Below are 111,726 nucleotides of genomic sequence, written 5' to 3'. Positions count from 1 at the left end.
TTTGGCAGGTTAGGTTCTAAGGCATTTTCCTTCCTTTGTGTCAAAATATAAAAAAATAATCAAATTGAAGTACTGGTATGTAGATTTATTTAGTACATAACATTAAGATAAATAACAACAACAAAAAATGCATTCATATTCTCAATTAAGTCATACAGTTTAATTCTATAAGAATATGATCTCAAGGCAGCTAATAGCTATATGAAATTTGACTTGTATCTAACAGAACATCAACTGATAAAACTTAGTTATGTCCTAGCTTTGCATACAACTCTTGAAAGAAAACAATCCTTTAATATAGTGAAAGGAATAAAATTTACAAAGTAATTGTGAAATGTAAGAATGGATAATGATAATGTTACAATTCTTACTTACCATAGTAAAGCATATCATACGTCATATTTTCAGTTCATGCTTGACAAATTTTAATTGTAAAAAAAAATATATGTGTGCCTGTAACAATACAACAAGTTTTCTTAAATATGACATTACAGCTTACAGTTCATTCAACTGAGATAGAATGTTAAATAAATATTAAAGTGTACATATGAAATATGTCATGGGTTAACGACAAATCACACAATAAGTGAAACAGGTATTTATAAAAAAGTAAAAAAAAATGCAATTCAGCTAAGATGTTACCTTGTTTTTGTAAACAGAAATGTATAGAGATGAGAAAGTCCGAGAACAACCATTTACTGTTCAATAAATTTGCGAAAAAAGTGAAATTCTTTGATCTTGCAAAACTATGATATTTATAATTTTTTATTGACATTTGAGGACTGAAATGCTAGTTGTGATGTCACTGTAGCATCATAATTATGTTCAAATTGATGTATTTGACCAGAAAGGCGATTTTACATATAATTTTTGGATATTTCAAACACATTCAATTCTTTTCATATGACATCTTGTAGCAAAATATTTTGGTTTATCTTGGCTGATATCTATATTTCAAAGACACTCTCAAAATGATGCTATCATGACAGTTCGTCATCTTGGGAAGTAATGGAAAGTATTGTCCTGCATAAAATAATTATAAAGTTGTTGTATTTCAAGTACAATGTATTAAAAAGACAGGAAGCACTTCAATAAACCTTCATATTTCATTGCTCTATTTTTTTTAAAAAGAGGAAAAATTTGCTAAAATATTTTTTCCCAAATTTCTTTTATGATGAGAATCAAGACATGTTCTTTTTATGATAACAGACAGACACCCCACTCCCCCTTTTCTCACCATAAAAAAAGAAAATTTAGTCTTCAACTTATAACTTGCCACTCTAAATGATGAACAAGATAAAACTGGACTGAATTCAATTCCGAGTAAACCATGTCCTAAAATTGACTATTTCAAATAGTTCACAACAATTTTGAGAATAATATCAATTTACAGTTTTACACAGGATCTTGCTCACTATTATGTCTGTTTTGTTTTTTCTTCTTTCTTTTTTAAAGCTTTCTCCTTTGCCTGAAACAAGATTAAAAAATTATGAATAGAGTTGTTTCTTTCAAAAAGTATGTCAACTACTTCTTAACCAATATCATATGTTTTATTTTATAGTATACAAATCTAGGGTCTGGACATCATTTAATGCAATTGTTTTCTTCTTTGAATACAAGTACTGTCAAAGACATACCTGAAGTCATGACATAAATGAATCTTTCAACCATTTTCTCACTTATTTTTTAAGTAAGCATTTAGAGCAATATGTGGAAAACAACAGTTTAAAAGTGTGATTTTAGAGGGGCATTATGTTTTCTGGTCTGTGCCTCCGTTCGTCTGTTCGTCCCGCTTCAGGTTAAAGTTTTTGGTCTAGGTAGTTTTTGATGAAGTTGAAGTCCAATCAACTTTAAACTTAGTACACATGTTCCCCATGATATGGTCTTTCTAACTTTGATGCCAAATTAAAGTTTTGACCCCAATTTCACGGTCCACTGAACATAGAAAATGATAGTGCAAAGTTCAGGTTAACGTTTTTGGTCTAGGTAGTTTTTGATGAAGTTGAAGTCCAATCAACTTGAAACTTAGTACACAACTTCCCTATGATATGATCTTTCTAATTTAAATGCCAAATTAATGTTTTGACCCCAATTTCACGGTCCACTGAACATGGAAAACGATAGTGCGAGTGGGGCATCTGTGTACTATGGACACATTCTTGTTTTTATGTAAGTTAAAACTGCAAAATCCTGAGGAGCTAGCATGGTACTTTCATTTTTGAGAAAAAACAAGTACCGTAGGTTTCAATCTGATTTCAATATGCAAATGGAGATTGATTTATGATATAGAAAATTATACATTACTCTTCAATTTATAAACAAAGCCATACATTAATGAAGATTACACATATCGGTTCAAAATCTATTTATTGAAAGAGAATTTTCAAATGCTATGACAATTTTAAACAACAAATTAACAACAAATTAAAGTGCAAACTCAAAGATTAGTAAAAATTAGAGTAAATCACGATAAAGAATTACAATACTTATTATCAACATATAGCATTACCTTTTCTACCAGTGGTAGCAGCTGTTTCTGTTCTGCTAAAATTTTTAACAACTCCATAATAAAGGGGAGATAATTATGCTTTCTTCTGACATTTTCAACCTGAAATGAGAAACAAGAATAAACTTGAGTATAATTAACTTAAAATCAGACAACTTTCTCAAACTACTAAAATTGTCTTTTTGGTAGAGTGCTAGCCCAGAACATATAAGGTAAAGGGTTAATTTTAAAGCCAGATCAAACCAAGATTTTTAAATAGGCATTTGCTATGTCTACTATAAGCATATGCTTTAGAATTAAGAGAAATAATTGTTTTGTAGAGTCAGAATATGTGCCTTTATTGTAGGGTGATATGTTTTCCTAAGGTCCATTACCATGATTACATTGTGAGCTTCCATATTACCAACTCATTGTCTCATTCTAGTTCAAACAAGGTATATCTTTATGTCCTCAACATACGACCATCCTGAATATGCATCTGATATTGGTTGCATAATCTTAATAGATCTTCTTATTTATTCACAAAAAATATATCAAATATATTAATTATATTCTGATAAGTTGGTGTATTTTTTATCAAGATAAACTGCAGATTTCATATTTGTTGATTTGATTTGATTTCTGCGTTTTTAATGCCACTTTTACCCACCACTTTTAGGCTATTTCATGGCAGCCTGTTTTTATTGGTGGAGGAAACTGGAGTGCCTGGAGAAAACCACCAACTTTTGATAGGAAAACTGACAATCCTACTAAATTAAGTGGGGTTGAAACTCACAACCTCAGTGTTGACTGGCTAGTGATTACAGTAGTAACTACTTAGACCACTTTACCACAAAGGCCCATCATATTTGTTGAACTTCATATCATGGGGAAAACTTTGAAAATAAAACACAAGGTCTCAACATCTAACGTATACCATTTTGGCATCATGTGCATATGTATATGTATATGATAACGTAATCTGAAAACCTTTTACCTCATCAGAATTGTTGTACTTATGTTTTATAGTTTTTTCATTTGTGGGCCATTTGTCTTTGTTCTATTATTAATATTACTTTTACTGTTGAATGGTTTTATGTGATATCTGTTTGACGTGACTTATACATCTCGTCAATGTGTTTGTATTGTCTTTCATTTTTTGGTGGTGTGTTTTGTATATGACCGACGTTTGTTTATCATCTTAATTACGTGTTATATTTTTCTTTTATTTGTCTTTAGTAATATTACTTTTACTAGGCCAACATTAAAAATATCTTTGTTTCCCCTCACCCGACTGAGGTTGACAGGGTATGGGTAGGTAGGTAGGCAAATTATTTTATTTTACTCCTTGATATGGTTTTCTATATTGAATTTGTATAAAATTCAACAGGTAAGGCTCAAGTCAAGAAAAGTGGGGTATTCCCTGTATTCTAATTCAGTGTACACGGCCCAGTTTTCTGGTGTTAAAAAAAAAAACAACCAGTATACAGGGACCTCCTTATTTTCCTACTCATTCAATGAAATGAAATTTACTAAAGCCACATTCTACTTGTGATAACAATGCTTAATGATAGCAAGTATTTTTTTAGTTAAAAAATGAAGCTTATTTCAAGTCTAATTTGATGCATAATTAACTCACAACAAAACAATTCCTTTGTTCACCAATTCATACCTTGATCATCAATTATGAGATGACAAAAAGATACATGTATGATAATCACTTGGGAATTAAAATTCAATGAATAAAAATTTTCAATAGACATGATAGAAGTGAACATAATTTAGTTATGTTCAGTTACACCTGGATCATGCAGCTTGGTCAATTGATTCCTAAACAAAGATTTGTATGTTTTTATCGAGTTCTAGAAGAAACAAGGCTCCTAAAATACTTTTAATAAGTATTTACGAATTCTACTGATGCAGTTATAACATTAAAACGTGCCCTTTTGTAATTTTCATGCCATAAATTGAAAAAGGAAATCCCATTTAAACTGGTTTTTTTTTACACCAGAAAACAGGGACGTTCCCTGAAAGCAGGGAATACATGTATCCCACATTTCCTGACTTGTGCCCAACCTGTTCAAAGACAAAGTAGATAAATTTTAAAGCACGATTCAGACCATTTTTACTCAAAGTCTTTAAGATTTTATCCTTCAAACAGGAACAGAGGTTAGACACAAAGCAAATCAAGATGCACTCAGCGGGTTAAAAGATGCTTCAGGTTTTTTTTTTATTTTCAAAAAAGATGACCCTTGTAAACAAATCGTGTGGCAAAGCATTTTGCTTGTTTCCTTGATTCCGAATCATGTAGGCGCTTCCTTGCAAACTTTCTTGATTTAAAACGCTCGTTGACTACAGCATCGGAAAGGTATCACCAAAAACCAACGCTCGTTGACTACAGCGTCGGAAAGATAACACCAATAACCAACATAGCAAAAAAAAAAAAAAAAATAGTGGACAAGAATGGCCAATAAAAATTTTCGGGTCGCGGTGATTTTACCGGGTCGGTCGTGTGAGGGGAAACAAACAATATTTTATTTTTGGCCTTATTAAGTCTGTTTTTAGAGATATCCTTTTGACGTAACTCTGTGCTTATGTATCCCATCATACTTTGAACAACAAAATTATTTTATGATGTGACTCTGTACCTATGTATCTTGTCATACTTTGAATGACAAAATTATTTTATTTATTAATATTACTTTTACTGTTATGTCTGTTTTTTGTGATATACATTTGACGTAACTCTGTACTTATGTATCCCGTCATACTTAAAACCACACTATTATCTTATTTATTATTATTACTTTTACTGTTAAGTCTGTATTTGTTATATCTATTTTACGTGACTGTATCCCGTCATACTTTTAAACGACAAAATTATTTCATGTCTACCTGTGTGAATTTCATATGCGCAATTTTAGACCAGTACTTAAAACCCTCCATCCTTTGGGTGCATTTTAAATAGATGAATAAAATCGTATAATATAAGCAAAATAAGGATGTTAAATTTGATGTATGCCTTTTTGTGCTTCTTCGTTACATTTGTTGTTTTTATAGTGATTAAGATGATAACACAATGTTGACTGTTTTGTACCCCTATTTTTTGACATTTTTACCTATTGTGTCTGTTTGTTTTGTTCACGCATCGATGACAATATAATGGAATTTGATGCGACTGTCATACAAGTGAGAGGTTTAGCTAGCTATAAAACCAGGTTCAATCCACCATTTTCTACATTTAAAAATGCCTGTACCAAGTCAGGAATAAGACAGTTCTTGTCCATTTGTTTTTGATGCGTTGTTATTTGATTTTGCCATAGACTTTCCGAATTGATTTTCCTCTAAGTTCAGTATTTTTGTGATTTTACTTTTTACAAGCTTACTTTGTATCTTTTCATTTTATTTTCCTCCTCTTGTATAAGATCATGTAAATGGCTGATTTCTGTCTGGAGGTTATCTGTTTCCATTCCACTGTCCTAAAACAGAAACATGCAAAATACAATGGTTTCTATGCTAAATATTGGCCAGTCACATAATTCTGCTATTAGCTTCATTTTTACAAATCCAGCAATGATTTGAAGATTAACCTATATGTGAAATAGTTTGTGGTCAACAAGCTTGATTTTTAGACTTTTTCAAAATTCTTTTAATACAATTTTTATGATAAGCCTTTGGTGATAGGTCTATGGTTAAAAAATGAAACTGTGAATTTTATTTTGCTTACACACAATATTCTTATAAAATGGCATCAAAACGGTTTATAAATATTGTTCCCTCATATTTGTCAAAAACATTCAATTTGGGCTCTTTCTTATATGTTTCTTGTTTCATGTCTTTACCTCCATTAGTGAAGTTAATTCTAAGATCTTCTTTTCGTACAATGTTTTCCTATCTGAGACAACTGCCATTAAATTAAAATGAATTTCATCTGTACTGTACCTGTAAAAAAATAAAACATTCATAAAACTTAAGTCTTGAACTGACAGATTTTCATCCATACTTATGTTATATAAACAAATGGACCTCCAATGTTTTCTTCATACATTGGATAATGAGTATTTTTTTGTTGTTGTTTTGATGAAAAGTTGCCCTTTTTACCCTCTTAAATTTAAACATAGAAATTGTAAACATAAATAATGAAAGCACATGTACAAACAAGCAACAGGTTTAGGTAATTGGTTCACCTGGTTTTGGCACTTCGGTGCAAATGCCTAATAATATGTAATTTATATACACAAACCCTCATGTAGTGTTTACTTTGTGACCAACTTTAAAAGATGTCCAAATTTAGGATCACTGTGAAACCCACTAAGGACTAGAATATGCCGTAAAACCATGTCTTATATAATCCTGAGAAAGTTTTGTGAAACTGCATGAGAAACTCAAGGATAACAACATGACACCAGTTGCTTGTGCAGATGCAGCATCATATCATATAGTATGACTTTTGAGACAATCATATTAACGAAATTTATTTTATTTTCTGTATGTGTTGGAATTAATATTCATTTAAATAGATATTTTACATGAGTCAGTATTTATGAAATACACAAGTTTCAATATGACTAAATGATTGTTTCTTTAAAGGGAAAATTCGCGATTTTTTACTTATGGTTTAAATATGTTCATTATGACATAATATATATATTCACAAAGTTTTATCGCTATATGTGCAGTAATAAAGGAGAAATTCAATAATTAATGAAAAAATATTAACTACTTCCTGTAGGTCATAACGTTTTCTCCTGGTTTTTGCATGCTGGGATTTAAAATACAATCATTAAAAGGTCTTGGTTTTTAATCATATTTTACCGTTATCGTAAGCGTGCCGATGACTAATGCTATATCTAATACCATCTGATAATAAGAAAATAAAACGCAGTCGTGCAGTTGTACACATTCATGAGAAAAAAATTCTACATTTACCGTATATATTTCGATTTATTTTTGTAGACAGCACAAGAAATTAGTATAATTATTTTTTTTTTGCTTAAATTTATACTTTGTGAGACTGATAAAGTGAATAAATTAAAGTATATAACTTAAAACTGTTAAGACAATATATAGGTTTACGCTTATTGACCTTTTACTATCTACGCTATGACTTTATTTATGCGATGTGTGTATTATTCTCCGACAATACTCGTGAAAGACCTGTATAAAGGTGAAATGTTATTTGCAGATCGGTAATTAGCTTGGCCTCTAGGGCACACCGTGCCAGGTGTGACTGTCTATTTGGATCAGTGGGTTATACGACAGGAGGTCAAGTTTAATACACAAATTTAAAATACATTTTCAAGGTGTTGACAAATACAAGTGAATCGCCGTGGAATTATTTAATTATATTTGGTGCTATTACTTTATTTGAATTCAAAGAAGTTACTAAACTAAGAAATGAACCGGTTAAAGTCTGGAAATAAAATTTAGTTGTCGGAATGAAATGATATACACTCTTATCATTTATCTATAATTTTTTAAAAGGGAAAATAAAATTAGTTTTACACAAGCATTTTAATTGTCCTAAATAGGCAAAAAATGTACGTGAACACTTAAATTTAGACATTTGAAAGCCATGACCAAATGAAAGGTGTACCTTGTCCCAAGTCAGGAGCCTCTGGCCTTTGTTAGTCTTGTATTATTTTAATTTTAGTTTCTTGTGTACAATTTGGAAATTAGTATGGCGTTCATTATCACTGGACTAGTATATATTTGTTTAGGGGCCAGCTGAAGGACGCCTCCGGGTGCGGGAATTTCTCGCTACATTGAAGACCTGTTGGTGACCCTCTGCTGTTGTTTTTTATTTGGGCGGGTTGTTATCTCTTTGACACATTCCCCATTTCCATTCTCAATTTTATCTGTATTACATTTTTACTTCTAGCGTTATATATACATGTTATAATAATAAATTGGCATTAGATTTTAGCTGATACCACTACAACACATAGTCTCAGATTCTAGTGAGGTCGGAAGGGTTAATCTTATGAAATAATATAGATTATCTGATATCATTTGGATAATGGAAGAAGCTATACTATAAAACAAATAAATTTATTACCAATACACTCGAGATCAAAGGTTGTTAATTTTTCTGATCCAGTTAATTTTTACTCACATATTTTTTTATATTTAGATTTGAGCGTGCTTGTTTTTACATGACAGTTTTTTTTTTCATTTCTCTTATCTCGTTAGACGAAAGCAAACCGGTACAGTTTATTCTGCATTTGTATAGTCCGAAGTTTCCTAATTGATATTCTTGTTTCACATGTAAAATGAATGAACTATTAAAAAAAACGGCATTCATTTTGAAATATAGCACTGTTTTCTAGAGTGAAAATGAAGTCACATATGTGAAGGTATAAACGGGACGAACTGATTAAAAATAACGGGACCAACAATTATATATAAAACGGAAGAATACCTGGTGCTGAAATATAAATAAAAGTAAAATTTAATTTAATTTAGATAACATGGAGATTTGGTCTACACCTATTTTTATAACTACTCTTAAATTTTGTTAGGTTTGTTTTGTATGGTATATTTTATAAGTTTTACCTGAGCACACCTGGTTCACTCGCAAGCACACACGTGATTCACTGACCTTGTTCATTGTGTATTAAATTAAACAAGACTGCCAGGAAGTCGACCGTAAGAATACCCGAATATGTCATTTTTACAATATCATGGTAATAACCGGTATTAAGCCATGCTGATTACAAAACAACAAGTTTTTGAACGTTGGTCAAGTTAGATCAAAACCCAAAAAATTCTAAAAATATACGTTAGAAAAAAGCATTTAAAAAAACTTTTACAACAAAGATATAAATCTCAATTTATAATTCCTCTACAATAAGTATCTCCAGACTTTTTTCACTTTATTGTGACTACTTTTACAATATTATAGCATAAGTCCTATACAATACTGAACCATTACTTGATTTGATGATTTTGGAAACTATGTAGACTTCTTCAATTACTTGGTCGGGTAGAACATCCATCATCTTGACAAGTCATTTGAACACTGATTAACGGACATGTCATGCTGGATACTAGGACTTTGTGGTAATTAGATATCCGTGGTCATTAGTTTTCAAGATGGCGTCTTCCCGAGAATTGAGAGTCGATTTTAAAAATCTAATAACTCACTTACTAGTATCTAGACGAATAAACCTTTAATATTTTGGGAATATGCTTATTTATTTAGGATAACCATAATATTAAATTTTATTTTTTTTGCGAATTTTCCCTTTAATAAAAAAATCATGCCCCCTCCCCGCCCCCATTATTTCATTATATTAATTTAAAACTTTATGAAATATAGATCCTCAACATACACAACGACAGACTTTGACATCTCTTGTTCACACATGTACTTGCTATATATATATATCTATATATACATACATATGTAATTGCAAATATATATTTCCTCTGTAACTATGCCATGTAGTTTTGTGAAAATAAAGTTCATTCATTCGTATTCATTTACCTACATTTTCACTAGTACTTGTACAAGAAATTGTAATTTAACGCTAGGTTTAAACTGGTTGTAGATTGATTAGCCCCTAATTAATTTATGGTTTTAAAACACTTAATCTGTAAGAAATTATTCAACCTATTCCAACATTTTTTCACACAATTTTATACCTAAATTTCAAAATGTTGGCATAGGTTGAATGACCCTAAAAAATAAATAAAATTTCATATTTTCACCTTTTAAACAGGGGTGACAAGAGCTGAAATATCTTGCCAGTTTTACTCATCAATAAATTCATGTTCTAATATGAAGGATAAATTTACTTCAAATATCAAATAAACTTAACATTATCAACTCTCTATGAAAAATGAGGCCACAGTCAGATAAACCATGCAAGACAGTCATATAGATAAACCATGTCAGACAGACATGTACATCTTACAATGGTTAAGTCTTACAATCTGGCTGTGCGAGGGCTGTATACCCAGTCAAGGTTGTAAAAACTTTCATTATCTTATAATCATTACATACACCAAATAGTGGTTCTATCGCCAATAGTACCAGAGAAAATGTTTAAATCACAAATTCTAAACTTTGACCATTGAACTATGAAAATTTCTTGCACTGTGAATAACTTACTTCTGCATTCTCTTTTCTAAAACAGGTCGCACTATATTTAACCAGTCTGCATCAGCTGGGATAGCACCTATTGAACAAAATATAGACATTGTAATGTTTTACTTAAGGGCATACGATACAGAAGAGATCCCTCGTTGATTTTTTCTTGTAATTTTGATAGAAGGTCAATTTCAATGTGTACTTTTCAAATATGCAAAGAAAAAAGTACCTTCATGACTTACTTTTTGAGATAATTTGGTTCGAAATTTGCATATTTGGAAGAAAATCCCTGAAATTTCATAAATAATGACTTTTAAAGAAAGTAACAATACTTTTGAACGAAAAGTCATAACTTAACCGGGTTTTTTGTAAAATATTCCCTTGTTCCATGGCATCAACATGCTGAAACAAGTTTAAGGTTAAATCAAATCATCATGTTCTGGATTTAGATTGCTGTATCCGAAATATTGAAATTGACCATATTTTTGCGTCTTTTCGGAAGTGCAGAAAAAATTTGATCGTTGATTTTTTCCGGAAATTTTGGCGGAGTGTTCTTGAAACAGTACTTGATTGATTGCAAAAGAAAAACATTGAGGTCGATGTGCTTGTTTTTTCAATAAAAGCCATATACCTTAATTTTTTACGATGTCTGTCAGTATGGCGCTAAATTACGTTAAATTAAGTTTTAATCGCAACAACATCGTGTAATCATTCCCGCCGTACACGAGTTCGCTATCAAGTATATGCAGGTGTTTTTCAAAGCATTTATACTTATCATAAAAATTTATAAGATGGTTAATCATAAAATGGAAAAACATTTGTGCTAAACATTTACGAAACGAAATTTGGACAGGAACCTTTTCATAATAAAAAAAAAAAGACTATGAGAAAGGATTCTAGCAGATTGCTATCAGATGTACGGCACAAAGGAAAATCTGATAGAAGTATAAAGGTGCATCTCTTTCCGACATTAGTTCTAAATTGTTTCATGTACTGTAAGAGGATAGACAACATTATTGACATGACAAAATGTGAACCAACTATACATTAAGTGAGGCGATACCATAAATTGACAACAGTATAACCTTCAACAATGACAAAACCGATACCGTATCGTCAACTTTAAAAGGTTCCGACGTACTTTGATTTTCTTTTTTTTTTACATTCAAAAGATAATCATCTTTCAAATTTAAATTATAAGCAGTACTTCTTGTTTTATAATAAGAGCTGTTTTGTGCAATTTAAATCATGCCATTAATGCCTCAATCGACCGAAAATGAAGTTGTAAAATAATAGTTCATAGAAAGTACAGCAGCCGGTATAAGAGAATTAATATTGAACGATGTCTTTATCAATTGATAAGTTACATAACTTTTTTTACGGCGTATACGTATGCATATTGGCGTACTTGTTTGTCTAGAAGTAGAGCTATATTGAAAACACTTTGTTCGTCTGTCCGATCGTCTAGCTATACGACGAGTTTTAACGTGTGTACACTTTCTGATCTGTCTGTCTGTAATTAGTGTACACTTGCCGATATTCAATTTTTATCTCTCAATACATTGAAGTTCAATAAGGACATGCTTATACAAATAAGTAGACGTGGTATGATTACCAATGAGGCAAATCTCAATCAGAGACCAAATAGCTGAACGACTATATGGCATCGGACGACCTTCAACAATGAGTAAAACCCATATCGCATAGTAAGCTATGAAAGGCCCCTACATGACAAATGCAAAACAACTCAAACAGGAAGCTTACGGCCTGATTTAGGTACAAAACAATGAACAAAATACAAGTATGATGAACAATACCAAAGACACCATTTAAATTTTTCTCATTAATCACGGGTTCATACGTTTTCTCATTTATTTAAGTTTCATTAAAAGAACATTTGAATGTCATAAATATGCAATTATATATTTGCCGCTGGATGTTAAGCAGCTACCAAATACTCATAACTAAATATTGCAGGTCGTTTTGTTCCTAATTGTGTTATTGGTAAAATGTTTTTCAGTATGTTACAGTTTAAGCAACGAATAGTAAGATAGACCCTAATTCCTTGCAATTTTTCTTTCTCTACGTTAAGCAGATTCTGCTGGGCCGTGCAATTTTGGCAGTTATTCAGTGCCAGTCTAAAAAGCTCCACAATTCTTCTTCCGTCTTTCCATGTTATACTGTCAGTACTCTCTTCTGTGTCAATCACCATTTCTTCAATATCGTCATGCAAAATTGTATTTGATTTATTGTATTTCCTTTAATCTCACTGCTTACGGCCGATTTCTCCGTCTTTTAGAAACGGCATGACCACTTTTTAGCAGGTACTTTTTTGAAATTCGCGCAATCAAAATTAATGTCGTCAGTGAATATTCCGCAAAATGTTAACATTCTTATTAGAAACATCGCGAAATTACAACGTTCTGGTTACCAACGTCGCGAAAACAACACGAACAGTTTTGAAAACGTTATTATCTGCCCCTGCTACTGTATCGTATTCCCTTAATGTTAATGTCTATCAGTCAGAGTAGCACATAATATTGTAATTTGTGTTGCTGCTCTTTAGTCTATATAGCCTTCAGTATTTTATGACTTTTTTTGTGCTATAATTTGTTTTTATTGTCTAATAAAAATTCTTCTGAATAGTTATAAATATCAGCAATTAAGGGCAATAACTCATTTATAAGGAGGGAACTGATAAGTTTTATCATTTTTATTATTTATATTTTCTCTTTTTCACCAGTAAACAAAACAATGACAAAAAACATGATTGAAGGGAAAAAATGCCTATAAAAAGGTGGACTTATGATATTAGCTATGTGACCTCATTTGAAGATATTGATTTACAGATAATTTTTGGTGTTTAAATTTCGGCTCTATATAATACAGTTTCTAAGATTACAGCAATAACACTAAAATTGGAAAAAATAACTTTCAAGAGCAATAATTCTTGAAAGAATTTACTTCTATATCAGCCCTATTAACTGAATTTTAGATTTTTTTACAAATAAATTTTACAGACCAACAACAGATGTCCAGTGAGCTAAAAATTGAAATATATAAAACACCTACCTAGGTCAACAGGACCATCTTTGAGACCATCTAATTCATACAAACGTCCTGCTATTGGAAGATACCCTACAAAGTGGAAAACATCATCATCTTTCTTTGCTTGCTTCTCATCAAATTCAAACATCTGCTGCCTGAAGGGTAAACAAAATGAGTCAAACTCAAATGGCAATTAATTCACTAAATTTCTAGATAGTGCAATTACACAATTAAGAAGGCTGCTTGACTAAAATGCAAAAGCCTTAGGTTTCCTTGCCCGATCCAACAAAAGACTTTAAAAATTCTAATTTTGGACCTTTTTTTTTTTTACAAAACTTGGATTGTAGGTCTTTCTATTGACTACTCTGTGAACTAGCATATTCAAAATTCTTGTTGAAATTTGTATGTTTGATATATATTAGGATTACCTATTATACTTTTGTTTATCAAAAGAAAGATATGAAAATCAATCTATAATGCTTCATTATGCTTGTCTTTGTTTTATAACAGGTCATTTTTCTTACCTTGAAAAACTATTGTGGACTTGTCTAATGACATCAGAATTGCTCAACGTTAAACCCCTTAACTAAAATATAAAAAAAAAACAACATTACAAATAATTAAGAACCTCTTAATTCCCTTTCAAACATATATATATATAAAAGCATCAAAGTTTTTTATGTTTCAGGTCATGTTGTGACATTAACTGTTGAACAATGAACTGGCCATTCTATCTAGTTCACATTATTATAATACAATAATAAATGGTTTTGAAAAGTTTAAAAATAATCTGAAAAATGAAATAAATGTCTGAAGGTTTTTTTTTTTTATCTAATACAACTTGGGAACTTGACCAGTATTGTTTCACCATGATTCTAACAATGCTTAAACATTTGTTTTTACTACCCTGTCATTAATTTTAACTTTATCATTCATTTAAGTAAACAGGGCAAACTTAATTTTAATCCTGGTATCTATGATGAGTTTATCTATAGTATAAAGGTTTTACTTACTCCAGATTCAAAACCCTGTACAAATTCTTTAAAGCCTGTTAATGTTTCTCCCAGTTCTAAAGCCTCTGGCTCACAATTCAGCAGTATACTCAGAATAGCTTGTGTCGCACATGCATTATTTATAACCTGGAAAAATCAAACAATACTTAGCAAATTGTTTGAACAGAGTTAGTTTGATAACATTTAATCTGGTGAAAAAAAACTTTTATCTATATAGAAACCAATTGGTCAATTTGGTCCAAAAGGTATCCATTATTTTCCTGTTCCATAATATAAGCTTTTGTTGGCAGCTGTTATTATTTCGAGGTAGAAATCACATCTAATACTGATTTAAAGGACAACTTAACAAAATCACAATATGTTCTCTCTGTAGTGTAAAGTATATTTTTTTCTGACTACATTACTGGCAGATTTCAGTGCTTCAATTCTATAATGATATGATCAAATTAAAGATAGCCATTTCAGATCAGGCACATATTTATCTGCAAAAGACTAGACAAGTGTCTTGTTTTCCAAAATGTATATGTAATTTCTGATATTCAAGAAAAAGTATAAATAGACACATCTGTGACACAAATATTGGCAATAAAAACAACCCCTACTTGGTACTGTTAAAGATATTGAATTAAATGATAATAGGTAACAGTTCTAACTTGTTTGGCAAAGAAGATTTTTTCCAGTCTACTATCTTGTACTATAGTTCCTTGTGGTTCTGACTCTGGCTGCCATTTAAACAGAAAAACTAATCCATGAACTGGTCTACAAATGTAAAATATTTTCTTGAAAATATTGAAGTATGATAAATTCATCATCTGACATGCACACTTTGTTCGTAATAAACTTACAATAACACTATGGGCATGGTTGCACCAGCTAAATTTTCATGGAAGAAAAAGACTTGAATGACCAATACCAGGAAGACTAAAGTCTGCCAACATTTATGGGATAATAAGTTATGTAATCAGTGGTTGTTGTTGGATGCCATCTGCCATAAACATGATTGGTTTTGTAGAGTTCTGTAGTACTGTTACAATGTATATATAGATCAGGTGATTGTTTTTCCCTTTTGAATATACTGCTTCACTTGATCATTCTGGATATTTCAAAGATTACTATATGGTATGGGATTTTCTCATTGTTGAAAGCAGTGTGGTGTCGGACCTGAAATTGTTTACATCTTTTTCCTTTGCTTTTTAAAGGATATATAATGAGTTTATTTTTCCGACATGAGTCAGGGGTCCTCAGTTATAAACTTAAATCAGTCCTCCGAGCAGTCTGCACCAAAAACTTTTTCAACTACTAGTCCGAAGACCAATATCCTGACATTTTTCTTATTTGGCCAAACAAAGTTTTGCAAAAACTTACTAGTCCGAATGAAATTTTACTAGTCTGGGGCATCGGACTAGTGGCTAACCGTGCAGACTGCCTCGCACAAAATTGTGCTAGAACACCAAATTCAGTAGTGTTATTTATTGGTTCATTTCTGAATCTGAATATGAACTTTTATGACCACAAGGCCAGGACAAATACTAACTTATACAATGTAGATTGTCTAAGTAAGAACCCCCATTTGTTTAACTTACTTCAAGTTTGCAAAGCTGTCAGGATCTAAACTCCATATTTCTTCCACTTGAACACCTTTGCAGCCTATAAAAAGATAACATATCAGAGCTCCAGATAAGAATTCACAAATTGGGTTTTTTACCCACCATTTTCTTATATAATTGGGTGATAAAGTTTTTTGATTGCATTATCAATTCCAATTCACCCCTCATGTTAATATCAAATTGGGTTTTTCACCACCAAGCTCCTTAATGTATTGGGTTTTTTCATCAACACAATATTGATTATTTAGGCAATATCAACCCCAGATTTTTTTTCCATCTTAAATATGTTTCTTTCTTTGTTTAGCTGTTTTATTTGGTTTAGGGTTAGGGTTAGGGTAATTTGCTAGCTGTTTTATTTGGTTTATTGACTGAGAAGCAATTGTAGGTTTAATTTGTGTTCTGTTTCAAACCTTCTGCCAGTTTTGTATTTTCTCATATAAACTGTAAAAAAAAACGGATATGTGTATTCACAGGCACTCCTCTTATACCTTTATATAATAAATTTTGAGACCAGTGCCTGTGTGTGTATTCATTAATTAACCGTAAATGAAAAAAAATAGTATATAAACTCTAATTATACTTGAATGTTTTTGTTTTATTCCAATTTTCATAAATCTGGGTTAAGTTGTCTTTTATTAAAACTTTTGGTTTCTGATGCTTTATCATGTCAAAATTAATTTGGCCTTTCACTTTTTCCAACTGATTTCGTTTTTGAGGAAACCCTGCTTTTATTAGCAATGTTCTCGTTAAGGTACGTACACACGCCAGTGTGTTCAATGGACGCTTCCTAAAAACACTGACTGAGTCTTGTTATCATCATAACTTTCCCTAAGCTTTTCAAAAGAAGCAGAAAACATGCTTCTATTCAATATTTTTACCGGACATTCACTTTTGTTTTAATTCAATGTATGTAATGATAAATCCCAAGCAATGCGAAAAAAATATGACTTCATGACACACGCTAATTGGATAAACGCCGAGAAGATCGAAATGTTTTCAAAAACACGTGTACCTATTGAGCAACGGAAAACTCTAACAGGGACCCATTTCAGCTACTTGATGCAGGGATCTATTTTTAGAACGAAAGGAAATTTCCAATTATAAATATTATAAAAATAGTTTACGCGACCACTGTAAACAGATAAGGGTAAATAACGCAAATGGTAGCCAATAAAAGGGTTGAGAACTCATGGTTTTGGAATATAATTGGGTTTTCATTTGAATTAATTGGGTTATTGAACCCTGCAATGGGCAATTGCATTGGGTTTTTTATTATTTGTATTGCGTGATCACGCAAATACGCAGCTTATCTGGAGCTCTGAACATATGGAAAGTATTGTTTTGAATTATAATGTTTTGTTTTGAATTAATTTATTGTAAAGAAGATGATTTTCATTTCCTAGAATATTGTTAATTATCCATTTTTAGATGGTGATGTTCCTTTGTCTATATTATATGGTCTTTATACATTTGTACATGTATATCTCAACTTGTTTGATTTGCTTGTGTACATGTAACAACTTTTTTGATTTTAACAAAAGAAATCTATATATTACTGAAAAATTATTACACAAGAATTTTGGATTTCACAAACTAGTCAAAACATTTACTAAATCTTATCATACACCTTATCACTAATCCCAGCTGACCCGGGGGCTTGAACTTTTGATGCATAATTTTTCCATTGTGGCATCAGATATTTTGTTTTATGACGTCAAAATTTTACGGGAACCTGTGTGATATCTAGTAATGGCGGACAAATAGTGATAAGGTGTATTGCCATTGGTACAAGGACATTATTTGTAAATAAAAGCAAAAGGATGAAATCTTATACGTTCAGGTATTTCACGTGCAAACTCTTATTATAATATGAGGCAGGCATTACCTGTGAATGGGGACGAAGTCTGTACTAAATTTTCTTTAATTCAAACATGTTGATAAATGAAACAGAAACGGAAATGGAAATACCGTAACATTTCCGATATTGGTTCTGTTGTTAGGCATTTAGTTGTGATGTTATTTAAATTATGACGTCCTATTAAATGTAAACAAAGAAACGCTGTTACAGTATCAGGTAAGGTTTTTTTTCATATCAAACAGTTATTAAAAATGATAGGGTGTTGAATTCCTTCCTATAATTGTTTATATGTTGATAAATATACATTTTATTCAAAGTCTCATGCAAACAAGACCGGAACAGGAAGTAGATCTGAAAAAAAAGCTAACGATTTTGAGTTCATTAGTAGAATGAAAAATTCAGGAAATTTTCCCCGATTTTTTTTTTTTTTTTTTTTTATTGATTTTTCTACCATAATTGGGAACTTCGTCCCCATATAATTTTTTACACAGCACAAAAATCCCTTTAATTTGAAGCATTCCACATTTCCATTCTCAATTTTATGTACAGCCTACAGGTTTTTGGAAAGGGGGAGATGATGCAAATTAAGCAAAAACATAGTCCGAGATTACTCTGACGTCCAACGGCTGTTTTGCCAGACAAGCTGGGGCCGTGGGACGTCAGAGCTCGTCCCATATCAAAAAGTGGATATTTGCCCACCCAAAATAGATGCGTTGCTTCGTCGCTTCCGGTGCCAATTGAGGGCCTTGGAACTATATAAATCGGACATCAATCTGTTCATTTTTCATTTATCTCTTCATTTATGTATGTTTCACCTACCTGCCAACCTTTATTTTTCCATATGTTAACAGTTTTCACAGAGACCCATCGATTTCTGCATTTGGCTTTCATTTTCAAAGATTATCACGTGACCACGAGAAAACAGTGCAAATGACCATAATGTAACACCTCGTTCATTTACGATGCAAGTTACTAAATGTCCGAGAGCTTCCGATTGTTATCGTGGTCGGAACTACATGCTAAATACCGATCTCCTGTAAAGGAGGAGAAAAATCGTGGTTGGCTTCTAAATGTTCAACATCGATCTTCTATAAAGGAGGTGAAAAAATATAAATATTTGCATATTTGAGTCTCGAGGCCACGAACTCTCTCGTAACTTGACGTCCATTTGAAAGTGAAAGTCAAAATGCAGAAATCGATGGGTCTCTGTGAAAATAATTGGTGGCTAATGAGATAGTGTGAAGCTTTTTTACCATTTAAAAAAAAAGATAGGTATGTTTAGTTTATTTTAATTTAAATATATTAAAACAACACTGGCACTTCGTGCTATTCAGCAGAAGACATTCATCTTTTATTCTTGTTTTTTACTTGTAGACCTACCAAAACCTCTAATTAATTCAGTGAACACGCCTGGGTCACTTTCTATGAGACACCAGTCTCCTGCGCTTGATGCCATTTGAAAATAGAAACCGGAAGTAGCACATGGACTTATAGTATAGTGTTCATTCAAGAACTCTCAAATGCGATTTTCGGCTCGCCCCACATAAAGTCCCAGAAATGTCATTTTAAATCAATCCTTTACCAGTACAATCCACAAATAAATAATGACAACACGAGAACAAACAAACAAGAAGCTTTATCCAGCTGTTGCAATGGTAGATATATTTCTTTTTGAAAATATATATTTTTTCTGCTTGTGTGTATTTACTTCCTTTTTGAGGAACACCAAAACTTGGTCGAGGTTGCCACAAAATCAAAATTATTTAATAAATAAATGTTGTCCTTCATTCAGACTCAAATGACAGTTTTTCAATGAAGTTCGTGGGTCTCTGGTTGTACTGCGGCTTCCTTCACCAATAAAAACTGACCGACACGAACGGTGTCACTAATTAGCGACAAGAAGCGTCAAGTATCAGTGGCGGATCCAGAAATTTTCATAAGTGGGGGCCCACTGACTGACCTAAGAGGGGGCCCGCTCCAGTCACGCTTCAGTGATTCCCTATATAAGCAACCAAATTTTTTCACAAAAAGGGGGGGCCCGGGCCCCCTGGGCCCCCCCCCCCCCCCTAAATCCGCCTCTGAGTATAGAGACTGTGAATATGAAAAAGATAACGTCAACAAATATAAGCAAGATGCTCCAAGTAGCATGTGTTGCTTACCTGATATTTTTATTTACAATATATACACTGGGTGACATGCAGTAATGCAACCGTTATACTTTTGCTTCGGTTTCAGAGATAAAAGTCAAAAACTGAATCCTGCCCCCCCCCCCCCCCCCCCCACCCCCCATGTTCTATTATTAGCCATGTCTGCCATGTAGGTAGGGTCAGTAGGTAGGGTCATCAAAAGCATTTTTAAACTATATACCCTAATGCTGACTGTGGACAAGTTTGGCTTAACTAGCTAGTCTTAGTTGTTTCATGAGAAGACTTTTGTAAAAAATTACAAAAATCTACGAAAAATTGTTAAATTTGACTTTAAACAGTGAGAACTCCTTTTGAGATCGATTGAACATTTTAGTCGTGTCGACTTATTTGTAAATCGTACTTTGCTGAACATTATTGCTGCTCTCTATCTATAATAATACTCAAAATAATAACCAATTGCAAAAACTGCAAATGATTTCCTTAAAATTACTAACTCAGGGATAGCAACCAACAACTGCTAGTCTGAATCATATAAAGGAGTAGGTTCAGTAAGACCCCTTTTTGGCCTCAAAATATAGCAGTTTTAGAAAATTGTGAAAATGTAATCTTTGAACTATATTTTGGAAAGTAAAATGCTTCTGCTACAAAAAAATGAGCTGTTTTTGATAATACAATGCTCACATATCGCGTTTTAGCATCATTAAGTCATGCTAAATTACTGAAATCTTCAAAATTTAAGAATTTTGGTTAATTTTTAGCCGGTTTCCGTCTAAAATGAAAGTGGCCGCATTCGTGTTCATTCATAATATTGAAATGTAAGTTGTATTTGATTATAATTCATAACATATATAAAGGTTGAGGATGAACACGGATGCGGCCAATTTCATTTTTGACAAAAACCATCTGAAAAATGACGTTTTTTGGCATATTTGAGAGATTTGTCATATTTAAGCTTGAATCAGAGCGTTTTAATGACTAAATCAGATAAATCTTTCACAGAAACTAATCGAATCAATTGAAATAGACAATTAATTAAAAAGTGTCCAAAAACTTTCGTTAGATGAACCTGACATTTGAGGCCAAAATCGGCCCTTACCGGACCTACTCCTTTCAGGACAGGTAGGTGTTAACCTAATGAACTTTATACCCATTGTCAAATTTGCTTTAAAAGTTTAAATGCTTTAGTTTCAGAGATATAAGACAAAAACTCTATTTTACCCCTATGTTCTATTTTTAGCCATGCAGTCGGCCATAGTGGTAAGAAGGCGGTGTCATAGGACACATTTTTAAAACTAGATACCCTAATAATGATTGTGACTAGGTTTGGCCCGGATTACTTTGTCACAGCAGTTTCAGAGGAGAAGATTTTTGTAATATTACAAAAATTTACTATATAAAGAACAGTAACTCCTTAAAGGGTAAATTGACCATCTATAATACTAAAATAACGAGGTCCAATTTGTCAGCCGTCATCACGTAAAAACGATGAATCAAAGAATTCAAGTTTATATATAACTAATATAGTACAATGGTGTTGATTAAAAATTACACCACTCCAGGCCCATTTGTTTTCCACGTAATTAATATTGCCAATAATTAAGAAGTTCGGGGTCGAGTCCGATACCGATACCAATAGTATATTCACCTGTTACCTTTTACCTTATCTGTACGTTCCGCATCTGACAGGCGCACCACCAAACTGGGTGTATTTAGGATTTTGCTATAATACACGGGTCATAATCATAGAGTTGACACTAATAAATTCAATCATTGTCACATTGTTTCCTATTGTAGTATTTTAATCAGTATGACTTTCTAAGATGACAATACGAATACTAAAAATCTGGACTTAAAATAAGGCGTATAGGTACAGTTTTCAATTTGTTAGTCGGCATGACGTAAAACAGCGGTTATTTATAACTAATATGGGACAATGCTGTTGATAAAAAAATACTTTATTCCAGGCCCTTTTGTTTTCCAAATAATTAATATTACCAAAAAGTTCCAGGTCGACGGGTTCAAACAAAAAGTGTTTGCCTGAAAGCAGAGAAAACTGTGCATCTTATAATTGACATGACTTTATCAGATGACAATACCAATACTAAAATAAGGCTTACGCATAGTTATATAATTTAATTCAGTCACGGACCCGCGATATCACGAGTGTGTTCTAGTTTTGGTTAAGTTGACTTATTTGTAGATCTTACTCTGCTGAACATTATTGCTATTTACAGTTTATCTCTATCTATAATAATATTCAAGATAATAATCAAAAACTGCAAAATTTCCTTAAAATTACCAATTCTGGGGCAGCAACGAAACAACATGTTGTCTGATTTGTCTGAAAATTTCAGGGCAGATAGATCTTGACCTGATAAACAATTTTAGTCCAGTCAGGTTTTCTCTAAATGCTTCGGTTTCAGAGATATTATTAGTTACACAGTGTGCAATTGTCCTAATACGAGAATTTATCGGGTCAATAAAATTCATATCGGGTGAGTCGAAGCCAAACCCGATATGAATTTTATTGACCCGATGAATTCCGTATTAGGACAATTGAACACTGTGTAACAAATTTATCCTGATTATGTTATATTGCATATTATTATATTTAAATTCAATATTTGTACAATAATCAACCAAACTAGAACACACCCGTGATATCGCGGGTCCGTGACTGAATTAAAGTATATAACTATGTGTAAGCCTTATTTCAGTATTGGTATTATCATCTGATAAAGTCGTGCCGATTATAAGATACAGTTTTCTCTGCTTTCAAATCTTTCTGTTTGAACCCGTCGACCTGGAACTCTTCAATTATTGGTAATATTCAGGTCCTTGAATTGAGTATTTTTAATCAACAGCATTGTCCATTAAAGTTCAATTCTCAAGTTGATTCGCTGTTTTACGTCATGCCCGCTAACAAATTGAAAACTGTACCTATACGCCTTATTTCAAGTTAAGTCAAAATTTTTAGTATTCGTATTGTTATATCTTAGAAAGTCTTACTAATTAAAAAACTACAATAGGACACAATTTGACAATGATTGAATTTAGTTGTGTCGACCCTGTGATTACGACCCGTGTATATAGCAAAATCAAATACACCGTTTGGTGGTGCGCCTGTCAGATGCGGAACGTACATATAAGGTTAAGGTAACAGGTTAATATACTAAATTGGTATCGGTATCGGATTCGATCCGGAACTTGTTAATTATTGGCAATATTAATTATGTGGAAAACAAAAGGGTCTGGAGTGGTGTAATTTTTAATCTACACCATTGTCCTATATTAGCTATATATAAAGTTGAATTCTTCGATTTGTCGTTTTTAATCGATGCCGGCTGATAAATTGGACCTCGTAATTTTAGTATTATAGATATATTTAAGATATTTAATCTAAACCTGTTAAAAATTTTAAATATTAGAACTATAAAGCAAATCATTTTTTTTTATTTTTTATTAGGTCAATGGTATAAGGGAGATAATTCCAATTGACGTAATAAATAAGGGAGATAATTCCTATTGACGTAATAAAAAAAATGTACTGAAATTTATTAGGACAATATAAGCCAATCAAATTGCGAGAAATTACTTTAAATCAGGATAAAAGCCAAAATCGTCATTTTACCCCTATGTTCTATTACTGACCATGGCAAACATCTTGATTGGTTGGTCGGGTCACCTGACACATTTTTTAAACTAGACACCCAATGATGATTGTGTCAAAGTTTGGTTAAATTTTAACGAATAGTTTTAAAGCAGAAGATTTTTGTAAAAAACATTTAAACTTTTTATCCTGTTAAGACAGAAAATCTGTGATATGTATTTATATATATGTATTACCCTTTCAGCTGAGTCTCAAATAAAATTATAAAATGTAGACAATATTAGACATAGTGTCGACTCTACATAAATGTTGATTCATTCATCACTTCCTTGACTCTAAATTATTATTCTTGTCGCAAATTTGTTTCTTCTTGTCTTCTTGACACTTCTTTTCGATAATTAATGAGACCCGACACACAAAAAAAAAACCCACAATGTTCTGTAACATAGCCCTTGCACTGTTCCTTCAGAGCTTCAGACCAACAGGACTGAATACAGTATTATGTGTTTAATAAATCGCGTCTGGTGTAAATTCAAAATTTAATCCTGGTATCTATGATGAGTTTATTTACAACCACTGGGTCGATTCCACTGCTGGGGGGTTGTAATTCCCCGAGGGTATCACCAGCCCAGTGCTGACATGAATTATCATTGATATGGTCATATCTATAAATTAATTGTTTAACGAAATTGTAAACTACCTCAGTTGTATTTGGCTAAACTTATAAGTAATTTGGTCCTCGATGCTCTTCAACTTCGTATTTTATTTAGTCTTTATAATTTTTGGGGAATCGAGCGTCACTGATGAGTCTTTTGTAGAAGAAACGTGCGTCTGGCGTAAATACAAAATTTAATCCTGGTATCTATGACGAGTTTATTTTCAATTACACTAGGTATCCTATGAACAAATTACCCAAACCAATCACCATGCAATTTGTTGTTATCTCCGGCTATGGTGGCAATTGAGGACTAGAATACCATAAATAGGTCACGATCTAGATGACCTATATTTATCTGACTTTTATAATTACCAAAGTATCTTTCTTCCTGGGTACTTCAACTACATCATGCAGGCTGTTCATTGAAGTTTGACAACTTCGCAATATGGGTGAAATTTCCATTTTCCTGCCAAAGTTTAGTTCTACTTTGACTATCATGATTGGTCTTTTAAATGAAATTTACTAAACAAGGCAAACAAGTATAAACGAATATATTCTGTGTTTTAGTATGGCCCTTATACAGTTAAAAACGTCAAAGAAGGTGAACAGAAACTATGGTGTGCTTGTGGTCTGAGTAAACAACAACCTTGGTGTGACGGTAAGTCTCAACAATGATTAGTCCGAGATTGCATTGAAGTCCGACTCCCGTCGAAAAATGAATAAAAAAAGTGTGATGCTTTATTCATCTGTCTGAAAGTGGATACATTAGATTCGAAACCAAAGTTTTGGGGAAAAAAGCCAATTAAGGTGTTTTGTATATGGACTGCGCTCAAGTAAACTGGAATCCACTTATATTTTTGCAATGCTCAAAAGAGTGTAGTAATCAGCCGAAATCCCAGTTTAGCGCACTACAGATGACATCCTACAGTTGCAACAATTCCCCTAAAAACTGGGACGTAAGAGTTATCTCGGACAATCACATTCTTTACTAGCATAATTTCTTTGTCTCTGTTGTACGATATATATGTCAGTACCGAACAATACTGACTACTAAGCTGATGATAGTAATATAATCGGGGGATTGATAGTCCACGAGCGGTATCGACCAAGTGCTGTAAAACATATACCTAGGGATGGAATAGTTTATTTTTGAGCATATATATGGACATTTTTATAGTAACTCAAACTTTACGTAGAATAGTGAATAACAGTTTATTTTATACCTCAGTCATCATTTTCTATATAAAATAAGTACACAATATTTTTACTATTTTTTCAAATTGCAAGCGTTGAACTATTTGACCAGTCAAAAATTTCCAACTATTGGACCTCGGTCCTCGGTAAAACTATTTGACTGCAAGCGTCATTATATTTCGCGGAATTTCAAATGCAGCTACAGGATTGGCTAATCACGTTTAGAATACTGCGGAGTTACGACGTCGCGTTTTACCTATTTGTATCTAGGATTGACATCGTTGTAGAACGTAGCCTTACCGTTCATAATATATATGAAGTGAATATGATACAGTATGGTTGTGTTCAGTGGCGGATCCAGAAATTTTCATAAGTGGGGGCCCACTGACTGACCTAAGAGGGGGCCCGTTCCAGTCACGCTTCAGTGATTCCCTATATAAGCAACCAAATTTTTTCCCAAAAAGGGGGGCCCGGGCCCCCTGGGCCCCCCCTAAATCCGCCTCTGGTGTTTCTGCTATTTATATTACGATTGTTGATTTAGCCCCGACATTTATTGTCTGCTGTCTTTTTTGAGGGGGGCAAGGGGTTTAACTGTTATGCTGTTATGGGGCAATTTAATTCTTTGTTATCTGTTATTTTGAAAATATATTTGCTGTTAGCTGTTATTGTCTTATTCTTTGTTAGCTGTTATTGGGCTTTTAGTTTTTTTGTTATCTGTTATTGTGATAATGTATTTGCTGTTAACTGTTATTGAAAATTGGAATGTTAGCATTTTTTTTTTTGACAGTCAATATTCGGTATAAATTGAAGATCATTCCAGGACATTGGGGTCTACCACTACTAATATGTTTGTCCCGTATTGAGAGAAGGATTCCATTAACATATACCCATCTGAGAAGTGAGGTCCACCACAATTGAAGTATATCTTATGATTATCCTTTGTAATAAATTCCATTTTTTGTATGAATGTGTATTTAGAATTATCTTATTTTTTTGTATGAGAATAATGTTCCTTGTTTCGCGTACAAACATATTAAGTTAAAACAATTCTTAATAAGAAAAATAGGAAAACATATGTCCAGGAATATCTGACAAGGATCTCAATTAAGGACTAGGTCCTAACAACCACTTAACCTTTTATATAACATGGTACATAGACTCATCTCTGTGATTCTTTTCAAAGCAGAACCAAATGCATTGTACAATGAAAGTTCCAATCATGTACTTGGGTCCGAAGCTGCACATAACTCATTACAAACAAAGATTTATTTCGTTTCAAGCCATTGTTTCCCTACTAAACTATGTATTCTACTTACTAGTACACTTGATACAATCAAAAACCTCAGCTGATAAAAAAATTTTCAAATAAGGCCTTTGAAAATAGTGAAATAAATTGCTATTGGAGTGTCAAACTTTGTTCGAAGCACTTGATAAATTGCATGCTTATAATTGGTGCTTTTGATTTTTCTACCCTATATACCACTTTGCCTCATAGTCTTATTAAGATAAATTCATACACCTCATTTAATGGTCATTTAGAAAAAGTCAGAATATTCAAACTCTTTTAGATCATTTTTTTTATTAGCAACAAAGGGAGCTTCAGTCAATATATATAAACAATACACCAACGTTTCATGAGAACTGCTGAAAGCATTTTTGAGTTATTTTTGAAAACTAGAAAACACCACCTTTTTCTAATGAATAAAATCCCTTAACTCAATAACATAAAATGTAAAAAAAATTGTGTTAATGTCTGAAAACTGGAAAATCCCCCCTTTTTAATTAATAAAACCCGTTAACTCGGAAACGTAAAATCTAAAATTTATAAAAATTGAAAGTGACCTCATGTTAATAGATATAAACAATTCACCAAAATCCCTTGCTTTGTGAAAGCATTTTTGAGATATTATCAGAAAACTGAAATAAAACCACCAATTTTATTGAATAAAATCCCATTACCCAGAAACTTAAAATCTAAAATTATAAAAAAAAAAAACAAAAAGGGAGCTCACGTCAATAGATATAAACAATTTCCCAAAGTTTAATGGAAATTGGTTAAAGAGTTTTTGAGTTAATGTTCGACATGTTGATAACAGTATACCATAATACGTTCCGTAAACGAGCGTATAAAAAATATTATAATATATCGAGTAGTAATTTAAACACATTCTAGATACATAAATTAATACTGAAAACAAAGTCATAGAAAATAGAATGCATTACAAAGGATTATATCCGTAATAAGAAATACTGATTTGTCAAAGACCGAATTATTTTAATATTTCATTTACTGTTATTTGTTTTTGTCCATTTTAATTCCTTGTTATCTGTTATGAGCCAAATCAATTTGCTGTTTTGCTGTTATTGGGACCCCCTTGCCCCCCTCTTTTTTGGTATAATAAAACACTTACTGACTGGATATTCGTGGAATAGTAAGTTTATTGTCCCCTCGGCTACAACTATTGCCCTCGGCTACACCTCAGGACAATAGTTGCACCTAGGGGACAACAAACTTACAATTCCACTCATACCCAGTCAATAAGTATACAATATGCACAATTAAAAATCATGTTGCGGTCATAAAGCTGACAAAAAAATAAGTCGTGAAATGATCCCCTGTTATAATCTTGATTGATAGTCGTAACCATCTTCAAACCATTGCCTCTTCAGTAACAAAACCCATATAATTTTTCGAAAATAACCATTGAAAATCGGGAAAATAATTAAGCGAAGTTCAACTAGATATCAAACTTTGATTTAAAGATCGTTTACGATGATAAGGGGGAAATGTACGGTTGTTGACATCCTTTCGCCGTAAAACATGGTCACCATCGTCAATTAAAATAAAAAAAACTTAACCTTAAACATGAACGATTTGACTTGGATATTTAAAAGAAAATTTTGCATCCCCCAAACTTACCCTATAATTAGCTATCGCCAAAGATGTCAACAAGTAATGCTCGGCGATAATTTTTTGGTTGTTAAATGCACGTAAAAAAGTCTTTGATACTCATTTGCAATTATACATGGTTGATGCCCAGTCCGCCTTCAAGTATAGCACCGTTACTATAACAAAAATTGTAAAAACTAATGTAAAGTACTAAACGATGAATAAAAACACCATTCATGATTCTCTCTTACCTGTTATTCATGGCGCAATAATTTTGAAAAGACTATCCTGGCCTTGCTAGAAGTGGGAAATGTTTTCCCGGAACAGGATGAAAATGATATTTTGTAACACAAAATGCAGGAGAAAAAAAGCATCGTAGCAACAAATGAAAATAAATATTCTCATTGCAAAAAATATCGCTGCGCCTTCCAAGAATACACAATGGTCGTTTCCTTATAACATCAACTGCATTCAAACATAGTGGGTCCGGGAAGGTGTGTTCGTCTCGCGTGTGAGAGGTCTACGGTTCGATTCCAGTTTGATATTCCCCTTCGGTTAACCATACTAACAGTGTTCTTGTGCATAAGTTAAACTCATGGTACATGATGTTCTTTCTGATAACACTTAGTATCAACACAGATATATAAACCCATACATTTGACGTGTAGAACACCCCAAACCAACCTAATATATGAGTTAATTAAATGTTACGGACTGCATTGAGCTTCTTGTATATTTTTTTTTAAAACTTATTTTTCACTTTTCTACTTAAAGGTTCACATAAGGGGACTGGAATTAAACCTGTGAAATGGACAGTTAATAAGGCTCAGAGACTTTACCAGATTTGTGCATGTAAATATACAAAGGACCCACCCTATTGTGATGCCACACACACAAACTTACCGACTGAAATATTGGACAGACAGGAACATTGTGAAGACAAAGCTGGACATGAACCCACAAAAAAGTTATGCACAGGATGTGGCTGGATACCGGATTTTTAATTAGTAAAATGAAATAAATCATAATTTACTAGTGCTAATTTAAAACGATCAACAATTATTTCGTATTTTTTATGAATGTGATTTTCTGCACAGGTTTCAAGTAAAAGGTACTGCACGTCTTCTTTTTCGTCACAACTTTACGGACGGTGTTGTTTTGACACCTCCATAAAATAGGAAAGGCAGTGTGGATGCATTGTTCGGAATTCCCCCCAAAAGTTGTAAATTTACATCTACACTCATGTTTGTGGTTATTTATATAACTAACAACGATAAAGAGGTGTCGTTTCAATCATGTTTTTTGAATTTATAACTTAATAAAAGTGTTATCTCGCCTTGTACGCTTTGGGATTGATATCGATTTGCCAATTTAAGATTTGCAGTTTAATATGTTAAAAATTCAATAGTCACTATAAATATAAGAGTTCAGGTAGTCATAATTTTGAAACAACATATTAAGTGTCTTGGTCTTGCTTTTAATAAATGTGAGTATTCTTTCTTTAATGTGGCTTTATTTAATAATTGTTTGCTTTGAGTTCTGTTTTGTTTATATCTCCTGGTATATTGTACAATATACTGCATATCCTGATTTTGTATTTGTGTTCCTTTCTTCAAAATTTTCGTTCCATTAATCGAGATTTAAAAGGGGAAAATTGAGTATAAAAATACTCAATCTAATTAAAATATAGATCTGTGATTTCGTTATACTGCAAATCAGCGATCTATTTTTTAATCAGATTGAAAAATACTAAAAAGGCCTTTTACTTCTTCGTGTGAATTTTCCATGAGCTTAACATTAAACAAAGAAGATAGACTGGTCTGAATGTTTGAGAATTCGGAGTACACATCACAGAATGTCTGATAAAGGCATGACTTTCAATAAGTTAATAAAAAAAATGCAATCCTGGTATCTATGATGAATTTCCCAAGGGTATCACCAACCCAGTAGTCAGCACTTCTGTGTTGACATCAGTTATCATTGATATATTCATAATTATAAATTAACTGTTAACAAAAGTTTGAAATACTAAGGCTTTTCTATCTCAGGAATAGATTACCTAAGCCGTATTTGGCAAAACTTTTAGGAATGTTTGGTCCTCAATGCTCTTCAACTTCTTACTTTAATTATTTTTTTTTAACATTTTTTTATTCGAGCGCCACTGATGAGTCTTTTGTAGACGAAACGCGCGTCTGGTGTTAATAAAAAATTGCAATCCTGGTATTTATGATGAGTTAATTCACTTAATTACCCCTAAAAGAGACGAGGGAGGTTTCTAAAACGTGTAAAATACTGGGCTCCCTATTCATAGATCTCACCCCCGTTTCGATCGTATGTGGTTGCGTCTTGATACAAATCACAAAGAAAATAAAAAAAGTCCTCGTTTAATGGACCTTATTCATCATAGACCCCATACACTCTTGAGGACTTTAGAAAACACAAAAAAAAAAGTTTGAAATAGATGTTGCCGCATATACCGTATGTCCAATTGCAAATGACGTTTATTTGTTTGTGGGCCATGATTTCAATGTTGCTCAACTTTACGATCTATTGAAAGACCAAATATCAATTCATAGAAAATTGAATTATAAAACAGTTACAAATGACATAGCTAAAAACATGTTAGACCATTTTTCCCCATAATCGCAATTGCAAATAAAAAAATCGTGGTTCACTTAAAATCAAACCTCTCAGACACATCAGAAAACGGGAGCGCTGAGAGGTTTGATTAGAATCAGAATGGGTTCACTTTAAAATCAAACTCAATATTTAAAAAAAAAATCATGTTTTTAAAAATAATTTTTACAAGATACCGTATTTTTGTCATTTACCACAACTGGAAAGTGGAAGATATAATATAATATATATAGGATAAAAACATATTTTGGTTTAGGTAGACGCTGCTGTAAACTTTGGCCGATGATTTTAATGACCAAATTGACACACAAGTATCTGAATCAAAGGAATACAACAGAATCATTACTAAGTTAAGAATGGTTAAATGAATGCTATCAATTTTCATTACTTCCCTCCCTAAAAAAGAATTTCCTTGTCTACCGTTTAATTTCCGTATTGGTATATATGCAGGACATGCATTAGGGGAAAACCATTATTTAATATTTTGTCATCTTTCTTTCGATCTTGAAAATATTTTTCCTTAATTTATTAATAGTTCATCTATAAGGAAGAGAATGCAAACTTCGGTAAGAATTGACTCTTTCTATATTATCATTTACATATTACTTTAGTACACGAATTTTGATATATATCTTTCATCTGTACTGGTACGTAAAATAAAGTTGTTTTCATCTTTATATAGTTGATGTGTTTCTCTCGGTTTGGGATTTGTTTCAGTAAAATCGATTTATGACTATTGAACAGCGATATACTACTATTGCGTATAACGTCACAATTACGTATAATTTAATTTTGGATGTAACACGTCTTCGGATTGGCTGAGAGTGTTTTGTCTATCAGCTAACAGACTTAATTTTGTCATGTGACTGTGACGTCGTCAACGTGTTTTCATGATTTACTCCGGTTTAAAATGGAATTTAGAATTCAATTATAAGGAATGACTAACATTTTTTTCTGCCTATTTCTTCATATACAGAACAAATATTACAGTCATTCATTAAATAAACCAAACAGATGGATAGCTTGTGTATATTTTTATTCTTTCCTAATACGGAAATGATCATTTACGCCTGATCAGAATGACGATTGATGTATAATGAGTACATCTCGCACATTAAAAAGAGGGTTCGAATAAACTGGTTCCTTTTTTGTTATATCCTATGGTACATATTTTAGTACTCATGATGCAGAAAACTCAATTTAAGCTTTGAGAATTGAATACTGTTGGAAGTCAAGTTCCAATATTGCAAACCAAAAAAATACAAATTCGAATGTATAATTTAAGTATTGTCAACGTCACTGGACTCTAAACATCTTCGCTAGCCAAGGGTCACGATCCACTCCCGTTCTCTTCACGTGAAGAGAACGTGAGTGGATCGTAACCCTTGGCTGGCGAAGATGGACTCGGAATGGATGGAACCATAAAGTGACTGAATAACCATTAGTATTCGTAATGACCCAAGGAAAGATATACTAGTTATCAAAGTTGTATTTAAGAAGTTTATTGATGTGTAAACTCGGTCGGTGCACTTTCAAAACTTTAACTTCGAAAGACTTTATGTTTAATTTGTGGGCGAAAGTCTGAATTTACATAGTTAATAAACTTATTGAAAATAACCTTCATAAGTTATAATTACAATAAAATGTAATAAAATACTTTCTAAGGCTTGAAGTGTTGTGATTGAAGCTTCTTTACTTTTTTCTTTTATATGTTCTATTTAAGTATAAATAAAGGCAACAGTAGTATACCGCTGTTCAAACTCATAAATCCATGGACAAAAAACAAAATCGGGGTAAGAAACTAAAACTGAGGGAAACGCATAAATATAAGAGGAAAACAACGACACAACACTACAATGTAACACACACAGAAACGGACCAAGCATCAGACAAAATCCCACGATTAATTCAAAACAAACAAAAAAATTTAATCAGAAAATTGTTCCTCTGTCAGGCATGTTTACTTATTTTGGGAACGAATTTCGATGTTCGTGGGTGTACCAAACCTGCATAATTACCTGTTATCTATCGGACAAACTTATTGGTAAAACGAAGGTACTGTTGCGCTTGACAAGGCGTAACATCTGTTAGTTGTTTATCTTAGATTTATGTTGAAACATTTAATGCATTTCCGAAAGAATGATCTTTTGAAGTACTTGTATAATTTGTGAATAACATAGGCACAAAATAATATCACACATATTTCATAGGACCGTAATGAAACCGAACACGAACTATCAAGGACTTGACTTATTTTATTATTGAATTGTCTATACTTTTACGAAAAAGGTTTTGTATTTATGTAAACATAGTTACCCATCTTGAATAAGGTATCATATCCTTGAATATAAATATTTGCTGTTAATGATAACAATCAAACTGAAAACGTCAATGTAGCATACTTGTTATAATGATTCAATGATTAGATACTTAATATGCATATTGAAAAAAGTCCAAAATTGGAAAATCGACAAACAAATATTTGAAATTACCAATACTTTCAAAACCCCATCACAATTGGAATATACAAATGTTTACTTATTTTTATTTATTTTAATTAATAGATAATGGGAGAAAGTGACACCTGCCCAATATGTCTTGAGAGATTTACATCTCCAAAAATTTTAGACTGTAGACACACATTTTGCTTAAGATGTTTAAAAGCTTATTCCGATGAGATCGGACCAAAACAGAACACTATATCCTGTCCTCTATGTCGCACACAATGCAAAATACCAAATGATGGACTTAATCGTTTAGTGACAAACTATTTTGTGAGTATTTCCGAAGCAGATAAATATTGCATGAATTGTCAAAAGCAACTGAAAGATTCTGGAAGTTGCAAGGATTGTGGTTTGTCTTTATGTGTGGTTTGTTCTGAAAAACATTCCCATTCACCAACCAACAAAGATAACAACAATGGCAGTGAAATAAGTGAAGCCAGAATAAATTTCCACGCATCATTTTTACGACGATTAGGGAATTTAAAAACAGTTAATTTTTATAAGCTGGACACACATTTTGTTGTTGAATCACTACCAGAAAACGACTGTCGTATCATACATTCAATACGACTTGCTTCTTCTGGTAGTGTTTTAGTAGTACCTTCTGGTGTTCCATTCATATTACTTATGAATCAATATGGGGAAACAGCAGATAAAATTCATACACCACATCAGTGCGTAGGGATATGTGAACTAAATGCAGGTGATTTATTGGGGACTTTTCCATTTAATCGAAATATACTTTCCTACAAATTCGGTAAATGGTCTACATTCGTTGATTGTCCCGATTTTCTCCCTGTAGATATAGTTCAGTTATCAAATGGAAACATACTGACGTGTGGTAAGAAGCTGGATATGTCTTTTATAAGATCCGGACAGGGATGTTTACAGCTATATTCTAGTTTCGGAGAACTTCTTCAAACACTTGACAGTCAGTTTGGAATGTTTGATTTTCCACATAAAATTGCATATGATAAGGAGCATGACGTAATCGCAATTGCAGATATCGAAAACAATACCGTTACAATTGTACATGATAATGATGGACGGTATGCAGTATATAAGGGTGGTAACAGAACAATTGAGCAAATATCGGGATCTTCAATTCTAATAGAACGGCAGATATGTTTTCATGCTTCAGGGATTTCTTCTAGCTCTGACGGTAATTTTATTATTAGTACACCTGAAGGCCACCTTCATATAATTAACAAATTTGGTGAATTAGTCGCATTAGGTATAACAGATTGCGAGGATAAATTTGGAAGATTAGTGCCAGGTATAGTATTAGATGATCATGGAATCGTATGGTGCAGTGACTCTCTTAATGGCACTATCAAAACGTTTAAGTTGGAAAAGTTTGGGAATAATTTAGGCAACTGATATGCTGGTGATTACAAATCGAAAATCATATGAACTTTAGTTATATATTCCTTACATTTTTACAATCTGTTTTGTTAATTTTCAATTTCAATGTTGTAGGCTATGTTTTACGTTGAGTCACTCGTGCTGAAATAGACTAGCATATTTAATGGCTCAATTTGTGAAATTCATAATCTTATTTAAAGAAAAATGATATGAGGATTAATACTCAGTTTAATAATTCAAAAAACTAGTGAAGGAAACTATTCCTGTGAGAAGAACGAAACTGTATGTATCCAATATATTAATACAATTGTATCCTTATTTGGTTTTGTTTTCATAAAATGAGTTGGTATATGATAATTGTAACACATTAAAAAAATATGCCTACGACATTTGCAATCTAAATAATATATGAATGTGAGGATTTTACAAACCTGTAGATTGACTTGATGTTTAAAACAACATCACAGAGACATGTTGCTTTCAAACAGATAAAGAGTTTAGTTTTAAAATATCATTACTTTCAGACTGTATATTGGTACTTTACATTATGATATTGTCACATATAACTTGTTACGTTTACAACAGTAAAAATCGTTCACAAAAAAGACCATTAAACAGTAAAACTATTAAACAAATTACAAGGAAATCATTTTAAATATTTTGAATTTAAATTCTTTCTTTTTATCGTATAAGGTATAATTTTTTTTTTATCATATTCTGTATTTTTATATTAAAAATATAAAAGTCAATGTAAGGTTGACACTGCAGAAATATTCATAGTTTTGTCTTTTTTTAAATTTTCCATTATTATATTTTATTGGACGTTTCATGGAATGTCTTGAAGTGTTGCACGGTTTGGTTTATTATTTATTTCAGCTAACAAACAAAAGAGCCAACAAGGGTTCTTTTAAATTGATTGGATATTTTCTTTTTCCTTGAGTTTTTGGTTTCATGTACACCTCACTCATATTTCTTCTTTACCAATGTATAAATTAAAATATGAAACAATTGTTACATGACATTTTAACATTTCACTGAAATTATGTGGACAAGATATCGTTATTGTGATATAATTCAATAATTGTTATCTCAACAGTGAGATTCATTACATCCAATACTTGCTCATTTCATAACGTTACGAGTATGTATTCGTACACAGACGACATAGCTCTTTTGTCGAACATATCCGCAAATGTGTTTGCTGGTGTTAGAAATAACATATACCTTGTTAAGTAAAAGTATATTTCTTATAAAGGGTAAAGGATAATCCTGCTAAATATTACGTTTATGTCACTTCGGAATAAATGACCGTCATTGTGCAAATCAAGCATGCATCTTAGAAATATAAATAATAGAGCGCTGCAGTTCCGACTTTCTAGGTAGAAAAAAAGCAGGTTAAACTATGATATGTTGCTGTTTCTACGCCCTTTCTTTATTTTCAAAGGATTGCCCTTTACTACACTCTCTCAATCTGAGGTGTAAGATTATATTCTCAGGATACTCAAACAAACGACCCAATCATTAATTGGCGAATACCACTACAGGCACTTGTCTCAGAAAAAAAAAATCCTAGGAATTTTTTTTTTCTGAGACAAGTGCCTGTGAATACCACCCACAACCCCCAAAAAACAAACATACAAACAAGCAATCCAAAACAGACCGGATCGAACAAAACTAAAATCCCTTTACGTCAAACCAATGATTAAAAATGTTGTGTCTAAACTTGTAAATACTAAAATAATTGAGGTACAATTTAATTGTGATAAAGGTATCGAATTACAAACGCTTTCGTGGTATTTAGTTGTGTCAAAACTGATATAGCGATATGGCGTTATTGTTAAATTTATTTCCATCGTTTCATAATTCTCTTCCTGACTACGTACGAAATTAACAGATTTGATTTTTTTTAACAATTGGCACCAATTTTTAAACACTGATCTTAAAATTGTCAGTAAAGCCCATCAATGTACTTGTTTTTTAAAAATCGTTATGCAAACGCAGCATTATGGTCTAATATGATTCCACGTTTGAGCTTTAAGAAACTATTCAAACTTTATAAAATTTAGTGACATTTACCAGAATTGATTGAAAAATATTCATTGTGCATTATCTTCGATGTTTGGTGTTATGAATGGCGGAAGTCATCCTTATATGCTACATAAACTTGTGAAGTTAGGACTCCAAATTAGGATTGCAGCTTTAACAGAAACTTGCTGCATCCTACCTCGGATAGGCAAGTTGACAATATATAACAGTACATAATAATTCATGTTGACCGTTAGAGATTACCAGTTTCACTGATGATATCAGATATGTTCTAAATGTGGTTTAGTACAATCCTGTACCTTTTTTCAAGCATGTGACCTACTGAATTAGACTTATAACCGGTTTTCCACTAACCTGAGTAATACGACGGGCGACGAGAACTTTCTTGCCTTTCCAGAGTGCATGAGAACTTATTTTTTGGTTGGGTTCGTAATACAGAATCTTTAGTTTTCTATGTTTTGTTTACACTATTGTTTGTCTGTTGGTCTTTTTCTTTTGCAGCTAGTCCTTATCCTTTTTTTTACTTATGAGTTCGAAGGTCCCATTGGAATATTTCAACTCTTTGTTACAAAAACTTGTTTGCATCCTAATTTGTGTTGTCAGATTGACTATAGTTAACTGCAATTAAGGATTCCTGCTTTTACAGAACCTTGTTTGCTTTCGACCTAGGATAGTCTAGTTGACAAAACAACGGTACATAAGGATTCCTGTAGTAAATTTCTGTTATAATCCTTCCAGTGATTGGATTGGATTTTTATTGTTATGCCTTTTCTGTAATGCTTAAAAAATATTAATAGATAAACGAAAGCACGAAATAAAACATGTGAATTTGTTAGATTATAATTGCCTTCTTTGACAGTCTTTATAAAAATAAGGAGATGTGGTATACTTGTCATTGAGACAACTATATAAGCATGCTTTGCTGAACTGAAATCGTCTTGGTAACTAATACATGGCAAAATTGGAATCGTGGATTACTTCTGGTCTTAGCGTTCAATGAAAAATATTCAATGCAAGGTCAAGAAAACAAATTGAACAAATGGAAATTTTACGGACGCCATCACGATTTGGTTGACTGTTATGATATAACCGCAGATGATATCGGATATGTTCCCTCTGTCGTTACTACAATAACCTTCCCTTTTCACGAATATGACCTTCTGAATAAGACTATATACCGGGATTGTAATAACATGAATAACACGACAAGTGTCACATGTGGAGCAGGATCTGCATACCATTCCGGAGCACATAAGACTGAGATCGACCCCCCCCCCCCGTTTTTGGTGGGGAAAGTGTTTATTAGTCTTAAGTTTTCTATGTTGTGTCTTGTGTACTATTATTTGTCTGTTTGGTTTTTTTTTAAATTTTGTTTGTTTAAAAACATAATTAAATATTTATTTCCAATATTGGCTTGTTACAATATCCTTCATGAGTCCAAGCTCCTCCTGATGTTCCCTGTTACATTCCACTAATCACCCAGTTGTAAAATACATATTACATTTTGTACATCAAATACATATTAAATAATATCCCTCAATCACTTGATATGACTATTCATATGTTTGATAATAGTTGCTAAAACATTACTTTTAATTTTCAAACATACTCTTCTATTGAACTCATTGAGAAAAAATGAGAAAACATTGACATTTTTTGTCTTTTGATCAGATATGTAGTAAGCTTTGTAAATTGAAAAACCCACAATTGTTAAAAAATAGTTAAAAATATTCTTCTTCAGAAGTTTTATATCCAAATACTAAGTGTCTTAGTTTTATCTTAAAAGTTATTTACTGTTCTTTAAAACTTCATTTATTTTTTTTCAAAAAAGTTTTAAATACGGACACAGTATAAAGAAATAAACTCATCATAGATACCATGACTACATTTTTTTATATACGCCAGACGCGCGTTTCGTCTACAAAAGACTCATCAGTGACGCTCGAATCCATAAAAGTAAAAAAGGCCAAATAAAGAACGAAGTTGAAATGCATTGAAGACCAAAATTCCTAAAAGTTTGCCAAATCCAGCTAAGGTAATCTATGCCTGAGGTAGAAAAGCCTTAGTATTTCAAAAATTCAAAATTTTGTAAACAGTTGATTTATAAATATAACCATATCAATGATAATTCATGTCAGCACAAAAAGTGCTGACTACTGGACTGGTGATACCCTCGGGGAAATAAATCTCCACCAGCAGTGGCATCGACCCAGTGGTTGTAAATAAACTAGTGATCATAATCTTCTTCTTGTGTACAAAAATTACAAGAACTATTGTTTACAATTTTCCACCTGCATAACAGTTTCTTTGTAGGTAGAAAATGTAGTTATTTTCATCTAAAAATTCTAAGTTTATTTTCTTTTAAATATCTGAATAAAAATTTATATGAATAGTTTTGATATGACACATCATCTATATCAAATATACGCAGCCATTTTTTTTGGTCCAATAGCTGGTTCAATTTTTTTATGTATTAGAGACTTGTATAAAAGTTTATTTGTTAATGTTTCTAATTTTATAGGTAAACCAGCCAATATAAATTGGTTTCTTTTTATATTAACAATACTTTTTATAGAATTTTCCGATTTTAAAATTGCTGCCCAGTCTTTTGATATTGATTTCTTTACTAAATTAATTTCAGCTATCCAGTTTGATTTATGTTTTAGTTTATTTAAAATGATGTCGTGAGAAATACAGCCTTTTTCATCTATGATATCATTTACATAAATAAGATCGCTTTTAATCCATTTTTTTTTTAAATATAGCTTTATTTTCAAATTTAATAAATTTATTGTTCCAAAATATTTGTTTTCTTATATTTGTAAATGTTTCTGTTTTTTTGTTAGACCTCCATCAGTTAGTTTCGAACAGTTAATGATATCTTTATAAAAATCTGGGGTGTGTTCAATGCTTTCGTCTGTCTTATCCCCACTGTTTGTTTGAAACACTAACCAGTTTGACCAAAAATTATAGAAATAATGTTGAGGTAATTTTCCACCCTCCTTCACAATCATGTACTAGTCTTTTTACCCACATAGTTTTTTTTTTCTTTGTTGTCAGTTTATTTTCTATCAATGAGTTTGAATGTATCTCTGCTATCTTTCGCCCCTCTTTTTGAACAACAAATCGTTAAAGAAGTTGCACAATAATGATTGTCTGATATGACGGTGGGATTATTTTTAGTATACACGAGAGAATGTTTGATAAGAGAAGAGCATTAGCCTTCCGATTATCCATCTAATTACTCATAAAAAAGATGAGCAAAGCTTCTATAACGTGGAACATACTTGGCACTTTCTCTATATAGACCTCGTCCCCATTTGATCGTATGTGGTTGATACTTTAAACATATCGAACAACAAAAAACCCAGACATTTAGTCTTAGATGCATGATTTTTTAATTAGTTGTTAGAGGCTTTGAACTAGCTCTCAGTTAACTGCGAGTACTCTCAGATCTGTACCTTGTGTCTTTTTGTTGTTGGGATGTACAAGTACCCGTCCACGTCCACTTCTATTTTTGTCCATCTGATGAAGTAAGCTTTTTTCAATTGATTTTTAAAGGCAGTGCTTTAAGGCCTGACTTTCAAGTCATGAGGTTCATCTTTCCTTACGCAAATCTTTTCTGGGGGTCATTTTGCAAGAAATAGATCCGGAAATGTTTAAATTTCTCCTCTTCTTTTTGTGGTATGTATTGGTTTTTGTTCCTTTCATTTACATTGGGAAATAAAGAAACGATCAGTGTGTATTGTTCGTTTTAAAAATCTGTTTATTAATGTGTCTTTTGCATTATAAGCAGTCAATCTGATTACACACTATCATTATTCGAATTCCGTGTGGAAAGAGGTCCGTTCAATTTCGAGTACTATTTGCGATCTAAAGATATTTTAAAATCATTTCACTCGTTGATATAACATGATATTATAATTAAAAGTCGACTGACCGTGAATTATATTGCATAATATACAATTTAAAGTATTTCTGTACGTGAAGCCGTATGACGTTATAGTTATTTCGGTCTCAGTTATGTAAAATATGAAATTATCGTTCCTGAATAGGGTTCCACTAATTAAAGACAAGAAGCGTCAAAAAGTGATAAGAAGCGACAAAAAAATTAAAATAGCGATAAGAAGCGACAATATAATTAATTTAGCGAGAAGAAGCGTCAAGAAGACTATATAGCGACTATACATAAATAAAAAAAATGTCATTGCAACAACTTATTCCCCATAGATATTAAAAAAAACATGCATTATTTTTTATTATAGGGGCGGTTATAAAACATTTTTTATATTACTGTACATTGATAGATAAAAATGTGTTTTTATTAAGAAGAAAGGGATTAGTTTTTATTAGATATAAAAAAAAAATATTTTAAGCACACGCTAAAAATTGGCCATCAAAAACAAAAAAAATTCAATTTCCTTTTAAAGAATTTATTGAATCAAAACCATGCAATATCATTTCCTTTCTAACAGTGAAATTCTTCTTTTTCATAGGGACATATTTGATAGGTATAGCTTCACCCTATCACATCAAATGAGAATAGCCTCGTGAGAGAATTACAATTCGCTTGTCCCTTGTTAGTTATTGTCGCTTCGTCACTAAATTAAACTTCTTGTCGCTGTTTGTCTCTAAAATTCTTCTTGTCTCTTATTAGTGAGACCAGTCAGTTCCGTCCTTAACTTCCGTTTTTGCACTGCAAAACAATCACACAATTAACGATGCCTAGTCCTTGTTGGTGTGTACCTGAGTGTCATTTAAGAGGAGGACTTGCATTTCTAAATGACTTAATAAGAAGGAAAAGTTGGATCAACGCCTTGGCTCAAACGTAGATTGTCATGTGCGATGCAATCGTAGAACCCATATCAATCAGCTGTTGTTTGCAAGGCACATTTTACTGAAAACGACTACGTTCAGGAAACTATTCATGGTAAAACTTTATTTTCTTTAAGAAATATATACTGTTATTTATATAATCGCCATGCAAGTAAACCAAAGTCTGTTTGCAACCGCAATTATCGTTTTAGAATAAAAAGGGGGTGAATTCAAGACGTCATAACTTTTGGGATTACGATTCAATATCATCTGTTTGACATTTTTTGGTTAATACTACAATTGTATGGTTTTTCTACAAGAGATATATTATACTGATAATTATTTTAGCAGTAATTATGTAAATTTCGGTTGTAATGACAAGAATTCATGAGCTATGCCTCGGGCTTTCTTGAAAAATATCAATGACAATGTAAACAGGAACAAAACATTGACATGAATGATGCTCTCCACCTATGTTATAGTTATTTAGGTATGTGTGTTGCACAAGTCTTTCACAAGTTTCAAAAAAGCTAATGTTATAAAACTTTTTTCAGGGCACATACCCACTTTATAGAGACTTGTCTACTGCCATGCATTCCCATCCTATTTTCATGCACCATTTGTAAGCAAGAGACTGAATGGTTTACAAAATTAAAAATCAGGACGGTGTCCCGTTAAACCAAAAGAACTAAACTGGATGAATATTGTAGGAGAAATCTAGAGGAAAGTTTTGATTTGTGAAATTGGTTTTCCTGAACAGATGTACATTCATCCTGCAGGAAAGATTTATAACTGTCCACCACCAACTGACGAGCTAATGTTGAGCTTCACAGATGGAATTACTCAAACACCATAAATGCCTATGTTTTCAGCACAGATTTCACAAATCATGACACAGCTGTGCATTTTTATGCCCCACCTACGATAGTAGGGGGCATTATGTTTTCTGGTCTGTGCGTCCGTTCGTCCGTCCGTCTGTCCCTCTTCAGGTTAAAGTTTTTGGTCAAGGTAGTTTTTGATGAAGTTGAAGTCCAATCGACTTCAAACTTGGTACACATGTTCCCTATGATATGATCTTTTTAATTTTAATGCCAAATTAGAGTTTTTACCCCAATGTCACGGTCCACTGAACATGGAAAATGATAGTGCGAGTGGGGCATTCGTGTACTGGGGACACATTCTTGTTTATACCTGTTAAGAGTCGAAAACTAAATATTATTTTTATATAAATAAACATATATTGTGTCATTTTAGAACTTATATTTTTCCAAAGGATGCATGAATGAAAGTAGTGAAATTCATTTTGCTTTGATATATAGATTTGAATTACAATTGTTCATGTTATTGTAATGCATATAAAAATAAGGAGATGTGGCACAATGTAAATATATGATATTCTGTGTGTTTATCAAACTAAAGGGGATAAAAAATGGGTATAAGCAGTTACAGGACTGTACTTCTGTACAATCTCCAACAATGAGAAAAACTCATACTGTAAAGAGAATTTCATATTTACAAGTAAGTTTTGATTTTGCATTGAATAATTTTTTTCTATTGTCTTAAAAGCAAATATGGGAAGTGGTTAAAATGCTAATGAGACAGCTTTTATGGCCACCAGATGTCATTGTTACCTTGATTAAAAACTCCTTTTTAGCTCACCTGACCTGACTCATCACTTGGTTTCGTCGTCCATAAACTTTTACAAAAAATCTTCTCTGAAACTACTGTGCCAAATTTAACCAAACTTAGCCAAAATCATCATTGCGGTATCTAATTTAAAAAATGTGTGGTTAGACCCGGTCAACCAACCGAGATGGCCACTATGGCCAAAATAGAACATACAGGTAAAATGTAGATTTTGGCTTATAACTCTGAAACCAAAGCATTTAGAGCAAATCTGACATAGGGTGAAATTGTCTCTTCAGTGAAGATCTATCTGCCCAGGAATTTTCAGACAAATCTGACAACCCGTTGATGGATTGCTGCCCCCAAATTAGTAATTTGAAGGAAATTTTGCAGAGTTTGGTTATTATCTTAAATATTATTATAGATAGAGATAAACTGTAAACAGCAATAATGTTCTGCAAAGTAAGATCTACAAATAAGTCAATCTGACCAAAATTTTAAGTTGACCCCTTAAAGAGTTATTGCCCTTTATAGTCAATTTTTAACAATTTTCATAATTTTTTGTATTTTTTGTTAATTTTTAAAAAATATTTTCAACTGTAAATACTGGGCCATGTTTATTATAGATAGAGATAATTGTAGCACCAAGAATGTTCAGTAAAGAAAGATCTACAAACACATCCCCATCATCAAAAACACAATTTTGTCATTTTATATGTGTCTGTTGTTTAATATGCACATAGACCGTCCAAGGTGAGCGACACAGGCTCTTGAGAGTCTTAGGTCATTAATACAGGTAGATAACTTTATCATGTTTATACTGAAAAATAATTTTGCTTGGAGGGAGAATTTTAAAAAAGTTCTGTCTTCAAAAGAGTTGACATGTTACTATGTACATTAACCATTATGTTACTTGATGTTCTAGCAATACACACAGAACGGAGACTAGTCAATCTTTGTGAATTATTTTTCATAGGATAGGAGTAATTGAATATGTGTATATAATCAATAATTAAAAATAGTTTTATTTACATTAAAAAGGAAAAGTTCTTATGTCTTAAAAATGCATTTCATGGCGAGGTACAGAAAATATACTGTAAACAGTAGACTATAGATATAGGTGAACTAGGTACAAGAGAACTCTAAATCTTAAATACTACAAACCACCTCTGTTCTATGGAAGATAATGATATAACTAGACTAGAAATACACACAACCTGTAATTAACTGCCTTTACAGCGCTTTCGCGCTTTGATTATAGTTCGTTCTTATGTTGGACTGTTATACCACTGTCCCAGGTTAGGGGAAGGGTTGAGATCCCGCTAACATGTTTAACCCTGCCACATTCTGTATGTATGTGCCTGTCCCAAATCAGAAGCCTGTAATTAAGTTGTCGTCGTTTGTTTATGTGTTGCATATTTGTTTCTTGTTCAATTTTTACATAAAGCAGACCGTTAGTTTTCTCGTTTGAATTGTTTTACAATTTTATTTCGGGGTCTTTTTTAGCTGGCCCGAGAACACAGTTATTTCGTAGTGCATTTCTTTTAGACAATAAATTCAAATTAAAAAAAATCACACCTGCTTTTTCTCAAAAAGATTTTTACAGTGTAGTGTACTACCAGTGAGACAAATAATATCAAAATTATAGAAACTTCTACCAGCTCTAACTCAAAATATTGACAATTCTGTGTTAAGGGGGTGTAAAATTCAGTTTGACAGCTTTAGACGTGATAAAATTTGACCTTTTTGTACTGGACCAAATCACTACTTAACATAAAGATTCGGCACCCAATTTGTTTTTCAAAATGTAATTACATCCCCCTACTTAATATTTCATGCATTTAATATCAAGAAATAAATTGAGAAAGTGTATCAAATAAAACATGCAAGTTATACACTGTTTACACTAGGGACTATATTCGTAGACAACGAAAACCAAAGGACGATAACTGTGTACTTGGACCAGCTGACTATGCAGTATGGGCTTTGCTAATTGTTAAAGGCTGTACGTTGACCTATAGTTATTAATTTCTGTGTTTTTCTGGTCTCTTGTGGAGAGTTGTCTCATTGCAAATAGTTATCAAAGGTACCAGGATTATAATTTAGTACGCCAGACGCGCGTTTCGTCTACATAAGACTCATCAGTGAAGCTCATATCAAAATATTTATAAAGCCAAACAAGTACAAAGTTGAAGAGCATTGAGAATCCAAAATTCCAAAAGGTTGTGCCAAATACGGCTAAGGTAATCTATGCCTGGGATAAGAAAATCCTTAGTTTTTCGATAATTCAAAGTTTTGTAAACAGGAAATTTATAAAAATGACCACATTATTGATATTCATGTCAACACCAAAATGATGACTACTGGGCTGGTGATACCCTCGGGGACGAAACGTCCTCCAGGAGTGGCATCGACCCAGTGGTGTAAATAGCTATCAAAGATACCAGGATCATACATCATTTTTTTTTTTAATACTCACATTTCATAAACCAAATTTATTTTATTTTTCTCTCACGAGGACGTTGAAATTATAGTTATCAAAGGTACCAGGATTATAATTTAGTACGCCAGACGCGCGTTTCGTCTACATAAGACTCATCAGTCATACGCTATACACTAAATATATATTTTGGTTAAGGTAGTCGCTGATGTCAACTTTAGTCGATGATTTTAATGACAAATAAGATTCTTTGTTTTATTCAAATCGAATACCAGACTAACATTAACCTTATAATATTCAGTTCGTATACCAGACTAACATAAACCTTATAATATTAAAATCGAATACCAGACTAACATTAACCTTACAATATTCAGTTCGAATACCAGACTAACATTAGCCTTATAATATTCAGTTCGAATACCAGACTAACCTTAGCCTTATAATATTCAGTTCGAATACCAGACTAACATTAACCTTATAATATTCAAATCGAATACCAGACTAACATCAACCTTATGATATTCAGTTCGAATACCAGACTAACATTAACCTTATAATATTCAGTTCGAATACCAGACTAACATTAACCTTACAATATTCAGTTCGAATACCAGACTAACATTAGCCTTATAATATTCAGTTCGAATACCAGACTAACATCAACCTTATAATATTCAGTTCGAATACCAGACTAACATTAACCTTATAATATTCAAATCGAATACCAGACTAACATTACCCTTATAATATTCAGATCGAATACCAGACAAATATTACCAAGCCTTAAGATTTTTTAAATGAACGCTAGGTTTTTTAGTACTTCCCAGTTAAATTGTTTCCTCATTTACCGTTCAATTTCCATTATATTACACATAGAACATAAATAAGGAATATTCTTTTTATATATATATATTGGCCTCTTTCTTTCGATCTGGATTTTTTTCCATAGTTTTATTTATTTTCTTCCTCACAGAGAATGACAACTTCGGTAAGTATTGACTTATTTTTACATATTTCAGAATTCATATTTCACTTTTGTACACGAATATTAAGGCAGATCTTCAATTTTGTAATTTTAAAATTTGTTAATTATTATGAATAAACAATAATGTTGCCTGATACTGAATTACTCCCTCGTCTGTATACATATTGCTTACTTGCTGGTGTTGTATGAAATATTTGTTTAAACAGTTAGATAGGGAAGGTTAAGTAAGTTTCGGCCTCCATGTTGCCTACCATTAACGAATGACGATTGTGTTTATTTTTTTGCTTTGCCGACAAGTAGCTCTCTTAATACAGCACAGTATATCAGTAAAGCCCCTCCCGAAGGTCAAGATGTGTTATTGATACATCTCTCTTTCCAACAAACAGAAAAAGTCTGAAAGACTTAAGTTTTTGAATGAATGTCCGAATTTGCATGTCAATAAACTTCGTTTAGACGTATGATGATGCCCAGATAAAGATATGAATAAACACTTACACATAACATAAGAAGTGATATTGTTGTCAATGAGACAACTATCCATGTTGTAGCTGTAGGCACATATAAGTCACCATACGGCGTTCGTCAATGTGCAAAATCTTTACCGTACATTAAGCTAAACAAACAGCTGACACAATTTTCAACAATATATATATCAAGCGTCCTTATTATATTTAAACGCATAAACTGACACTCACGCTCATAATTAAAAATTGATAAAATGATTTTTTTTCTCAAAAAGTTTTTAGAAAAAGGCAATCTTTAATAGTGATTAAACGTTTTAGACTTTAAACTAATATTTCAGCTGACCAAAAAAATGCGTTTTTTTATAGTATAAAATAAAAGAAATAACAATTTTTTCTATGAAATTATTTGTTTTCTTTGGCGAAAAGTAAAGTCAGACAGACACAGTATGATTATCACACATACTATATAGAGGATCGAGAAGTTAACAAATAATATTGGCTCCTTTTATTCCTCATAATGAACCCTTGTAAGTTGGTCTGAAATGAATAAAGAAACAAGCCGGCACGAAGAGGGGTACAGTTGGTTCCCATTGTATGCCGATTGTCTTTTGAAAAACAAATGTTTCTTAAAGGTTGTACCTATTTGCTGTACATTTTATCTTTCTTTTCAATGTATTTGAAATTACAGATGGACGAATGTGACACCTGCCCGATATGTCTAGAGATATTTACATCTCCAAAGATTTTGGACTGTAGGCACACGTTTTGCTTGAACTGTTTAAAGGGTTATTCCGATGAGATTGGACCAAAACAGCACAAACTGTCTTGTCCTCTATGTCGCACAGAACTCAAAATACCAAATTACGGACTAAGCCATTTAGTAACAAACTATTTTGTGGGTATTTCCGAATCGGACAAATATTGTTTGAAGTGTAAAAATCATCTTAAAGTTTCTGGAAGTTGCAAGGATTGTGGTTTGTCTTTATGTATGGTTTGTTTTGGAAAACATTTCCATTCTCCACCCAACGAGGACCTTCACGATAATGGAATTGAAATACTAGACTCAAGAATAGATTTTAGCTCATCATTTTTACAACGCTTAGGAAATTTAAAAACAATTGATTATTATAAGCTAGAAACACATTTTGTAGTAGAATCACCACCAGAAAACGACTCTCATGTCATTTATTCAATACGACTTTCTTCCTCTGGCGATCTTTTAGTAGTACCTTCTGGTGTTCCGTTCATATTACTTATGAATCAATATGGAAAAACAATAGATAAAATCCATACACCACATCAATGCGTGGGAATATACGAAACAAATGGAGGTAATTTGATGGGAACTTTTCCCTTTAAAAGAACTATACTTTCTTACAAATTTGGTGTATGGTCTGCGTTTGTTACGTGTCCAGATTATTTTCCCGTTGACATTGTTCAGTTAACAAACGGAAATATACTAACATGTGGTAAAAAGTTGCATATGTCATTTCCAGTATTCGGACAGGGATGTTTACAACTATATTCTACTTTCGGAGAACTCCTACGAACAGTTGACAGAGAGTTTGGGTTGTTCGACTTTCCACATAAAATTGCCTATGACAAGGAGCATGGAGTAATTGCAATTGCAGATCATAAAAACCATTCCGTTATAATTTTACAAGAGAATGGTGGACCCTATGTCATATATAAAGGTGGAAATAAAACAATTGCGCAAATGTCGACATCTTCAATTCAAACTGAACGCCAGATATGTTTTCATGCTTCAGGGATTTGTTATAGCTCTGACGGCAATTTCATTGTTTGCACACCTGAAGGTCACCTTCATATAATAAACAAATTTGGGGAACTAGTTGCATTAGGTACGACAGACTGTGAGGATAGCTTTGGATTATTTGTACCTGATATTGCATTGGATAATCATGGGGTCATTTGGTGTAGTGACTCGTACTATGGTACCATCAAAACGTTTAAGTTGGAAAAATTTGCGAATAATTTAGATAACTGATATGCTTGGGATCGCAAATTGCAAATTATATGTAATGAAATAGGAAATGCCTCACTTATTTTGCACTTTATTCGTTTGATGTGTTTAAGCTTTTGAATTTGCCTTTTGATAAAGGACTTTCCGTTTTGAATTTACCTTGGAGTTCGGTATTTTTGTTATTTTACATTCTAATATAATATATATATATATATAGAAAAGCAAGTACTTATATTTTTGGCGGTTGAGCAGCGGTATACTACTGTTGCCTTTATCCAGGTTATGTTCTACGGTGTGTCAATACTTTTGAAATAGGCAATAACAAAGCGGATGATTTGTGAAATAATTTTATCTTAAAAAAATATAATTAGAGGAATAATATTAAGTAGATAAACCCAACACTCCACTTTATTTTTAAACTATAGCAAGCTATATAGAAGGTTTCTTAGAACTTGGTATCATTTTTTTTCAAATACACGTTTATGAAAATGTAAATCAGAATTCCGGTTTATTTGTTCCTCTTTGTTATTTAAAACAAAGTGTATAGTAATTAGATATAGGAAGATGTGGTATGAGTGTCAATGAGACAACTCTCCATCCAAGTCACAATTCATTAAATTAAACCATTATAGGTCTAGGTACGATCTTCAAAACGGACCCTTGGTTCGCACCAAAAGGAAGTTAGATGTTAGTACACTTTATACTTGTTAAGTAAGAGTATAAATGTATTTCGTAACTGGGGGAAAAGAAATACCTGATGTTTTAATTGAAAACTTTTATCAGTAAACCCTTACAAATATTCCATTCATGTCACTTCGGACCAAATGACCGACTTGTCTTCTTGAAAGTAAAATAAGAATTTCATGAATAAAATATAAGAGCTCGACAATAGTCTCATCATAGATATCATGTGACTTATAAAGTAGAAAGTTGTCGGGTTTCAACATCAGATGCTGTTTCTATGTATTTCTTTTGATAAAAAAATACTTTTACTTGCACTCTATATATGAGTTATTGTAAACTTCTCTACTTTGAAAATTCGTCCCCCTTAAAAAAAAGAAAACAAAACTAAAAACCCACACCTAAAAATCAAACAAAAAATCATCATAACCAACAGCAGCAACAAATAAACAACAAAACAAACGTCCTGTTATGTCAAACAACTAATCATGTGCAGGCAATGTCTAAAAAGAGACAATAATCAGCTATAAGGAAGGTTTCAAATTACAAAAAGGAAGTAAAACAACAATTTCGCAGAATTTAGTCGTGTTTAACATCGTCATCGCGTTATCATTGATCGTTTCCTATTGTTTTGTATTTCTTTTCCGGACAATGCACTGGAAATGTTCAGTAAAAACATTTTTATTGAATAAAATACACAAATTAATCTACTGATCTGAAATTTCAGTATACTTCATTTAAGATTATTTAAGTACTTATTTCAAATCGTTATCTTGGGGTGTTTTTTTTATATATGGCTTATGACCACTTTTTTGTACTTTAAGTACACAGTGTTTTGACTTTCTTTTACACAATTGTGATTTACCTGTTCTAATATATATGATAATCTCTCCATGACCAAGAATCTGTAGTGACAAAATGTTGTCTATTTTTTTTTTTTTTTAATTTTACAAATATGTTTGGATTTTGACAATACCATATATATTTCCATCGCTACAAACGAGAAGAATAATGATTATTATCTTTAACTTTAAAATTAATATATTGTGTTTGATTGTAGGCCAAAGTTTAAAGTTGATTTGACGCTTGAGTTTTAAATTCATATATAAGTGATCTCGTAGTTAAAGGCATTGCATATGGGAAAATGTCGGTTGATTAGTGTATTGGAAGATAAAAATTCAATAGCAGTACATGTTTCCTGCTCTTCGGTTGGGTTGTTGGCGTTGTTGACTCTTTGACAAATTCCCCATTTCCATTCTCAATTTTATTGAAGATTTTGATAAGATAATGGAGTTTATTTTACAAGAAAGTTGACGTACACTTGTTTTAATTTAAAAAGTTGCCATTCTGGTATACGTAACATATTCAGTTTTTTTAAGTATCATATGACTTTAAGTAACTATGACTGTGTGTTAAGTAACAATAACTATGTGTTTGTCCTAATAATAAATTTTATAGAATGCAGACCTCGGTTTTTAAGTTATCATTTAAGATTGGTGTATTTGTTAATTTCTTGTTTTAAAGTTGTAAAATGTCCTTGTTTTTCGTGAAACTAACTTTACGGCTATAGTTTGATTTGACACTAATACTTTTATTTAGGAATAATTGTATGTCTTAGAAATATTGTTCAGCTAAATTTAGAAACTGGAAAATATTTTGTTTTTATTTCTCATGTAATTTTCTGTTTAGGTTCAGATTCGTATTATTTTGTCGAGATAAAAATCAGTTCCCAATAAGGAAATAGCACTCCAAAGTGATTGTGCAATTGTAATGGACAATGAATCAACTACAATTGGTTGTAAATTCCAACGGATATTATCCTTATTTTAGTAGGATTTTTTTTACAGAAGCACTTCTAATGTGAATACGACAGGAAAAGGTAAATAATATCAAATATTTTCAAGTGCTGTTTAAAATTTGAAACATAAAATTATTAGATAAATTCTGCGAACAAGCTTTTAAGATGCACTTATAATATTAATGTATTTCTAATAACTACCTTTAAACACGTCCGCGTATTTCAAATATGTACACATCAACGATTTTAAAGATATAGTTTTAATGCGATTTTAAAAACACCATGTCTTGTATACTAGTAATAAGGAAAATGTATAATCATATAACGTGTCTACTTTTAGAAAGAACTGTAACACTTACTTCTTAAATATGGAAGAAACTGCAGCCACGTGTCCAATATGTTATGACAGTCTAACATTTCCAAAAATATTGGATTGCAGGCATACGTTTTGTTATAAATGCTTGAAAGATTATGGAGATGAAGTGTTATCTAGAAAACAAAAACTATCATGTCCGTTATGTCGAACTAAATTTAATATACCAAAACGAGGATTTAGTCATTTTTTAACAAATTACTTTGTGTCAATTTGTAAACCAGACAAATATTGCAAGAACTGCGAAAGGTCTGAAGTTATTTACATATGCTGTGGTGTCTGTGGACTAATCTTATGTAAAAAGTGTTTCAATACACATAGGCATTTTGGCCGTTCTTCTGATGAGTCCTCGGATGAAGAAGAAGACGTACATCAACCCAGAACGCCATTACAAATTCAATTCGCAAACAAACAACATTATGTTCAAACGAATATAGATTGCAAACTTGATACCCAATTCGTTGTAGAGATACCTGTCGATAATGAAGGTCACTGCGTTATTTCTTCTCTATCCCCTTCAAAGAACGGGGGTATGTATGTTTTGTCGTATGATGTACCATTTATTATGAAATATGACCACAATGGACAAATGATAGATAGAATCAGAATACCAGACACACATAAATGCTATGCTGTTATTGAAATGTGTGATGAAAGTCTATTAGTGGCATTTCCCGACGAGAAACTGATTTTAAAGTATGCCTTCTGTGGTTGGTCACATTTCGCTACATGCATTGATTTCTGTCCAATTGATATGGTTGAATTATCAAACGGGAAAATATTAGCTTGCGGTCCTGATATATGGAACCCGATTTACAAAAAGAGCATTTCCAGGAGAGGACACGTGCATGTGTATTCTATGCATGGAGAACTGCTTTTAAAATTGAATGATATTTCAAAAGAATGTAATACACTCGAATTTCCACACAAAATGGCCTATAATAAGAAAGAGGAAACAATTGCTGTATCAGACCTGGAAACTCATTCTGTTACAATTTTAAAAGTTTCAGATGGAAATTGTTTAATAAATAAAGCTAATATTAGTATGGTTACAATATCAGTACCATTTCTTGAAATAGAACATACAGTTAATTTTCGACCTACAGGCGTTTGCAGTACCGATACTGGACGATTTATTGTTTCTACTCCAGAAGGATGTCTCCACGTGATAGACGAACTAGGATATTTGCGTTGTATGGGTTTTACCAATTGTGAAGACAGATTTGGACGATATAAACCAAACATAGCTCTCGATATTAATGGATTACTTTGGTGCAGCGACTCACAATTTGGTACTTTAAAAACTTTCAAAATTACCAAATATCAGAATTTCTTCAACAGCAGCAATTAGTTAATCTGTACTCATTTATCAAAAATAACTAACAATTGATATCATAGTTATAAACTGAAGGACATTAAAGAAAACTTTTCATGATCGTACAACAATTTTGATGTATTAAATGTTTTCGTATGTGTCCTAATGAGTCATATTTTGAAGAATTGAGCGCGTACTATTAGAAATGTATAATTATATGTAAGGAATAAAAACCATACAAATTTGTTAGATATAGTAATACTTATCGTTTTTAAAAACTGAAAAGGCAAATAAGCGGGTACACAACAACCAAACAACACAAAAACACAAAATTTTAATATAAAGAACACATTGTGTGATGTCTTGTATTTAAAGTTGCTTGTTTCTAGTGAGTTACCAACGCAATTCAGCAACACATCCTTCTTGATCTGAATAAACTTCTATGTTACAAAATAACTTCCTCACAGTTGAGTTGAGATTAAATTACTTGCTAATGCAAATGAAAGCATTCACGACTTTATTAAAGCATATAATGCAATCACTTACAACAGTAGTTTATCTTTGGTACTATAACTGTTTTCAGATTGTGTATTCTTCTCCGCCGGAATAGATAATGATAAGTGAAATCAAAATAAACTTTACATATTCAAAGTAAATGCAAATGATCAACTAAATAAAAGAAAGCAGCAAGTTTAATTAGGGAATATGCATATGGTTACTGATTATTATTACTCTATAGGATTTGCTTTCCATATTTGTAAAAATGAGTGATTTACCTGTGTATTCCTGCACCAACATAATAATTATTGATTGTTGATGATTGCTATCAAAACGTTCAGCGAAAAAAAAATGTTGAATATTCACGAACCTAACAGTTTTAGCACTGTGTATAAAAATTTAGGGTAAGAAAACACATGAATCCGAAACTGGTTTCGACAGTAATTGGGAGAGTATGGTAAGTAAGATAAAATAGAGGGATTTAGTTTTTGAAGCACCCACAAGGTAATTACTATTTTCGGCATTTAAGAAAAAACACAAATTTATGGAAATGTGTCCATACCCACAACGAGTGTTTCTGGAACAACCAGCATGAGGATCGTACAGTGTTTAAAAATTTAGAAAGCGAAAACCTGTATAAAAAGTACGATACATAAAAACCAAAAGCTCCCAAATAGAACAGAAAAATACTAACCATTGCCATTTTTTTTTTCTTTAGGAAACATTAACTTAATTTATCAAATTAGCATGTGTTTTTTAAATGAGCATTTACAGGGAAAATATTTCATTAAATAATTGATAGGAGATTCAAAGTGCACAGATTCATCATGTGTACAAGAATAACACATAACACCTAGCACTACAAGAAATATTAAACTCTATTCGCCCATTTGAAGTTTTAGAGGATTGTATATCTATATATTAAATAGTGTTCAGAATAACTCATATATAAAGAAGGCATAAGCTGTGTAAATTAAAACGTACAATAAGTAAGCAAATGAGTAAATCAAATTTTACGCCAAGTAAAATCACAATGTAAAAGAATCAACAAAAATGGCTTACATAAAATATCACATACCTCATTAACTACCCATTTGGCTTTTTCACAACCACATATGAATTTACTTTAGTTGAATTAATCTTTTATAACTGTATTGAGATCATAACTCACAAGAAAAAGGATGCGTCATTTGATTGCTCATGAAAAATGAGTTGTCACAGTTGAAAACCCTGATTCGATTTATACTTATTACTTGGTCTGAACCACCTGATGTCAGAGATTTCATTGTTATATAATTCACGTTTTTCGTGGTAGCTGTCATATTTGCCAAAAAATTTCATAATCTATATTCAAATGGAATGGCTAATCAAGCTGGTTCTTATTAAGGATAGCCGACTTGTCCATACAACATAGGACATTGCCGTTGTTGAGTACAGATGTATTTAGTTCGTACAAACATATATGATCAACTGAAACAATGGCATCAAGTTTTTGAATGTATGTGATTATGAAAATATTAGTCTGTGATAGGTTTTTGATTGCTCAAGCATTCCAAAATCGTGAGCAAAATCGTTATTGTTTAACAATTGGTATCTGCATGGTCATTATTTTGAAATCCACTAAATGTGTGTGTGTATGGCCGGGAAGGATACTGATAAACAGTAATAATTGATGGAGAATATACCCTCAAACAGTGTCTCCTCGCTTTTAGATTTGTTGTCACCTGTTGTTAAAAAAAATCCTTCTCAGGATATATATTGATAAAGTTAAAGCTAATTACATGTGCGAGAGGTAGCAATCAGTGATAGTCGATCCGTGGCAGCAGTCCTTTTGCGCCAATTGCTATTTTTCAGGGGTATCATTTGCGCCAAATTTTGTTTTCCAAATGTATCAATTGCGCCAATATTCGGAACTCATTTGCACCAGTTTACCTGTACACATATCTATCATATATATTAATGATTACTATATATTTATTCTTATTTTTTGCTTAAAAGTATCATATGTTCGGAGACATTTCACCATGAACATGAGCATCTGAAGAGAAATGACTTAAAATGCATTAGACAGTCAATGTACAAAGAGAGAATCAAACTTTTTGCTTTGCTGAATATTATTTAATATGACACTATAGTAAATATAATAAATAGAAGCTTTTGCTGAGTAAGTTTAAGCCACAAATGTTGTTGACACAGTGTTTTGTTCCCACCATACGTATGGTCTTTATTGTGCTATTAGGAATTATTATGAACTGTTTTATGCATTTCATCCTTCAATTTTTGTGCTTTTGGACAATAAAGTGAAGTTACAAGCTACTACATACATTAAATTGGGAGGTATCCATGCACCAGCAGTAAGAAAAAGATATGGTACAGAAAAGTAAACATTTGCCGGTTAAACTACCGGTTCCAAGTCCGAATAAAGGAGTAAGGAAGTAATTTTTCTTCTAATTGGCGCAATCGTATATTTTATATTTGGCTCAAATGATACCATGTAATTTGAAAACATGTGGCGCAAACGTATCATTAAAGAAAAAAAGTTGTGGCGCAAAAGGACGCATTTTTGGAGCAATCGGATCTCTCCCCGATCCGTAATACCTGCGTATAATAGTAACGTGTCACACCTTTGGTGAGAGTAACATCATTAGGTTGTTCATCTCCATAATATTTTTTTAAAGAAAAATGACAACTAAGAAACAGCAATGCAAATCTGAAAAATTTGAACTATTGGTAATATTCTATAATACAGAAATTATTTTAGGGACTGTGCAATATTTTTCTGAGGGTGGGCCGGTGTACAGCAAATATTTAAAAAAAAAAATGTATGCCCCGCCAATATTTATTATAAAAAAAGTTCTTGCCCTGCTTCAATTTATGAAAAAAAGTCCTTGCCCCGCTGGAAAAAAATGAAACCCATATATGGAAACATGATATTTTTTAACAAAAATCACAACATTCAATAATACATGTATATCAGAGTTGATATTTCAACTCAAATGCATATAATTCAATATACTAAAGATTTTATTTTTGAAGGAAGTCAACTGTGATTGAATGTAAGGGTACAATATATTTTTTTGTATTTATCTATGAATAATTGCAGTGTGTTTATTTACAAAATAAATTTTATTACCTATTGAAATATTTTCTAGACAACTATTTAAAAAGACTTCCAAAATTTCATAATTTTGGTGTAAAATGATAGTGGGCATCAGTTATACTATTTTGAAGCTTTTTATAAGTACATTTGATTTTTATCACAAAGAATAAAAATTATTCACTGAGAACAATACTGTGTTGAGAAAAGTGCTGATTCATCATAATAAGTCAAATTGATGGGTACTGATATAAAATTTATTCTAGGAGTTCTTAACTATATTGTATAAAAGGCACCAAACTATAGTTCTTTTGTATTTCTTTTCACCTTCCGCAATAAATAGTTAAATTGGAAACACCAGAATTCAAGTCGCGCGACAAATGTTTTTAACAGAGATATTTGCCTTCTTTGCTGTGTAATTCCCTAATGTATCACTTGGGTATTTCTCTAGCAATTAAAATTGGAAATGTTCTGATTTAGTTTGTACTGTTTATGGAGTAAGGCAATATTTAATCATACTAGAAGCATTTTCAGTGTTAAAATTGTCCATCTAAGAAAAAAAGGCCTACTCAGTGAGGCCAAATTTAGATAGAATTAATATTCTCCTGTGTAGAGAATTTGTTCACATTCTTGGCAATTCATGCAGAAAATATTTCAATAGTGCTTGATTTTGTAGTTTATATCTTTAATTATATCAGGCATATATATTTTTTCATTTTCTACTGTTTGCAAGGACTTTTGTTGAATTAATACTCCCAAGGGACATAATTCAGCTTTTTCATAGATTAAATTGTAATTCTTTTAATGTTTAAGAATTTAATTTTGTCTTGTTAAAGATTTATTTAAAATACAATTGAAGTTGTTTTACGTTTAAGCATTTATTACCATATGTTATGTCATATGTTTAATTTTCAAAACATTGTTTATAGTTTTCCAGAATTTTGATCAGAATTATATTTTTTTTTAATAATGATTATTAAAAGCATAAACACAAAAATATATTGAAGCACTGTATTTGGTTATTTTGTTTTAAATTCAATTGTTCTTTTTCTATCAAGTTACTTTTTTCCACAGAAATCACAAATAGTTTTAATCTGTTATACTCTGATTTAATTTTTGTATGCACACACGAAGGGTGTTTAAAAAAGTGTGCGCCCCGCCAAAGGTGTGTTACAAAAACTTTGCGTCCCACTCATTAATTGCATGTAAAAAGTATGTGCCCCGTCCATGTTTGCACCGGTCCCACCCTCAGATATATAAATATTGCACAGTCCCTTAGTATCGCCTGAGATGCTTGAGATATATTATTGGGTCTGTTTTACGAAGCAAATATGTATAAGTTTTTATCATAACTTTTAAAGATTAAACAATATATATATATATATATATTGTTTAATCTTTAAAAGTTATATATATATATATAAGAAGATGTCGTATGAGTGCCAATGAGACAACTCTCCATCCAAGTCACAATTTGTAAAAGTAAACCATTGTTGGTCAAAGAACGGCGTTCAACACGGAGCCTTGTCTCAAGTCTTTTCCTAAGATGCTTTATCTGCAAACTACGAAAGGACTTTTAGATAACTTTAAATGTCACGAAGTTACCAGTAGGAATATAGATATTGTTGATTGCTACTATGTTACAAATTATTTGCATTAATTTTGATCATTTCACAAGAATTCTTTGGTAGACAGGAAGAAATTGTTAGAGTTAACTGATTATCATTTTGACAAATACATCCTTAATGTTTCATATGAGACTTATACATCATAAAAATTATATTGGTCGCAGGTTTCATATATAATTATAGAAGTTGGAAAATTATAAGAAGATTCAGAAAAAAATTGTCCGGTTGATGACTAATCTTTAAACAAAATTTAAAAGAATGAACGAAATAATTTAACAATACCATATTGATAATATTTACATGCTTTTTTGCCTCGCCTTGAGACGAAAGTCGCGGGTACAAATATTCCGTCTGTCGTAGTCGTATATCCATTGTACTTGAGCAGACTGTTTTGACATGCAAATTTCTCACTTATCATGAGAAAAACTGCATTTGGCATATGGAATTCTTTCAAGGTCTACATACCTGTCTGACAGACTCACTTTACCTTGACTTCATTTCATGGATCAGTGATCAGGTAAAAATTGTGTGACTTAGTACGTATCTAACGACAATATGTCAACTGTTTTTGGTGTAAATATGAAAATAAGAAGATGTATTATGATTACATATATTGATTGATTGTTGGTTGCATTGGCATGGTTGCATATAAGACAACTCTCCAGAATGATTTAAAAGTGTTCATGTCTGTCCGGCAGGTTTCATTTGAACTTGATCTCTTTTAAAATGTTAATTAGTCAATGTTTACTTTTCGCGGTTTTATCCATTTCTCGAATACTATACAGCAATAATACAACCATATTGTGTTTCATCTGACCTCGACCTAATTTTCATGGTTGATTTGTAAATATAAAATAAGGACAAGTGATATGATTTCCAATCAGAAAACAATCATAGCCCAAATGAAGCAGATTTAAGCAACTTTAGGTCATCATAGTCTTTAACAACGAGCAAAATATATACAGTATGAAATACCCCGACATGATAAAATGTAAAAAATTCAAAACGAAAAAGGCAACAACCTGATTAATTCAAAAAAGAAAGTTGTTTCCTGCGGCAACCATTTGTGAGGGCCCTCATGGGGTTTTTGATTATGTGATTACTTGGCCGTTTTTTTTAATGATTATTTGATTATTAAGCCAAATATTTCATGATTATTTGATTACCTAGGACTGTATTTTTAGTTTATGATTATTTGATTACTAAAGATAAGCAAATATTTAATGATTATGTGATTATATTGGCAAAAAAATGGTGATTATGTGATTACTAGGACCCCCCCATGAGGGGCCTCATTTGTCTTAAATTTCCCGATTTGAAAAAGACATATAGAATGTGGCGGGGTAAAGATCCATCTTCTCCTAACCTGGGACAGTGGTGTGACAAAACAAACTGCTTTGCTCATCAGATTAGCAAGAGGCACCACAAATTAACACCTAACATAAAGACAAAATATAGAACGATTCGAACTCCCGTAAAAGTAATGCCAAATAATTCTCCAATAAGAATCGAATGCGGTTATGTAAGACTGATAGTGATTCTCTATTGCAGTCTAAAGAACATAAAAACATACGAGCAGGTTTTCGTTAATTACTTTAAAATACATATTATATTAAAAACATTTTATCATCGAATTATATAAATATACAAAATTTAAACAGAGAATTATTTCCTTTGGATGTTAACATATTAATATACATATGACAAATTTAGAATAGATCTAGGGTAAAGTCTGCTTGTGATGTGTGTTTTTTGTTCACGTGTCGCTATATGAGATCATAATGTAAGATTCAGACCTTCAAGGAAGTTGTATTTTATCATACAAACAATGTCAGTTTTAAAATATGGTTAACAAATGGAAACTATTTTAGAAACTATATATATCTTCTATAATAATTGCGTAAACGGTTTTCCAATATAAGAGCTTTTTGCACGGTTTTGATAGCATTTTTTCAACATATGAACTGTTATTTTTTAATCTTTTTTTTTCACTTATCTTAACATTATAAATATTAAACGTTTATATAAAGATAATCCACCGAAATGTAGATGGGAAATATTCAGAGCATAAATAACTAGTTAACTAGTCGGGTCTTTTCTGCTTTATGGTCGGACTGTTCTCTCTTTGACATATTCCCTGTTTCCATTCTCAATGTTATTATACATGTAGTTAAAATGATACTACATTATTACAAACTTGGTAAATAGTTATCAAAGGTATCGGGGGCCGGTTTCACGAAGCTATCCTAACACATGCCATACGATATATCTAAGGACATGTCTAATGATCCTCTTATAACTATCCTAGGACATATCTCAGACCTCGTCTCGAAGCTGTCTTAGGATGATCTTAGCTAAGACATCCTAAAAATGTCGCAAGTTCTTTAAATTTTAAATATAAACATTGATTTACGGAAATAATCATGTAAATGTAGTATGTATTTACCATAAAAGAGGGACGAAAGATACCAAAGGGACAGTCAAACTCATAAATCTAAAACAAACTGACAACGCCATAAATTATACTAAACGTATTGATTGATTAAGGATCCTCTGGTTTTATCCACTTGAATGCCTTGAAAAAATTTGCCCGGTGACCCCCATTTTTCTTTTTGTAAATCTTTTACATGTGTAATGATAAGTCATCTGTAAAAGTCTTAATTTTAATTACTTTTTAATAGTTTTTAACACCTTAAACTTGTCAATGATAAAGTTCTATGAAAAGTCAAGAGAGAATATATTTCCGCCAAAATTTCAATGGCTTATATTTCGAAAACAAGCACGGTGACCTATATATTTTTTTGCTCTTTGGATTCCTTTATTAATCCCCTATCAATATAAACTAGTGTTTTGAAAAGTTTATTACTTTGAAACTGAGAAGCGAACTACCATTTTTAATACAAAATTGAGAAAAACAAAGAATATAAAATGATGACACTTTTTTGGTACAAGTGAGTTGAATTCAATCTATAAAGATTACATAATAAGCAGGAAAAGGAGAATAGGTAATTAGATAATAGTAAGATAAATTGCAAAATTAATATAAAAGTGTAATTTATATAAATAAACGTTTGACTATCCTAAGACCATCATAAGACACCTCTCGTGTTGTCCTAACTTTATGACCAACTTTTAGAGCTATCCTAATTTAGGACCACTTTGTGAAACCCACTTAGGACTTAGATATGTCGTACGACCATTCTAAGACACGTCTTAGTCCTAAAACAGCTTCATGAAACTGGGCCCGGGATTATAATTTAATACGCCAGACGCGCGTTTCGTCTACATAAGACTCATCAGTAACGCTCAGATTAAAATAGTAATAAAGCCAAACAAGTACAAATTTGATTGATATCACTATATTTGTTATTTGTCGATATAATTGTAGTGAAGTTTTTAGCTGTTCAAAAATTTGTGTACTAATATTTAGAATCTTATAGACATCTCAATATGATGAAAATAATCTGATGAACTGGAACATGTTTTTATGTGCATGCTATGATCTGCTCTCGTATTGTTACAGATATTAAAGGATGTTCATTCTGGGATAACTTCTATTATCATTATGTTTTACTTCTTGCAATTACATAATTTTAATCGAAATCTTTGTGTATAGTATACCCGAATTATTAGCCCTAGGGGTATGACTTGTGTAGTTTTCCTGCCAATTTATTGAGTTTTAATAATTGTATTTCCAGTGTCTGTTTCATAATTTGGGATTGTCGGGAACATAATAATTTTCGGTATCTTTTAACGTTATGAAATGTATTTATGTCAATTTATAGATTTAACAATATAGAAATTCAGCTAAAAATTCAGTTCAAATGGATTAGTTTTATTGACATACAAGAAATTTCTTGGTATTTTTAAACGGAAGAATATATAGACAGAAGAATTATACGTAACAGCAAAACTATTTTCATTTACCTGTGTATAATATGACGTAATTTTTTCCAAAGTTGATGTTTTTCTCAAATTGTTTAACACTTCACAGCAGTTTTATACTTTTACTGTAATAATTCATCCATTATTTTTATTTACCGTGTATTTACATTGTATCACAGATCAAATGTATTTTTGTTCATTATGCTTAATTTGTGTTACTACGTTTTTTTATTGAGTTAAGTCATTCCAATTGATATTTTATAGTGCGTCTTTCTATGTTGTGATGTTATATTACTGTTTCAGAAAAGGGAGAAGGTTTTGGTACCATTAAAACGTTTAATCCCACTACAATTGTTTGCACCTATCCTAAGACAGGAATATGATGATAGTGGTTGTCATCTGTTTATGTGGTTCATAATTGTTTCTGGTTGTTTATATAGATTATACCGTTGGTTTTCCAGTTTGAATGGTTTCACACTGGGGCCCTTATAGCTTGCTGTTCTGTTTGACAATAGGCTTCGTGTTGAAGACCGTACCTTGACCTATAATGGTTTACTTTTATAAATTGTGACTTGGATGGAGAGTTGTCTCATTCGCACTCATACCACATCTTTCTATATCTATTTAGATTGCTAATTAAGCATTCCAAAATCGTAATTGGTTAACAATTGGTCTCTGCACTTAATAAATGCTCCATCAACATTTATAAATCGTTATTTTTAAATCCACAATATAAAGTGTGCGTGTGTGTGTTTGTGACCGGGAAATGGGTGGGGTGATAAACAGTAATTATTGATTATTTTGGGGGGATGATAAACAGTAAACATTGATGTGGCACTAAATTAATTACTGATATACATTCAAACATTGCCTCCTCACTTTTGAATTTGTTGTCACTTGTAGTTAATTTTTTTCCTATTCAGAGTAAATAATGAAAAAAGTATAATCTAATTACACAGAGAGGAAGCATCAGTGATAGTTGATCCGTAATATAGTATATACCTGCGTAATAGTTCCGTGCCACCCCTTTGGTGCACTGAGAGTAACATCATTAGGTATAATAATACATTTTAAAGAAATCAAACTATGAAACAGCAATACAAATCTAAAAAAAAAATGAACTATTGTTAATATCGGCTGATAAAGAAACTATTTTAGCATTTATCATAACTTTTAAAGATTAAATAATAGATGTAAGAAGATGTCGTATATGTGCAAACGAGACAACTCTCCACCGAAGTAACAATTTGTAAAAGAAAAACATTATAGGTCAAAGTACGGCGTTCAACACGGAGTCTTGGCTCAAGTCTTTTCCTAAGATGCTTTATCTGCAAACTTCTAGATAACTTTAAATCTCACGAAGTTCACACGTCAGTAGAAATATTAATATTGTTTGATTGCTGCTATGTGACAAATTATTTGAATTTGATCATACACGCGATAATTTCCTTGGTAGACAGGAAGAAATTGTTATAGTTTACTGATTATCATTTGACAAATACATCCCCACGCTCTGTTCCATATGAGACTACTAGTACATTATATAACAGTTGCAGTTTTCATATATAATTATAGAAGTTGGAAAATTGTAAGAAGATTCTGACAGAAATAAAAGAATGAACGAAATAATAAATAAATACCATATCGATAATGATTGCATGGTTTTTGCCTAGCCCTAAGATGAAAGTTGCGGAATTCGAGACATAAGTATGTTAGCAGACTTAGCAATTTGTACAAGTTTTGTGCTTATCTATATACCTCATATCTTGTATACAGCTACATAATGTTACAAATAGTCCGTCTGTCATATGTCCATTACCCTTGAGCGGATTTACATGGTTCAGCGAATGTTTCAAAAAATGTTTTGACACGCACATTTGTCACTTATCGTGAGAATATGGAGCGCAGGACATTTGAGCGAAAAAATTAAAACTACTAGGGGACATCAAGTTGAGCGCCGACATTAGAGCCCATTTAAGCGCCAGATTAATCTGCTCACCTTTATTTTCGATAGCCCATTTCAGCGAAAATTTACCTGGTTGAATAATGAAAATATTGAACGATACGAACTCCCGTAAAAGTAATGCCAGATAATTTTCCAATCAGAATCAAACGCGGTTATATGTAAGACTGGCAGTGATTCTCTATCGCAGTCTAGAGAGGAGATTTTCTTTTAAAGTCATAAGAAACCTCAAATTAAAAAAAAATAATGCAATTGCTTTTTTATAACTCAATGGATACTTTTCATTATAAAACTTATGTACATATACGTTTTTCTGAAGAAAATTCTTTAATTTATTCATATTTAGAAGAAGTTTACTTTATTTTAATTGCTTCCTTCCCAGGAAGCAATTCCACATATTTTCCGTATGCAAAGTGACCTCAGTGTGACCCATCTCGTAAAAATCAGGTGATCACAATACGCATGGATGTCCTTAAAAAAACTATTACTAGTATCTGAATTTAAATGTTAAACACGTGCTCAATTTCCATGCTTTTTTTTTTTGATTTTTTGTCGATTGTTGATAAACAGGTGACAATCGTTAAACTTCGGCTTCAAAACACGAACTTTAATTACCTGCCATATTTTCACAACAACACAGACCGATTGAAAAAAAATTGACGATTATACGAAATTTACACGAAAAAAATGATAAATTCGTGCACAGAAGACTAAGTTAATGATGTTTGTATGGATTGGTTCAAGAATTGAAAGAACATTATTTTTCATCGGTCACTCGTTTCTTATGACTTTAAAATAAATTAAGAAATTCGTATCATATTTAAGATATTTTATCATCGGTATATGGAAGAATAAAATTTAAACAGAAAATGATGTCCTTGAATGGACACTCAACATATAAATGTACATAAGTCAAATGATTTAGAAAAAAAGTCCTAGGACAAAGTCTGCTTGTCGTTTGTGTTGTCTCCTCACGTGTGGCTATGGGAGCATTATGTAGGATCTTCAAGAATGCTACCTTTTATCATACAACCAATGTCAGTTTGATATGGTTAACAAATGGAATCGATTTCAGGAACTATATCTTCTACAAGTCAACAAAGAGTTGTTTTACAATATTTTGCTATTGAAATATACTGAATATTTTGGTGCTAAAAGACAACATGAATACGCCAATTCCCGTGTTATACGATATTTCTCGACAGCTAATTTGTTTAGTATTTAAAAATCTCGGAAGTTTTGCCTTTTAGATTTGATCATTTTACTGTCTCGAGTGGAGAAATTTCGTTTATACTTCCCCGAACGGTTGATTTTTTTTTCTATAATCAGCGTGTGGTTCGTTATAATTTAGTTCTTTATAGGTCTTGATTTCCTCCGAGTTTGCTATCATGACGTCATGGAGAAAGGTGAATATGCCTGATGCCGTCTCATAACCAGTACATGAGTATTCATTTGTATGCTGGAAATAATCAGATCAGCTGGAACATATGCTTGATTTGCATGATGCTCTTGTATTGTCTGAAATAACTTTTATTATGTTTCTACTTCTTCCAATTACGTTATTTTAATCGAAGTCGCTGTGCACTATATCTATAAAAAAATCTCCCATATAATTTTCAATACAAAAACTTCGAAAAAAGTTTTAACTTCCGACATATTCCTTATTCGTATGCAAGCGTTCCCCTTATAAAAGGTTTTAGACTGACACACAATTAATATTGCCATTAGGCCAACATGGTAAGAATGTTGGAATATGGCGTAAACAAATCGAAGAAATGAAAGGTTAATTTTTTTATTTATGTTGATCTATTCGATAAAGAGATGTTTCCACGGCTACCAGACGTGATATTTCCATATCTTCCAGACGTGATATTTCCATGGCTACCAGACTTGATATTTCCATGGCTATCAGACCTGATAGTTCCATGGCTACCAGACATAATATTACCACGGATACCAGACGGAATATTTCCATGGATACCAGACATGGTAAGTCCACGGACACCATACGAGATACTACCTCGGATACCAGGCGTGTTATTTCCACGGACATCAGACGATAAATTTCTACGGATACCAGACTTTTTATTACTGTCGAGTTCGTTCCTGTAATCAATAACCTTATAAATTTTGATGGCACCATTTTGAGGATCACTACACCATATACTTCCTTTATCGTCAATTGTAACGAGTCTTCCAAAGCCATCTTTATCGTCTGTCTGACCAACTCCAACCAATTTTCCAAACCGATCTACCATATGATATTCATCGTCGGAAGTCACTATAAAATGTCCATTTGGACCGCCACAGAGTCCTAAAGGAAAAAACTTGTCACTTATTCCAAATAATGATAATGGAAATGGAACCAGCGGCCTCCCTTTGTAAGTGTGGGACGATTTGTCTTTTTCGTGTATCACTATCATTTCTTTATTTCCTTGGTCGACCACGGAGATGACCATCCTATTTTTGTCGTATGCCAGTATACATGGATATGCTAAAGTGCTGCCCAATAGTTTGTCTAGTCTGAACAACGGTTCTCCCCGAAATGAGTATACCTGAAGATACCCTGTTCGTCTGATAGGCTTTTCCTTACGCTCCAGTAATCGGTTTGGACCACATGCGAGTATATTTCCATTGGACAATTCTACTAAATCGAGTGGGTAAAAGTCTTGGCAAGTTGCAAAGTGGGACCAGCGACTGAATGCGTATTTCTTAATCAATTTATGAACAGGAAATGTCGCCAACAAAGTGTTAATGTCCGTTTCAATAACTCCACTACACTGCATTTGGGATGGTGTTATTATCCTTATTTTTTCATGTATTCTATCAGTTAGGTCAAATTTTAAAATGAAATTAACCTGATCGGGCACAACATAAACTCCTCCATATTTAGACGCTCGTACAGAATGAATAGTACAGTTCCCCTGGTTGTCTTGAGGAATGTCTATAACGAAGTAAGATTGCAGTTTACAAGTAAACATTGTCCGAACTCCTTGTAGTAGCAAGTGTATTGGGATCGAACCGTCTTCGTCGTTTTCGTCATCTGAGGAGTTATTATCAACGATTGAGTGAATGTGAGACTTGAAACACTTCTTACAAAATAATGAACCACAAACAAGACAAAAACTTGATATTTTTTCTGTTTCCTGGCATTTAAGGCAATATTTTTGCGGCTTTGGTATATCAACGAAATAATTGGTGATTAATTGACTAGGTCCACCTGTTGGCAGGTTAAACTTAGAACGACACAGTGGACATACTAAATCTCTACTGTCGGTCTTAATGTCGTCGGAATAATCTTTTATGCATTTTAAACAAAACGTATGCCCACATTCGAGTAGTTTTGGTAATATGATTCCATCAAAACATATTGGACATGTAAATTCTTCTGTCGTCATCTGAAAAGAAAAGAATAATTCAACATTGTTAGGGAGGTAGAAATCTCTTTATATCAAGCACCATACTCCTGTAAATGAGCATCTCGTACCAAACCATTCGAAGAATTACAGTAGAAGTTGTTTTTGAATCTACGTGTAGTTGTTCACATCCACGCCAGTTGGGTTCTGGTTGATAGTTGTCTTACTGGCAATCGTACCATATTGTTAGACTGAAGAATTTGGCAACAAACTATAGTTTAACAATTTTCATTTAAGCGAGTAAACAGATGGGTTTGTTTCAATCTCCTTTTTCTTCCCAATTTATGGGCATTATGTTTTCTGGTCAGTGCGTTCGTCCGTTCGTCCATTCGTTGCCCGCCCATCCGTCCGTCTGTCCCTCTTCAGGTTAAAGTATTTTGTCGAGGTAGTTTTTGATGAAGTTGACGTCCAATCAACTTGAAACTTAGTATACACATGTTCCCTATGATATGATATTTCTTATTCTAATGCGAAATTAGAGTTTTTATCCCATTTTCACGGTCCACTAAACATAGAAAATGATAGTGCGGATGGGGCATCCGTGTGCTATGGACAAATTCTTGTTAAGATAAAAAAAAAAAGTAATCATTAAAACAAGATGGTAATTGTACTAAAGCTGCAAGGGAATTTGTTTGAAATGATAAGAAATGAAGTTATATAATTGAATTGGTTTTTTTTAACAATTTGTTTCAAAGTAAAGTTTGTGTGGGTCAAACGTCAACGCGGCAGCAACCAAACAAATATAATTAAATCGTTGACGATCATCGGTTGTAGACTAATGTCTAATCAATCTGTAAAGCTTGGAAAAACTTGGTGTATGGGTAAAAAAGAGATGGTATGAACATCTAATTTTCCAAAAGACAAAATAACATTAAGATAAACAGGACCATTATTGGGACAATCACAAGAAAATTTAGCGGGTTTAAACTGATTTGTTGAAAAGTCCCCCTCATTTTAATTAAGATCGATCCATGGAATAAAAAAAAGATACAATGAAGAATGTACAACAAATATTAGTTCAGAAAAAGCACTTACTTCTTTACTATCGATAGAATTAAACATCAGAATGTCAGATATAAACAAAAGAGCAATACATCATATCAAATAATAAGTGCTGTGGCTGAAATCAAACTCAAATTTCTTTTTAAAAAAAAGGTTGAAAATAGCTTCAACTTTACTACTAGGAATCTTTAGTTCAACACTTCCTTGTAAACAGTTATCTGGATCTCCTTCTATCAAGGAAATCACAATAGAAATCACAAGCACTGGAATATCTGGAATAACCTGTTAATAATATTTAACACATGATACCACCTACTCTTAAATTTAAACGTCCACACTACTGAGTTATCATGAATCAGTTTTATAGCAAGGCATGTTCTTTTGCAATACAAAAATAAATTATAAAATATTTCAATTCAGAAAAAAATCTTTCCATGTACACACATTTCCTAATCAGTCAGGAATCTACTTCGTGAAAATTATCTCTTCATTAAAATGGAAGCCATTGTAGGGAATACGCGGTGCCAATTTTGCTCTTGGAAACCGATAAATTTATCCACATTGCACCATTACGATCCTTATATGCCAGTTGTTTTTAAAAAGATAAATGTATCAACTAGTAAATGAGCATCAGTTAGGCAGCAACCATTTGATTTTCTGGGGGGGGGGGGGGGGGGGGGGGGGGGGGCTATGGTTTTTTTTTCTGGACAAATTTTTTTTTTCGCGAAAAACAATCTATTTTTTTCGCGACAATTCGAAAACAATTTTTTTCTTTCACTTTTAGCATTACATATAGTGGCAGCTGAGGGTGAAACAAACAATTTTTTTTTTCTCAGAATCAAAAACAAATTATTTTTTTTTCCAAAAACTGGAAACAAACTTTTTTTTCAAAAAAAAAACATAGCCCCCCCCCCCCCCCCCCCCCCCGAAAATCAAATGGTTGCTGCCTTAATGATCTTGTCTGCAATGATTCAACTTAAAACTATTGTCTGATCGGTTGTCAGGTTGAATTTTCGAAAATTCATAAACATTTCAAAAAATTCTACTTAAATATTTCGAGGAAGGGCAGACTAGATTTTTTAAGTGGTTGAAGACTATAAACCCTAGATATCACACACAAAAAAATATAGTTATTTCACTTGACCCATATATTTCATCTTTTAGCACTGTGATTGTTTTTATATTATAAAGTCAACCTGTAGCTTTGATATATAAAAATGATAGAATCTGAAGCGAGACGATGTATGAAATATTCTTGCTTTGTACGATATCAAGACAAAAATATTCAACTCAAACACGCCCTAACATAAAAAGGTGCACTCGATTTTCTCTTTTCGGTACAATTGTTACCCTTTTTTTTAGATTTTTTTCTTGAGTCACATAATGGAAGGGCAGACACGAACATTACTGAACTAATAGGAGGTTTTGCATTTTCTTCATCCAACTTGAAAGATACCCCATGTCGTCGACTTGATATCTAATTGTTCTGCTTAACTATGTTCAAGATAAATTGAAAACTTATGCAAATGGTGATTTTAAAATAAAACACTTCGTAATTGAGAAGAAAATTTTCATTTTTTTTGTTTCTATTAACTTTTAAAATTTGTGTTACTATAGTAAACATCACAGTAAGCATTTATCGCCTTCTCTAACAAAGAGCTTCGATTCTTTTGTTCTATTTCAACTGGGTTTCCGACTGTTAACGAAACGAAATGGAAACGTGTCTTTCATTGAACACATAGTGTACGCGTTATACTGTGAAGTTATATCTGGGAAATATTTAATTCTTAGAAGAGGTTAAAAGCATTGTTTCAATTATCAATTTATTTTAATTTTGTCTCAATTTGTATGTTAATTCTGGGAAAATAATGGGAAAATACCCAATTGTTCTTCCTTTCAACATATAAATAGTTGAGACCATTGCTTTAGATACAAATTGATGAAATGAAAAGATCCTTTTTTTTTTGTTTACCTTACCTCGCACAACTTTTATGTTTATTTAAGAGAAAATTTTGTATAAATTGTACCTTTTACATAGCACCATCTTTTGCCGATCCAAGTGACAGCTAATTATAACAAAACAACCCTAATGACATGACTTCAATACGTATGTTTCCTCAGTTTCCTATTCCGTATATATAGCTGGTTATCAGCAACTTGAAATCTGCACGGGATGGGAATATTTATTATCTAAAATCTGTCGTTACCAACTATGGAAACATAAAATCAGTTGTTCATAACAACTGATATTATGTTTATAAATAAGGTGCCTAGAAAATGAACCTAACGATATTAGAGTAGATCTGATATTTAACTTCCTCCCCGAGCGGGGCTGGACTCTGTACTTTTTTATTTCTAACTTCTACGACAAGACCGTTTAGCATTGCGCAGACACCTCATCCCCTCCTCTAACTATAGCTTTTAAAATAAGCTTTCGTTTCGGGAGGTGTTATCTTCTCGTAGGAATTAAACAAGGATATCTGATACGCATATACGTATATTATATACCGTAAAAACAAAATGGTCGTGTGTGTCAATCTTAATAATTGTATTCAAATAAATTATCATTTTTTATCTGAAGATTTCTGTTTCCGCATTTCCGTGCAAGTCAATGGCATACAATTTTCAACAAAGTGCATCTTTTTAATACTCGAATTTAACATATATTTACTATTTGACTATATAAACTTACATTTTTCGTCAATATGTTTTGTAAAGTCCTGTGGGTGTTTTTGGTGTTTTTTATGTTGTGAAAAGGTTATAGCTTACGTGTTTGTATAGTTATGATGTGCAGGTTTTCATTTCCTGAGAATACAGTTTCAATTTCCCTCAAACGAGTTTCATTATTGTACTTGAACTAAATATATTTGTAGATGTGTGACACAACAGAAATATATACTACACTATCACACAATAGTAGCACCATGGAAGTATTATATTGACAATATAATACTTCCATGGTAGCACAAAGGATATAAATTTTCTAATTCTATATTAAATATAAGAAGATGTGGTATGAGTGCAAATGAGACAACTCTCTGTCCAATTCACAATTTGTTAAACTTAACCATTATAGGTCAAAGTACGGTCTTAAACACGGAGCCTTGGTTCACACCGAACAGCAAGCTATAAAATGCCCCTAAAAATAACTAGTGTAAAACCATTCAAACGGAAAATCGACGGTCTAGTCTATATAAAAAACGAGAAATGCTAACTTCCGTTTAGATTTTTAAATGTTGATATTGTTTTAAGTGACATGTATAATACATGTATGTCAGTTTTGACCTTAAAGAGGACCGTAGCTATACAAAATACATGCCCGCCAAATGTATGTAAATTATGAAATCTGATGAATATGGAATACATATACAACGCGTGATCCCGTAAAATTCAGAATGGAAATGGAGAATATGTCAAAGAGACAACGATAACCCGACCAAACAGCAGATAACAACCGAAGGCCATCAATGGGTTTTTAATGCAGCGAGACACCCGTAGTTGGGCCTCAGCTGGCCCCTAAATAAAAATGTATATACTAGTCCAGTGAAAATCATAGTGGACGTCACACTAAACTCCAAAACATATAAATGAACTAAAATTGAAAAAAAAACATACAAGACTTACAAAGGCATGATGCTCCAGACTTGAAACTGGCGCAACAATGCGACGGGGCAAGTTAAAATTTTTTTGAGGTATCTCAACTCTCTCCTTATTCCTTATACCTCTAGCCGATGTCACGAATAACGAAACACACGGTATACATGTACACAGTAGAACTCAGTTTAAAACTGCTTCCATAGAAACAATACAGATGCATTTTCCTGTGATCATGCAGTTTCACAACAACTTTAGTCGTATTTTTTTGTGAAACTGTTCACATGATCGTTATTAAAAAGACGACAGGGGTGGAGATAGGGACCATAACTATATATATATATATATATATATATATACCCATTTGGGGTCTTGTACGGTCACAAAATGAGTGTTACGCGCAAACTTAACGATTTCTACGCGCATGAAAACGGATTCAAAAGATGTGGAATTATCAACTTAAAAGCTGTTTTAAATCTTAACTTATTTCCTTTAACGGAATTTACAAATAAGAAATTTTAAAATTTATATATCACATATTCTGAATAATCAAGATACATCACTAATTTTGTATATATCCTTAAAAATCAAAATGGTATCAAGCGCTATTACAGCGCGGAAATCTTTCTTCAACATTTATTTTTATTTATTTGAAAATGCAATTACGGAAACTATGGCAAGCCGTTCTCGTCAAAACTATGTTTAAACCCTTTTTCGAAAAAAATACACACTGAGATTTAAAAACCTAAAATAACACACTGAGAAATCGAAATTACACACTGAGATTTAAAGAAATAAAAAACACACACTGAGAATTCAATTACAAAATAACACACTGATCGAGATAAAACGACACACTGAGATGAAATAAATAGAAAAACACACACTGAGATTAATATGCAAATTACTAATGAATACTAGTATTCATGAGATGAATAATTCAACAGCTTAATATCTTGATCTCAAGAACTCTTGTTATTATAATGAAATGCGATTCCTTCAACCAACATTCGTAATAAATTTCAAGACTTAACATCGCTCATATTCATAAGTTTGTTGCCTATAATTCAGATCATTACTACCAGTGTATCGGGATTTTTTTTTAACTTAAAACCGTTTAAGCATGCGTCCCTTTTCAAAGTTTTCAAACTGTTACCCTGATTTCGCAAGGTAATCTTTTATAGTTTTGTTACGTTTATATGCTATAATAGACACTTGAGTAAAAATTTCACTGCATTCTTTGTTTTTTGCATATTGTTCCAATGTTTTCTTATAATTTTAATAAAGTTTTTCACCATTTGGTTATATTGTGTAATAAGAGACGGAGTAAGTGGGTATTTTTTTTTTTTTTTTGTTCTTGTATTTCTAAAGTTTTTTTTATTATCGACTCCTAGGAACGATGGACAGTTAGTGCGTGAATTTTTCTTGCTACCTGATTGGAAGATATTACGAGACGTGAATAATCAAAGTTTATTGATTGGTTAGGACAATCAAAACCTAGTAAATGTCCTTCAATCCCGTAGAGTATCGGATTTGTCCTCTCTATTTTAGCAATTAGATTTTGCCTGGTCATTAATCATGCATATTCATGATATTGGTACACAGGTAACTTTTATCTATAAATAGTCGAATCTTCTGGAGTTTCGTAAACAACAACGTTAAATGATATATACTACTTCATAACGTGTGACCTCATGTGTGTGGTAAAATTTGTTGATTGATGCATGTGGCTATTCTAGTAAATGAATTAATCTACAAAGCGAGAGCACTTTCCATTTTCATCAGCTAAACGTCAACTAGCCCTTTTTGAAAGGCTAATGCTTGTAAATAATTTGGAACCAAATCGAAGGACTAACGAGTTCTGTCCCCTAGTTGTTTTAAGCTTGTAATAGATTCAGATCAAATATGCTAATTAGATATGTGCGCATAAAAAGTGCGCACAAAACATAGTGTGTAATTTCAAATTATCAGTGTGTGTTTTCAGTTTATTTATTCTCAGTGTGTCTTTTTGAAATCCCAGTGTGTAATTTTCAATTCTCAGTGTGTAATTTTTAATTCTCAGTGTGTCAGTGTTTTTCATTTTTGTAATCTCATGCAGTGCGTCTTTATGAAATCTCAGTGTGTAATTTTTAATTCTCAGTGTGTGTTTTGAAGTTTTTAAATCTCAGTGTGCTTTGTCGTAATTCTCAGTATGTAAATTTTTCGAAAAATGGTTTAAACATAGTTTTGACGAGAACGGCTTTCCATAGAAAACAATGCCCTATTCTACCTTCTACCAAAGCTGCAGTTTTAGAGCCATAGAAACTAGCATTATGATGCAATAATTACATGTTATGACATTTATACGCTATAATGCCTTGAGAGGTGGCAGTTCCAGCTTGGGGCGCCGCCCAGGGGCGGATCCAGTCATTTAAAAAAGGGGGTGTTCCCAACCCTGGACAAAAGGGGGGCCCGACAATATGTCCTCATTCAAATGCATTGATCGACCCAAAAAAGGGGGGTTCCAACCCCCGAACCCCCCCCCCCCCCCTTGAATCCGCCAATGACACCGCGATGCTATTTATTACACATCCTGTTTCTAAGGACTTATATTCATACTGGAAGAAACGTGCTACTCTTTTCTGCATGCTTTTCATCTTTTTATTTTGCCAGATGTCAAACTGATGAGTCCACAGCTTGATCAGGCAGCACCATATATTCCTATACCGCGAATTTAACCGCATTGCTAAATGTAGCCAGGCTAGTTTATCATGCACATTTAGGGCATGTCATAATTAGGCTTTTTCTTAAAAAAAAAAAAAAAACTAGCTTGCCTTGCTTGTGTTTTTATTGTCACAGCTTGTATATATTATCTAAAAAAAAATAATGGCATATATATTCAAAGTTTATAGGTCATTTGATGATATATATTTCTACGGGTTGGTTTCAGTAAACTTGCTCACAAAACAACAATAACAACAACAATATTTTATTTTAAGAGGGTTACACAGTTAGCTATATAACTAATCTTCCCAGAGGCCCTCATCATGAGAAATCAAACAAAATGCAAACATATATACATTGCATACAGTAGTATAAAAAAAATGTGGCTGTCAAGTTGATAGCAAGAGTGTGAAGATTTTTGGTCAAAACTAAGTATGTACCATTGTATGCGTTTAAATTCTTTCTCAAATTGTGTGCCGGGACAGCCTATACTTCAAGTGCTTACATATTCTTGGAACAATACCTCATTTCTTTGATTGCCACTTGTTGACCTAAGATTGGATAGCACTTGAATTTGAATTTAAATATACATTTTTTTGTTTTACAGTTGCGACTATTTAATCTGAAATATAACCCAGTTTGTTTGTGACATACAGATATCCGTCTGACTCTAGATTATATCATATATATATATATATATATGACATATATGTTTACGGCTTGGCTGCTTGACTAACGGTAACTACCCTTCGGAGCCTCTTCTGTAAATGCGTCATTGTTGAAATGCGCACATGTTCAGAGGGGGTTCACCTATTTTTATCCAATCAGAAAACCAGAAGTTATTCATTGCAAATTTCTCTTCCGCCATTTTTGTTGTATCGGGAGATGGATGCGGGAGGCCCTGGTCAATTTGATGCACAAAAAGCTGCTTTTGCTGACGCTGTAGCCCGTGCCCGACAGGTATCAATAAAACAAACATTTTAATTTCAGTTTACGTCTAGTATGCAGGTTAATATAAGACCACAGCTTTGTTTAGACGATCGTTTGGTTCGCTATTCCTGACCGCGTGCGTTTATTTTCCCCCACGCTTTGCAAACCTCGTGCGTTACTTTCCCACGATGCTTTACAAACGTTGTTGCCACTGAACAATAGTACACATTGCTATATTATATCGAAATACCTACACATCTCACAGACTCTTAAGCTTTTCACCTTTATTACTTTTACTTAAAAAGTCCATTGTTTCACACTGAATTCCTGGATTTACCACCGGCTTCCTGGGAAAATAAAAGCGAAAGCTGAATAAAAGCGTTTATTTAAAGATATTCAATTTTAGCAGTGTTTTGTAAGGGTCAGATAATTGCAATTCGAAAATGCTGTTGTTGATTTATATTTTTAAAACTTATCGTGATATTTTATTGGATATGAATAAACTTTTTATAAAATTGTCCTGATGCCATAATGCTAGGGTCAAATATGAATAAACGTATTTACACTTTTGGTATTTATCTGAATCTTGCCTCGAATGACCTTAGATCTACTCCGAATCACCTTTTGACTTCAAGCAACAATCACTTTTAAATTGTGACGTTGAATAATTTAAATTATGATGTCAAAGTTTACGGGAACCTGTGTGATTTTACGTAATGGTGGACAAATTTGCATATAAGTGTAAATACGTCTATTGACTTGTCTCTGTTTTACTTTGCATTTTCATGGTACACCGTTGATGGACCATAAGAGTTAGTTTTGCATCTAGTGATAATAAAGATGTTTGAGATATGTCATTTTTACTAACACTTGATTCAACTACATCTCTACATCAAATTGGGTATTATTATTATGTAAAGAGTCGGACGACTCACCTTACAATCTTTATAGGAAGAAGATGTTGTATCAGTGCCAATGAGACAACTCCCCATCCAAGTCGCAATGCATTAAAAGTTTCCAATCTTTATCATAGTTCATAGTACAGCCTTCAACACAGAAACATGGCTCACACCAATACAGCAAGTTATAAAGAGCCCAAAGAATGACGTGTAAAACCATTCTAACAGCAAAACCAACAATCTCATCTGTATCAAAAAAAGATACTCTTGTGAACCACATAAACAAACAACCACTGAACTGCAGGTTATGTTAACAAGTTTGCTTTGTTACTTTTTTAGTTGAAAATATGTTTTCATATGATTTTTTACCGCAATTTAATAATTACTTTTCTTTAAGACACTACAAAAAGTGTTGCTTGAGAAGTCCCCTGAAATTACACTACATTTACCCTCTTTCAGATTGCTGCTAAGATCAACCAGCCGGGACAAGGTGGTGGTGATACAGGGCCATTGAAACGTTCATTTGAATCAGACGGGCAAGGTACTAGAATAAAAAAATTTTATTGTATGAATTACTTGTTAAATGATATTGTCAATATTGAATGTGAATTGATAGGTTTTAGCTGTTATATCATTTAAAGGTACATTGTCTTAAACAGGGACAAAGAAAAGCATAACGGGAAAAAAAATCACAAAAAGAGGTATGCTGTTTCTTTTTAAACTTCCATTTTTACAAAATTTAAGATACAAAAAAAGGAAGATTTCATCATATTTATTGACAGTGTGCCTCTAAGTGAATTCACTTTGGTAGGGATACACATGTTGCATTTGTTTTCGTTACAGGTGAACCTGAATTCAAGAAGAGTACTCCTGATATTAATGATCGTATGTGTGATATTTGTAAAAACACATCTTTCACTGCACATCCTGGTTCGGAACAAATGTCCAATGTTTTTCAATTAACATTTCTTTAAATTGTTTAGAAACTTTGCTATTTTTTTTGTGTTTTTGGTTTATATAACGGTTTTGTATTGCATCCTTTTATCTCCTGAAATGAATCTGTGGATAGAGTAGAAAACAGAATATGTATATACTGAAAGGAAATGGTATTTAGGGTTACATTTTATTTAGTAAACCATGTTTGCCAGGAAGGTCTGCTTTATTTACAGTTTAGTTTTACATGTAACATTGAAGTAAAGCAAGCAGAGGTTGCTTTGTTCTATTTAAATGCATAGGCATTTATTACTCTTTTTTTTTTAAAACATTTTTTAGGGTTTTCAAACCCATTCCAATATCAAAAACCTATTATGACCAATTTTAGTCTTAAAATTGGCTATTCAGATTTTCTGAAAATAAGTATCTAAGCAGGGTTAAACTATAGTCCAGTATTTGAGTAAAAAGGTTCAGATTAAATACTTGTGACCAGCGAGATCTCGCAGATCTTTTGATTTTAAGTATTTATAGGTGTATACAGAAGCTTTTTATAAATATTGGAGTCTAAATAAAGTTTTGCTTGGCAGTGTAAAGATTCTGAGGATGCTAAACAAGTCATTTGTATTATAGTACATAGTCCCCATTATCATTGAAGCAGTTGATTATAGCATATCATACCATGCTGTAGAATTATGCATTTCATGAAAATGGGGGGGGGGGGGGGGTTGAAGAACAATAAGTTCTTGATGTACCAGTATTGTACATAGATTTGTACATTCTTTTCTTGACAGAAAAATTGCCGTTTTGAAAATGTATTTAACTCAACACACAAGTTTATTTTGACAAGTTAAAAAAAATGACTGCTAACCTTTACATTAATGTGACAGTTTTATTGACCAATGGTATAAAGTGGCAAATTCTTCATCCATTCTGCTACATGTAGGTCTAAATCAATCCAATTCAGTTCCAGTTCATAGTTTTGAGATAAAAGGATGTAAAGACAGTTGATTCTATTTTAAACAGCTTGGCATATATAATCATGAATTATTTTCCAATGTTATAAATTAATCCTCATGCATGTACACTTGTTAATGTGGATGTTTAAGGTAAGTGTTTTATATGTGATATTTATATATGTAAATCTATCAGACAATGATATTTCTTTTGTAATGCAGAGCTTGAATTTTCAGTGTTGACAATCTGAAGGAGAACCCTGGAGGAGATATTTAGAAACGTTGTGGATTGTACATACATGAAAAATGTTTTTCAGAGCACTGAGAATTTGAACCCTGTTTAAAGAAACTATTAATGTTACATTTTACTTAATAATAAGAGCATCAGGTCATTTGACAAATATATTGATATTTATAGATGTATCTTACATTGAGTTGGTTTGCTACTAGTATGTTACATATATATACTTGTAATTTCACTATAATTTTTGGTCGTATATTGGTATCACGTTGGCGTCATCGTCGTTCGAAGACACTCTAACTTGAGTAAAAGTAAATGGAAATCTATGAAATTTAAACACAAGCTTTATGACCATAAAAGGAAGGTTGGGATTGATTTTGGGTGTTTTGGTCCCAACAGTTTAGGAATTCGGGGCCAACATGGGCTCAAATAAGCATATTTTTTTTTGGTTTTCACACAAAAACATTGGTATAAGTAAACTGAAATCTATGAAATTTTAACATAAGGTCTAGGACCACAAAAGGAAGGTTTGGATTGATTTTGGGAGTTTTAGTCCCAACAGTTTAGGAATTAGGAGCCAAAAACAGGTCCCAAATAAGAATTTTTCTTGGTTTTTGCACAATCACTTTAGTATAAGTTAATAGAAATCTATGAAATTTTAACACAAGGTTTATGACCACAAATGGAAGGTTTGGATTGATTTTGGGAGTTTTGGTCACAACTAATTAAGGACCAAAAGGGTCCAAAATTAAACTTTGTTTGATTTCATCAAAAAATGAATTATTGGGGTTCTTTGATATGCTAAATCTAACCATGTATTCAGATTCTTAATTTTTATGCCCCACCTACGATAGTAGAGGGGCATTATGTTTTCTGGTCTGTGCGTCCGTTCGTCCGTCTGTTCGTTCGTTCATTCGTTCGTTCGTCTGTTCGTTCGTCCGTCTGTCCCGCTTCAGGTTAAAGTTTTTGGTCAAGGTAGTTTTTGATGAAGTTGAAGTCCAATCAACTTGAAACTTAGTACACATGTTCCTTATGATATGATCTTTCTAATTTAAATGCCAAATTAGAGTTTTGACCCCAATTTTACGGTTCACTGATAGAAAATGATAGTGCAAATTTCAGGTTAAAGTTTTTGGCTTCAGGTTAAAGTTTTTGGTCAAGGTAGTTTTTGATGAAGTTGAAGTCCAATCAACTTGAAACTTAGTATACATGTGCCCTATGATATGATCTTTCTAATTTAAATGCCAAATTAGAGTTTTGACCCCAATTTTACGGTTCACTGAACATAGAAAATGATAGTGCAAATTTCAGGTTAAAGTTTTTGGCTTCAGGTTAAAGTTTTTGGTCAAGGTAGTTTTTGATGAAGTTGAAGTCCAATCAACTTGAAACTTAGTATACATGTGCCCTATGATATGATCTTTCTAATTTAAATGCCAAATTAGAGTTTTGACCCCAATTTTACGGTTCACTGAACATAGAAAATGATAGTGCAAATTTCAGGTTAAAGTTTTTGGTCAAGGTAGTTTTTGATGAAGTTGAAGTCCAATCAACTTGAAACTTAGTATACATGTGCCCTATGATATGATCTTTCTAATTTAAATGCCAAATTAGAGTTTTGACCCCAATTTTACGGATCACTGAACATAGAAAATGATAGTGCAAATTTCAGGTTAAAGTTTTTGGCTTCAGGTTAAAGTTTTTGGTCAAGGTAGTTTTTGATGAAGTTGAAGTCCAATCAACTTGAAACTTAGTATACATGTGCCCTATGATATGATCTTTCTAATTTAAATGCCAAATTAGAGTTTTGACCCCAATTTTACGGTTCACTGAACATAGAAAATGATAGTGCAAATTTCAGGTTAAAGTTTTTGGTCAAGGTAGTTTTTGATAAAGTAGAAGTCCAATCAACTTGAAACTTAGTATACATGTTCCCTTTGATAAGATCATTCTAATTTTAATGCCAAATTAGAGAATTTATTCCAATTTCACAGTCCTTTAAACATAGAAAATGATAGTGTGAGTGGGGCATCCGTGTACTGTGGACACATTCTTGTTGGTCCTGTTTTCAATTTGGTCTACATTAAGGTCCAAAGGGTCCAAAATTAAACTTGGCTTGGTTTTAACAAAAATTGAATTCTTTGGGTTCTTTGATATGCTGAATCTAAACATGTACTTAGATTTTTGATTATGGGCCCAGTTTTTGTGGTCCAAATCGGGGTCCAACATAATTATATTAAGTATTGTGCAATAGCAAGAAATCATTTGCACAGTATTCTGCAATATTATAGCAAGAAATCTTCAATTGCACAGTATTGTGCAATAGCAAGAAATTTTCAATTGCACAGTATTGTCCCGTTTTCAAATTGGTCTACATTAAGGTCCAAAGGGTCAAAAATTAAACTGTTTGATTTCAACAAAAATTGAATATATGGGGTTCTTCAATATGCTGAATCTAACCATGTATTTAGATTTTTAATATTTGGGCCCAGTTATCAAATTGGTCCACATTGAGGTCTAAAGGGTCTAAAATTGAATATTATTTGATTTCATCAAAAATTGAATTCTTGGGGTTCTATGATATGCTGAATCTAACCATGTATTTAGATTTTGAATATTGGACCATTATAGGTAAATGTTCAATTTAAAATTTTAAAAGTTTTTAGACCACATTCATTCTGTGTCCGAAACCCTATGTTGTGTCAACTATTTAATCACTATCCAAATTCAGAGCTGTATCAAGCTTAACTGTTGTGTCCATACTTGCCCCAACTGTTCAGGGTTCGACTTCTGCGGTCGAATAAAACTGCGCCCTGTGGAGCATCTGGTTCAATCTTAAAAGTTTAGTATACATATCCTTGTCTCCATGCCTCACTTGTAGTCTGTCATACTTCGGTATCTTGAATGATACACACAGAGTTCGCAAATTCTTTTTTTTCCCCTGGTGGTCCTTGAAGACAATCTGCTGATCCTCACTATCATATCTATTGCAAAATACTAAAATTGTGTCAGTCCTTTGTCAAATTTTGGTGGTAAAATCTGTAGGACCATCACTTTTCGCAAACTCTGGATAAACATGTCTTCAAATATTCAAGGGAGGAATTGTTATTTTGGATCAGATACTTACAAACAAAAGCATGGATGTGGGATCAGGATTTTAAGCAGATTGGTTATAATTAAATGTATGTTTTGATCAATATTAATTCTTGATGAATTAAATATTAAATGTTTTTTTTTTTTTTGTGTCCTTAAACAATGCCTCATCTTCAATTATTCATAGCTACATATATAGCTCTTGATCTGTATTGATGTTTTAGGTTGTTCTACAATTGATAATGTTTTACAGTAGTTGAATTTTGAATCCATGATAGCACAATTTTCTCTCTAATAGCTAAGGATGGATAATGCTTATTTTATCTATTGATTGATATCATTACTTTTGTTTCATCTTTGTTTACTTTTGCATGTTTTGTGTTAAAAAGCTCTTTAAAATCCACAAAGCAAAATAAATAAATTTTGGTACTATTAATAAAATGATTGATGATGTTGCCAAGTAATAAAGATGGATTGAGCACTTGCATAAAATGCAAAATAGGAATGTTAAATAGTTATCTTCCCAAACATTTTTTATTGAAATATAATATATTATTTGGTTTGATTTTAACCATAACTACTGACTCCAAAATCTATGGGGGATGAATTGGGTTATAGAAGGAATTTATTAAGCCTGCTGAAGAGTGCAACTCAACTTGGAATAAGGGGCATTGTCATCTGAACTTGGTCACATTTTTTCTCTCTTTGCCATTATACTGCTCAAAAGTGAGGAAAGAATGGTGATACATTAATACAAGATGCCTGTTGAATTTTGTTTACCAGTTCCTCGTGAAATGGCAACTGAGTGTTCATAGTATTAGATACACAAATTGTCAGTCTAATAAACAGAAGAAAATTGTGTAAACATAAGCTTGTTCACTCTGCATAGCATTTTTTTTTTGACATTGGACAATAATTCCTACTATGTGCTAAACTTTCACTTGTATGCATGACATCTCTATATGTTTAAATGGGAAAGCAGTCTTCATGATTACATAGAAAATGCAGTACCTTGTAGATTTACCTAACTAACTTTGTGTTTCATATAGATTAATGCTAGCTTTACTTGTAGATATAACACAAGTCCAAGTTGTGTCTGAACTATTTTATTTTGAGATTTTGTAAAATTGGATTATGAACTTGTTATTCTGATTTGAAAACGTATAATATTTCTTGTAAACATATTTGGACTTGTGTCGCTGCAAGATGTCATTGTGTGTTTACAGTTGTTTTTGTTTAAAATCAAATTTCTCTACTCCTGGAAACAAGTGTCCAACATTTTTTATTAGACCAGTCCTATGTGCACAGTGGTATTTAAAGTGGAAAATATTCATTAGAGTACCTAAAAACATAAAGAAACACTTAAAAAACTATTTTTTTTCTTCAGACTATGAGAGTACAAAGACATTAACAGCTACACATGTAAATAAACATCTGTTTTCATTAATTTTGATTAATTACAAGTAACTTCCTTTATTAGATATTGTTGAGAAAGAAAGTTAAAGATCTCAATGAGAAAAAAATCATTTTCATTAACAGTTGTAACTAGTCCTTCTTGCATGTATTGGGGTTTTAAAGAAGTCAAAATTCTCTGGTAACAATGATATAGTTGTGGTTTAAAGTGACCTTTTTTTCTATCCACAGCATTAGGATCACAGATTAAGTCAAACCAAGATCAACAAAGGTATGTCATAAGTAATATATATTACTAAGTAAATTATTGCAGGTTTCCACTTCTGAAATCATTTGATTCAGTTTACTTTCTGTAGTATTATATTGATTAAATTTTTGATTAAAGATGCATTCTTCTGATGAATGAAAATAACCATTCTACTTTTAATGTTCCAACATAAAAGATACAGTAAATGGAATAAGACATGATCTTTTCTTTGTAAGGCCACGGTTTTTTAATTTGTTGGTTTACGGATTTTCCCCATGAAAAAGTCGGGTCGGTCGGTCGGGAAAAAAAAAAGAAAAAAAATCATCTTTGAAGACAAAAAAATATGGAAAATCAATATATATTTCACCTTTCTAGCAATATGTTTGTTATGCTATTTTATCATCATTTCTAAAATTTTAGTTCGATGAAATATTATTGCTCAGCTGTTATAAACTACGCATGACATTGTCTAGTAATTTACAGTAAAAAAAAAAGGGGGATGCACGGACAAAGACGAAATTAAATCATCATTTCAGAAACAAGAAAAATAGATTCGCGTAGCTCTTAATCAATTCCAGAAAACTTTGTAAATAATGATCTTCAAGCACGAAAACTGATAAAGAAAAAATGCATAAACGTCGTACGAAAATAAGTTTCAACACACGTGTCAAAAACCTAATAGAATCGTCCACTGGAAAAACGATATCGGGTTAATCTGTTGTCTTGCATTCCCGTTTTTTTATCCAAATGAACGACATTTTTTTTATTACCTATAAAAACAAGAAAATTCCTAATGATTTGTTAATATTCAGTTCTTTAATTTGATGCCTTCACCCTGTCCACATTTGGACAAGTCTATTTCTATGAGATGATGCATCTTACGGACTGATAACAAATAAGGTAAACGAACTTATTGTGTAATTGGTTTTAAACACAAGTTTCGTTCCGCAAAATTATTTGCGCAAACGACATTTCAAGGTCAGTTATAATTGATTTGTCTATATTTAGAAACGTAAACTGGAAGGGTTTTTTTCATACCAGAAAGTGTTGTCAATTTTGTTAGTGATTAATGCATTTCATTTCAGGAAAAAAAAAATTTTAATTATTTTTCAGGGATAATGCATTTGTTAAGGTCGGCGGGAAAAAAAAAGCGTGAAAAGTGAATTTTATTTTTATTCTGGAAATCAGCAAAATCGGGTCGGCGGATCCGTAAACCAATAAATTAAAAAATCCTGGCCTAATGTACCATACTTTTGCTTAGTATTTACAGAGCAAATAGGTGAAAGATGTGATTTTAAGTATTTTCTAGACGATTTACTTCTCTTAATGCAAGTTTTTGGTTCTTTTCTTTGGTTTTAAATTTTTATGCTCCATTTATGGGTATTATGTTTTCTGGTCTGTGGGTCGGTTTGTCCGTCTGTCCCGCCTCAGGTTAAAGTTTTTGGTTGAGGTAGTTTCTGTTGAAATTGGAAGTCCAATCAACTTGAAACTTTGTACACATGTTCCCTATGATATGATCTTTCTAATTTTAATGCCAAATTAGAGATTTTCCCCCATTTTCACGGTCCACTGAAAATAGAAAATGATAGTGTGGATGGGTTTTCCGTGTACTGCGGGACACATTCTTGTTTTGTATTGAATTTTAGAGAATTATCTTTACACACCTAAAAAAGATGAGTTTTTTCTTGTTTTTTCATTTGATTATTAAAATTGTCAATGTTTGTAAATAGAACTTTTTAATAGATATCAATTTGAATTTTTTAGTAGAAGTTCAGCAGCTCAAGCTGCTAAAGAAGCAGCTCAAAGAATTAACCAACAGCTAGGAAAAGGAGGACCCACATCGCCCCCAGCAGTCAATCCAGCTCTGCAGAAGCCCGGCCCACATGCAGGATTGGGAATGGTGGTCACAGAAGAATTTAGAGTCCCAGATAAGATGGTTGGGTTGAGTAAGTTCTTAGATTTTGCAGTTCAAGAAGTTTGTTTCATTGTTTTTGTTTGGAGAAAGATTTTTCTTTCCCTATAACTAAAATATGAAATGATCGTCATTTAGTCAGCAACTATTATTCATAGCTTCTTCATATTTAGAACCAAGTTTCAACTAGACATGTTTTCAGATTCGTTGCTGTTCTATTTTCTGTTAGTTAAAAACTAATATATTTTTTTAACTGTATTACTTTTATATGACATTTTGGTCAATTTCCTAGACAACTTTTTCATAGCTTCTTAAAATTTGACTTTTAATCTTTCAACATCAGATTCAATGATTATCAGCTAGCTGGCGAGGTATTTCAGTGTGTGCACTCTTTGTTTCTTATAGTAATAGGAAAAGGAGGAGAGCAGATAACAAGACTACAGGCAGAGACTGGGTGTAAAATACAGATTGCTCCTGGTGAGTTTCTATGTTTGTTTTATTCACTGACAAACATCTACCAATTTAAAAGGACTCAATCTTGGCATTTATTATTATTTCGTGTTTTTATAGAAAGTAAATACAGATTTGCGGTTTTCTTCTATCACTCCCCTACTGCTTATTTGAAATTTGCTTCATGGTCATTTTTATACCCCACCTACTATAGTAGAGGGGCATTATGTTTTCTGGTCTGTGCCTCCGTGGGTTCGTCCGCTTCAGGTTAAAGTTTTTGGTCAGGGTAGTTTTTGAAGAAGTTGAAGTCCAATCAACTTGAAACTTAGTACACTTGTTCCCCATAATATGATCTTTCTAATTTTAATGCCAAATTATAGTTTTGACCCCAATTTCATGGTCCACTGAACATAGAAAATGATAGTGCGAAGTTCAGGTTAAAGTTTTTGGTCAAGGTAGTTTTTGATGAAGTTAAAGTTACATCAACTTGAAACTTAGTACACATGTTCCCTATGATATGATCTTTCTAATTTTAATTCCAAATTAAAGTTTTGACCCCAATTTCGCGGTCCACTGAACATAGAAAATGATAGAGCGAGTGGGGCATTCGTGTACTATGGACACATTCTTGTTGATTCCTATTTTGCACTTGTCATCAATTTGAATCAAATTAAGAAGAAAAAAGAAATATAATCAATGTTACATGTAATGTAAGAGGTGTTCAAAAATTAACTTGAAAAACAAGATACTATGTCAAACATCATGACAAAAAGTGAACAATTCAGTAAAACCTCTGATTGTCCTGGGTTTACATTAATTTTGACAAGAATAAGATGTTAAAAGAATGAGCACTCAAAAGAAACAAGCTTCAAGTCAACTGATAAAATTTATTATCCAGGTGAAAAGTGCTGACATTTAATGATTTTGTATATCAATTGATCTAATCAATTATTGTAAATAGGAAAAACAAAGATATAACAATGATGATGTTTAATGGACATTGCAATATAAGTGAAAACTTTTTTTTTTCTAATATGTAGTATGTTGGTTGAATATATGAAAATAAGTGCTGACTATTTGATTCCTTAACTGTGTTGCAGGGGAATAATATGGAATTGCCTTTAAGTAATTAGTCTTTTATGAGATTGTTTGTAATCTAAAATTTGTTGGTTTCAATTTTAGACAGTGGTGGACTTCCAGATAGACCATGCCAACTAACAGGGAGTGCTGCTTCTATTGGGTATGTACACATAGTGTTATTGTAATTTTATCACCAACATGAAGCTGAATTGAAAAAAGTTAATACCTGACATACTGTGAATTCATTATTATTTTTTTGTGGCATTTGTTTTGATATCAATTTGTCTAAAACATTCTAATAAGATAAGTAAATTTTATTATCTGCATAGCTCAGCAGGTTTAGCAAATTTTTGGTCACTATGATATACATTTCACACTAGAGTGATAGTTAATTTTTGTGATATTAAATGTCCATTTTCTTTTATATATAGAAGTCTGGTAAAGAAATTTATCAGGAGTCTTGTTTTTGGTTCAATTGCTCGTCCAGGAAAAGATTAAACATTACACTATACAGTAGTATAGAAAATTTTCCTATTGAATATATATATATATATATATATATATACAGATATTTTGAGGACTTGAATCTTTGACAAAATCATGTACAGTTAAAGTAAAAGAATGAATAAATTTTCCTTAACAGTGCTTGTAAACAGCAGATGCAGGATATCATTGCCAGAGGACAGAGTGGAAATGGTATGGAGATGGGAATGGGAGGAGGACCAGTCGGTGGTGGCAATGGTGGAATGTATGGGGACATGCAGACTGTTGTAGAAATGTTGATTCCTGGTAACAAGGTCGGACTCATTATTGGAAAAGGAGGAGAGACCATTAAAGTCTTACAGGTTGAAATAAGATTCAGACATTGCTTTATTAAATAGAACTGCATTTAATTCTATTTCACAGTACAATGTTGAGGATTTTCTTGAGATATTCTTGTTTATTTTCATAGGAATGCAATTTTCCCCCAATATTAACAGTCATGGTTGATTTTGATCAAGTTATTTAAAACTTGTTCAACTTGCTTTATTTATATGTAAGATAGCAAACTTGTCTATAAGCTTTAAATTCTTTACTCTTTGTATAATGATGTTTATTAATTATAGGAAAGGGCAGGTGTTAAAATGGTTATGATACAAGACAGCAATATTCAAACAGCCAATGAAAAACCTTTGAGAATAACAGGAGATAATCAGAACTGTCAGGTAAGATGCCCCTCTCTCAACTAAAATCTAATTAAAAAGGATGTTACTACGGTAAATTCTATAGAAGTGATGGAATGACACAGATTATTATTGTGTGTGGATTGTCTGTAGCTTCCAAATATATTATAATAGCAAACTTGGACATACATTCAGTGATATTGATAGCTTTTTTTCAAAATTAACTCTACCCTTTTTTATTGGGAAAATATGTGTCATTTTCATCAAATTGGGAAATTTATAATGACCATGAATTTGACTGGAACTCCAATTTGCTGACCCCCTTTTAAAGAGGTAAACCCTTATTTGAAATAAGACACCTAATTGTCAGTGATGATACATAAATAGACCCTCAAATCTGCACATATAGTCATTTTAGGCATGAAAAATGTTTAAATGAGTGTTTTCCAGTTTGTATTCATGCACAATTACTACTGAGACTGCACTGTCTGTGAAAATAGTTGGAATTTTGGGGAATAATTTTAAGCCATTTTTTTTGTCGAGCCCGCAACTTTTGTTGCAGAAAGCTCGACATAGGGATAGTGATCCGGCGGCGGTGTTAGCTAACTTCTTAAAAACTTTATATTTTAGAAGGTGGAAGACCTGGATGCTTCATACTTTGTATATAGATGCCTCATGTTATGAAGTTTCCGTCAGTCACATGTCCAATGTCCTTGACCTCATTTTCATGGTTCAGTGACCACTTGAAAAAAAAGTTCAAATTTTTTGTAATGTTGAATTCTCTCTTATTATAAGTAATAGGATAACTATATTTGATATGTGCGTACCTTGCAAGGTCCTCATTTCAAATTTCATTTCATGGATCAGTGAACAAGGTTCAGTTTTGGTGGTCAAGTCCATATCTCAGATACTATAAGCAATAGGGCTAATATATTCGGTGTATGGAAGGACTGTAAGGTGTACATGTCCAACTGGCAGGTGTCATCTGACCTTGACCTCATTTTCATGGTTCAGTGGTTATAGTTAATTTTTTGTGTTTTGGTCTGTTGTTCTCATACTATATGCAATAGGTCTACTATATTTGTTGTATGGAATGATTGTAAGGTGTACATGTCTAGCGGGCAGATGTCATGTGACCTTGACCTCATTTTCATGGTTCAGTGGTCAAAGTTAAGTTTTTGAGTTTTGGTCTTTTTATCTAATACTATATGCCATAGGTCAACTATATTTGGTGTATGGAAATATTGTATGATCTTTATGTCAGTCGCGCAGGTTTTATTTGACCTCATTTTCACGGTTCATTGCACAGTGTTAAGTTTTTGTGTTTTGGTCTATTTTTCTTACACGATAAGTAATAGGTCAACTATATATGTTGTATAGAAGCATTGTTAGCTGTGCATGTCTGCCTGGCTTGATTCATCTGACCTTGACCTCATTTTCAAGGTTCATTGGTCTTTGTTTAGTTATCTTGGTTAATGTTAAGTTTATGGTACAGTTGTTATAAAGCTTAGCTTTATACTTAGGACTATCAACATAATATCAATGATTAGTATAGAAGGCGAGACATTTCAGCGTGTGCACTCTTGTTTCAAATTGGGATTCTTCTCCAGGGGAAAAAGCCTTTATTCTCTGGTAATTTAAAGTCGTATGAAACCTCAAATTAAAAAAAAAATATGCATATGTTTTTTTAAAATTAAATGGATAGTTTTCATTATACAACTTACGTACATATACTTTTTTTTGAGGAAAATTCTTTAATTTGTTTTCATTTAGAAGAAGTTTTCTTATTATTTTTAATTGCTTGCTGCCAGGAGGCAATTCGCCGACATATTTTCCGTATGCATAGTGACCTAAGCGTGACCCTCCTCGTAAAAACCCGGTGATAGCAATATGCATGAATCTGTCAATAAAATAAACGATAACCTGATTGTACATGTTAAACACGTGCTACATACCCATGCTTTTTGTTGATTATTTACTATAAGGTGACAATCGGTAAACTTCGGCTTCAAAACACGGCATTTAATGAGTAGCCATATTTGTTAAATCATAACAGACAGATGGAAAAAAAAATTGACGATTTTACGATATATTTGAGTAAAAAATGATAAAATCGTGCACAGAGGACTATGTTTATGATATATACATGCATTGGTTCAAGAATTGGATGAACATTATTTTTCACCAGTCACTCGTTTCTTATGACTTTAAGGCAAACAATATCAATGTACATTTAGTTATAAAACTTTGTCACATTTAATATATATCAAATCAGTTCTTTATTTCATGCTTTATTGCAGAAACTTTAATCAATAAATCAATTTTTTTGAGACGTTTCGGCCATTGGCTTTGTTGGTTTATTGATACAGTTATATAAAGTATGTTCCCTATTGGAATTTTAAAAACAAGAAACTTATCATTTAAAGGGTGTTAATAATTAGGGCCCCGCCAAAGGCGTGTCGCCCTATAGTGATCAGTCTGTCCGTCCGTCCGTAACACTTTGTGTCCGCTCCATATCTAGAGAACCATTATGATTTCATACTTTATACTTTACATGTTTATTAACCACCACCAGAGGGCGTGTCATGATGTATGTACAACTTCCTAGGTCAAAGGTCAAGGTAAAAAAACTTTCAGTTGACAACCCTGTGTCCTGTGGTGAAGATCGTGTCCGCTCTATATCTTGAGAACCGTTATGATTTCAAAGTTTATACTTGACATGTATATGAACCAACACCAGAGGGTGTGTCATAATTTATAAACGATTGCCTAGGGCAAAGTTCAAGGTCAAAAACTTTGGTTTCAGTTGACAACCCCATGTCCTGTGGTGAAGAGCGTGTCCGCTTTATATCTTGAGAACTGTTATGATTTCAAAGTTTATACTTGACATGTATATGAACCAACACCAGAGGGTGTGTCATAATTTATGAACGACTGCCTAGGGCAAAGTTCAAGGTCAAAAACTTGGTTTCAGTTGACAACCCTGTGTCCTGTGGTGAAGATCGTGTCCGCTCTATATCTTGAGAACCGTTATGATTTCAAAGTTTATACTTGACATGTTTATAAACCAACACCAAAGGGTGTGTCATAATTTATTTACAACTTCCTAGGTCAACGGTCAAGGTCAAAAACTTTGATTTCAGTTGAAAAACCCATGTCCTATGGTAAAGATACAATTTTTTAATGCACATTATTCACAGCGGGGCCCACAGAGATTGCTCCCATCTCAATGATATCTAGTTAGCTCAAAGTGATGAAAATATAAAGATTATTGGTGTAAATTTATGTAAAGTGAACAAACAAACATTTATGATCAGAAAATGTCTAGGAAATGTTGAAATTGATAATTGCGATGGGATTTAGATGACAAGTACCTAGTATGATTCTAATCCTTTCAAAATTTTTGCAGTTGTATATATTTATGTGTCCAAATTTGCACCAACTGTTCAGGGTACTACCTCTGCGGTTGCTTCAGGCTGCGCTCAGCAAAGCATTATATTATTAATTTGTCAATGCTTAAGTGTTCTCTTTTTCATTTGTAGAGAGCAAAAGAAATGGTCATGGATTTATTAGCAGAGAAGGAAATGGAAGTAAGTATATATATTTAAAACAACTAAAAACCTCTTTAAATCATTAGATTCCATAGCAAGTTCAAGATGAACATAATACAGTGTGTTAAGGTCAGATAGATTGTACATATAATATATCATGAAACCCAACACATTTGGTATAAAAAAATAATGCGGGTAATAACTATGGCTGCCACTGATTACTTAGATTATTTTGATTGTTGACAATGCACATAATTAGAGCCCATATGACCATTGATTTGTCAGATGGGTGTCGTCATGTGCTACATTAATGTAAGATATCGCTAACACCATAAGGATGTGTATTCATTCTGTGAATGGGGTTTGATAGTAGACCTTACAACACTTTATCAAAAAACAACTAAAATTAAAGAAGCATATGTATTTAAAGACGATATTTTTTATAAAAAATAAATGCCCCCTTCACCCACACAACCCCCCGAAAACACACATTTATCTAAAGGACCCTAGGTAAGTCAGTTGTGCCTCTAAATTTTCTTAAGAAAAAAAAAAAGATTTAATTTAAGCTTCATCTCCACTTTACAAAGTTGTTTCAATTTAAACACAAAACTTGCATTTGATTATGATGAGATTTTTGTTTTGTTTTCAAGAGTTATACTGTAGTAGAGGTTTTTCTGTGGTCACCAGGTTAAGCAAATATGTTAGTTGAAGTTTTTAGTAAGATGTAGACAATTTCATAATGATGAATTGTTCCCTTATAGAGAATCAATATTTATGTGCATTATACACAAGATTTTTTATTGGTTGGACTCTTTTAGAGAAAATTAACTCCATGGATCATTGATCATATCACAATTTCTTGTGGACTGCAATATTGTAAATTTTTGTCTGAAAAATTTGAGAGCTAATATTCCTGTACCTTTATAAATAGAAATCTACCACTTAAGATAATTGCATCCCATTAATTCAATATTTCTTAATAGTCAAGTTGCACTTCAAACTTAAAAAATCAACAGAAAATGCACATAATTAGAGCCCATGTGACCATTGTTTTGTCTAATGGGTGTCGTCATGTGCTACATTAATGTAAGATATCGCTAACACCATAAGGATGTGTATTCATTCTGTGAATGGGGTTTGATAGTAGACCTTACAACACAATCCAAAAAACAGTTTTAAAACTTGGAAGATGCATATGTACATGTATATTAAGTAGAATTTTTTTTTAATAATAGAAATAAATATCTGACTTATGCCCCCCTTCGATGAGATGCGCTCAGGGTGATTAGTTCTACTTCCTTAAAGGGAAACTTCGCAAAAAAATCAAAAATTGATATTATGTTCATTCTGTATAAAAATGCTCAAATTCATAGATATTAAAGTTTTATTCCGCTAGATAAGCGATCACCATCGATTTAAAATTTAGAGTATCAATTCTCTGCGATCCGCCATTTTGTCTTCTTTCCCGATTAATAAAAACGATATGTCTATAAACCACAAAGAAACAAAACTACAGTAACCGATGTAGTCGTAATTGCGTGTCGATATCTTGTCAATCGTACGGTTGTTTTATCCGACTAACTAACTTGATACGAAAAATATTCTTACTTTTTTTAAATTACCATGGTCTGTTGTTTTTAAACTGTTGATATTGGAATTAGGTGAAAAGTCAAAGTTGAAATCATAAATAAGTGTTCCGTGAAAATTGTTTTCGAAAATCTAATTTGTTCATAATTCTTTAAAGTAATAAACAAATATATTTTGATCTTCCCTCATCTGATCACCAGCATGGCTAAAGGTATTACTTCCAAAGGTATTGTGAGGGGTGTGAGGTGACACGTCCAGGTATTCAAGCGATTTCCTGTCGGGCTTGCAAGTTCATGCATCGTTTCACTTCTGCAGGTATTGATCAGTGTACACGGCTGATAACTTATAACTTATAACTTTCCATTTTGAACTATCAGATGAATAATATACAACTCTGTCTTACTTGTCACAAGGACGTATATTAGTTATACGTCCTTGCTTGTCATTACTAAACTCATACGCTTGTTTATAAATAACATTTCTGGTGTAAAGAATATAATTCATAAACATATAAATAATACCCAAAAAATAAGATTTGATGAAATTAAAATCTATTTAAATATTTTTTCCAAGGGTGAATTTAGGAAAATGTAATATATAGTCATTGTCAATAGTGAAGGACAGATTGGAACAGACCAGAAATATTGATTTAAAAAAATGTACGCACTTGCAGTTGCCGACGATTCGTTTATACGACTGGATAGAAAGTTACGGAACTATAGCGCAATTTAAGATATATACATGTATACATTGAACATAAGAAAAAAACATATATTTTGAATAAATAGGGGTAAAAGTGTTGTAAATAGACTAGTCCACGTATGCCAACAGTATGTAATCATCGAATGTCGATAAACTATTGTATACCAGAAGAAGAAGAGAACCAATTTGATTTAAATACAGGTCGATGTATAACTTTTGCTTTGGTTCATTGAAGCTGTGGACCTAGTAAAATCACAGATTTATATTTCAATAAGATTGTTCTCGAACAAAGGAAGTAATTCGTCATCACAATTGTTATATATGCCACTGGACGAACACTAATTATCCCCAGGGAATGTGAATATTTTGCTGGGAAACTTTTGAGTATCAAAGTTTCAAATTAATTTCGGGATTTATTTTCTTTCTTGGTATTCAATAACAGAAAAAAGAATAAATTACTTGTTCGCTAAATAGGGGTATTCTTGTCAGATAAAAGACTTTTAGTTATATTTAAAAAATAGGGAAATATGACATTAAATTGGTTCTGTCTTTTTTTTAAACATCGTTAAAAAGATGTGTGTCTAAGGTGAACGCCACAAGAACCCTGTAATACTAGTACGAGAGTATAGCATGTAAACATTCCTTCTCAATAATATGGTTGTATTGGAAATCTTTTCATACAGATTGACAACTCATTGTCCGATATGCATGTAATATTTGCCACATGACGCCCATAGTTCTTTCTACCATCATCATCTTATTCTGTGATATTGCTGTAAACATCGATGGTTCAGACCCAAACAAAATGGGAGTAATGGACCTTCAGAGCTTCACCGTGTTATACACTTGTGAAATATATAGACGAAATTTCTGTATTGAAATGAATCTACATCTCACAAACAGGATTTTCAAATAACGATTGTGAGCAATCACCTTACAAACCAATATAAACGTATGGCAAGATATAACCATGAAGGAATTTAGTTTTTGTCAGACGCAAGAACTCATCACTATAGATATCATAAACGTATACGTATATATATGCATACAGTTTCAAATATTAAGAACAAGCGGTCGATGTCGATAGTCTGTTTTCTAACTGTTCAGAGTTAGACATGTCACTTGTTCATTCTTGGAAGCCTTCATATTCCCCGTCTAACGATGGGAACTCTTTCTGATTGTGTTGACTATAAATGCTTGTTTGGTAATTCTGTCGTTTATCTGTACAAGCGGTTGCATTTCCTCTCCTTTCCCAACAAACAAACGAACGAAACGCCACTAGTCTGATTTCTCTGGAGCTCATCCTCAATGGCTCTTATACGTCAGGAAACTTACATGTATACTAATAATGATTGTATCAAGAACAACGATGTATGGACGAACTATTATAAATTCGTCAATATCAGTTATGCATGACTAAAATATAACTTTTATTACAACTACTGTATTACTTATTTGGATTAATGACGGCTATCATGTTCAACATTGCACAAATATTATCATAGAATTTTAAAAAAAATCCTCAAAAATCCTCAAAAGAAATAATGCCTTAGCTTAGATAATTGATATTCTTTTCACAAAAAGTTCGTGTAAATGATTGTCAAATGAATTTAATTATGTAAGAATAAAATGTTAAAAAGAAACTAAAAAAAAATCATGCATGTTGTATGTTGTATTTTTTTGTCAATTAAAAACTTTAAAATTGCAATAGTTTTATTAGCATTTAAACACAGCCAGATTTGAATACAAGTTAAGAAATTCCGGTAAAGTCAATGATATCAAACAGATGTACAATGGTATATCAAATTGGGTAATATTGCATTTAGTTTTTATAAAAGATAAAAACTACTATTTTTTGCTTCATATTTGAATCTTTACGCCAATTGCCGCTAAGAAAGTAATCAAAAATTGTTTCCTTTTATTTTTATACACTTTCGGAATTACGAATCTGAATTTTATTTTCAATTAATTTACACAATTTAATTATTGTATCTTTATTCTCATCGTGTATTAAATCTTAGTGTATTAACATCGTGACAGCATACTCTTTCTAATCCTTTCTGTTTATCCTTTCCAAATAACAACATTTATACCTGTGTACCCTTGAACTCACACCTGCGGCTAAATAGCTACAAGGTAAACGAATTGACCTCAAGCCGAGAAATATACAGTGACCTTTACAAAATAATATACACACTCTGCTCACACATTAGTTGCATTGAAATGATTATCAAAACAATAACGGTAATATTTTCAGTTCAATATCAGTAAAAATGTTCAATAAATATTTTATGAAAAAAATCTCAACAATAATTAATTAAATTTATTCAAAAACATTTACTAGAGATAATTTTATAGGAGTTTAATTCAATCAATACAAAACGGTATATGCATATTCATTTTCGTTCATTCTTATATTGTGGTTCATAACTTCGACCATTCGTCAGCTGTGCGCTTTTAATTACATATATTGTCGATAAGCTATAAGAGTTAAACAGATTTTATTTTTTCCCAGAATTCAATAAATCGGGCTAATACGTCACGACCCACTCGAGAATTCAACCAAAAAAGTTACAAATACTTGATTTTCTCCGTTATTAGAAGGAATATAAATTTAAAACTTTGCAAATGTGTTTTTTATGTTAAGATGAACATAATTAGATGATAAGTAAAAAATCACGGAATTTCCCTTTAAAGATAAACTTTTTGGGATCCTCATTGGAAAATTTTATAACCCAGGAAAAAAAGAAAGTCCACAAAATAAATTTAAGTATTATAGTTGAGTACAGTCTGTAACCATACTTGTAAAAGTAATTCGAAGAAGAATCAAACTTTTTTATTTGAAATATTTACTCAAATACAAAATGTTTTTTAGTCATTATTTATTGAGAATTGCATAAGAAGCTTTAAACCCTGGAATTATTTTAAAAAAAATCCTGCTTATATATTCTGGAGTATTTTAAAAGTAAAGAGCCAAAACTACCAAGATACTGCAAATGATTTGAATATGCATTTGCAGAAAATGCACATAATTAGAGCCCATGTGACCATTGTTTTGTCAAATGGGTGTCGTCATGTGCTACATCAATGTAAGATATCGCTAACACCATAAGGATGTGTATTCATTCTATGAGTGGGGTTTGATAGTAGACCTTACAACAACCATAACACTTGTCATTAACTCTTATTGAAAAATTAAAATTAATAGGCAATACTTATGATCAGCTATGATGGGTTAATTTTTGAAGGTCTTAAATGGCAATTCAACACTTGTATTCCATGCTCTCGTGCTTTTTATGCTCCATTTATGGGCATTATGTTTTCTGGTCTATGCGTCCGTCTGTCCCGCATCAGGTTAAAGTTTTTGATGAAGTCTAAAGTTCAATTAACTTTAAACTTAGTACATATGTTTCTTATGATATGATCTTTCTGATTTCAATGCCAAATGAGAGATTTTTTCCCATTTTCACAGTCAACTGAACATAGAAAATGATAGTGCGGATGGCGCATTCGTGTACTATGGACACTTTCTTGTTTCACTCTAGAATGATTCAAACAAGTCTTGCAGGAAATTTCCAGGGAACAGGATTTTTGACTAAATTAATTTAAGTAGTATTCCAGTTATTGTTTGAGGATTGTACAGGAGGTTATTGGCTAGCTCAGTGTATCCTAAACTGTCTGACCAACAAAATGTCAGACAAACCCGATTACAGTTTTGCAGAGACTGCTAGCTCTAATTTCTTCTGTGCTATAATTTATGAATATTTTCAATGATGCTTTTCAAACCTCACTATGTTGTTGCAATTGACAAAATGGAGGTCAAGTTTAATACTTATTTTCAATGTTGTTCAGGGGTAAATTATGGTCCTTGATTGACTTGAAAGTGGCATTTCTGTTGTTTCTGTACAACAAGCTAACTGTTTTAACCAATTCTTTAAGCTTCTATTATTTTGTCATTGATGAAAAAAGGAAATGGAGGTGCAGTACAAATAGACAGTTTTCAGTGTAAAAAAAATATTTTAGTTGACAGATTAAAAACTGTTCAAGTCGCCGTCTGTGATGATAACATTAGTTTCTTAAATATTGAATCAACTGATAACAACAGTTATAATGAAAGCCAAATGCACATAATTAGAGCCCATGTGACCATTGTTCTGTCAAATGGGTGTCGTCATGTGCTACATTAATGTAAGATATCGCTAACACCATAAGGATGTGTATTCATTCTGTGAATGGGGTTTGATAGTAGACCTTACAACAATTAAACACTGGCCATAAAACTATTTGGAAAAATTAAAATAAACGGGCAATACTTATGATCAGTTTTGAAGGTCTATGATTGTAAGTCATTTTGAAGGTTTATAATTGTAAGTCATCACTTTTATGCCAATCTCTGGTGTTAGTTTTTATCTAGAATGGTTTCAATCAACAGTCATACAGAACATTTTCAAACTGTAAGATTTTTAACTAAATTCATTATTTAAGTAATTGTTTGAGGAGTGTACAGGAGGCTGGTGACAAGCTTCAATTGGTTCAGTGCTATAACTAATAAATGTTTTCAATCATGCTTTTAAAACCTCACCATTGAGTTGTCTTCATTGCTTTTACAAGGACTCTAATAAGAGATTAATATCTTTAGTCTGTGATGTTTACTTAAGTTGACTAATTGAATCAACTGATAAATATTGAAGCAAAATGCACATAATTAGAGCCCATGTGACCATTGTTTTGTCAAATGGGTGTCGTCATGTGCTACATCAATGTAAGATATCGCTAACACCATAAGGATGTGTATTCATTCTGTGAATGGGGTTTGATAGTAGACCTTACAACACTTGTTTCAAATATGATTATATCTACATTAAATTTTTACTACAGTATTATTTTAGTATGAAGGTTAGCATTGCCTAGTCTAACAAAAGTAGATCCCCCAATGGGGTTTTAAAAAATAGTTACATTAAATAACTTACTTGCATGTATATATTTGATGTGTATGACCCTTATTGATTACATCTATTTTTAGTCTATGGGAGGTGGATATGGCAACTTTGGTGGTCAGAATTCCAGCGGGTCAGAGGTAAGTTTTATTCTCCATTTTGATAGTAGACAAGTTTATTAATAAAAAAAAATGCTGTAATCTTTTACCCAGCTTGCAATTCATATTCAGAGAAAAAAAGGTCTTGATCTTCAGATAAAGTTAAACATGTGAAAGAAAGCAGAAAAAAACTGAAACAACAGTTCTGGACACATCTAATTGAACACTGGGTATCAAAAGTTAGTTGAAGAATGAAATAATTGTATCCAAAATAAATCTGGACTAGTTCATAAACCACACACTAAAGATATATACCAGCCAGTCTTTTGAAATGTAATCTTAAGATTGCTACAAATCATATGTCATTGAGACTTGATATTAGATAAAAAAAAAATTGTGTTCGAAGTTAATTTGAACCAGTCCTGAAGTTTAAACTTGTAAGAAAATACCCTTGAATAGCTGTTGGTCCTCCGAAACATGTGCAAGGAAGGAATGATATATTTTATGAATTAGTAGACATGTAGATAACTTAAAATAATTCACTTCTTAAGGATATAAATATGTGATTTTTTTCTATGTAGATTCAAGTTCCAAGAAGTGCAGTAGGAATTGTTATTGGAAAGAATGGAGATATGATCAAGAAAATCCAATCAGAGACTGGTGCTAAGGTTCAGTTTAAACCAGGTTTGTAGAAATTAAGAGGTGAACATGTAGATATAATGCAGAAAGAGAATCTAATCTGAGACTTTTATTTTGCTATGATTCAGAAACAGGCATGGCAGAATAAGAAATGTTTAGCAAGGATGATTTGATTTGGAAATATGATACCGAGTTAACCAATTTTATTTGACTGAAGTGAAGTGTTTGAAACCTGCCCATATTTTAGGATAAATAGAAATATGATTTTAAGAAAAAATTAAGAAAAAAAGAAATGTTTACCTTTTGTTCATCTGCATTTAATTTAGATTAAGAATTTCAAAGTAACTATCAATCATCTTATTTTCCTTACATGATTTATGATAGAAATAAATGGTTCAAATAATATTTTGAAGGTTGTACATGTGCAGTCGTGTTTCCCTTCTATTATAGTCAATGATCAACACACCGTTTTGCACATTTTTGCGTGTAATCTTGTTACAAAGATGCACATTTTATCAGAATGTGTAAAATGTTTCCCAAATTTTCAGTATCCATCGATGAACTTTTAAAATAACTGAAGTTTCTGTTGAATACAATTTAGTTATAATATAAAGTAGCAATTGATAATCAGATAAAAAAAAATGAATGTTTGTAGATGATGGTAGAACTGATAACCGAGTATGTACTATCAGTGGTGCATCAGATAAAGTACAAGCTGCTATCCAGATGATTCAGAGGTTGTTACCAGACGAGGTCAGTATCTCCATTATAGAAAATATATGTATAAGCTAGCTCAAGTACTTTGGCAGTTGGTAATTAACAAGAATCATAAATTTATCTTGGCATCCATCTTATTTGCTTACTATAACAATGACATAAAATGTTTACCAAATAAAATATATGCACCCCTTGTAGTTCAGAACAGGTTAAAAGTAACCAGTCAAGTATTTGACTTTCAAAATTTATAAGCCTCAACTCCTTAGACCGACACTAACGCATTGAACCAGGAAATCTGGCAATCAGCTGAATTACTTGTTTCCATGTTACAAGAATTATTAAAATAATCTGACAAACATCAATCTGAAAGTCACAATCTCTTTTCAACAATAGCAGGATACAATAAGACAATACAATTACATATACATACCATACAGATATTGCTGAAGTTTAATTTATACATCTATAAGCTAAAATGATGCCAGGATTAATAGAATTCATGCATACTTGTGTTTTTTTTTTTCAATTTTAATATGATATTCAAGAAGTGTTTTTACAGATCTTATGGCATGTGTTTAATTTCTTGTCTCTCTTTTAGGATGGTGATTTCCCATTTCAAGGTGGAATGGGTAGAGGCTTTGGTCGTGGAAGAGGGGGACCTGGAGGAGGAAGAGGTGGATTTGGGCCAGGTGGTGGCCGTGGAGGAGGAAGAGGAGGTGGTGGCGGCGGAGGCATGGGAGGTTTTAATGATGAAAACTTCTTCCCTGTGCCAGCTGACAAATGTGGCTTGGTTATTGGAAAAGGTAGGACTTCTTGATACATTTGCTTAATTTTATAAAACATGCAACGTCATTATTTCAATGGTACATAAAAAATTCTCTCTTTCCTTTTATTTCTTAATTGAAAACTTTTCAGCAAGTTAAGAAAAATGTGATTTTAGGTCAATATGAAATAAATAACTTGAAATTACAAATGATTTCAGCTAAATCTTTCAATATTATTGATAAAGAAATTTAATGTCAAATGGAATTTTAATCAGTAGTCATGTTTGAACAAACCAATTGATGAAAAAAAAACTAAGAAAAATTGTTAATCTAGGTAGTTATCATGTGATTTACACCCGAGAAGTTTTAAATGGTCAAGATGAAAGGTATATAGGAGCAACTGGCCTTCATGATTCCTATAGGTCCCATCATTTCTGATAGTAAATTTGTGTTTTAAAAACTATTACTGATTGACATATATTATATTATTAGGTGGAGAAACAATCAGACAGATCAATCAACAGTCGGGGGCCCACGTTGAATTGCAGAGAAACCCAGGTCCAAATCCTAATGAGAAGGTGTTTGTTGTCCGTGGTAACCCACAACAAGTTCAACAAGCTGTTCAAATGATAGCAGAGAAAGCTGGAGTTCCAGTGGTATGTTCTATTGTTAAAATTTCATAACTTGACTATTTTTCTTCTGCAAAAATAGAAGTGTCAGTGTAATAACTTTTATAGTTCTAAAAATTCTAAAAATATTATTATTTTGAATATATTAAGTCTGATATATATTGATTCTGAATTAATGAGAAAAATCTTGCCGAGACCACAGTATATAGAAGACTGATCTTGATTCTGAATTTGTGACAAAATATTTCCGAGACTGATAACCATAGTATATTTAAATGTTAGTACTGTTTAAATTAATTTATTTCTGAACTAGCAAGTGAGTAAAGTATTTGTTTGTTACAGGGTGGTGGTCCTGGAGGACCTGGTCCAGGTGGTCCACATGGTGGTATGGGTGGACCCGGTGGTCCTGGAGGGTATGGAGATCAGTTTGGTGGCAATGGTGGTCCAAGTCCAGGAGATCAAGGCCAGTTTGGCGGTCCTGGGTAAGCATGCCATTAAGTTTGGTTTCTGTAATGATATTTGTACATTTATTTCTGCCGCATGAGCTTGAACCAAAGTTTTGTGATAACATTATATTTGCTTCAATTTACAAAATTATATTGAAACGAATAATAGAAATCTTTTTGGAATTTTCATTTATTTTGGACAGTCATGATATTGTCAAATTTTAATCGAAGAATTCTGTTTTAAGAATTCCTAGACTTTTAGAATTAAAAAAATGTAAGGTCAAAATAATGCAAACCTCCAAAATGATTTTTTCTTGGCATTACTGAAACATAATTTTGTGGAATTTTTGCCAGGCCAAATGATGGAGGAAATAGTCCTTATGGTGACCATTATGGTCAGTCAGGGTAAGTCCTTGTTCAGTTGATCACGTTTTTTTATTCTTTAGATATGTTTTGACTAACACATTGTAACTTTACATAGATTAAATTGCAACTTGAAGAATTGGTCTTCAAAACTCGCATTATAAAATATGTATGGGTAAAAAAGGAACACGAATATAGCTGAAGTGTTACACTGAACCTTTTAATTTTTATAGCTTTTTACTAACCTTTGCTTGAAAAAGTCCTGATAGGATTAGTCTCATGTGAAGAAAAAAAAAGAAAGAATTTCTTCCATTTCTTGTTATAAGCTCAATAATTGTTTTTAGAAAGTGAAAGTGTTGAAAAGCTTTGATATAGTGTCGATTTAATGGTTTGAAATTAAGGTCAAGTTGTGACAAATTGATATTACACTTATTTGTTAGAAATGTAACACACAGGTCTCTTGAAAATTATCAATGGATATTGATGTTAAAAATAATTTCATAATAATTAAGTTAACACATGATACCAGTTCTGTGATTTTCAATACATATGAGATGTGTGGAGGAATATTTGAGTTTGGAATTTTATCAACTAATTTCTCTAAGTTATAGCTCAATTTTGAATAGGAAATAACTGGTATTTTGTTTTGAATCAGTAGTAAATATTAATGAGATGAACACACTTACAATCGCTTTTGTGTTTAATCACTACATTTGAAGTGTCTACCTTGGTTCTGTAGAATAGTGCTATAAAAAATATAACTAAATATGGAAACAAGATATTGAATTTTATTTTATTGGTAGCCTGCTTTATAACTAGAACAAACACTACCTTGTTGAGAATTTTTTGTGAAAACACTATATAGATTACAAGGATTTTATGATGAAGTCCAAATCACTCTTTCATTCTATACAATTTTTATTTGATGATAACCCATTCTTTGAAACTAGTAATCAAAGTGCTGCTTAAACATACTTGACCACCTTGTTAAATTAGTATGTACTTCATAAAACCTTGGATGGTCTTTGCAACATGACTGCATGAACTTTTCAATTCATTACAAAAAGTTAATTATTACCGAAAAATATAAACAATCAAAACCATATACATTTTGTGGTGATTTTTGTAAAATTCTTTGACAGATTATCAGGGTTCAATTTTTTCAGATGTTAAAATTTAATTACATTTTTCTTTTAACAGTGGTCAACCCCCTCAACAGTATGGTGGACCTCAGGGTGGCCAAGGAGGCTGGGGAGGAGGCGGTGGTGGTGGTGGCGGCGGAGGAGGAGGAGGATGGGGTGGTGGTGGTAACAGTTATGGAGGACCCCAGGGTGGTCCTGGATATCAACAGCCTCAACCTCAACCATCTGGAGATCCAAATCAGAGTGAGTAAATAGGAACTACTGAAAATAAGTATGAAACTAGGTAGAATTTAGGATGACTTGTAATTCCAATGCTGTTGTAGGTTTGAGATATAACAACAAGTATGATAGGAAATGTCTATTCCCTTTAAATAACATTGATTTTAGTCTGAACTTGTTAGGGTTGAGAAGTAATCATTACTGAACATGAACATCAATGTACCAAATGTCATGGCAAACGACCTTATCCCAATGTTAAACTTGATTTAAAATTTGCAATTTAGGGAGGGGGGGGTAATGAAAATTGTTCGTTTTACTTCCTGGTCTGTTTTGTCCCTTGGTCGATCCCATGTCGGGTCAGGTTATAGTTTTGGTTTCAAATAGTTAACCATCAAATTTTGGTGGCATCAGCTTGTTAACTACGTATACATGTTTATTATGGTGTGAACTTTCTAAGATATATGCCAAATTAAGGACATGAAAATTCACAATTAAGTCTAAATCAAATCCCAAAGGTGTGAAGAAAAGTCTTGTTCCTTTTCTGGATGTCTTGGTCATGATTCAGAATTAATATACCTTAATTTCACATTAAAAAAAAGTATTATGTTTGAGAAAGAATTATAGCTGTGTTAACACATTCTGTACATTATTGCTAATTACATTTAAGTACTAGTACATTATAAGCCAAAAGAATCAATCTAAAAATTTTGATGGGGGGAAATACAACAAATAATGGTTCAAGAAATTAAAAACACTTCAGAATTAATAAGCCTTTTTTGAAATTTTGTTTATTTGCTTGAGCTTTAATTTACTAGTAGTTGTACTTATGACCTTGACCAATCAGAAGAGGAAATTGCATTGCTTTAAAATAAATAATATATGTAACAGGTAAACAGGCTCAAGATAACGCTGCAGCATGGGCTGCTTACTATGCCCAGTTCTACAACCAGACTCCCTATGCTCAGTATGGTGGACAACAGTTTCCTGCAGGACAACAACCCCAGCAGCAGCAACCTGTTCAACAGCCACAGCAGCCAGCTTCTCAACAACCTTGTTAGTGGAACCTCACTTTCAATAATTATCTTTATGTTGTAAAAATTTAAAAATGAATAGACTGATTTTTTTTTTCTCTCTCGCTATGATTGATTGAACCACAAATACAGTAGGAATCACTTTCTAGAACGCTAGTTTTTTTAGAACAATTTTATTTATATGTTGTAGCATTGATTTCGGGGTTGATTCTATTTGGCTTTACTGGGGATTTTTGCTATTGTTGCTTCTGATTTTATCGTTATAATTTCTAGATTAAACATGTTGATTGGCACCAGCCATTTCTTCATTTTATTTTCATGAGTAAAATCATTTCTAATCATTTGGCATGCAACATTACTAAGTTTGTGTAATTAAGATAGGATATCGGGTAGATTAATTTAAAACCAACTAGAAAATTCCCCAAAATATACCCTCAATTGTCTCAAAACTTTGAGAGATAATCAGTTGGTTCAAAAATACTTGAATGTAATGTTTTTTCTTCCAGCGGCCATCAACCCACAAACTGGGCAGCCAGATTACAGTCAAGCATGGGCAGAGTATTACAGACAACAAGGAATGTTTACACAGGCACAGATGGTCTTACAACAAGCTGCAGCCTTACAGGCAGGGGCAGGTGGTCACCAGCCTACACAGCCTCCTCAGTAAATTACTAGTAACAGGTACAATACTACTTTTATTATTAGATATAAAAAATATTTGTTTTTTCCACTTGATTATTAGATCTAAAAAATATTTGTCTTTTATTTATTGTTTTATTTATTCTTTCCACAGTAAATGGAGTATTATGTAATTGATGTCTACGATCAAAGGCTCTACATTATGTCATCTGTTGCTTTTATAATAAGTTGAAAGTGTTGTGATTGGATTGAGAAACAATTTATATAAAAGTATAGAACATATCAATTATTTGTAACCAAAAGCATCTGAATCTGAAGATGAATTTATACAGGAGGGTTCCAAACAATGTCAAGTAGAGATGTTTACACTTGAACAACTCATTGATTAATTTACAAAATTTAGCATGAATATAATGGAGAGAAAAAAAAATCAAGATGAAGAGAACTGTTAATAGTAAATGATTCATTTTCTTTCATTTTAGGAATCGAATGGCAATATTTTGGTCGAGACTTTTATATAAGACTGTTGTGAAAGAATCATCATATTTAACATCCACACAGAAGACATAGGCTACTATTGAAAAGTGCTCATCTTGACAATGAACTTTTAACTAAGACTTTTGCATTGGGGTATTCTTTAATTTGTTAAAATTGTAAGTGCATTTTTCTATATAAAGTTGTTTTCTTATTGATAAAAGTATATGTTTATTGCCATTTCATGTTGCAAATTGTGATTCATTATTTTATGTAAAGAAGAGTATTTTATTATCATTGATGATCATTTTATCTTGATGCCCTTGTATTGTATATGATATAAAACATTTCTGTACTTCAGTGCCAAATTTGCATGAATTTAGGATACCCCAAAGCAAGTCTCTCTTTTTTTCATTGTCAGGGATTATTTTTTTTTGTCTGTCATAAAATATAGTTGTAGGACATAGTTTGTTTTATACTTTTTAGACAATACATTCCAAATGGTAAATGCTTATTTTTTTGTTTCTTGAAAATATTGCAATTTATTCACTGTTATTTATATTATGTATTCTTGAAAATTATTTTGCATTGCAATCAAAACTCTTAATATTGATCGTGAAAGACTTATTCTTTTTATTTTGTGTTAGTTGTAGTTTTTCAGAGAAAGACACTTGTTTAATTTTAATGAAAATAATGTGCATTGAATTTATTGCTGTTAAAAGATTTCATATTGATATCATGTTTTACTTGAAATGTTAAAAGTATTTTAAAGAAGATAATAATGCCTTTTGAAATGATAGAGATATATAATTTCATTATTTTGTTGAAATGACTTTTTGAATTGTTTTTTTACATAATGAATTTGCATTGCATATGATATAAATGAAAACTTTTTCGTATTGATATATTTTCCATTGCATATTGGTCGTAATGATTATTTTAGTTTCACTTGAACAATGAATTTTTAAACATTTGAAATATTGATATTTTTTTGCCATGTCTTATTGAAATACAAAATGTATGTTTCTAGTATTATTATAATATGATGCATTGAAAAAACATGTCCAGGAGAGGTAACCTCCCTTTAACTAAGTGAGATTACCTCTCTTTCTTTGCTTAAAATGATGATTATATCCAACTATATTATTAATGTCTGTTAAATTGATGATGATGATACCCATGTGTTGATGATGAGACTTCTATTATGCATTGCGTTGTTCATTTATATTGAGATCGTCGATTCTTGTTGCCATAGAAGCTGGTCCCCCAAAGCCTCCTGCCCATTGGTCATCGTTGTAAATAGTGTGTTGTATATCCCATACTTATTCAGGTTTTCCTTTATTGGACCTAGCGCCAAGATATTGTTTATGTATGAGCTGTTGGTGTTAAATAATTATTAGTATATTCTATCTAGGTGATTTGACCATTAATCTTTACATAGTTCTTAGCCATTTTTTCTTGATATTTGCTTGGTATATGTTGTTTTTAATTTGTAATTGGTATTCACAGATACACACAATCATCCATGTTACCTTAACTGATTGATCACATTGAATGTCTTTTTTATATAGAGTAATGATAAAAGCATTTTAATAAATAACTATGTAAACCCAGTGATAACTATCTCACATGTATTTCTTTTGTGCTGTGTATATGTATACTTTTTTACCCTCAGAGGGTTTCATATGTCTACCTGAGAATAGGTATGGTTATGTGACAAAAATAAATATGTTTTAAAATGAACTTGCTTTTATATGATTGCTATGATTTGCCTCTATTTATGTAGATTGGGACAGGAATTGGCATTGACAGAGGCTGTAATGGAGAGAGAAAAAAGGCTGCAAATCGATACTAGTCCTGACCAAAAATGGCCTTTGTTTGGAGAAAATTATGGACATAAAAATATTTATGCATGAAATTGAATATCTATGGCATATTTGTTACTTGCTTAAAATTCATTGAAAATTTTTGTGAATGATTGTTGAATGATGCCTTTTTCAGACTGTTTTGTGCCATATTTTGCAATCTCGTTTATTAATTGACATTCTTATGAAATTTGATATTTGCATTGACAAAACTGTATGTTGCTATTAATATGACAAAATCATCACTGCCATAATTTTATATATGACATATGCCACTTTTAGACCAATTTTAAATGCCTTTTTATATGCTCATTTCTGATTGATATCTTGCAAAATATTTATTTATTATATGCAAAATGTCCATACAAATACTGCATAATTGAGAAAAATATAGATATTTTTATACACATGATTTTGTTCCTTTCAAATGGTAGTTTGAAGTTTGAATAGATTTAACTTATTGCCGGAGTAACAGCAATAATGATAATCTCATCCAAGAGAAGAGTTCATCACTTACATGTATAGATTTAACTTGTTGCTGGAGTAACAACAATAATGATAGTCTGATATCTTCAGAGAAAAATTCAGTTTTCGCAGATAAAGAAAGTCATTGAATGGAGGTGACTATATTGTACCCTCAATGCCAAAAGTCTGATATAATCTTCCAAGGCCCCATCTTGGTTTTTACGTTTTACATAATACATGCTCCTGTTTTGAGTATGACTTCTCTTTGAAGTTTTCTTATACCATTGAGCATGGGAATTTTCTAGGCTTGTATAGAATGGAATAACTTGTTCACTTAAGATAGACAGGAGTGATTGTTCTGAGTTCTCTAATTCACCTTTTAGAAAAAAGTCTTAATTTTAAATTACAACCGAACTTAATGCATTCACCTGGCCTGTCCCTTTTGTTTTAATCCAAATTTTGTTGGGTACTATTGAGTGGGACAACTTCATATTGGGTCATTGATGAGTTTAAATGTGAGCACTAACCTGTTCCGCCGTTTACCTACTTTCTGTTTGAAGCAATTTCTGAAATGAATTTAGAAGGGTATAGAATTTTGTCATCTGATTCTACTGAGCAAAATGACAATATTTCCAATATCTTGTCAGTAATGTGTCGACACACTAGATCTGATGGACACCACAGTTGTGAAATTTAGATTAGACTGGAAGCTAGGTCTCTTTATTCATAGCGATAATTTTGATGCCTGCAGCAGACGGTACATTTTTGAAACAAGATACCTTAAGGATGATTAAGGCTAAGTTTGGGTTTTTGGAAAGATTAGAACTTGATTTAGTTCTAAATCTTTACTTAGGCACCGGCTTCCCTAACAACAGGACAGGTTAGCTACTGTTACTAAATGTATTCACACTGAAATATAGTTCCCTATGGTTCTGATGTATGTGCACATAATACACATATAAACTGAAAAAAACTGGGTACATTATTGGAGCAGTTCATTCAAGAATGTATGTCATTAAGGTGTGTTGATGTGCAGGCTTTTTAAAAATCATTTTGATTAGGTAACTGGGTATTGATTCAACTAGTATGATTGACAACTGACATCATCATTAAACAATCGGAGACAAGGTGGACCTTTAATTACAATGCCCCACCTCCTAAACTGCCAATCAAATTGACCACATTACCTATCAACCTCAGTCTTACATAATTATACAGACCACTCAATATAATTCTTAATGGACAAGTATTTGTATTCAATAATCATGATAATTGAATACACAAATGTGTAAATTAGATGTTTGATATTTATAAGGATGATAGATTTATTTATTGCCAATTACTTTTGATCTACATTACATAAAGTGATTCTGTAAATTATATCAGAAAGATGAATGATTAATGGATTAACAAGATCTTAAAAAAATGAAATTTGAATATAAATATGAATAAATAAAAAGTATTCAAGTAAGGCCTATAATTTACTTGATATAAATTTCCAATAATCATCTGTAATTAATCAACAATTAAATTAGTACACCTTTTTTTATCAGGAATTGGCTTGAAACAGTTTAAAAATTTTAAAACTTTTAATTATAACAAACCATTGTTTATTAGTTTATTTCCCATCAATCATTATGTCTATTTTAGTCATTTGAATTTTTATTAGAAGTGAATATATATTTTTGCAATCAAGAAAGAATCCACATTTCAATAAAATAAGTTTTTTAATTGGTTTAGGTTGAACAAGTACATTTTCAATGCCCTGTGTTGAAAAATACTTTAAAAATTCATCAAAAGGCACTCTACAACTTTTAATCTTCAATGTCATATAACCTCTGTTTCAACTTACAAAATGCCCCAAAACAACATTTTTCATTTTTTTGGTTGACACTTTAAAGTTTTAAGCTGTTGGTCCAGATTTATGTCTTACAAGGATAGTTGGTAACATTTACTAGAAGAATTTTTGCATTTTTTTGTTTTTTTGAAACATGTTCAGAACTGGCAACATAATTTCGATAAGATATAAACTGCAGTTTAAATAAAATTGTGCAAAATAAGATCCCCATATTATTTAATTTGAGCTCATTTTATCCTCATACTGGAAAAGCAAGTTTCCTGCTGTAAATGCAATTTTCAGCAAAAGTGCTTTATAAATGTTCATTTTTCCCCACCTTACCTTAATATGAAATAATTCAAACTACTCTTCTAATCTTTCCATGAGTGATTTCCATCACTTTGATTTTTTGGCCCAGTAGTTTCAGAGAACATTTTTGTAAAAGATTTCAAAAATAAAAAATTGACCTTGTAGGGCAATAACTCCTTATTGGGTCAAATGATAATTTTCTTATTGCTTACTTTGCTGAACAATTTTACTGCTTACAGTTTATATATTAATTATATATTCGAGATAATAACCAAAAACTGCAAAATTTCCTTAAAATAACAAATTCAGAGGCAGCAACCTAACCCAACAACGGGCCGTCCGATGGATCTTTACCTGATGGAACAATTTTATCCCCAGTCAGATTTGCTCTAATTGCTTTATTTTTGGAGATATAAGCTATATATGTTTTCATTTAGCCATGATGGCCATCTTGGATGATTGGCGGGGTCATCAGAAACATTTTTAAAACTAGATACCCTAAAGATGATTTAGCCCAAGTTTGGTATTATTTGGCTAAGTAGTTGCTGAAAAAATTTTTGTAAAAGTTAATGGA

At 32.1% G+C, this 111,726-nt stretch overlaps 6 protein-coding genes and 1 long non-coding RNA gene across 27 annotated transcripts; 5 read left to right on the top strand and 2 right to left on the bottom strand.

Annotated features, from left to right (window-relative positions):
• Positions 1 to 612: 612 nt before the first annotated feature.
• On the bottom strand, positions 613 to 19,782 carry LOC139512699 (ubiquitin carboxyl-terminal hydrolase isozyme L5-like). Its single transcript, XM_071300559.1, has 11 exons — positions 19,487 to 19,782; positions 16,225 to 16,288; positions 15,295 to 15,400; positions 14,642 to 14,767; positions 14,153 to 14,214; positions 13,653 to 13,783; positions 10,602 to 10,668; positions 6,328 to 6,427; positions 5,872 to 5,964; positions 2,510 to 2,608; positions 613 to 1,468 (listed from the first exon to the last, which is right to left on the bottom strand). The coding sequence occupies exons 1-11, from the start codon at positions 19,560 to 19,562 to the stop codon at positions 1,418 to 1,420; spliced, it is 975 nt and encodes a 324-aa protein (XP_071156660.1). The 5' UTR covers positions 19,563 to 19,782; the 3' UTR covers positions 613 to 1,417.
• LOC139512701 (CDGSH iron-sulfur domain-containing protein 3, mitochondrial-like) lies at positions 19,632 to 30,110 on the top strand. The gene is made up of 3 exons (XM_071300562.1): positions 19,632 to 19,761; positions 25,089 to 25,179; positions 29,380 to 30,110. The coding sequence occupies exons 1-3, from the start codon at positions 19,711 to 19,713 to the stop codon at positions 29,607 to 29,609; spliced, it is 372 nt and encodes a 123-aa protein (XP_071156663.1). The 5' UTR covers positions 19,632 to 19,710; the 3' UTR covers positions 29,610 to 30,110.
• Positions 30,111 to 33,732: 3,622 nt separating this feature from the next.
• On the top strand, positions 33,733 to 53,882 carry LOC139510966 (uncharacterized). The gene is made up of 3 exons (XM_071297525.1): positions 33,733 to 35,118; positions 51,845 to 51,854; positions 52,294 to 53,882. Exons 1-3 carry the CDS (start codon positions 33,810 to 33,812, stop codon positions 53,675 to 53,677), a joined length of 2,703 nt encoding a protein of 900 aa, XP_071153626.1. The 5' UTR covers positions 33,733 to 33,809; the 3' UTR covers positions 53,678 to 53,882.
• Positions 41,814 to 43,220, top strand: LOC139512702 (uncharacterized). Its single transcript, XR_011662319.1, has 2 exons — positions 41,814 to 42,087; positions 42,527 to 43,220. It is a non-coding gene; the product is annotated as an uncharacterized lncRNA (long non-coding RNA).
• On the top strand, positions 48,179 to 49,556 carry LOC139512696 (uncharacterized). The gene has a single exon (XM_071300549.1). The coding sequence runs from the start codon at positions 48,179 to 48,181 to the stop codon at positions 49,496 to 49,498; it is 1,320 nt and encodes a 439-aa protein (XP_071156650.1). The 3' UTR covers positions 49,499 to 49,556.
• A 12,541-nt stretch (positions 53,883 to 66,423) lies between the features above and the next one.
• On the bottom strand, positions 66,424 to 71,864 carry LOC139512692 (uncharacterized). The gene is made up of 2 exons (XM_071300542.1): positions 71,823 to 71,864; positions 66,424 to 68,110 (listed from the first exon to the last, which is right to left on the bottom strand). The coding sequence occupies exon 2, from the start codon at positions 68,108 to 68,110 to the stop codon at positions 66,509 to 66,511; it is 1,602 nt and encodes a 533-aa protein (XP_071156643.1). The 5' UTR covers positions 71,823 to 71,864; the 3' UTR covers positions 66,424 to 66,508.
• Positions 71,865 to 76,230: 4,366 nt separating this feature from the next.
• On the top strand, positions 76,231 to 108,419 carry LOC139512691 (far upstream element-binding protein 1-like). 21 transcript variants are annotated; one of them, XM_071300520.1, is made up of 21 exons: positions 76,231 to 76,387; positions 77,716 to 77,797; positions 78,100 to 78,141; positions 84,118 to 84,157; positions 85,901 to 86,079; positions 86,451 to 86,522; positions 87,678 to 87,735; positions 88,219 to 88,420; positions 88,682 to 88,780; positions 92,281 to 92,328; positions 99,602 to 99,655; positions 100,195 to 100,297; positions 100,908 to 101,005; positions 101,568 to 101,772; positions 102,226 to 102,389; positions 102,705 to 102,844; positions 103,163 to 103,213; positions 104,372 to 104,556; positions 105,421 to 105,585; positions 106,070 to 106,244; positions 106,685 to 108,419. In XM_071300520.1, exons 1-20 carry the CDS (start codon positions 76,313 to 76,315, stop codon positions 106,228 to 106,230), a joined length of 2,223 nt encoding a protein of 740 aa, XP_071156621.1. In that variant the 5' UTR covers positions 76,231 to 76,312; the 3' UTR covers positions 106,231 to 106,244; positions 106,685 to 108,419. The 21 variants fall into 21 exon arrangements, with proteins under 21 accessions (XP_071156621.1, XP_071156620.1, XP_071156623.1 ...); XM_071300519.1 differs by having other exon boundaries at positions 85,898 to 86,079; XM_071300522.1 differs by lacking the exon at positions 78,100 to 78,141.
• Positions 108,420 to 111,726: the final 3,307 nt, after the last annotated feature.

The sequence above is a fragment of the Mytilus edulis genome, chromosome 2 (assembly GCF_963676685.1).
Source record: "Mytilus edulis chromosome 2, xbMytEdul2.2, whole genome shotgun sequence".
In the NCBI taxonomy this organism is placed as follows: Eukaryota; Metazoa; Mollusca; class Bivalvia; order Mytilida; family Mytilidae; genus Mytilus; species Mytilus edulis.
This window is presented reverse-complemented; position numbering and strand designations above follow the sequence as displayed.

Coding starts and splice junctions, on each gene's coding strand:
- LOC139510966 (XM_071297525.1), top strand. CDS start 33,810: ATGGGAGAAAGTGACACCTGCCCAATATGTCTTGAGAGATTTACATCT.
- LOC139512692 (XM_071300542.1), bottom strand. CDS start 68,110: ATGACGACAGAAGAATTTACATGTCCAATATGTTTTGATGGAATCATA.
- LOC139512696 (XM_071300549.1), top strand. CDS start 48,179: ATGGACGAATGTGACACCTGCCCGATATGTCTAGAGATATTTACATCT.
- LOC139512699 (XM_071300559.1), bottom strand. CDS start 19,562: ATGGCATCAAGCGCAGGAGACTGGTGTCTCATAGAAAGTGACCCAGGC. Junction 10,669..13,652: donor AGATGGTCCTGTTGACCTAG/GTAGGTGTTTTA, acceptor TTTGTTCAATAG/GTGCTATCCCAGCTGATGCA. Junction 2,609..5,871: donor ATAAAATGAAAAGATACAAA/GTAAGCTTGTAA, acceptor TTCTCATTTCAG/GTTGAAAATGTCAGAAGAAA.
- LOC139512691 (XM_071300519.1), top strand. CDS start 76,313: ATGGATGCGGGAGGCCCTGGTCAATTTGATGCACAAAAAGCTGCTTTT. Junction 88,421..88,681: donor AGACCATTAAAGTCTTACAG/GTTGAAATAAGA, acceptor TATTAATTATAG/GAAAGGGCAGGTGTTAAAAT. Junction 104,557..105,420: donor ATCTGGAGATCCAAATCAGA/GTGAGTAAATAG, acceptor TATATGTAACAG/GTAAACAGGCTCAAGATAAC.
- LOC139512701 (XM_071300562.1), top strand. CDS start 19,711: ATGACAACACGAGAACAAACAAACAAGAAGCTTTATCCAGCTGTTGCA. Junction 19,762..25,088: donor TTTATCCAGCTGTTGCAATG/GTAGATATATTT, acceptor TCTGTGTTTTAG/TATGGCCCTTATACAGTTAA. Junction 25,180..29,379: donor ACAACAACCTTGGTGTGACG/GTAAGTCTCAAC, acceptor TTCTACTTAAAG/GTTCACATAAGGGGACTGGA.